Here is a 144,179-nt window from a genome sequence, read left to right as displayed (position 1 = left end):
ATATATATATATATATATATATATATATATATATATATATATATATATATATAATATATATATATGCACTCTCTCTTTACAGTTGAAACCCGCAATAACGAAATCGGCGGGGAAAGCACAAAATTTCGCTTTTGCGGTAATTTCGTTGGCGCGAGAATGCGGCACAAAAGACATGGAATTTACAAAAAACACATTTTATTTCGAAAAGTCAGTAAGTTTGCGTTGGTGGGCCTTACCATGCAGTAGTTTCATGCCTCTCGATCGGGAATCTCGTTTGCCACGGCACAAAGTTCGCCCCATGCACTGGTCAGTGACGGCGGCACTGCGCTGGCACCAGTACCGTCCCTACAGGCGAACCTTCTTCCGGCTCCGCTGGATCAGTGCGGATGAGCGCAGAATCGTGGACAGCGAGCTGCACGCAATGTCGAATTCTTCAGCGATGTCCATTTTTCTCCTGCCCTTTTCCACCTCGCTGATGATTGCAGCCTCATCTTCCAGCGTGATGAACTTCCGCATTTTCGTTGGAGGCGGCATCTTCGCAGGCAGCGAAATCGGACGAAGCAATCGCAACACACAGTTCGCGTTGCACCAAGCGACCAAGCAAACGCTCCAGAAATGGCTCCACATACGCGACCATGTCGGCGCAAAGCCAACAAAGCCAAGCCAATGAACGAAACTCCATGAGGAATGTGGATTTGCCTACGTAGTCCGCGATAACGAGCAGGTGTTTCGGCAAGCTATCATCACTGTCGCCAGCTTTACGTTTTTTTGTAAACAATGATGGCGGCTGCTTCTCAAGTGCGCTGTAGCGATAGTTTTGCACTATTTAAGTGTAGCATGAATGCATTTCAGCAGTTTTCGAATGTAGTTAATGTTGCAAGAGTAGATTATTTGCGCACTCGTGTGTCAAAAATTTCGTTAATGAGAGACTGTGGTATGAATATCTTTCGTTGTCGCGAGTTACGAAATGCATTGACTCCCATGAGCGTTCGCCGGTGCTCCGAAAATATTTCGTTGCGGTGAGAATTTTGTTCCCTCGGGATTTCGTTATCGCGGGTTTCGACTGTATACATATATATGTATATATGCATATATATATGCATGCTACAGTTCGCTTGCTCTATGTGGTTTTGCCTGCGTTTATACATAACTATAAAGAGAGAGAGTATTGTGAGGTGAGGAGAGGACACAAAGAAAGACCCGATGAGAACAAGAAAGCCTCGTGTAAGTAGCCATACGATATTTCTCCTTTATGCATTTATTCCCTGTCAATGTTCAGAGTTAAGAAATATCGAAAACATTAGGGGTGAGAGGGGACACAGATTCAAACGTTATTTTTGCGCGCCACAAACTGATCAGTTTCTCGCATGTGCAGGGCCAACTGCGCTATTTACACGCAAAGTCGCCTGCGTTCGCTGCTTAGCAAAATCCATTTCATACAGCAAGCGTCACGATGTGATCTATTGGAACACATTTTCCGGCGACGGCGTGATGGATAGCCCTGTCAAAACGCGCCACAGCCATCGCACTCAAGCTTCCAATGGGAGCGTCGATTAGAATGGGGAAAACGTGCTGGCGATGTGTTTGATGCATTCGAACAAAGACACAAGCATGTACGCTATACAGCTCACGAATGGCGACTTCGCGCGCAGAAAGACGACACACATATATTTGACGCGACCCGTCGTCTCCCGCTAAAACAACAGTTTCATCACGCTGCAAAAGCGCTCGAAAGCGAGGCATCGCGCACCGAGGACTTCTACAGACAGCAAGATCCCTCTATCGGCGGGATTTTTTTTTCCGGAATACTGGGACGCACCACTCGGTACAACGGCCACTCTGATCAAGAATGCGAGAAAATGCAAAACAGATCGTTCGCGTCAAAGGCTGCCTTGATAAATGGGTTGAACTACGCGTTTTGCCGCGACTCAGACACGTTCGTTGACGTCATTGTGGTGCCTCTCGCAGGGATTCTGTTAGAGAGGTTTTGCACAGCGCAGATTCACATGTAACCCGAGCATGTATAAATGCAGTTGTGTGTTCGCATAACATCTCTGTTAATACGAACGTCTGATAATACGAACAAATTTTCGATGGTTCCTCAGAGTTCAGCTCCTCAGTTGGAGTCTGCTGTACATTGGCATAATGCACTACGCTGCACGTAGATCTTTGAAGACCCGCAAATAGGCGTTTAAAGAGGACCGGCCTGGCTTATCGTTTTATTCGTGCCACTTTCATGCAGGGTTTATTTGACGCGGATGTTGACACGGGCTCTGTAAGTGGTCTGAGGCTTTTCGAAAGCTTGAGTTTTCGAAATTCGTACCTGACATGGAGCATGCCCAAGCCAATTCCAACCGCACCTGTCTTCCTTTATACTGCTATGCATAAAATGTCCAGCAGCTTGATACTTCACGTCGTTACTGCGCAAATCAAAAACAAAGAAGGCAGAAAGAGCATGACACAGCGCTGCCGATACAGCCGGAAGTTGGGATTTCGAATTGAGCAGCAATGATGGAACGCTGTGTACAATGCTCCTGTCTGTATGACAACCTATATTCGGCGACAAATTAAACGCTGAGTACGACCTCAAGACATTTCAGTGGAACAAAACCATGGCGGGTCCGCTACGCTCTCTGGTTAGCTCTTTCTGCTCCTATGGCTATCTGTAAAATAAAAAAGGACGCCGAGTTTTCTTTACGATGAATGCCGACATCACAATTTCCGGGGAAATTAGCCGGGACTTGCAGGTTTCATTGAAAAACCAGCGGCGAAAGGTTATATCTGTGCAAAATTATTGGCAGTCTTATCGAATGCGAAAAAGTGTTCCACATCACGAAAATCAGCGTACCTCATTGGCTGTCCAGTTTATACTAATTTTGTTGGAGTTGGAGAGCTGTTTTCATGCAACTGCAGCCTCACAACGTCGCTGTCTATATCTCATGGAGAGCACGCCCTACGCGTTGCGCGTCATGTCGTTAAAAATGACAGCCACATTATATATGTGTGCGTTTCTGCAAGCATTACGAATTCCCATCACATTTCATATTCATTAGAAAATTGAAAAAAAAAAACAATTCTGTCTTTTCATCTACTGCCAACCAAACAGGTACTTGGTAGCTGTTTTTCAGTTTTGCATTGATTACATGTTATTACCTGAACAATGATGAAGACGCCCCGCTTCGCACATCGCACTCCTGATTTACCAGCGGAGAAAAAAATGAGGCCACTTCCATAAGCATTTTCTTCACGCGAAATAAAAAATTTACAACAGGAGCAAGATAGAGCTCGGCCTGTCCGCATTTTCACAGATACACCAACGGAGGAGCTCCACAAAACGATGGCGAAGTTAAAAGGCCAAACGACAGTTAAGTTGTATTGTTCAAGACAGTTAGGACGTCAGGCACAATTTAGCGAAACGTATCCAGAAATATGTGCCGCATATAGGCCGTCCGGACAAGTCAGCAGCCGCAGGAGCGCTGCACGTATTTATAGTGTAGCACCGAACTGTCACCTCTGCATTCCCTTTACCAGAATTGTTCAAACACCCCGAGACCTGAAATAAAATTCCCATTTCTTTCATCCTCCGTCACCCGGTACTAAACCCTTCTTCTCCACCTCTCTGTCTACAAAGAATGCGACCTCACGACCTGCGTCTGCATGCGTGCGTTTCATATCTGTATGCCAGCTCAAAGACCTTGCCGCTCAGAGCAGGCGAGCTATAAACTCGGCAAATATGAACCACCACCAGGCAAGCGTTGGGAATACGCGCCAGTGCCGCATTCATATTTTCCAGCTCCCTTTAAACGCAGACGGTGCACTCCCAGACATGTCTATAAAAGAGGGCGCGCTTTAAAGATGTGGACGATTTGGAAATCAGTCCACCCTCGCTTTGACCCATTGTGAACGCGATCATCGGAAAACAAAATTAAAAAAAACCAGTACGCTGACAACGTAAGAACAACGTGGACGAACCGAGGGTCAAAGAGAAATTCGGCAAAGAGCACCTTTCGCAAAACTGAGCGTATGAAGAGTTCTTCAGAATGTGTAGCTGCGCGATGCGAGTGAGCTTCGCAATCGCGTAATTCCGTCGAAGTTCGCCGCAGCGGCTCGACAACCACAGCAAACGGACCACGTTTCGACACGTGTGGCCAGCAAGCAGCTTCTCGAAATCTTTCTAGCAAATCTGCATTCTGTCCGCATAAGTTATTAAGGCGAAAGCATTAGACGTTCCACGAAACGCGACTACTGGTCGTCGGCATGGGCGGCGCCAACACGAATGATGCAAAGAATCATCATCGCGGCATGGCGTCGTAGATCGCCAAAATTTGTGACGGCATCACGACGTCACATGATGACGTGATCACATGACATGGTCGCTTGGTCAAACGTGGGCTGATCCCGGAGGCAGTGCAGAACCGGGTCACGTGCAGCGAGCTTACAATCCCCCGAGCCTGGAGGCAGAGCAAAACAACGTTACATGCAGAAAGCTTTCGGAGTATGCGTCTGCGTGTGTGGAAGGATGAGTACATTGACTCAGAAGAAAAAATCACGCCATATCCACGAAGTGAATGATGATTGAGGAGCTGGCTCGGAGATAATCGGGTAAACCTCGAATGCTCCATAAAATTCCTCTACTGTCATATAAAGACGTCACACGTTTTTATAGTGGCGATTGTGGTCAGGTTGTTGTCGAACCACAAGTGGTCGCAGACTGTATCACTGGGGCCCAGAAACAGAACACCAGTCCATGCAATGGGGGCATCCGGGGTCCCCCTCACACGAAAACGTTCAAGCCGCAACGCTCAGGGAGGAGAGTGATGGCGACACTTTTCTGGGACGCAAAGGGGATCCTGTTCATTGAGTATCATGAAAACAGTAGGACAGGTACAGGCGAATACTACGCCAACGTTCTTCGAAAAGTGTGTTAACGTATTGAAATTGGCTGGTTCGTACATACTGCTTTATGGCGCTGTGTTTGTCGCCTCTCGTCTTCGTCCTTGTTCTAACGCTGTTTTTTCGTTCGAAAACTGCTTAAAGCCACCGTGGAAAAACACCGAGGATTAGTGACAAGAGGTGTCCTCCTTCAGCACAACAACGCCCCGGTTCACAGGTCTCATGTTGCCCAGGCTGACTTTCGAGACTGTGGTTCCGAACAGCTGAACCACCCACGTCACAAAGACGACCTGGCACCGAGTGTCTTTTATCATCTATTACAGAAATTGAAGAAACACCTCAAGGGAACGAGGTTTGATTACTTGAACTCGCTTCGAACTCCCGGATAGTGGCTTGGCAACAAAAAAAGAAAGTTTTTTTCGCAGGGTAACCAAAGCCTTCCGGAAAAATCGGAGAAGTGCATTCGTCTACGGGTAGATTATGTTCAAATTTTTTTTCTAAGGTCTTGCAGTATTCCTGATATGCGAGTTGCAAAACTTATTGATCCCCCCCCCCCCGTAGCTCCTCTTTCCCCCCCTCTTTCCTTCGTGTCGAGGCACGGTTTCCTGAAAATCAATTACCTGGAAAGCTTCCTCAGCTCATACACGCTTTAGAATTGTAAAAAATTCATGAAAGTGAACTACGGGTACAGTGGAAAAGAAGCTTCAGTTATTTCGGCGCGCTGCAACTTACAAGTACAAGTGAGCATTGCACGACATCGAGTTCGAGGCAAGCCTTCCGACGTCCTTAGGGTTAACAGCGCGAAAATAAGACACGGCGGACAGGAAAAAGACGAGACAAGCGCTGACTTCCAACTGAATTTTTATTGACACGAATGCTCTTATATACCCGGGTTAACAGAAACCAAACGGTAACAGAAGGTGAAAACATAAGCAAAGATATGAAATAACTATACATCAACTATCACTGAGCCTGCTACGTCGACTCGCGCATCCCAAAAAACAGAGCTCCCTGTCTGACAATGCAATTGATGGCTTGCTTACGCACGTGCCCCTTTCACGCACCATCTGAGCTGCCTCAGAGATTACACGCTCATGCTCTTCTTTAATCTTATCCACGACTGTGGTCCGACGTCCGTTCTGTAGCACCTAAATGCGTTGAATTTCGGTACATACATAGTGTCAAAGCGACGAAGTACATACACGATCAATTTAGTAACGTATGTACCTTACAATCAGTGCAAAGCTCGTTTTATCAGGGACGAATAGCGCCAGCGAATTTCGCCATTTCATTTTGAATTCTTCCTTCATTTCTCGCTTCTTGTTCGTTGGGCTGTCTCCTTCCACATCTTCGATGTTCTGTTGACGGTTGTCTTCCGTTTGTATATACTGCAAATGAGGATACGTGCGTGTCCACTTTCGCGGGGTGCAAAGGCAATACCGTAGCCTGCGAGATTAGCTACGGAAAACGCGGAGGCCACAGGCTAAACTAACGTGAAGGTGGTCACGACCAACATTTTGCGATTTACTTGTATGACGCACATGTTAGCGTTTGCTGGTTAAAACGGAATGTTGCCATTTGAGAACGTACGTGCGGGATGCTATGTGGCGATGACCAATTCAGATTATGGGAGGTGGCAGTGTGCCTGGTGTTTATAACACGTCTTCCGTGTGCCTTTAGCTGCTCGCTCCGTGTTACACAGTGCGCACCGCGGTCAAAGGCTCTGCTGAGCTTCATGCGCAAGGTTACCACGGTTCTTCGTCAGGGCTGCGCAAAGCAGTAACAGCAGAGCCACATCATGACATTTTCTCATGGGAGTGGCTGTGGAGAATGCGAGTAATTCGCTTACCCAACACGTTCACAAAGGCCCGTATCCAGCGCTCTCGCCTTTCTGCTTCGTCCTACAGCTATGGAAATCGGTAAGACTGATCGTTGTTGTTCAGTCCTTTACGTTCGTGGCAATTCACAACGCAACAGTATCGCCGATCGCGGCGTTTATTCCTAGTGCCGGAGCTGTCGCGTCTCTTTTTGCTTTCGCCGTCGTTCGGGAGAGTAATCCAGCAAGCACTTCTTGGCAGTTCAGTGGCACGTCCGACTAGCGGAGAGAAATTCATAGCTCTCTTTCTGAGTGTTGAATGCGCAAACACATGCAGTATTAAGCTCAATCGTTGTTTCGCACTCGCTAGTTGCACCTGGTTCCACAGAAAACTTTCCAAGAGAGTCGGACTTTGCAACATTGCACTACACAATACTGCTCCGACAGGTGGCGCTATGCGTCTTGCGAAACTCCAGAGTCCGACGTCTGTAGCCGACTTTAGCTGTGCTTCGCAACTCTATGAAAATTGGTTGCCATTAACGTCGGCTTCCCCATCGCTCGCTTCCAAGCTGTTCGCCGGTGTTCGTGGTGGCGGCCCCGCTTTCGCTCCCTGTACTGCCGCTCGCTCGAGGTTCACTGGTTCGCTGGCGGGCTTGTTCGAGGTGTACGACGCCGCTGGCAGAAAACTCGCCGACATGTTGACGGCGCCCCGGCGTGATGGCTGCGGCGGCCGCACTTGAGCTGTTGCGCTATGTTCCTCGATATGTGTGCGCGATGATCTTATTTTTTATTTACAAAATACTGTCAACCCTCCTTGAGGGTTATTACAGGAGTGGAAAAGATACAAACATTATACAAGCAAGGTAATGCAATGACAATACAAGAAGAGTACATAAGAATAAAACGCACACAAGAGTAATGACATCATCACGTGCGAGCGTCGCGATCATGGGAATCACTAATGTATACAACATGCAAGCATAGCAATACAATGCCTACAAAACCAAAAGATGAAAAAGAGAAAATAAACGTTAGAGTGTAAATGCTTTCACCCGTACGCAAGTAGGTTAATACACAGAACTCGGGAGCACCGACATGAGATTTTGAACACTTTCTAGACATTTTTGAAGTATTGGCTGTGCTACAGTAACTCAATCAAGCGCATTCCGTTCTCTTATTACGCGAGGGAAAAATGAAAAACGGAAAGTATTGTTATGGCAGAAGTATCCTTTGAAGATGAGGTCGTGTTTTTGGCGCACTTTCCCTTTTCTTTGATAACAGTGAAGGCGGAGTCATTAGTTTTAAAGTCGGCATTCAACAATTGGTAAAACAAACTTCAGCCGATGTATTTTTGCTCTGTCGCGGAGCGTAGCGAAAGTGATAATAAACAGAGGTAAGAATATAAAATTGTCATTCGCTTAGGTGTCACAATTCCACCTTCACATTCATTATTGGGGAATTGTGGCATATCTAAGCCAATAGCATTTTTATATTTTTACCTCTATTTATTATCATCTTGATATGTTATAAACAATATAACGTACTAACAAAAGAAACCGAAAATCGTGTGCTACAAATGCACTACCTATTTATTTATGCAGCAAATTCAGTTGGTTTGTATTGACCCCACACCAAAACAATGCGATGGTGGGACTAAACTTCAAAAAAATTTTTCTCATCTAACACAAAAACTACTTTGAAACTTTCTCTGGAAATGTCTTTGTGATTCTCGATCATATGCGTTTTTCCGCTTATTTTTTCTTGGACAACATTAGGGTGCTGCAGACGTCTCAACATAGGCCAATGTAGCGTTTTTGCCAAGCTCAAGATTTAATTTTAGAGCCTATGAGCCGTACACAGGCTTAACAAAACATTCAGGAGACAGTACGTATGATGGAGGGTTTCATCAAAATAATTTCTGCATTTGATCGATAACTGTGTTTTGTAAAAAAATTCCCGAAAGCATGATAATTTACTCAACATTTCCTACGCGCTAACGAGCAAAAATTATAAAGCACCTGTAAGGAACTGTGTTATAATGAAATCACGATGGTCTAAAAACGGAAAAAAAGGAAGTGTTGAAAGAATGCCTGGAACGGTCGATTTATAGGGAATTTTTGTTTCGTACCTTATTTTCCAACATTTTGTGAAGTTCAAATGGCGCTCACGTGCCCAAAAATTTTTTGCCACTCAAATTATTTTGGAAAAATACTGTATTACTAATGTCTATATGAGTGTAATTTTCTCAGATTGTTTGAGAGAGATCGATTTTTGTCTAGCGCCCTGATTGAGACAGTTGGCGTGGAATGCAACCAGATTAGACTCTAGAATCGTCCACTTTCGCTGTTTCAAGGCTTTCTCGACTTAGTGCAAGCTTCGTAATTTTTTAGACTGGAGACGCAGAAGTAGCACGGCTTCTCAACGTGGAGCGGTTGCGTTCTTGAGCCCTGGCATAAATTTCAACATCTGCGGATACACGTAAGTCAAACACGTGTTTTTGGCCAGGAGTCGATAGATACTCTGAGGATCCATGGCTGTTATCAGCGGTAGTCACCTTAGCATCACAGCTGCATTAGTAGTCGGCAGCTTAGTGGACTTAGTAGCTGTTGGTGTTGGGATTGGAAGCTCAGCTATTTCAATACCGATAAATCAAAATATGCCTTTGAAGGTGCTTGCTGTTTGATCTATTACACTAGCTTTTCCTACTGCCACCTGAAGAGCCTATGTGATATTAGTCTCGTTGAGGGTTTGACGTGCTGTAACGCCAACATACACATGCGCCCTCTCCTTGACAGTTGGCGACAGTAACGGTGACGCCAAAAACCTGCCGTGAGGGTTCGTATCCTTGCTATCGCAATAACAAATAAATAAACTCTCCATCGGATCTGTGCAAGCGGGATAAATCAGGTGTCGTAAATGTTTTCCTTAAATTCAAGCTTTCTTTTCTCTCAGTTTTAATTACTCCTTTTTGTGGTTGATCTTTAAAGCTTGTAATCATCAGCCAACGTTTGGCAGCTCCCGAGAATCTTTATTTGGCGTGGTACTGCAACACTAACACCTAATAACTAGTGTTTACTACACGCGACATGTCGAGAGTAATAATAAAAAAGAACGTGTTTGTTTAAAAAGCAGAATCTTGTTTACAATGTACTACAGAACCTGACTGTCTGTTCAAAAATGGAAATTGCCTGAAGTAAAAGGTGATCACGAAATTCACTTACAGTGATGTACCTTGTCCTGTAGTCGAAATTTTAAAAGAAATTCTAGGAAGACATACTCCGCCTGACATTGCTAAGGCGGCCCAAGTGAAATGACAAACAGTGGCGTTGAGACGCTGAACGGCACCGCCATACGAAAGACTGTATGCAGCCCGACTACATTGAAATAAAGAAGCACAATATCAGTCACTCGAATTCGGGTCACGAAATCTGACTTCTTTGTTCGCTTCTGTTTTCAGAATATTGTCTTCCAGATGACAAACATTGCCTTCCTGCCGATTTATAAGCCCACCATGAAATGCTGCCGCGTTCCAAAGAAGCTAGTCCTTACAAGATCAGCCGAGTGAATATCGCTGTCCATGACGCAGCCACGCATCGGCTGTAGTAAGGACAGCTCAGCCACACATCTGATCGAAGTATGTTCATAATAATGCGAACGAGAAGATCTAGAGCGCTGTGCTCTTACAACACCTTTCTGTGGCTCTTTTGGTAATGCAGAAGACATGTCAAGGCAATTTTTCTTGGTATATTTTTTTTCGGTATTAGCCTTTCGAAATATCAGAAGAATAGTACAACCACTTTTGGGATTCTTTCGACTGACTTAGAAGTCAATCCCCTCTTCCCGCTTGCCCAGTGTTGTGCCAGCGAGGAGGAGAAAGAAAACCTGCGAGTGATAAGCCAACCTTATCTCCTTTCTCCTCTATTCTTTTATCCTCGGGCACCTTTCTCACTACCACCGAGCCGGGCTCCCATATGATGGCCTTAGGCCCGAAACTAAGTACGCTGCGCTACGAATTGCAAAATATAGCTCCACCCTCATTTTCACATTAGTGACTACAATCGTTAATCTCGAACGGATGAGCGCTTTTCGCTGTTTGCTATATTCCCCTATCCTGTCGTTTGCGTTGTTTGGCATAATAACGGTAACCAACTGGCCCAGCTGACAAATGTTGTACCTAAGAATACGTGGTCTCAGTGCTGTTTTAATTACCTCCTTTTGTTTTAAGCCTTAAATTTTTCTATACGTGCATGTTGAGTTGAAGCGATCGCCGATGTTGGTGTCATTCTACTGTACACAATATTTAGCACCCACGCATATGCATACAAAATAGAGTACAGTTGGAATAAATTGCAATGGTTCTTTAGCGACCTGCAGGCGGATTCTTGTGAATTTTTGTCGCACCGTTTCCATACTAACTATTCATTTACCTTCACCGCAAGCTCCTCTCATATTCTACGTTCCTATTCTTGCATAAATATTTTAAATGTCCTTGTTGATGACATTTGCGTGTCTCGTTCTTAGAGTTATACAAATAAAAATGACGGACTCTTTGTACTCAAAACAAGAAGAAATTGTGCCTGGTAGGCACACAGAAAAAGTCCTCTGCGTTTCTCCAGAGCTCAGGGGAGGCCAAGGACCTTCGTGATGCAACATACGAATGGAAATACACCAAAAGAAAACCACGGAAACACAATATGAGCAAAACAAAGCAAAGCTAGACACCGTCGCCAGCAGCGAATAATGACAGTGTCATAAAGGAGGCCACACAAAGCAAATGAGTTGCCATAATGGGAATGCTAGACCCGATGGAAAGAAGCACTCGATAGACGTAGGGCCCGAGGACTTGGAATGATGTTAGCACTGAAAAAACAAGACTTCGGGCCAGAGATTATATAAATCTAAAATGTGAGAAAACTGCATAGGGTTAGAACACCGAAATAGAGGGGCTAGCCTTGAGCAAAACAAAAACAAAACAACAAGAGTTTCGTCATGTGCTTGAGATTCATTTCACGCTGGGCGTGGAAAGTGGTCTATAATCGGGCGGAGAAAGGAAGCAGTATCCAAAGATTCGTTCACAGGAACATTTGTCTCTCTTCTCTTCGACAGAGACCAAAAGAGTACAAAAACTCCAAGAAAAAAGAAAAAGAAGTGACGTGCGCATGGACTACGCTAACGGAAAGCTGCGATTGGTTACGATGGAAATCTAGCAACAAAGGAACTTAAAATGCAGTTACGCAAGAGTAGCTGGAAGGCACACCAAACAAAAAAGTCACAGTTTCACCGCAAGGGCGAAGTAATGAATGCGATAACAACAAATTGAAGTGAGGCTGGCAGCTAACTGTTTTGTATCAGATCTCGCGTAACTACAAAACGCTGGTGTAAGATAATACAGCCGCTCCAAGGAGATATGCTCTCCGCATAGTCACTTCGCGTTGAGAGCGCAGCACGTAGAAGGGTATACGAGTCGACCGCTGTGATTGCTGTCGAGATAGCGCGCGTGCCAGCGGTCGCGACCGCGCCCTTAGATTCAATATTGCTTAGTGCAATATTGCTCCTGGCGAGACAACGCCCCCCCCCCCCCTTCCGAGCGAATGCAGCCTCCGAGCGACGGATTGCGCACGCGTTTTTTCATGCTGGTTAAAGACGGGCGGGGCGTTTCCTGTGTGCTTCGCCGGCAGGCCTCCCGAGTGGGGTGATGTTATCGCATGCACCCTCCGAGCGACGGAAATGGGCCGGCTCGTTTCATCTCTGCTTCAGCCGCGTTCGTCGTCCCCGCTCGCGAGCTTTTACCCGCGGTAGAACATACGATGCGCGGGGGGATCTTATCAATTTGAACTTCATACGGGAGGGACATTACGGCTACGGCGATGGCAAAAACCAGTCAAGACTGTTCATATAATTGCTATCGCAATAAAACGCATGAGTGCGAAGTCGGATGCCGTCTCCATAGTGCTGCAAGCATTTAACAATCAGCCCTCTGATAAGCAGTAAAAAAAGTCACAGTCACACTGCGAGGGGGAAACAATGAATGAAATTTATACGCTAGCAGCAAACTCCTTTAGTATTTGATTTATTTATTTATTTATTTATTTATTTATTTAAACATACTGCGGACCAACATTCTGGTCCAAGCAGGAGTGGCAAAAGAAAACATCAAGTGAAATGTTACAGCAAAAACAAGAATACATGACTTTGTTGCAAACAAAAGAACACTATCATTCTTACGATAAAAGAGGCATCACGTCTGTGAAACAACAAGATTACAACATATGGGAACGCTAGACACGAACAAGATAATTTTCCAGTGACGCAGCAAAAAAAAAAGAAAAGACAAACATGAGAATGCTAAAAGAGGCATCACGTCTGTGAAACAAGAACATTATGACATTTTGGGACGCTAGACACCAAAAAGATAATTTTCCAGTGACGTAACAAAATTTTCAGTGGTAAAAATTTCCTGAGGCAGTGAATTCCAATCTGTGACTGTTCTAGGAAAGTAACTATGTTTGTAGGCATTACTTCGTGCAAATATGGGCGCCAATGATCGGTCATGTTTACGACGGGTTGTTCTAGCAGTGGCTGGTTGGACACAACCTGGTACATTTATTGTAATTTTTCCTGACATAATTTTATGTAAAAACGTTAAACGGCTCAACTTTCTTCTTGTTTCTAACAAAGGAATCTTGTGTAACTGCATTAGGGAACTAGGTGAGTCGAGTCTTCTATACTTGATAAAAATAAATCTGATCGCCTTACGTTGCACTTTTTCAAGAAGCATAATGTCCTTTTTTGTAAAAGGATCCCATATGACTGCAGCATATTCGAGCTTAGATAACATGAAAGTTTTATATGCCAAAAGCTTTACGCTTGAGGGAGCATGTTTTAATTTTCTTTTTAAAAACCATAATTTACGGATCGCTTGTGTGCAAATGTCTGTTATGTGTGGTGTCCAAGTAAGGTTGCAGCTGAGAGTAATGCCTAAATATTTATATTTATCTACTTGTAACACTGGACAATCATGAAGAACAGGGGAAGATGACGGGCTGTTTCTTCCTCGTAATGCGTAGCAGAACAGTTTTCTCGGAATTCAGCACCATATCCCAGCTACTACACCAATCATCAATTGCAATTAGCGCTGTCTGTAAAATGTTTTGATCAGCCTTAGAGGATATATTTTTGAACAAAATACAGTCGTCTGCAAATAATCTAATGCCTACATCCTGGGGCACAACATCGACCAAGTCATTCACATAGATTAGAAATAATAGTGGACCCAGGACACTTCCTTGGGGAACACCAGAACTGACATGGAGCACTGCTGACTCAGAGGTTTTTATTGCAACGAACTACACGATTAGAAAGGTAAGCAGCTATCCACTGGATAATGAACCTTGGTAGCCCTATTTGCTGCAGTTTGTACAACAACTTCCCATGAGGCACTTTATCAAATGCCTTGCTGAAATCTAAGAACAGTACATCGACTTGTCCTGCAAGATCCAAAACGCATGAAAAATCATGAACAGTTGTGATAAGCTGAGTAATCGTGGATAGTCCTTTACGGAAACCATGTTGATGGCATGTGAGGATTTTTTTGTTTGCTAAAAAATTGTTTATATATTTAGCTACTACATGTTCAAGCAGTTTACAGCAGGAATAGGTAATAGAAACTGGCCTGTAGTTCGAAACCAGTAACCGGTCACCTTTTTTGTGTATAGGTACAACCCTTGCTTTAAGCCAATCAGTCGGAACCTTACCAGTAGTAATAGACTGGCTGAAGAGGTTAGCTAATGGTTGTGATAACTGCTCAGCGTAACGTCTAAGAAAAGTATTCGGAATTCCATCAGGCCCTACAGATTTTTTATTGCTCAAATTAAGCAGCATATTCATTACACCCTCACACGTTAGTACTAAATCACACTCCGAGTCAGTAAAGCGTCCAGTAGGCCCTTCCCTATCGGACTCAGAGAAAACCGACTGAAAATAATTATTAAAGGTATCACAGATAGCCCTGGGTTCTGTTATAAGGTCATTATTCACTTTTATTTTGTCAATTTCTTCATTTCTTTCACTTAAATGACGCCAGAATGTTTTAGGTTCAGATTAACGAATTGAGCAAGCCGATTATTTAAAAAGTTTTGCCTGGCTGCATTCAAATTCGTTGAGAGCTTTTCTTTAGGTTCAACAAACTCAGGTAAATGGGTTTTATGCTTTTTCCTAAGTCTTTTAATCCTACGCATCAAATGTATCATCTCATGATTAATCCACGGGTTTGCACGCTCCCTGCGAATTTTCTGAAGAGGGATATAACTTTCAATAGAGTATTTGATTACCGCAGAGAACCGCTGCCATGATGTCTCAACATTTTCTATGTTAGTGTCAAGGTGCCTGTCCAGGTAATCAATGATAGCAACATCATTTGCCTTCTCAAAGTCCCTTACGAGGGCGTTCTTGGGAGGACCACTTTTATGGCAACGGGAAACAGACCACGAGAACGATAGTAATCGATGATCTGATATACCGGATTCCACTGTCACAGTTGCTTCATTAAATCTTTCAGAAGTAAACAACAAGTCTAACATCGTACTATCCCGAGTTGGGCTTTTTACTTGCTGTTCTAAGTTATGAGTGAACATAAGGTCTAATATTGAATCGCAAGAGGGTGAAACACCGTAAGCAAAAGAGTTCCAGTTAAAGTTTGGAAAATGAAAGTCTCCTGTTACAATTATGTCTCTTCCACTTACTTTGAATAGATAATCATAAAGGCTTGACATAAAGGAATCCGGGGCATCAGGAGCACGATAAACAGCACAAAGAAAAAACGAAATACCATGCGACGAAACTTTTAAAAGTAAACTTTCATGTGCCTCAATCTGCTCCTCGAGATACACGTTAATGGAATCCTTTGTTATAACAGCAAGACCACCACCCCTGGTGCCTCTGTCACGTCTGCATATATTATACCCGGGCGGGACAACTTCATCGTCACGAATACCATCGTGTAACCATGTTTCTGTAATGACTGTGATGTGCGGATCATACAAAAGTAACAGATGTTCTAGTTTATTTATTTTATTCACTATGCTCCTTGTATTCAGCGATAGCATACGGAGTTCATGTGTCCTTGAACGCTAGCTTTCTCCCGTCGAGGCAGCCACAGGTGAAATAATTTTTCTGGAGTTTGAGGCGTCATCCCATGTGTAAAATTGATTATCTACGCGCAACTTCTCGTGTATTAAAGTTACACGTTTACCAGCTTCCATATCTCGCTTAGCGTCTTGACAGAGAAGTTTACGCTTCCGAAGTGTTTCTGCGCTATAATCATTTTGAACATATATGCGCGTCCCTCTCAGTTTACCAGTATTGCGCAGCACTGCTTGTTTCTCGCGAAAATCCTGGAAGTAAAGAATAACTGGTCGCTGCGTGCCTGATTTACCCAACCGATGAATCCGTGCAACTGACGAGCAGTTAACACTCATTTTATTCTGAAAAACCTCTGTGATAATCTTAGTGCGCAGTGCGGTTTCTGATTCATTAGGTGTCTCAGGGATCCCGAGCACGACCAGATTAGACCGGCGGCTACGATCTTCAAGCTCAACCAGCTTATCATGTTGTGAACTGATTCTCTTCTCGACGTTCAAAATCGTTGGCCGCAAAGTTTCGATAGAACGAACCTGTATGTGTAGTTGCTTCACATCTTTTTCGAGAATACCTAGACGATTCCCAAAACTACTAACTGCAGATTCAGTTGATTCAAGACGATTTTTTATCGCCTGTAATTCTGTGCGAATGTCATTCTGTCCCTGCAAGATAGTTTGAAACATCTCTTCAACACTGAGACCTGGGTTTTCCTCAACGTCTCCGCACAACAATAGTACACAAACAAGGTAGCAATCATATGCAATCATCATGCAAGTGCGTGGGCTCGGCACAACAAGAAGTAAGAGTTCATCCCCAGATCTAACCTTAGAATGAGAACAACTAACCTGTACAGCAAAAAAGTAATTCCTGATGAGCGACATAGTTCCAGCCGCTTCGCCGAGCCCACTGAAGAGGAATCGCTGAAGATCGCCTTTTATGCAGTCTGAGGCTTGTGACGTCGTCGACTTGCGTTGATACCACTGGAAGGCTCCCGTGACGTCGTCCAATATAGCTGTAGTCACAGAACACGTGCGGTTGTTGTCGCTGATCGGCACATGCTGGTAATCACTGCCGTCGAAGCTTTCGGATGCTATCGAAGCTGCAACTGTCAGGAAAACCTGTACAGCAAAAAAGTAATTCCTGATGAGCGACATAGTTCCAGCCGCTTCGCCGAGCCCACTGAAGAGGAATCGCTGAAGATCGCCTTTTATGCAGTCTGAGGCTTGTGACGTCGTCGACTTGCGTTGATACCACTGGAAGGCTCCCGTGACGTCGTCCAATATAGCTGTAGTCACAGAACACGTGCGGTTGTTGTCGCTGATCGGCACATGCTGGTAATCACTGCCGTCGAAGCTTTCGGCTGCTGTCGAAGCTACAACTGTCAGAAAAACCTGTACAGCAAAAAAGTAATTCCTGATGAGCGACATAGTTCCAGCCGCTTCGCCGAGCCCAGCAATCAGGGGTAACTGAACAGAGCGCTGGCGTTCAGAAACGCGGCCACTACAGCGAGCGAAGCGACCTGTAGCTCTCTATCGGTTGCACTTAAGTACAGCGCTGAGAACACGTACAAATGTATGATCCGTCTGCCAGTATTGGTCAGGAGAAGGTACGCACGACCGCGCCCTGTGGAGTGGAGTACGGAGTTTTTGCCGCGGCCACGCAACCCCAGCCCATGTGTCTTTCATGCGACGAATAATAGCTGGCCAGTTTCCTCTCCACTTGAGCGACGATAATTGGCTGCACCTGCACGCTTTAATTCACTCGAATACATGACATACGACGCGCGGGGCGATGATATCGATTTGGACTTCAGCAGAACCTCACGGCCGCGTCGACGGGGAAGTCATAAATTCGCCGGAAGGGTCCATGCAATTGCTATCGCAATAGAAAAGTAGCTGTAAAGCTCATCCAAATGTGAAATTACGTTAGAATGGATGCGGGGTGTCGGTGAGCCATGTAAACTAAATGATCGGGGCTTCAAAGAGACAGCGGGGGCATGCTACAATTGTAAAGGAGTGTTGTCGAACAAGACTGTCATGCTCTAGGAGACGTTTGTACTGGATCGACACGAGTTGCGCGAGTTGGTACATTAACATATGTGGTTGAACGTGCAGCGCAGCACAGACGATGGACAAAAATTGAGGAGCCCTTTCCCTATCGGGGAAATGGAAGCAACCTAAGCTTGACGTGGACGCGCCTGACGTACTACTTTTCTTTCCTTCTTTCTTTCTTTCACATTGCGCAATTCTCCCTCGAAACGAAACCTTTCAGTTTATTATAGGCAGTGGCCGTCCCCGGAACGCTGCTTTCGGGCTAAATCGGCTTGGCGTCTTTCGTGTTTTCCAGCGTTCCAGCGTTCTCCAGCCTCTAGAACGGCCCAACGAAAGGACCATCACGTGATCATGGAAACGCGGTTTGCAAATTCAGTTTGGTCAAATTCGGAATTTTTCTGAAATGTGCAATTTCTGATATCTCCCTTTAGCGTTGTCCAGCAAATCGCTTTTAGTCCGCCAACACGAAAAACTTCAATGAAGCGCCCATAGCAAGTACACTGCTTTCCAATTGGTTTTTTCATCGTCGGTAGAACGCATTCGTATGCTTCAGATCAGTTCACAATGGGCAAGCATGGACGCGTGGCATAGTGGACAGGGTACTAGTGATGCCGAACTATCGGTAAATTGACTACCGATAGTATTGACAGTTTTCTTTTTTAAACTATCGATAGTGTAGACAAACTATCGATAGTACTACTATCGGCAAAATATCGATAGCGCAGTCGGTAGTACCATGGTAAATATTACTAGCGATATTACTGACACGCGTGTTTGTTGCTTTGTTTTGATGTATTCGGGTTTCACCCACAGACTGTTAGCAACGTTTGACTCAGACCGCGCCGTAATGTTTAAGCTTCACGATTGTTTGAGATCATTCTGTTAATGTTACGCGCCGCACGCGAATAGTCAAGTTTATTCGAGAGTTTACGCGAGCACCAGCGAAAGCGCTGTAAGTTTCGATGACTGATGTATAAAAGACGACGCTTTCCACCGATGATCAGATTACTCGACAGCTGACGACTGTTCTCGCTGCTCTCAGTGCGCAGCCTGTATCGCTTGTATTTTGAGTTTTGATTTCCTGGTCCCAACATCACCCAAATTAAGAGCTCCATATTTCCCAGTCTTCTTGCAGCATTCTTCATCGTCACAACCACGTGACAATACAATCGATAGGGGCGTGCATAATGATGCTGTTGCGGGACGGACATATTGCCAAAATACTTGTGATAGCCTACTATCAGCTTCGCTTAATTTATGAGCAATTCTTGGCAAGAGAAATAATTTTTGCAGTGAAAAGGGCGGAATATGTCCATCAATAAATCAGTAAATTAAAATCCAAAAGCAACCAGTTCCACCTTACAATTAACAAACTTAGTTCATGATATTTTTTTGTATTTTAAAATCATAAAGTGCAATATAAATTTGAAGCTGCACATTTCCACTGCATGTAACGCTTTCTTTTCCGTTACAACTGAACAGTTTGACTTTATCATCACGTGACAGCAAAGCACTCAGGTGAAGAACACAAACATGTCAACTTTATTGCCCTTCAGCCTGTTCCTCCGGCTCCCCAATGTACCACGCGCGCGGGGAACTAAGTTTATTCTGCTATGAGTTCGTGCTGTTGGTTCTATACTATCGATAGTACCATCGAATTTTTTACTATCGACAGCGCTATAGATAGTATTTTTCACCATCGATAGTCCGATAGTGACTCAGCTATCGATAGTACTGATAGTGCTACGATAGTTCTGCATTACTACAGGGTACTCGTTTTCGGACCGGGGGACCCGTGTTCAAACCCTAGCCCCTCAAAGAAAACTTCCTTTGTTTTATTGTCATTTCTTTGGTGAGCGCCAGCTGTGGGCGAGGAGAGCTTTTTTGGGACACCAACTTCACAGGTGAGTCAATACAAGCTTAGCTTGAAAACATTTGGGAGTGCGAGTGACACAAGGAAGAAAAGTCCGTCTCATATTTGCAACTTGTGTTCAGTCTTGATGGAGACAGAAAGCCTACAGAAAACTGTACGTTTTGTTATATAGCTCGGAAATTGCAGTCGCAAGTGTATGTCATCGGCAATGCGCTTTGCTTTTTCATTGGTTCAGAAAAAGTTTGGTCTAAATCTAGCCCCTAGAAACCGCATTTCGAATAGGGGGAGGGGAGGGGGTGATTGTGAAAACGCTCTCTTGCTGCTAGCAAGGTCCTCGTTGTGTGGCATAAAACCCCAGTATGATTTTTTTTCCAATTTGCTGTTTTTGTCGTATTATAGGAAAAATACTGCATTGAGTTCAATACTTTTTTTCGTGTTTGTTCTGTAATCTAAACATCAATTTAATTTTTAAAAGTTGACAGGAAACCACTTAACACGTCCACAATATTTCGCCGCTCTCAAGTACACTCAGACCTCTATTATCCAGCAGTGCGAAAATCGACCTTTCGGACTTCTCAATGAGGCCCGCAAATGAACTGCTTCTCTGCAATGAACGATCTAAGCGACACACATTAATGCGGCTGGGTGGCTTCATTCTAAAGGTATCTTCGGTTCTTCCGCTACGATGGCCGGCTGTACAGTCGTTCGGGGTCCGCAAATAAGCCTGCCTCCGGCCACTTCAGTGCACGGTGCACATTTGCATGCGCCGTTAGTGCTGGGGAATCTACAGAGGACGACGCGACCTGGACACCTGACAGACACTAACGCCCCAAATGAGAGGGACATATTGATCGCTTGTCCGAGTTCCCAGCTTGTTCCAGCCTCGGTAATTCGTGCAAGAGACTAGCGTGCCTCTGGGGGGTAAGCTGAGAACGCGTGGAGGAAAGGGCTGCTGTGATGCTGTGTGAATCTACATCTGTATGAAGCGGCACGAGGGAATCAACCACGGATTGTGCACGGAAGGCGCATTGCATGGGCCGCTGTAATAATGGCAGAGTAAAGCGGTGTGCGGTCGTCCTTCTTAAAGCACATCCTATTATGAGCTCACAACTACAGCCGATTATGCTGGCGCAAGTTGTCCGCCGCCAGCCGCCCCTTACAAAAAATGTTATTGGGAAATTATTGAAAAACCATTGGTCAATGTTGACATATTGTATTGAAGAGTAATTGTCTGTCCATTGAAAAATTATTGATTTCAATGTTGACACCTGTGGAAAAGTGGCCACTGAAATTTTACAACCATTTCATTGACAGAAAAGTTGTTTAATAGTAGTGAAATCGTTATTGAAAGTCCTGTTGAATAATTATAGAGCTACAATTGAGGCAGCATTGAAATTTGATGATGTATTGAAAATACATATACAGTGAGTTTTAATATTTGTTGAATTTGTGTAGACATACAAAAGAAATATGCTACCTCAGTGCAAGCAATGCCGACTGAGGCACGTGCCTGAGCATGCATTGTTCAAAGGGACTCACATAGAACCTCCTGAAGAATGCCTGCTAAGACAGGTGGCTACAATATGTATTGGAATTCCCCACTGTATGCTAAGGGTTCCTATACACTTTTCGTAACTTCAATAAAAGCTGCTGGGGGCACTTTCTTGGGTTTATATGTGAGCACACAGCTGTCTTTACACGTGCACTGCTTATGTATGCTTGCATAAAGAACTATAGGAGGCCTGCACATTTCTGAGTGTTATTGTCACAGACTGTGCCGACTCACTCTGGACGGGAAACAGCAAGCTACCTGTACAGAAAAAGCAAAGAATAACTTAAATCAGGTCAGTTTACTTTCACTACGGCTGAAGTAGGACCCAAACTCAGATGTCCATTTTTCCGCAGGAAATATTCCGCGACTAGGCCCAACTCCAGGCACCGTATAACAGCCACTAACACTCACTCGAGAAGAACGCAGTGCTTGCATGCAGGTACACGAGTGCTGAACATGGCGCGAAGTACCCTCTTCACAGCAGCGCTTATAATTTCCGATAATCACGGTACTCACAGAGCACGAAACAAAGCGAGAGGAGACTAGCGCGGAGGGCGCGACCGTCGCGTTCGTATTCCGCGTGCTCGAGCGACTTCACACAACAGCCCCGCGGATAGATACACCGGATACAGCATCAGCGCTACGAAGCCCTTCACGAAGTTAGGCGCAGGGCTTAAAGTCAGGGGGGGGGCCCAGGCGGGCCCGGACCCCTCTCCATTTTTTAAAGAGGGGCCCGGCCCCCTTCGTCAGGTCAGCTCTAGTTCTGCAGCACCCATTTGATAAGGGCTGGAGCTTTTTTTTTTACGAGTACTAATTTGTGCGGGAAAATTACAACTCCGAAATATTCCGAATAAAGTTTTAATCGCGGTTATTCGTTTGACGTGGCATCTGCAAAACACAAAAAAACACGTATTGTCGTAGAGCTGAATGCAGTTCCCCGAGACACTGCAAACACAGGTTACCCCCCACGCAGTTATGTGATGGTGCACCATGCCAGTCCTAACGACTTGCCCGTGCTTCGTCTGGTAAGGTAAGCACATATTTTTGTTCAAATAACAGGATTCCTTCAGTACGGGGCCCCACAGTACAATATAACGCTGGTACTGCAAAATATCACTGGTAGCTCAATGTATTGTTGGTCCCACGTGCTGCCCTTCATCGACAAGCCCGTGTGAGCAATCACACTAACACTAACAGGCTCAAGAATTCCCAGCACAAGGAGGATCCCCAAAAGTAGCAATCAGCGGGGTTATGCTGTATACGTGAACATAAGCAATAAAAAACCCATGCATGGACTCTCACCATTCTAAGCGTGCTTGAGCAGCAATGCCATAGAAAGCTCCCAGCTTGTAGAAGAACAAAAGGAAAATGCCTGCCGGCGCTTAAAGGAATGGGCCGAGAGTTGGCTAGTGCTGCGAAAGAGAGAGAATGCACTGCAGACAATGAAGATAATGCGAGGCACGCCGCTTTGTCGGCGGGCGAAAGTGCCACGAAGCAGCCCAGGGTAATCTATGGGAGTAGTTGGTGTATGTGTTTTAATGTGTAGGGGAAGCGGGCATCCAGCTTTTCTGCTGGGAGAGTCCACTGTTGTTCCCTACTTGCCGGTAGAGGAAGAGAGATAGCATGACCGGTGGATTGGCGACAATAGCGGTGAAAAGAAGAGTGGCGAGAGTGCGCCGGAATGGCATCGACGAACCGATAACCCTGGGAAAACAGAGCAATGCAAGGCGGGCACAGATACCAATGCGCACAATAAGAGGCATAGGTAGTGCCCAATTGGGAAATGACAGTACAAATACGCTACAATGAAACATATTTCTCAGAGTGGCTCGCTCCGTGAATTACGAAATAAGATGGCCGCGGAACCGCCTCATTCTGCCTCTCTCTGCCGTGCTTCGCTTCACAATATACACGACGGACCATTCCGGAAATAAAAGGAAATATGAACGATTTACTTTTCTCTCACACGACTCAATAAAGCGGTAAATAGCACACTGTCGGAGCCTCAACGTTATTAAACAAAAGAAGGTGAGAAGCGAGTACTGAGTGACAGTCTATTTTGTTTTGTGCCTTCCTTGGGGGCATAGATTAATGCACACGTTTCAATCCCTTTCAAGGCGATGTAACTGAGACCGCTGCTTTCTTGCATGCAGCACTGCTAGCGGCATGCTGCATAACACAACAGCGGGGAAACATGGTAGAATATTTTACCTCGTAGAAAAATTGAAGATGTCTGGCACGGCACTCGCACGTCGGCGTTCGTCTTCCCTGGTGTATTTCTTGGGTTAGCTTTGTGTTTCGTTGCACTGCCAAAGTGGATCTAAGAGGCCACGTAGAAAGAAACTCGCGGTTGCTATCTGCTCTGCCAGGCGCCGCAACGATCGCAGTTGCTCACAAGATACGCGTCCTCTCCTGCAGTGAAATCATTCAACTGTTTTTAATGATTATTCTGACAGTTAATGAACACTTATCTTAAGTAAACTTATGCTGCGATATCGTATGTATCCGACATAACTTTGAACTTCAACCAGAGCCATCGGCTGTGTAAAAGTTTTGTTCCTTATGACACGTTTCCTGGATATTCGGAAAACATGATGTGTTCGACTCGAAAATCTTTGAAGATAAACAATAGTGTCACTCGCTGCTCATGCCATTAATAACTCAGGAGCCGCATATTGAGCCAGTTAATCTATGATGTCACGCATAGGCGTGCGCAGGGTTCCCCATTAGGGGGGGCGAAGGTTCATCGCAGCGCCCCCCCCACCCTACTAAGTCCATGTATGGGGCAGATTTTGCGCCCCCCCCCCTCTTAGGTGACTAGAAGGGTCAATGTACGGGGCAGATTTTGCGCCTCCCCTCTTGGGTGATTAGGGGGGGCGGCCGCCCCCTCTGCCCCCCCCCTGTGCGCACGCCTATGATGTCACGGCAACAACAGAAGAAAATGGTTCATTTTAAGTAGGGCCTCTTGTATGCGTACATGTTCCCAGCTATAAAAGAGTCGAATGTTGGGCCAGCCGGCGCTAAATTCATCGCTAATAGCGCAACGAAACTGGACAACAGAAAGGACGACCAAAATAGGCGGAAATTTTCCTAAGAGCCGTTTCATCGACAGACACGATGGCCGACCAGGGAAGCCAGCTGAAACAAAGCTTACGCAAATGCAGCTCTAAACTAACTTACACACTGTGAATACACCACTTCCGAAGCACAGATTACAAAGTGTTGCGATGCCTCTCTTTATTATCTTAGAGTAAGCTGCTTTCTATGGTAGGAGCTGTCTGAGTGCGCGCGGAGAATGCTCCCAGCACACGTGACATTAGTTGGTCTTCGAAAACTAAGAACTGAAGCATTCCTACTTCTCGAAGCTCCATGTGAAAATTAGCCTTTTTGCATGGCTTTGAAGATATTTCAGGACACTCTTAGCGTTTGCTCATACGAGGTTGAGGACCTCGCATGTTAAAAAGAACTAAATGGTCGTCCATATGACGAAAAATTTTAAAGACCACGTCAATAACGTCGAAAAAACAGCGCAACAACGGTCAAACACAAGGAGACAAGCGGGTGCTCGTTTTTCTCCCTGCATTCGACCGTTGTTCTTTAGCTGTCTGTTCTACGATCATGAACAACGAGTTAGCCCGAATTACCACACTATGCCATTCTTAGCATGATTAGAACGCTCGTGTAAAGACGCATCAATGGACGATAAAAAAAGATGTAGCAAAGCACATGCGCAATACAGGAACCAATGCAAATATCTATTTGCCATATAAACCTCGGCGTCACACTTCCTAAAAGTACTCGGAAGGTAAAATTCTCAAAAGAAGAAAAAGTTCTCTACTCGTCAAACGACTCCTCAGAGTCGGACGCAAAAGTTAAGTCCGCGCACTCGGCCTGGAGACACCTGCGGTCTTCTGGTGGTACATCGCCGACACCGAGAGCCTGGCGTGCAGCGCACCATCCCCAAATAAACGATCGGATATATGACAACGGAATTTCATAAACAACATTAAATACGCATTCAGTGGATACCATTCTTGTGGTTCTTTTTGCACAAGTGATGCTCGTCTTGAAAAAAAAGTGGCCGTAGGTGAGGAGGGGGAGGGGGGGGGGGAGCTTGCTCGGTCATTGGCGCTTATTTCAGATCTCCCGAAAAAGGGAGCGGGGTGCTTGCTCGGCATTTTACGGTAACAACTGCTAAGAGCAAATCTTTTTTTTTCCTTTTTTATTTTTATATTTGCTTTTGGTCAGCACGTTTCTCAAGAGGCACACTGGTTCCGGCAAACGCACGGTTGTTGTCAATGGATTCATTTCGTTCCTATTGTCACGTGGTCGTGACGTGGACGAAGACAGCAGTCAGCACATCTGAGATGAAACTGTTTATTTGGCCGAACTTGTGGCCGGGAAACTGAAAGTAAAACTACAGCAAGACAGTGATTGCGGCGAACAGAGCGTCGACCGTCGATCAAGTGCCCATGGCTGGGATGCGCCGTCTTTTATACATCACGCATCGAACTTTCCAGTCTTATCGCTGGTTGTCGCGCAAGCACTGGAATAATCTAGACTATTCGCGTCCTGCGTGCAATCTTAACAAAACGATCTAGTAGACTCGCGAAGCTTCTCGAACACTGCGGCGCGGTCAGCGTCGAGCGTTGATAACCTCCCTTGCTGGTCAAACCCGAATACATCAAAATAAAAGAACAAGTGGGCGTGGCATTGCCCCCCTCTGAAAAGACATCGTCCCGATGATTGGAACAGAACATAGCAGGGACAAAAAGAAAAATAAAGGAACAAGTGCATACACAAATGAATTACAATAACAAAGGAAAAAGTAGAGTCCCCGGGTTTGCTAACGCGCAAAAAACGGCTTAAGGCGCACGACATGGACGACTTCAGGTCGTGCGCGGCGTCGCTGGCAATTCGTAATGCCGTCCGGGACGACCTCGTAGTCAAGAGCTCCGAGACGTCGAAGCACCTTGTATGGCCCGAAGTATCGCCGAAGAAGTTTTTCACTGAGCCCACATCGGTGTATCGGTGTCCAGGTGCACACACGGTCACCGGGTTGGTACTGCATGTGGTGTCGTCGAAGATTATAGTGACGGCTGTCGACCCTCTGCTGGTTCTTGATGCGCAGGCGGGCGAGCTGTCGAGCTTCTTCGGCGCGTTGCAAATAGGCGGCAACGTCGAGATCGTCTTCGTCGGTGGCGGTTGGTAGCATTGCGTCGAGCGTCGTTGCCGGGCTCCTTCCGTAGACCAGCTTGTACGGCGTCATTTGCGTCGTTTCTTGCATGGCCGTGTTGTATGCGAAGGTCACATACGGAAGGATGGCATCCCACGTCTTGCGTTCGACGTCAACATATATGGCCAGAATATCGGCGATGGTCCTGTTTAGCCGCTCGATGAGGCCATTGGTCTGTGGGTGGTACGCTGTGGTCCGGCGGTGGCTTGTTTGGCTGTATCTCAGTATTGCCCAAGTTTGGTCAGCAGTAAACGCCGTACTTCTGTCGGTGATGAGGACCTATGGGGCGCCATGATGCAGGACGGATGTTCTCAACGAAAAACTTCGCTACCTCGGCGGCACTCCCTCTGGGTAGGGCCCTTGTCTCGGCGTAGCGGGTGAGGTAGTCGGTAGCTACGACGATCCATTTGTTTTCGGTATTGGACGTCGGGAACCGCCCCAGTAAGTCCGTACCGAATTGCTGGAAAGGCCGTCGAGGTGGCTCTAAAGGCCGCAGAAGTCCAGCTGGCCTAGTCGGCGGTGTCTTGCGTCGCTGACAGTCCTGGCAAGTCTTTACGTAGCGAGTGACGTCGGTGGCAAGGCGCGGCCAGTAGTACTTTTCCTGTATTCTTGCGAGCGTGCGAGAAACACCCAGGTGTCCAGACGTCGGGTCGTCGTGCAGAGCCTGGAGGACCTCTGGACGCAATGTCGAGGGCACCACGAGAAGAGAATCGGCTCGAAGCGGCGAGAAGTTCTTCTTAAGGAGAAGACCGTTGCGCAAGAAAAACGACGTCAGTCCCCGCGTGAATACCTTCGGAACAACGGGGGTCCTGCCCTCGAGGTATTTCACAAGGGCCCTGAGTTCTGGGTCTGCACGCTGTGGTTCGGCGAAGTCGTCGGCACTTATGGTTCCCAAGAAGCAGCCATCCTCCTGATCGTCCTGCGGCGGTGGGTCGACGGGGGCGCGCGACACGCAGTCAGCGTCGGAGCGTTTTCTTCCGGACATGTAAACGACGGTTATGTCGATTTGTTGAAGTCGTAAGCTCCACCGTGCGAGGCGACCTGAAGGGCCCTTCAAGTTAGCTAGCCAACACAAGGCGTTGTGGTCGCTCACAACTTTTAATGGCCGGCCGTAGAGGTAGGGGCGGAACTTCGATGTAGGCCATATGATGGCCAGGCACTCCTTTTCTGTTGTGGAATAGTTGATTTCTGCCTTTGATAGCGACCGGCTAGCATAACTGATGAGCCTTTCCAATCCGTCGGCCTTCTGCACAAGGACGGCGCCGAGTCCTACGCTGCTTGCGTCGGTGTGGATTTCCGTATCGGCGTATTCGTCGAAATGCGCAAGTATTGGAGGCGTCTGCAGGCGTCGTTTCAATTCATGAAATGCTTGAACTTGCAACGTTTCCAACCTGAATTCGACGTCGGCCTTCGTTAGTTGCGTCAGTGGCTCGGCGATCCGTGAAAATATCTTGACGAAACGTCTGTAATAGGTGCACAAGCCGAGAAAGCGGCGTACGGCCTTCTTGTCGGTGGGCGGCGGGAAGGCAGCGATGGCAGCTGTTTTCCGCGGGTCCGGGCGAACACTATCCTTGCTGATCACGTGACCCAAGAACAAGAGCTTCTCGTACGCGAAGTGGCACTTTTCAGGCTTCGAGGTGAGTCCGGAGGTCTTGATTGCTTGAAGTACAGCTTCAAGGCGCCGAAGATGTTCGTCAAAGTTTGAGTCGGCACATCTGAGATGAGACTGTTTATTTGGCCGAACTTGTGGCCAGTAAACTGAAAGTCAAACTACAGCAATATACTGATAGCGGCGAACAGAGCGTCGACCGTCGATCAACTGCTCATGGCTGGGATGCGCCGTCTTTTATACGTCACGCATCGAACTTTCCAGTCTTATGACTGGTTGTCGCGCAAGCACTGGAATAATCTGGACTATTCGCGTCCTGCGTGCAATCTTAACAAAACGATCTACTACACTCGCGAAGCTTCTCGAACACTGCGGCGCGGTCAGAGTCGAGCATTGATAACCGCCCTTGCTGGTCAAACCCGAATAAATCAAAATAAAAGAAGAAGCGAGCGTGGCACTATCAAACTCTGAACTCTGTTACACCATAATACGAAAAATGCATACACAAATATTCGGACCCATAGCCTTAGCGGCTAGTGTTGGGTCCAATACAAAAAGTTATAATTGCAGTCTTGTGCAGAAAAAAGAAACAATAGCGAAACTATCATCCCTAAGCGAAAAGTATTATACAGATTCAAGGATTCATACCAAAAAACAACGAATACATAAATGCTATGAACACACTAAATATACATGAGCATAGTTTTAAGAATAAATAGAAAATAATAACTCAAGAAAATGCCTGGTTAGAGACGAAGTATCGTTTGCAGGTAATGTGAAAACTTCTTGCGAGATTTATTTCAAGAGGCAAATTGTTCCACAGTTTAGCACCAGAAAAGTTTATTAGTCTTTCACCGTACACATTCGAACATAAAGCAAGTTGAGCGTCTTTCCTGTCTGACATCGGTTTCGTCGATGTAGTCACATCGTCAAATTTTTGCTCTTCCAAACCAAAAATGTTTCACCAACTAGCCCAACAGTTCACGCTTCTTTTGAGCAAGAAGACTTCCGAAAAAGAGTTGTGCCCACTATTGTAACTGGCCATCGGTGGCGACGCGATGTCTATGAGAATAGACGGGCGATGCGTGCTCACACTACTGGAACACCAGCATCCATCCCAGAAAAGGCCTCTCCACGACGGGAAGAACCCCACAATGGGAAGAGCATCGTACGAGCTCCATTGGGCTGCAGAGATATGGTGAACAAGCAGAGAGACGTCAAAGTTGACCACGTCGCCAAAATGGGCCACGTTGACATGGTTTGGTATGCTGCGGTGACGACCGGTCCTGTATGTTTGACAAGAGCCATTATGTCCCCGTAAACCCTTTCCTCCCCTTCTGGGGAAAGACTATTGGACTTGCCCAAGTATCCTGTCTCCCGGCTGACCCCACAAGAGTGTCATTGACCGCAGGAACTTTGCTGCTTCAGCGATTGCAACGACCGCTCGGCGGCTGGTGCCATGGCGGGTGGTGCCGTGTGTGTGATTGCTTACGATCAAGAAATAGGAGCCAGCCGGAAGGGTTATAACGACAGTGCTGAGTGAGACAAGGGGCTCTGAGCCCTGGGTTAAAGGCTCATCGAGTTCGCTCGGCGCTGAACTCTTACCTTTTCACTATGTAATTAAGTGCACAAGAAGTGCCAGTAAACAAGTTTGTTCTCGTTTTCCGAACTTGCAAGTGTCAGTTCCTCAACCCGGAGACTGTCACGCTACCAAACGGAGTCCAGGTCCGACACAACCCTAACCTCGCAACAACTGGTTGCAGCGGAGGGTCGCAACACCGCGGACACGCGAGAGAGAGCGATCTCATCTTCAGAAGCGGTCTTTTCTAGAAACGGTGTTTGTCGATCTCTTTCACGGTCGTAAAAGTGTAGGCTCGAAACCAGCGGGTGCCAGGAGTTATGAATTCAAGAAAACAATGAGCAAATGTTTATTTTAGTTTTTTTGTAGCCTAGGCTCATCAGAAAGAGAAGTTTGATATCTTGCAGAAGGTCTAATAAACCCTTTAAAGCTTATTTCCATGTGTACTCTCGTAAGATAGTCGAAGGGGTGGGGAATATCACGTGGGGACGCTTATCGAGAGGCGCGCACAGCCGCAAGAAGCACGCGAGGCAACGTAACATTTATGGCTAACGCCGGTGACCAAGTAGGCCTGGGCGCACCCAGAAAGCAGTGGCCACAACGGTCGGAGAGGGACACTACGACTTTTTATGTCGACATACATAATTTTATTTTCAGTGGTTCTGTTTTGAAAGCTAGCGCAATGCTTTGGTAGCGCGCTCGGAAGAAAACACTAAAAACTACACCATCTCCCACTAAAGGGAACCATGTGGGAACGCGAAGCAGCGCATGGGTCGAATAAAGTTCTATTCATCAAGGGCACCTTGCCCGATGTTAACGCGTCCTTGCAAGTGGAGCACACCATGAATTCACTGTAGTTGCTGTTGCAGATCGCCATCACGTGATTGCTGAGAGAGTGTAAGGGGGAGAGGCCACAGCGTCTCACCCTGCCCCCTACAAAAGCTAGAACGCACTAGCGCGTGCCAGCGCGTTCCGACTAGGATAGAACGCGTTGGTTCATCGCGCGTCTGTAGAATCTTGTTCCCCGACGCCATCACATGATTGCTGAGAGAGTGTAAGGGAGAAGGCCACAGCGTCTTACCCGGCCCCTTACACAGGCCCGAACGTGCTAGCGCGTGCCAGCACACATGGTTTTGTCTGCGTTACGACAAGATAGGACAGCATACGGCAGCACGGGCCCCTAAAGTGCTCTGCACGTGTCATCATCAAGGCGGTCGAAGAACAAGAGGAAGAAGACGTCTCCTTGGCGCGAACGCGCGCTCAATAGGTTACAGATGGCTATGCTAGGTGGTAGAAAGCGGACGGTCGCCAAGGGACGGACACAGCCCCGAGCAAAAACTGCTTCGCATCTAAAAGCTTCCGGAGTGGAGGTCTCCTATACGCGCCCACGCGAGAGGGTGAAGCTTGGGAAACCGGTTGGCAGCCTTCTTGCTCCAGGCAAGAGGGAGCGCTGCTTCAGCGGGAGCGCTGCTTCAGATGGCTATGCTACACTCACAGCGGCGCGGCTGTTGCGCGGGAGAGGCTACGCAGCGGCTGCAGCGCGGGGAAGGAGAGGACAGAAGGCAACCGAACACCTGCGTAAAGGAGGCGAGTGCGAGAGAAAGTAGGCGCATGCGCAATGAAGCGCAGACGCCACCACCGGACACAGCCCTGAGCAAAAGCTGCTTCGCATCTAAAAGACGTCGTCAGTTCCGCGTGTCTGCGAGGCAATGCACCTTCATTAAAATACCTTTCGACTTTGCTTAAGACCACCTACGTAAAACAGTTTTCGCGCTCTCGTGTGACAGGGCAACAGGGGTATTACATGCAGTAAATGTAGTAAATGTAGGCTCATTTGAGCAGCGCAATTTCAGGCGCACATTTATATACCTTGTGTTTCAGCACGTTTGCTTTACAGACAGGACGGACGAGAAGAAAGGCTAAACGCTACTTCTTTTTGTTAGCGAAGCCGAAATTTTTAAGTAGGCAGGCAAAAAAATATTCATTATAACCCGAGCAATCCTGGTGGTTTTTAAATACAAGGCTTGAGGACGGTTCCTGTTCATTCGGCTCCATTCGAAGCAGTGATGCACATGGTTTTCAGTGATAAGGGTTGAGGGGTCATGAGCTCGAAATAGTGGGGCCGAAAGTCCAGGGCTCCACTGGCCACTGCCGCCTACCTGACGTGACCCAGAAGCGCAAGCTGTACCTCCGGGCCAGAGCTGGAGAGGTGTGCCTCCCATTGCTCGAAGGTATTAGAGAGATTGTACTGGCGTAAAAAGGTATCTAAATTTGGTGGTCGGCTTAGGCATCCCCACGCAATGTGATATAGCGATGGCGAGCCGCCACAAGTGTCAACGCAGTGTTCCCGCTTGTGCCCATGTGTTTCAGCGCGACGCGAGAGGTCACACTTTTTTTTATCTAGTGGCCGTGCCTTTACTGCAACAGCTGTCCCTGACACATAGGGGATGTGTTTAGAACAAATGTTCGACGATGTAGAGTAGGGTGTACTCTACTAAGGCATAGCATTGCGCTGTCCCGATGTAACGGAAGGTATGTGTGAAGCTCATTGCTTCGATTCGTGAGCACCGAAGCAGCGAGCTTCACACTGCTGAGGTGGCCAGTTTATCGCTTCTGCCTGAATAAGGTAGTCAGTTCACAACAGGAGTGACTCCCATGCCTCTAGGGAGAAAGCTGGCAGTATTGTCTTTGAAGGTAGGTTCCTCTCCCATTCCCAAAAGCTGTAATTTTAGGTAGCCTTCATGCAGCTGGAATGTCGGCAGTTTGGTTGCATTAATTATGGGTAAATTTTAGACAGCCGGTGAGGGCTGGGAAAAGAATCTGCTTGAATTTGCCTCCATATTGTGGGCTGATCCCTTGTGAGGTCTCAATGTGGGGCCGCGTATGTCTTGCGCTTCTCTCTATATTAAATTAAGCGGTAATTTTGATATATACGGTGATCTCTTTCTACGGGAAGTAGTCTTGTATAGTAGAGTTTATGCGCCACAGAGAGTTGGTATGTGCCAAGCAGCTCGTAGCATATCATAGCCTTGCATCGTATAGTATAGCGAGGGGAGCGGCTAAAGCATGACTTAACACCTATAGCGCACCGAAGGGACAGGGACACAAGAAAACGACGTGGACGCAGCGGTAACTTCCAACAAATGTTTTATTTACGAATACGAAATGTTGTATTTAGAGCATGACATAGCCTTGTTTAGTATAATGCCTTCTCTCCTTCGTTTAGGGAACTAAGGAGAGAGGGCAGTATAGAAAATAGATAAGCAAAGAAAGATGAAAGAAAGGAGAAGATGATGTAGAAAGATGACGATCTAGAAAGGGATAAAGAAATCAACATGAAAGAAAGGAAAAGAAGCTGAAGCGGAAAGATGAAGAAAGAACTGAATCTGCATTCGCCAGGTGGTGGCGGTTGCTTGCCTGCTCCGAGGTTTCCTTAGATGTCAGAGGTGTGGAACTCGCTTTAGTTTATTTAGTTGTCGAGTGCTAACAACCGCGGGGCTTCCACAGGACGATTCATTGCGAATGCGCAAGTTCACATCTAATGAGCATGTCTGATGAATTTTCTTGGTCCAGTGGGACGTGGGGGAAAACTGGAGCGTGTGAGTGGGCGTGAGTGCGAACATCAATGAGTGCCTGCGAGTGCGAATAAAAGGGTGTACAGTGGTGAATGAGAACCATTTAGGTTCACTAGATGTGAGTGTGAGTGAAACACTTTGATTGAAGAAGGAAGTTAGACAATGTATGAACGCGAGTACATGTGGACAAGAGTAACTTTCTGTGTATGAACGTGAGTGCCTGTGAGTGGACGCGAATGAGTAAGAGCAATAATGATTACCCGGGAGTGAGTAGACGTGAGTGCAAACGCGAGTAGGAACGTGACTGAGTACCCATAAGGATGAGTAGACGTGATTACGAATATGAGTGTGTTCTGACCGATGGTGAGTGCGAGTGACGCGAGTGAACGCGAGAAATAAATGGTAAACAACTTGTGCATGAACGTGAGTCCCTATGTGTGTGAAGAGTGATAAGAATGAGTGTTAGTAAAGCACGTGAGTGTGAACGTGAGTGAATGCCTGTGAGTGTGAATAGACGAGAGTATGAAAGTTAGAGGCTAGGTGTAAGTGTGAGTGAACGTGACTGAATAGCTGTCAGTGTGTGTTAATGTGAGTATGAGCGTGAGGGAGTATGTACACTAGAGTCTTACCCTAAGTAGCTTGGAGTTTGAGTATACGTATGAACATGAGTTAGTACCTTTGAGTGAGAGTTTATGCGAGTATGAACGTTAGTACCTGTGAGTGCGAAGAGACGTGAGTATGGGCGTCAGTGAGTATGCATGAGCGTAAGTAGAAATGAGTATGAACGTTAGTGCGCAGCTTGGAGTGTGATTATATGTGGGTATGAACGTGAGTTAGCACGTATGTGTTTGAGTGCAATATGAACGTGAGTGCGAAGAGTGATAGAAATTAGGGTGAGTATGAGTGAGTATTCTCTTGTTGTGTCAACTTATGGTATACGCTCATCCTTTGCCCAAGCCTGTGGGCCTTCGGCAAAACTGACATAAACTGTCTAGTACCCAAAAGGTCTTACGAATTACGAGCGTAGCAAGGCATGCAGGTGGCCGGCTTGACCATGCCGTCGCCACTACTTTTTATTAGAGGCGAAGGCCGAAGCGGAGCGGCGTCCTGTGTATTCGAAAGTTAGAGCGTTCTGTGCGTGACCCCGGCATCGGACCACGTGGCATTAGAATGCCTAAATTTAGCGCTAGCGTGACAGTGGGTGTAAATCGGATAGCGTTACCATACTGCAAGCGTTCGTAGCGGAAATTAAGCTTTACTATAGCGGGATAGCGTTTCCGTGCTCATGTTGTGACTGCGGCGTCCTCTATTGGAGAACTATACATTAAATATGTGAAAAAGCTCGAAATTGTTGCCTGTACCCGAATTGGCTTCCTGTATACTGCACGCAGAAATATTCCTGCTTTTTAGTTATAATAGGAACTAATAAATATGAACCACGCACCAAAAGCGAAAATGTGTGTTGCAGAATTGTTCACAACGATTCTCTTGTTAGACCTAGGAACGCTCGTGATGGATTGGAGGCTGGATCCGAGCTTGTTGGTATAGTGACATATTGGAACCGGCAAGCGCACCATGAAAGGGACAATGAAAACGGATTGCTGTCGTCGAAGCTACTTGGAGGTAAACGAAGCCATTTCACGCATTCATTTCCTGCGAACGCAGTGTATCCTTTTAGAGATATACCGGTTGTCCCACCTAATTTGAACCAAGATTTAAAGGAAAAGCTATGTGCTCTAGGAAAGTAGTATCATGATCATCATAATCGTCATTCTTAGCCTATTTTAGTCCACTGCCATACGAAGGCTTCTCCCAACGATCTCAATTTCACCCTCTCCTGTGTGAGCTGATTCCATTTTATACCTGCGAATTTCGTCACTCCATGTAAGTCTCTGCCTTCCCCGACTGCGGTTCCCCTCCCTTGGTAACAATTCTGTTGCTCTGTTACTGTCCACCGGTTGTCTGTTCTACGCATTACGTGGCCAGCCCAGGACCATTTCTATTGCTTGATGTCTACTGGGACATCTGCAATCCCTGTTTGTTCCCTGAGCCATTCCGCCGTCCTCCGATATCTTAATGTTAATCCTATCATTTCACGTTCCATTGCACGCTCCTTGGTGCTCAGTTTTTTCTCTATTTGCGCTGTTATCCTCCATGTTTCAGCCCCATATGTTAGAAATGGCACTATGCAGTGGTTGTACACTTCTCGCTTTAACGACCGTGGCATGTTTCCTGGTATGATTTGGGAGTGCCTGCCGGATGCGTTCCAGCCCATTTTTATTCTTCAACGAATTTCGTTTTTCGTGATTACGCTCTCCTGTTAGCACTTGTTCTAGGTATACATATTCTTGTATGCACTCCAACATACGCGTATGATTTTAAGAGCGGAGCTGTTGAAGCTCGCCGTTTATAATACGCACGTTGTCGTGGGAGGCGCGACTCGCTCAACGGACCCTGAGAAGCCGACTGGCAACCCTAAGTAAGGCTCGCCGAGCTGTCATAGCCAGTGGAACTTTGGAAGAAGAGACCTACCCGCAATAAACCGCTTTTTTTGCTTAATAAATATTGTCCCTCTCTCTCTCTCTCTTGTCTGTCGGAAACAGTAATGATCATCGTCATGAACTGGCACGCGCTGTTTTCTTCTTCTTCTTCATTTTCGCCCTCTTTTTTATCTTCTAGTTCACTCCAGGTGAACTAGAAGATAAAATTCTCGGCAAGGTGGGACTCGACCCCGCGTCCCCATGATTCTAAGGCGAGCATCATAACCACTCGCTATACAGGCACGCTAGCAGAGCCTACCATAGATAGCCTTGTATAGCATAGCATAGTATAGCGAGAGTGTGGGAAAGGTAAGCGGGGGTTAGATTGATATATGTGAGGGTGAAGAGGAGGGAAAGGAGGAGGGAAGAGAGTAAAGCGTAACTTAGAATGACTGAGAAAGAGAGAAAGTCGGAAAAAGAAAGAAATAGGGAAAAACAAAGAATCAAAGAAAGAGAGAGAAAGAAATGCAGAGACAGAAAAAGATAGAAATAAAAAGAAATCAAGCGAAAAAGCGAGAGAGAGAAGGAAAACAAAAAAAGAGCAAGAAAGAGAGAGAGAAAAACCAAAGAAGAGAGTGCGAAAGGGAAGTGACAGTGAGGAGGAGAAAAAGGAAGCCGGGAGAGAGTAAAACATAGCATAGACAAAATGACCAAGAGAGAAATGGAGAGAAACAAATGTAGGAACGAAATTTTAGATGGTAGTACAGCTGTTGTTATGCTTCCGTGCAACGACGTGAATAATATTGCCGCGGGAGTGAGAATACCGGCAATTAAGAAAGAAAGAATGAAATGTATTTACAAGATATACACCGGGAGTCCTTCAGCCAAGATGGCGGAACACCACCAACAACAACGCGGAGTAACCGTAAAGCAATGAAAGTGCTCCAGCGTTATTTTGAAGACACTAATATTTGCGATGGCTACTGAGTTCTTGAACTTATACGACTGTATATATATATATATATATATATATATATATATATATATATATATATATATATATATATATATATATATATATATATATATATATATATATATATATATATATATATAATTTATATACCTATATATATATATAAGTAATCTATATTTATATATATATAAATATATATATATTTATTTATTCTGTTATCTTAACAACTATGTGGAAATGGGTAGCCGTCACCAAGCAATGGTGACAAGAACTCCTTCATTTATTTTCTATTTCAATAAAAAAAAAAACAACGCGAGTGCTATTGCGATCGTCGTCTTCATCGACTCGATGGAGCGTTCCTGCTTGTTTGTCACGGCTTGTAACAATATGACGAAACAGAAAACTGCGCAGTATAGGTTTAATAAAACACTGTGTGCATATTCTTTGTAAAACCAAGCCGAACTTAACCTTCGAGCATGAACTTAGAAAGAGTTAAACCTCACCCACTGTTTCATCGGCCTGAGAGAAAAAGAGATAAGCACGGAGTATGCAGATTTCTGTACGTGTACGGGTTATTGTTTGGTTCTGTGTGCTTTCCTCTAGCAAAACTACGGCTGGCTTTCATCGATCGGCGGCTGCATATCGATACAGCGGTGCCCTTCACCACCTCGTTACGGCGCGGAAAAGTTCCGTCATTAGGAATGCGAATATCGACCATGGCTGGAAGTGGTAGAGCAAACAGGGGTACGTCGACATAACAGGTGCTGGAAGGACGTCGTCAAACCGGCTTCAGATTATTATGACTATATTTACTTTTTCAAACAGCTTTAGCATTTCTAGGGTCGCTGTTTAAAAAAATGGCTGGCTATTCCGGAAATTAGAGTATATGTAAGCATCGAATGTCCACCGGCAATCCATACGTCGGAAAAAAAGATTGGTTGGAGATTACACTAGCCACAATCTTGTGCACATTCGGAAGGGCAAACCCCACCAAAACAACACTATGTACTACTCGTCCATATGAACACAACTGTTTGTTCTCACTGTGCGAGATAAATCTTGGGCTTTTCCTAAACATATGCAGCTTTTCTGGACACCAGCGGCCTAGTTCGCGTGAACGACACCACGTGGCGTATCGACCTTAAAGAATTAAAAAGTCCCGCCATGACGTATGCAGTGACGCGGCACTAAATAAAAGAGAACCAAAAGAAACAGTACACACGCCCCGAGACTGTCGCTTCCCCTCAGTGCGCAGAACAGAGAACGCTGTGTGTCGGCGTTACCTCGACGGCGACGACTGGCAATGAATTGGCAGTTTTTCTAGACGTGCCGCGCCAAATGTCTGGCCGTTATAGACGCGCCCACGATGCATGAAGAGAATCGTGTTTTTATTTGTTTGTTTGTTTGTTTAGTTTCTTGCGCTGCCGTACCGGTGGGATATTGGAGCAGCATGCTGCTTTCCGAGTTTCTTTTTTGAGCTAGCGGGAACCATTATGTTTGGGTAAGAACAGGATATTGTGGTTGCATAATAAACCGAATTTCCTTTGGTGTACTACTTGGGTGATGCTCGTTTGCTCCTTGCGTTACCTTAAATTAGAACTGGATAAGTTTGAGAACGCTAGGAATGAGAGTAAAAAAAAAGGAAGTTCAGATAGTTTTTATTTGTTTTCATTTAGTTCTTACGGAAATGTGGCTCCCACCGCAAGCTTGGCGCCGTCTAAGCGGGTGTACAAAAATGATACAGTCGTTGAAAGATGATCTTGTACACCGGAAAATGTGAACTTGGTTAGTTTTTTTGTTAGGAATGAACGTATAGTAGAAGATATACGACTGACGAATTGTGTGAAAATCTCTAGATCTGCCATCTATCCCGCTAAAAAAGGCACTTATCTATCCTAATTGCATTTCTTTTTTTTTTCTTTCTTTTCTTCCCTTTTTTTCTCACGGTCGACTGACTCATATGCTCGAGGTGATTGTCTTGAATTCTGTTGGCGCAGATACACCAATAGGTTACTCTAATGGGCTGGAAGTTCTCCTGAAGCTCTCCTTTCATGTTCTGTAGGCGCAGTCTCTTTCAACTTTGCACTACAGCAAGCACAAAGTTGATCATGAATCACCTACTGGCCCAATCGTCCACTTTGATCAGCACAAAGAAATTCAGAAGGGCGAATTTGGGCGTTTTTGCGCTGACAACAACAATTGTTAATGCAACATAATATAGTAACTATTCCTACAATCTCTCAAAATCACTTCTTTATTCTATATCACTGCTGATGTAGAATACAAAATGCATTTGACTTGCTCAACAACGGGTCACAAGACACATCAGAGAAAAGCGAACCCTTTAATTCCCACTTCTTTCGTTCACCCAGCATATGGAAATTTCTTCAGTTGTGAGTGGAGCGCCTTCTGTTGCCACGAAGATGTGCAGGCGTTCCAAATGAAATCTTAAGCCTTTCTTTCCAGGAGGTTCCCTTAAGAGAACAATGGTGTTTATGCGCACAGGAATTTTGATTAGTAGTTTTTCGCTCGTAGCAATGACTGAAAAATACCAGTCTTTAGCCAGGTAAAGCCTAGCGAAATCTGCTTTTTGCCATAATATATACTGCTTTTCAAGCTGCTGTAGTCTTCATCCTCTGAAAGCCCAGCGGAAAATGACCCATGTCAAATAGAATGATTACAGCTCCGCTCGAGGGTCTTCAAAACCGGAGCTTTTTTTGGTACTTCATGATGCAAAATATCAGCCGCGTATTGAATCCTGGAATCTTCTGGCTTGATAGGAATGTCAAAGCTGCGAAGACATTCCTGGTTGGGATTCTTTTTTGGCTCAAACGTGTAGGCCCACCTTGAAAGTCCCTTCCACTGTATCGGGTAGTTTTGTCTCTATTGTAGATAAGGAAATCATAGTAAAATAGATAGTAAGAAATATATAATTCAATAATAAATTTTACTGCAACATAAAAGTTGCAATAGAAATACGCGCGAAAGCGACTAAGAAAAATTAATAATATTTCAGAAGACACGATAACTGGCATGTAGCCTCGACTTTAATAATAGGGATATCTGCACACAGGTGTGAAGTCTGGTTAATGCGCATCGATAGCACAGTGCTATCATAGATGCACGCGTTTTGGAAAACACCCTCTAGACATGGTATCCCCTCTCAGTTTTGTCTGAGTGGAAATAGCTCAAAGAATTGAATTCCTGTCAATCTGATAACGTGTTATTTTTTTTCTTAGATTAGGCCATAAATCTACCCTAAATGGTGGCTCTGCGCTGTACAGCGCACACGTGTGCTGTACAGCGCTGAGCCACCATTTAGGGCTGATTTTGTAGTGACGCGGAAATTACCTCCTTGATAGTGAGAAAGTTAAAATATGTATACACAATAACCTTCTCAATATTTACTTATGGACAAATATTTGGGATCGTGCAACATGAGGTAGCATGAGTGAGGTCACGCCTTTTTAGAGTAAATACTTACTCTATCACTATGTATATTCGCGATGTGCTTTCTTAAAGGGACTGACAACCAACCGAAATGTGTCACAAGACCCTGGCTATGAATTACAGTGACATAAACGAGCTTTTTTTTTTCACCATAGGATTAGGATTTGTATTGTTGAATTGCGCTTTGAAAGTCACAACGGCATGTCGCGTTGCCTGACGGGCAAGCCTTCATAGTGCACGAATGAGATGTGCAGAATGCTGTAGGCAGTCCGCTGCCATTTACCAAAGAAAAAAATGCGCCTAAAATTAATCCGTACGTTATTAGGCATTCTCGATTTATTCTGTACTTATAAAAGAGTAAAAGGAGTTGACGTTGAGAGGTGGCGTTGCCTTCGCGACTACTAGTGAACGCATGTCGAGCAACGGCGCATGCGCGCGGCGCTTTCTACATTGAATGAACTTCCAGGTAGCACACATCAAAAACCGGAAAAAGTGCATTCCATAACGTTTGGGCTGTGGCATGGGTTTCGCAAGACACTGACCTACGTAGGCGGTGTCACGGCTGAAACGTTAGTAAATGCATCTTTTCTTTTTTTAGTGAGCGCTACCCGCAAGGCATTCTCCACACACACACACACACACACACACACACACACACACACACACACACACACACACACACACACATGTGTGTGTGTGCGTGCGTGCGTGTGTGTGTGTGTGTGTGTGTGTGTGTGTGTGTGTGTGTGTGTGTGTGCGTGCGTGCGTGCGTGTGTGTGTGTGTGTGTGCGTGTGTGTGTGTGTGTGTGTGTGTGTGTGTGTGTGTGTGTGTGTGTGTAGTGCATTACCGACACGTTAGTCATAAACCTGAGGCAAACAAGCAAGGCGAGCTTGATCTGTTCATTAGTTTGATGAACCGTAATTAGGCTTGGCTCGGAAACACAGTGCGGAGGGCAATCTAGTGAGCGTCGAATACTTGGCTCATTGAATCGGTAAGCAGAACTGTAAAGCGAAAAGCGCTTGTTAGTTTTGAAGTCTTACTCCTCGCTGTTTTCATTCACTCTGTTGTACATTGCTGCTAAAATGGGTACCTGTTAAGGGAAAGTCATCAGTAAAGACAACATGCATGTGTCCATGCCTGGACTTCCCTCTTAGTTACTCCCTCTTATTACTCTTTCAACGGCGTGAAGTGGCGTTGTGGCAAGAAAGGCAGTGTGTAATCGGCTAATATTCGCTATTAAATTACGTATGCTTTTCACGAAAGCAGCGTACACTGAAGAACGTGTTGAAATGGTGTCGTTTCGCCTCACCAAAACAGTCCTGATATCGTGCACGCCTCTCGATTGCATTATCGCCGCGCGCTCGGCACTTCCAGGTCACAAATGGCATGCACGTTATGAGCGTGAGACAGCATTCTTCATAGGAAAGTGGCGAGTGCCGAGAATTCAAGAAAGGAAACGCAAGCCAGCAGCAAAGCAGCCGGTTGGAGATCTCTCCGTCGTTGCTATGGCAACGGCGCGCGTGGCCACGCTCGCTTCCGAGTCTGCTTGCCTACCGTATTCGCCGTCTGTTCCGTGCACACCGGTCCCCGCCGCCGGCCTGCGCCAGTCAGCGAGGGGGATGGAGGGGGACGTGCACTTGCTGAAGGCCTTGACAGTTTGAGAGAAACACCTATTCTCATTATTCTTGTCGGTAAAACACAACCCCCGTCAAACATTTGGGAGGGGAGGCGGGCCCTTGGGGCATACCCCCTAGGTACGGGCCTGGCCTCTGGACTCCTACGTGGCCCCGGTCGGTCTACGGAACTTCTTCCGAAGTAGCACGGCCCGTACCGTGTGGTCTAGCAAGCCTCGTACTTCATATACGCCGTCAAGTCGCTTGAGACTTATTGTAATCAAACAATTTCGAGGCATGAGATTGTGCATATGGACCTGCTAAAGCCTCACTGCCACTGTGCAGCTGTCCGTAATTAGCCAGGATGGCTCTTTTTCGGAGGGGAAAAACATGTAATGCAAAAGAGCAGCAGTACTTGCAGAAGCAGAGAACGCTGCTCCCGTAGAAAAAAGGCGACGATTCAATAATACAAGCTTTGCGTTGGTTCTGCTATTACTGGTTACGTTTCTGCGTCGTCTCTAATAGTAGAGTACTTCTTTAAAACGCTTCATTATATTACAAATGGCTTCCCTCATGCTTGTTTTGGTTTCGTTTTGTATTGCCTTCTTATGGTTGAGGTTAACTAAAATCGGGGTTCCTTTTCTTCGTTATTAAGTAATGGGTTGCGTTGTAATAAAAAATAAAACATTAGAAGTTTACTTGCTCCCATTTCCAAAAGCGAAACCGAAACTGCAGCAAATATCTTGGTTGCAATGCTCCAGCGAAAAAACAAGCAACTAAATCTTCAGCAGCGTTGTACTAGTAATAATAATTGCTGGAGTTCTACGTGCCCGAACCATAATATGTTTGTGAGGCGTGCCGTAGAGGAGGACTGCGGAAATTTTGACCACTTCAGGTTCGTAACGTGCATCTAAAACCAACTACACGAGCCTCTAGCATTTTCGCCTTGTTCAAAAACGCTGGAGCCGCCGTCAAACATGTGCCCTTTTGGTCAGCAGCCGAGCACCGTAACCGCTGTACCACTGCGGCAAACATAAGCAATTCTGAGAGAGACAAAAAAAGAAAAAACCGCATTGGGATTCGAACTAAGGCCCAAGCGATTGCGCGCAAACAGCCAGCACGGATGATCAACCCATTCAGCCACAGCGCGCGGCGGCTAGCCCGTGATACGATAACTATTATAAAGATACTACAGTCAAACTCTCCTTGCAACGCTCCTTGCAAGTGTCCACACCTTCCAAAGAGTAGGAACGGAATATAAAAGTGAAAACAGCTGCTTTCTGTTTGCAAAAATGCGCTGTAGACCATAATTCGATGTTTCACAGCGCAAGTAACGAGGACGACATTGGAAAACACACACAGCGCTGAACTTACAACTGACTATATTTTCAAACATACAGCAATATATATGCGCTCTTCACCAGGAAAGAAAAAAGAATAGAGCAAATGAAGCATACGAAAAATTCCAGAAAAAATCGTAGAAGCCCAAACAATTTTGAAACGTGATAAAAAGTGCACGAGTGCAGCTTCGCTTGCTCTTTCGAGCAACGAAAGTGAATTTCTCGTGATCGTAAAATATATGTGATATCAATGATGGGTTGTCGTTTCCTGCGACTACAATTTTTTGTACACCAGGCCTGCAGTTGTCGCGTGACCAAAATCACGTAACATCGCACATCTACTTATGTGACTACAATCACGTAACTAGCCACGTGACTAAAAATCACGTAAAATCAAGTAATTAGTCTCGCCACTAAAATCCCGTAACGTCACGTAACTATTGACGTGACGTGTTGGCGCCAAAAACTTCGAAACAACCGGGTTGCGCGGGGCAACCTCAGCGTCCGCACTGGACTATAATAAAGATGTACTTTCTCTCTCACGTGACTAAAATCCCATCACTTAACTACTAGTGACGCGGCATTTCCCCTTCAGAACCACGCAACAAGTGCGTAGTCTGGGGAACCGACCGAAACCTGAGAAGAATAGATTATCCAAGCCTAGCCATATCCTATAATACTATACTAGCAAAAACTTTGCACCTCTAGCAATAGCTTGGTATTAATAGCAAAACCTTAGAACAAGCTAGGTCGAACGCCAGCTCCGCTTTTGGCTCCAGCCTTGCGCAACCAGAACATGCTGCGCACATTTTCATTTACGGATGTTTAAAATGGCATCTCATTGCGGTACGTTGAGGTGGGCTGCGAGTGCGTGCGAAAAGCTGCTGAATCACAGGATTTTCGTTTTGTAACTGGGAGCACCAGTCCCTGGACTTCCCGAAAGCTTTGATCCACACACGTCATATCACACGGACCTATCCGATGCAGCGCACAGTGCTTTGTGATGTTAAAGGAGAAGGCATGCTGGTTTTTTTCTGTTCACGTAGGGCGATAGATATGACAAGAGATGAATAAAAATCCCAGTTTCACCGCAAGGACGATGCAATGAGTGCGATAGCAACAAATGAAGTAAAGCTGGCAGCTAACTCTTCTAGATCCAGCCTCGCGTAACTGTACAAGATGGTGCTGTAAGAGAACACAGGCACTCCAGGTAGGAAAGGAGATTTCGCACAGTCTCTTCGAGTTGAGAGCGCAGCATATAGAAGGGTATATGAGCCGCCCGCTGATGTTTGTCGAGATAGCGATTTTAATTTCATTTAAGTTAGGGCGAAATCATTGCACTGCTGTTTGTAAAAGAACAAAGAATTTTTCCTATTCTTTGATTGGCTTAATTATCTGTTGGTTTCATTAGTAGTGTCTAACAAAAAAAGAACTACTCGAAAAATTCCCCTTAGGTCGTTAAGATTACGACAGACACTTGCGTTAGCCTTAAAGTAAAAAGCAACTGCAAAAATGTCTAACTTCGTCATTTAATTACTATGCCTTGCTTGTCTAAGCTTAGTTCGCTTCCTTTACGTTGCTGAATTGTAGGTACCTGAGAAGATCGTAACGACATCATGAGAAGGGAGAAATAAGTTTCCACCACAATGCGCGTACAAAATTTCGAAAGAGCTTTGTTCACCATAACTTGATCGGGCGTTCTGTTCCTTAGGACGTTTATAAAAGAATAAAGTAAGAATTACAAATGTAGATCTGAACGATGTGATACGCGTGGAGTGTTTAAACATACACTAAAAAAGTCATATAATAAAGAGAAAAAGAAACGGCAGCTCAAGATTACAGTCAAGAATGGAAACCGAAACGAAAGCTCTTTTTTGTTTCGGCGGCGACATTCTGTGCGAAGCTGTGGAACTAATTCACGGGCTGAAAAAAAAAAAAATGCTGATCCGTCGCCAGGAATCGAACCGGTGACGGCGCGGTCATGCCGTGCTCTGAACTTGCGCGATTAGCTCACTCGGCCACGGTGGACTTTTTTTTTGGACGTGTTGTCGCCTGTGGTAAGCAAGGGTTTATCAATTTACCGCAAACATTTGAACGACCGCGCTTCAAAAAACGCGTTAGGGAACAATGTTATGCCAATTGCAGCAAGTTGAGAATGGCTTCAAACGAAAGCTGAGTGTCAGGCCTACATGTGATTTCCTGACCATTAACATAACTTGCTTAGTTTTACGACAGTGACCGTTTTTGTCTCGAAAAACAGGCCACAATTTTCGCCGTTTCCATAGACTCCCATTGTACAATCTTTAACTGCTCTGGGAACAAAATGGAAGCTTAGTGCAACATGATCGCTGCAGTCCTCTCGTGCGTTTAGGTTCCCAGAAGCGCTCTGTGGTGTGCGTTTTTCAACATTCACCCTCTACACTTAATTCGGGAAAAACTCGCCAGTTCCATTGAAAACGCGCTAGCTTCGCGCCGGGGCCGCCAGGGGCGCTGGCTGTGATGTGTCCACAAAAGCTGGATATGGTATGCGGCCGACGCGACCACGAGCAATGTGCTGCGCTCAGAGTCCAAGTCCAAGAATACGGCAGCTTGCGCCGCGAACCATCTCCCCTCCTCTTTAAACTCCGCCTCACTCGCACTTAACGTTACCACCCCCTTGGCATGCTCTACTATACATGGCTATGATTTGCTAAGAGGTGCTTGGCACATAATTCTCTTTCCCACCTCTTGCTGTGTATAGGCGGCCAAATCTTCAACCATCGTTCGCGAGCGGCATTTTTTTCTATGTATCTTCGCCACATGACTGAATTAAGTTCCATAAAGGGTGAGGGCAAGCGCACAGAACAATTTTTCGCTACTTCGTCCAATCATAAGCCACTGACACACAAAAGAGTTGCCGCTCGGAACGTTAGTTAAAGATTTGGCCAGCTGTATATGGTTATGGCATGGCGTTCCATCTCACCTTCTTCTTTATTTCCTCTGCACCCTATCATCAGTCCACCTCACCCTCACTTGGCTTTGCCATCTCATTCTTACAGTATACAAGGCTATGCGATGTTGTATCCTCCTCCTTACCTTCCTCCGCACCCTCACTTCGCTTTTCCACACCTTTGTTATATTGTACTATGCATGGCTATGTTAAGCTATGAGCTGCATGGCACATACCCTCTTACTTTGGCGCTTACCCAATCACTTTTGTGCCGACGATCCCGGAGTTCTGCCAAGCCTAAACAGCGGCGCTGTTTAAAATGCCCTAACGCCCAGCTTTATTTCCAATAACTGAAACGTCACCTTTTGGCAGCATGAAAACAAGAACGCACAAGTCGCTGCCAAGTTGGTTCGAACACGATGCTGTAAGCGCTGGATGATTTTTGATTACGGCCTTCTCCGTGATTACTGCACGTACCGGTGCATATGCTGGACTGTTGCACAACGATGCTCATCGCAGGATTTCGGCCCGCAACTCCAGGCCTGCTAACAGACAAGTGAATGTACGTTTGCAACATCTCACTACATACAGAGCCCATATCGTGTGCCAAGTTTACACCGAGACTTCATTTCTCTGGAGCAGCGAAACAACGCAGACAGCACAACACGGGGCATCTGCTGTTTGCCCCATAATATTGACGTCAACTTCGCCACACTTCTCAATTCATCGGGATACCATCGGGCATTATTCTCTTCATTATTCTTTTTAGGAGCTTGCTCGCCAAGCTTCTTATGCTCGCGCCTTGTCCGTTATCGGTGGCGTGTTCTCATTGGTTCCGCCAAAAGTTGATAGGCGCAGCTGCGCTCTCTCCGGTGATTCCAAGAGTGCTCAGTAGATGGCGCGTCGCCGCTCAAGGCGGCGCACACCGCCATCGGCGCGTGCGCTAGGTAAGATAGGTGACCTTGAGGGCCGCGCCTCTCGTTTGGCGCTCGCGTTTGGCGTGCTTCCTTTCTCTTCGCCGAAGCTCACTCAGTGAACACTCATCGTTGCCGCTCTGTTGCATGAACACCCCAGCCAAGGCGGCAGCGCGGCGGGCTCTCAACGCAGCTGCAGCTCGGGCTCGCCGCCAAGACCCTGCGGTGAGAGCCCGGGAGGCCGAAGCGAAGAGGGCTCGCCGTCAAGCAAACCTGGAGCTGCGGGCCAGTGAAGCAGAAGAGAAGCGGGCGCGCCGTCAAGCGGACGCTGCAAACGCCAGGCAGGCTAGGCTGCAAAATTCAATATCCGAAACCTCTTTGTTCTGACGTAAGCCAATTCCGTTGTGCTCGAAGCTCACTGAGAATAATAATAGAAAAAAATATTCAGCCACAACACAGTATATGGAACATTCCGCAAGTGCGCTTTCACGCATATATCGTGTGGCGCAACACAGAGTGATACATGGCCGCGCTTAGAATGGAAACGAGGCAATAAAAGTAGCAGTGCCAATTCCGGCGTAACCTCGAGCGCTTCGCCCGAGATTGCGCAATGCTCGTTTCACCATGCTTTGGTATTGCCGCACTGTGGATTAAGGCTACAAAGTTTTGGATTGAAAGCCCGAGTCTCATATACACAGTAGCAGAGGTGAATGCACAACGCTTGCCTTCACTGGAACCTTCAAAGCGTGCCGCCACTAACGGGTAACAGTTCACGTTCAGATGACGTGTTAATGTGAATTCTGAACTAAATGTGCATTAAAAGCTTCCCGCCGAAATACTGTCATTTGCTGTGCAACAATATCAGTGGTCATTCTAAAAATACAGGGCGTGCAAACACGGACACAAGAAAGAAGTCAGGACACCATAAACGCCGGCCTTTGTGGTGTCCTGACTTCTTTCATGTGTCCGTGTTTGCACGCCCTGTATTTTTAGAATGAATACTTACCAACTCCTCAGCTCTCTGTTATTCTAAATATCAGTAGTATTGTTAATGCTTGTTGGTGGGCCAGTTGGTTTGGTAGCACTGTAGCGAAAAAAAGAGCGCAAAAAGAGAGGTACGAAAGGGGCACACACACGAGCGCCGTAGTATCCCGTACAATTTGCCGTGACGTTGAATGTTCGCACTACACCCCATGGCCCAGGCAGACACACCGGGATACATTGATTTGGAGCAGGCACACGCACAGCTGTTAAGTGAGTGTTCAATGCGACGGAAGCTATAACGAAACACTTCCTATTTTACAAAATACAATAACAACATGATCATGGTTGGATATTTTGGGGTTCCTCAGGGTAGCATACTATGACCGATTCTCTTCCTTTTCTATATTAATGATATTGTGAGAATCTATGAGGATTGTAAATATATTATATATGCCGACGATTGCTCGGTACTTCTTGAAGGAAGAGACTTGGAGACCATAAAACGAAAGGGTGACACATTCTGTCATAACTTACAGGCCTGGTGCAAGTTCAATAGGCTTACTTTAAACGAATCGAAAACTAAATGTGTGTTGTTCCGTGCCCCGGGAATTTTAAGAAACATCGACGATTATATAATTCTCGGGCCATTTCAAATCAAAGTAGAGAAACATATTAAGATTCTCGGCGTAATTTTTTCCGAAAATATGTCCTGGAATGAACATGTGAAAACCTTATTGCCAAAATTAAGCAGAGTAGCCGGTGTATTAGGCCGGAACCGTCACACTTTTCCTGTTAGCATTAAAAGAATGTTATATTTCGCGCTCTTCAACTCTCACTGATATTATTGCACACTAATATGGGGAAACACAACATTATCAAACTTACAGCAAATATTCATGGCCCAGAAAAAAGCACTTCGTTCAATAGAAAACGCCTCGTTTCTAGAACACACAGAACCTCTATTCCACAAACATAAAATGATGAAGATTCACAACATATACAAACATAAACTACTGAGAACATACAAAAATGCCACATTAGGAAGAACAGAGCTATTCGAAGCAATAGCAAATCTCCGAGCAAATACAATTTCCTATCCTTTCAGGTATCACCCACCATACCACGTTCCTTTCTCGCGTACCCATTATGGAAAAGAAAAACTTGATTACGTACTCGCAACCACACTAAATGAACTAGAACAAAGAAATATTGATGTTCTTAACTGTACTAAAAAAAACCTTACTAGATCTGTTTATATAAATGTGTTGGAACTACTCATGTTCGTATATTTACAGCAGCCGGTTTTACTAAAGTGATTGCACATTAAAACATACATTGGTGTTTTTTTTCAGTTCAACAACGTAGATTAGGTAACTACTTTTGGTAGTAGCATTTGTATATACTGCGGCTACATAGACTTGCTTAGATGTTTCGTCCTGTCACTGCTGCTGTACGGGTGACCAGAGCTTAGTCAAGCTGCGCAAGCGCAGCTTTTTTCTCTGGTCCTCTATTTTCGCAGTGACAATGCACTGTATTGTCTGAAGCGAAAATAAAATTTGATTTGATTGATGGATTGATTGATAGGATTATCACTTTAATGCAGAATGGTGCAGCGCAAACAAAGACGTAGGATGGAATAAGACGACAAGGACGAGCGTTAAACTTCCAACGGTTTTTATTCTATAGATGTATTTAAATAAAATGTTGAGACTGAGTGTTGATCCGATCGGTACGTATGGTTACAATTCTTCAAAATGCTATCTTTGGACGTCGACACGCCACTGCCAACACGATTTCCACGATGCATGGGATTCCTGAAAGTCAGCTAGTGTCACCGATTTCAAACTCTTTGTGACAGCCCGTCGGATGGAGGCAACACCATCGAAACGGTGACCTTTCAGTTTCTCTTGAGTTTTGGGAACCGTGTCAGGGCTGATGCAGCCCTGATACAGCCCTGATGTGAGCTCGACAGACTTCTTGTTCCCAAAGCTGAAGATAAACCTGTAAGGTCACCGTTTCGGCGGTGTTCCCGCCATCCAACGGACTCTCACAGAGTCTGTAAGAGGTGACGCTAGCTGACTTTCAGGGAGCCTTTGCACAGCGGGAATCACTGTGTCGACGTCCAAAGATACAATTTTCAAAAATTGTAATCATATGAACCAATCGGATCGATAAACTCTTTTACAGGGCAGCTCTATACCTTGCGGTGGTCGAAAAGATCGTGGCGTGAACGCAAAACGCCAGGTTAGGAATTGAAAGTAAACGGTGCGTTACTATATACGCGCCGCGCGTGTGGTACCAACTCATTCAGCTCATTCTAAGACGGCCACGGGTAGACCACGGAAATAAAAGACACCAGAAGAACAGCGTGAATACAAGGCTCGACGAATGCAACAAATTCGTCTTGCTCAAGTTCGTCTTGACCCTTTCCCGTGTTATGTACCTTCTAGCGGACGCTTTTAAGGCTCAACATTGTTACTTCACGCACATCCGTTGTCATTAACAGCACTGCTTTCTCTACGCATCATGCCGTTTCCTAACACTGCTTGCCAAAAAATGGTCGCAGCGGCATTTCGAGGGTGTATGTTTGCGGGGACGCGGCGAATGGACTGCGCGGCAACAAGAATTCATCGAAGAAAAGCTGCATCTCCGGTTTACCGATCACAAGGGAAAAAGAAGACTAGAAGCAAACAAAAGCGTCCCTGTAAATGTTGGGCGACGTGTTATTTGCTCGAGGGTCTGCAATGTCGGAGCTGATGTGTGGAAGCGAGAAACTGCGGCTACACGAAGAGAAAATTACGAAACGAAATCGCACTCACTCGCTACGGTCTCTCCAGCTTTGAGCATCCGAGCGTCTCATGGTTTCCTGGGCGGCCGACTCACGCATCAATGACTCGGCAAATGAAAGCCGCCACTTCTCACAGTTATCACCTTTTTATTTTTCATTCGTTTTTCTTCGTCCATTTTGCTCCAGTTCTTCGTGTTTCTTGTTTTGCTGTTTGTCGTGATGTTTCCTTTTTTATTTTTTTATTCCTTCTTTTGGTAAATATATATATACCAGGGTGTCTGGTGACCTGGAAACAAGGGTTCGCAGTCCTGGAATTGCCAGCAAAATTCTCAGCGGCAGAAAAACAAAAACGGAAAATAATTGCAATGCGGAGCAAACTGTCTACAATGACGACAGTACAAAAAAGTGGGCTGGGGATAAAGTGGAATGGAGAATTTGCATGTTAATGGGCGTTTCCTGGAACGCCGGCGTTCTGCTTAAGGCCAAGGAAAGGGTTTGGATGCGATTATAAGGCTTAACCGCAAGCATGAGATCCCTGACCATGAAGGCATGAGGGAGTTGCGTAACACTCTTAGTGTTTGTTGGTTGTTTATTGCGTTATTATACACGGCGTAACTGTTAAACAAGCATATCGTCCTGTTAGCGCCATACTAGAAAAAATTTCGCATGGGTTCGTTTTTTTTGTGCTTCGAACGTGAGTACATCCCCGACTTGAAATCCATTGCATGCACTTGCAGTGCAAATTTGTCGGCCTGTTAACCTATGACGTTTTACTTGCATCACAAAAATTTATTCGTCAGTAACCAGAACTTCTAACGCGATAATGCTCGACGTTGACGCACATACATGGCCAGCATGCCGGCGATGTCGACTTCACGTTGTTTTGAGGTGCCTTAAACAGGGTGCCCTAACGCTGTACTCAAAGAAATGTCAATTTCGCCAAAGAGAGGCGCTAGCTAGTACTTGGACATCAAGTGTATAAGCAAACACGATAGCGCTAATGAGCCCAATTCGCAGAAATTCCAGTGTCGACATTGCCGTCGATGGTTGTGACCGAAAATTCGCGACAAGATGTGAATAATAAAAGTTAGGGCTGCGAGTCGGAATCGAAACTAGGCCTGCCGCGTGGCAAGGTCTACCGCAGAGCTACACCTCAGCTTGAAACTGTTCCGAAAAAAAATGCTATGTAGGTGTCCCGTAGAGCGAGGAGTCGCGTTAACTGATGTAAAATTGCGCGGCAGCACCGTAAGATCGCACCAGCCGTCACAACATCCCAACTGCACACAACTGGGTGGTTTTAAGCTTCCCTCCCATTACAAAGGACGTCATCAGCCACATCAAAAAGTTTAGATAATGCCTGGGAGATGCATTGTGGGTACCTCGCTAATTCGCAAAATCATGGATTGTGGTGTATTAACGCGATAGCGTTAGAGAGCTCGTGTCGCAGAAATTCCGCCTTCGGCGTCGGCACCGTTGGTTGTGAGCGAAAAATCGAGAAAGAAGCAAATAAAAGTAAAGAATACAATTTTCGGTCCCATTGAGGATCGAACCCGGGCCGTTCGCGTGGCAAGCAGGTGTCCTACCACAAAACCACGATGTTTCTTGCAGCTGCTGCGGAAAAAAAAACACTACATAAATGCCATGTAGTGAAAGGATTTGAATGGCGCAGGCTCTCTCCTTAACGCATTTTGTTGGACAGGTGTCACGACGAAAACGAGCCCATTCGGCGATTTGTATGCGCATTTGGGAGGCCATCAAACTACGTCGAAAAAGGCCGGGATAGTCCAGCCATCGCCGCTGAAAACACGCACGAACTTTCAAACAGATCTAAAAATGGACAACTATGTCCATCTAGCGGAAAACATATCAAGCCACCACCGGCTTTCCAGAGGAGGCGTTGATCAAGCAAACAGCAAATGCTAGATAATGTGCTGCCGTCTGTGAGGCATTGTGAGACTCTTCATGGCCTCCGAGATGGCAAGCACGCGGCGTCTATCTTGGAGGCCATGCGACTCTTGCTTTAGATCAAAAACCTGTATGTACCAAATCGCGCGCGCGCGCGCGTGTGTCTGTGTGCGTGTGTGTGTAACAATACACATCAATAAGTATGCACTTACTGGTTGAAGTGCGCACTAGGGGTCGGATTTCGCTATTGCGTTCAACTCTTAAAGGCGAAGCTTAAGGGTCCCCCAATTTTTTGGATCTTCCCAACTGCACTTGTAGTAGGCTTTCTTAGATTGCTTAAAACGGCGAAAAGTTGCTTTCCTCGCGACACAAATGAGGTGTCGAACGAGGTGCGAAGCGTAGTTAGCAAATGAGAAGGCGATGCAAACGGGGCCCGATTATGCTATCGCGTTGTACTCACGAAGGCGAGGCTCAAGCGTCCTCCAGTTTTTACATCACCATTGTGAATGGCTTTGCCGTGCAGTCACGCCCGATGTGCTCAACGGTGTCAATGAACCAAACGCGACCGAAGCTCAGGGAAAACAACAAAAGTCTTGCAGGGTGAAAGTGTGTAGTGTTTCTGGCATGGCTGTTATTGTGAAATGTCTTGTCGTCCTCAATTATATAGAGCGGAATCATCATCTGTTTCCGTTCTTTAGAAACGTGTTTATCCGTTTTGGTCATCTGTTAATATTTTTATTATTTTTTTTTTCTTTTGTTTTTTGTTTTTGGAGAGGCGGCTCGTCTCTCGAATTCCGGAGCCAAGTTTCGTGAGTTTCGATTCGTCTATCCTTGACTTTCTCGGATCATTTTTATGCGCTCCCCTAATCTGACTTGAGCTCGGCTGCGTTATTTATACACTCTCCTCGTACACATGCTTGTGTCGATTTATTTTCTTGTTATTTATTTCTACTTCTTTAAATATTTCCTTCCAGATGTTGCTATTTTTTATCTTCATTCGTCTGTTTCCTCTCCGCGAATTTGATTTGGCTGGATGGATATTCTACGACACTGTATTTTAACCCGCCATTTTGTATCTTTATACATACATCTATTTACGTAACAAACGCTAGTACTTTGTTATCCTATAATTATGTCCTTGACTTCTCAAAAATGTGAACCGACAGAAAGTGTAAAAGCCGGACCTCGCCCATCGAAAATGTGATACAGTGAAAGTAATCCAAGCGCTCGACTTAACAGATAGCACGTCCTCTTGCGCATTGCGACGTCACATCGAATTTCTGCAGTCACGGGACAGGCGACAGAGTTGTCCGATTAGCGTCTTGCCTCTTTGTGTACTAAACTCCGCAAAAACCGTCGCTTTGGACTATTTACATTCGTGCCTTTGAGCGTTTTTCGGAGCTGTCCTTTTAAGGACGCGTCAAAAAATTTCGCTTCCGTTCTTTACCTGTCAAATTTGCACTCAGCACTCTGTTTTAGTTTGCACTCATATTGCATTACGCCCAGCGATATCGAAACCAGCGACGAGTGTGTTTATTTTAAGTAGCACGAATCACGAACTTGCGCACATGTGGGGCAATCATGGTGAGTGAATGTGAAGAGACGTGCCTACGCTGAGAGGCGATTTGATTGCGCAGTTGAGCTAGCATAAACTCGAAAGATCTTGCAACTTTATTTTACTTTTTAAGCAAAGCTCTTGTGAGTTACAGATTTCGGTTGCGGCTGCATCGCACGCGAAAAGCCCGGCGCCGGCGAGCTCACGGAAAACGCGGTCCTCGAAGGCGCGCCGGTCACATGTGCATTTGTATGCGCCGTTTTCCAATATTTGGTGCTTTCTCGATCGTGAGCTTGTCGGCGATCAGTAGTTTATGATATGGCAATCAGCACTTTTACCGAGTCGGCTTGTCATTTCACGTTGCCACATTTCATTTTTGCCTGTATATGAACGCACGACTATCTCTGAGTCTTTGATGTCAGTAGCAACTTAAGTGTCGCGCTGCTAAGCACGTGGATGAAGATCTAATTCCCGGTATGGGAGGAAAGAAGAAGTTAAGAGGGAGCATAGCGCACTCCGAATGTAAGAATGAAAAAAAAAAAGTTGTAGGTAAGGCACGCACATGGCCAGCATCGCTTGCCTCCGATTTCCCGGTATTTTAGAGCTGAGCTCGTAAGGTCGAGGTTGGCCGTGTGTCGTAGATACTAATAATTGTTGGGGTTTAACGCCTCAAAACTACAATAAGGGTACCAATATGGGCTTGTTGGTTCATCGTAAACTAGCTAGTAGCATAGCGCGAGAAGACACACGGACAAAGACGAAGTACGAGACGAACACAAGCGCTAACTTTCAACAACGAAAATTTTATTTTCAGGATCGGTCATATATACACACATGAAATCACGCAACAGTAGTGAGATAGTTTCGTTTACAACTGATAGCACATGGAAAAGGGCTTTGAATCTTATCCTTCACACCTTAGGACAGCAGTTTATACATGGCAACCAAGTTTAACTACTAGGGCATGCGTAAATATTTAATTTATTTGGTTGATAATGACAGTGCCACCTTGCTGAAAAAGTGGCAGAAAGCATGCGATCGGTCTCTATTATCAGTCTTACAGCCTCAGATTTACTTCTTGAAAGAAGGGCAGTATTCTCTAGTACCGAGTGGCATGCACACGTTTTGCAGTGGAGTGCTGAAACACCGCCACCTGACACACCTTTCACTTTATTTCGGTGTTCCGTCAACTGATCGTTAATGCATCTTCCGGTCTGGTCTGTGTAACAATTGCCGCGCGAGAGGGGAATGCGATAAACGACGCCAACAGCGCATGGGACAAACTGATCCTTGTGTTTCTTATCACAGACCGACCGGGTAGTCATTACCGGATTAGTAGCTCTACATAGGGTGCTCAACTTGTTCGGAGCTGAAAAGACAACGTCTATGTTTTCTCGGCCTCCTATTTTCTTCAAACTGTGAGATAACTGATGTATGTAAGGTATTACAGCAGTTCTCTTGGGTTCACGCCCGTTAACTTCACCGTTTGTCGGGGGGCATCTGTTCGAGCGTTCCTGCTTCAGCAACTTTTCTGCTACTGACACTAACATCTTCCCGCGCTATGCTACAAGCCAGTTTACCCAAAACTATGATATGAATATAAGAGACGCCGAAGTGGAGGGCTCCGGAAATTCCGGAAATCTAAGTACATGGGCCTCAAGCATTTTCGCCTCCATCGCATATTCGACCGCCACGGCCGGGATTCGATCCCACGACCTGCGGGTCAGCGGTCGAATGCTTTAACCACTACACCACCGTGGAGGGTCCTACGTCGTAGAGAGAAAATGATCATCATCATGAACCCGCTCGCGCCAACTCCGCTCTCTTCGTCTTCTGCTTCGCTACCAGGAGACGTGCGCCGATGCCCCGCCACGGTGGTCTAGTGGTTATGGCGCTCGACTGCTGACCCGAAGGTCGCGGGATCGAATCCCGGCCGCGGCGGCTGCATTTTCGATGGAGGCGAAAATGTTTGAGGCCCGTGTACTTAGATTTAGGTGCACGTTAAAGAACCCCAGGTGGTCGAAATTTCCGGAGCCCTCCACTACGGCGTCTCTCATAATCATATCGTGGTTTTGGGACGTTAAACCCCAGATATTATTATATTAGACGTGCGCCGATTTGTCCGGCGATGATGCAATAACTTCATGGGCGAGAGACCGAGTACGGAGAAGCAGACAGAAAGAGAGAAAGAAATAGAAAAAAGGAGAGAAACTCTTGGGGCAAAATTTTTTTGCAGGGTCGAGATTCGAACCCGCGTACCGACGAAGGCGAGCGTCCTAACCATTCGGCTATCCAGGCACGCTGGGAGAGCATAGCATAGCCTGGTATAGTACAGTACACAAAGGTCATGCGAAAGAGAAGTAAGGGTAAGGAGAAGCGATGTAAGGGTTGCGAGGAGGGAAAGCAGGATGGGTGAACGAGTTTACAGAGAGAGATAGGTAGAAAGAAATAGAAACCGAGAAACAGATACAAAAAAAGGAAGAAACAAAAAAAGATAAAAGGCGAGAGACCGACTACACAAAGAGAGATATAAAGAAACAAATACATAGAATTAAAAGGAAAAGAGAGAAGAAAGCGATCAAAGAGAGAAAAAGACAGGAATACAGCGAAAGAAACAGACATAAGGTGAAACAGATTGAAAACAACACTGCAACAGAGAAAGAGATAGAAGGCGAGAGACCGACAACATAGGCAAATAGAGAAACAAGCATATAGAAATAAATATAAAAAATAGAAGAGAATAAAGGGAACACAGAGAGAAAAAGACAAAAGGACAGAGACAGAAAAAAAAAATTAAGGCACCTCTGCACTAGGAGTGTCAAGCGTCTGTGAGGGCTCTGTGGTAGAACACGTGCTTGCCACGCAGGCGACCTGTGTTCGATTCTCACTCGAACCAGAATATTTTTATTTTTTGTTTTATCTGTATCCTTCTCAATTTTTTACAGCGAAAGCTGTTATGAGATCATTTCACCGGCCGTTTTTGGCGCCGTAGTTGTCCACCGCCGCCGCCGCCGCCGTTGTCCGTAACCAGTATCGCTCGAAATAAGAAAAAAAACGAAATAAGAAAAAAATTCCAGGATGGAACGAGGTTCGAACCTGGGCCCTCTGCGTGTGAGCCCAGTATTCAACCTCTGAGCCAGGCCGGTGCTTGAAACTGCTTTGCAAAAAGGTCCTATACAAGCTTCATGTCGGGAAGGAACCACATTAGCATATGCAATATAGCGTGGTAGAAGAGTAAAATAGGCACCAAGCGTCGCACAACGCGAATTCTGTAACCAGGCGTCACACAATCCGAATTGCTCAACGAGTAGGTTGTTGAATGCTTCTAACCCATTACAGAGGGCTCTGCCATAATTCTTCATCAGGCACAGCATCAACAAAGTGCGCATAATGCCTTACATGCGTTTAGTAGGTACCAACGCTCTCCGTAGAATGACGAAAAATGGCACAGTGCCTGCTGCCCTACTTCTCAAAAATTACAGTGATATATAGCGTAGTGGGTTCCTCGCAAGTGCACTTGTATTGGTTGCCAAGGAAGCCCATAAGCGCATGATCCATTTCCTCGGGGTCTCAGTAAAGTACTTCACCCCCCCCCCCCGTCTCTCCCCCACGTCAACGTATGTTATACAGCATGACGGGAGAGGGAAATAGCGACCGGGCGTCACCCAATGCACATTACATAACTGGTGGGCCGTTTAAAGATTCTAACCCATTACAAAGGGCTGAGCCATAATTCTTCATCGTCGTCAGTCGCCGCGTCAACAAAGTGCACATAATGCGTTACAGACGTGTAGCTGTTGCCTCGCTTCTCCGCAGAATGACGAATAATGGCTTAGTAGGTGCTTCCCAACTTCAGAAAAATTGCGATTGTGGCGTAGTGGGTACCTTTCTAGTGTACTTGTACTGTAGCCCCAAGAGAGCTTAACGGGCTCTAGAAACGCCGCTCTTCCAGCTTTCGCTGTGACTGTGCTGCGGTTTCAGCGCAAGCCTGGCGTTTTTTGTTCACACACACGATGACGATTCTTCGTTCACAACTATCGACGCCGACACCGGAATTCCTGCGAAACGAGCTCTTTAACGCTCTCGCGTTAAAACGTCTACTGGTCGAGAAAATTGATTCCCCTCGAACAAGCAGCAAACAAACAATAACTCGCTCGTGCACTGGGTCGTACATGTTAACAGAGGATATGGTCAGTGACAACAGCGGTACGACCAACATCGAAAATTTAATGTCTGATGAAACTTTCACATCTCCTGCGGGAGACAGTGGCTAAATCCACATTACCGCGCACCGCCAGTTCAGGGAAGAAGTTTGAGCGACAGAGATTACGCCTCTTGGTGCTTTTCTTTCTTGCTTGCTTTCTTTCAATAATTCTTTCTTTATTTCTTTTGATATACATATGAAGCTCGTTTGAGCTCGTACAATGCTTGTGTCGCATGAGCCTTACATGCGGTTTTGCCTGCGTTAATATCATCATCAAGGCGCTCGAAGAACAAGAGCAAGACCTCTTTCGCGCGAGTGCGCGCTCAATATGCTACAGTTGACTATGCCAGGGGCGTAGCCAAGGGGGGGGGGGGGGTTGGGGGGGTTCAAACGACCTCCCGAAATTTTTCAGTTTTGCTTGCGTATATAGGCACGCACACATACAAACGCACGCACGAACATACATAAAGTATGGTTGAACCCCCCCCCCCCCGAAAAAAATTTCTGGCTACGCCCCTGGACTATGCTATATGTGTCTGCGTGAATATAATAATCAAGGTGCTCGAAGCATAAGAAGGCTTAGACCTCTGGCGCGTGCGCACGCTCAGATGGCTATGCTATATGTGGTTTTGCCTACGTTACGCCAAGCTACGACATCATACGATCACAGCCTATGACAGCCCGGCCTCCTAAAAAGCTCCGCAATTCAAAACACAGTGAGGATGAGATAGAAAGCAACACACACAAAGAAGATAGAAAAAAAAAGAGAGAAAGCATAGCTAAGTATATATAGTACAGCATAGCAAATATAGTCCGCCGTGTGGCGTGCGAAACTATCACCTTCATGAACCGGCACGTGCTGTTTTGGTGATCTTCCTCAACTTCGTCCTCTTCTTCCTCTTCTGCTTCGCTCCCAAAACCCGCGCGCCGATTATTCTACCGTGAATTCTTCACCGGATGGGAGAACGAGTACGAGAGAAACAGGGAGAAAGTGAGAGATGGGTAGAAAGTAATTGAAATACAGAGATAGACAGGAAGGGAGGAAACAGAGAAAATAACAGAAGGTAAGATAACGACTACACAAAGAGAGAGACAGAGAGAGAAATAACAAAAGGAAGAAACAGTTAAACAGATAGAAGGCGAGAAACCAACAACGGAAAGAGAGAGGAAAAGAACAGACATAGAAAGTACGATAAAATGAAAAATTGAGAAAAACAAAGAAAAAGAGGCAGATCAAGAAACTGACCGAGAGAGAAAGATATAGAAAGAAACAGACACAGAAAAGATCGAAAAAAAAAGACAGAAAGCGTAGCCATGGACAGTATGAATAGCAAAGGATGGGAAAGAGGCAGGTGAGAGGGTAAATGTCTAGCCAAGCCAGGACCAGCTAGATGCCCATCAGCTCTGCTGTGACACAGCCTTGCACGAGTTAATAATTATTAGGCTGCGTTATTGTTTTTTTTTTTTGCTTCTTCACTGTGGAATAATGACATATGTGTAGGTGCACAGAATTAGAGAGGTGACGGAAAGCGAAAACTGAAATGAGAGGATAAGAAGCGACGCCACAGCTACAACCAAGTACCAAGGACGTAATCGAGCCTGTCTCGAAACGCCTGATCCATTTCCAAACCTCTGGTTGGAGCCGTTCTCGCTTTTATAGAGCATACCTGTCTCGCACATCATGAAACGTTTCCAGTCACGTTTGGCGCAAACCCGCATGCCACGACCCGTGGTATGCAGGTCAATCAATGCACTGCAATTTAATTGACAAATCCAAAGAAATGGTTGCAAACTCTGTGGACCGAGAGCCTACATTGGCTAGTGGTCGGTCCCTATCAGAGTACATCAAACACCGGAGCAGTGCATATATATACACACGCACATGCATATATATATATATATATATATATATATATATATATATATATATATATATATATATATATATATATATGTATATATATATATATATATTGCCGCGAGTCTTATATTTCGTGAGTGTAAGCTTCACCCACAAAGACTGTGGGCAACGCGCTGCGCAGGCCTCGCCGTGATGCCACGTACGTTTCTGATCACTTTTGCTGCATTCGCCCACAAAGGCTGTCGGCAACGCTCAGCGCAAACCGCGCCTCATTCTTCGAGAAGCTTCACGATTGTTGTAGATGATTTTGTTAAGATTGCGCGCAAGACGCGAACGCTCGAGCTCATTCTGGAGATTGCGCAACCACCAGCGATATCGCTGGAAAGTTCGATAGCGCCTGTATATAAGCCGACGCGCTTGACCGCTTGTCAGTTGATCGATGGACGACGCCCTGTTCGCCGCTATCATTGTACAGCGTGTATTGCTGTAGTGCTAGTTCTGATTTTCCGGCCACAAGTTCGGCCAAATAAACAGTTTCATCCTGCAAACGCCGACTGCTGTCTTCGTCGACGTCACGACCACGTGACATCTGGTGGAGGTGCTGCTTCTTCAATGATCCAGACGCCCCCGCGAAGCGCTGACCCAAGCCCAAGCCGCGAAGAGGACGGCAGCAAAGAAAACCCGGATCGTCGAACAAGCCGCAGGCAGAAGGGACTGCAGCCAGAGCACGGGCTCCTTCCCGAACAAACCAGGCAGCCCCAGGTCACAACACCCACCGCAGCGACAATGACCGACCCCGTGCAGCCTGCGCCGATCCTGCTCCGGCAGCCCAAGGAGCCGCCAACCTTCCGCGGGTCGTCATTCGAAGACCCGGACACCTGGCTCGAGACTTTCGAAAGGGTCTCAACATTCAACAACTGGGACTCCGAGGACAAGCTGCGTCACGTTTACTTTTAACTTGAAGACGCAGCAAGGACCTGGTTCGAGAATCGGGAGTCCACTCTTCAAACTTGGGACGCCTTTCGAAGCGCTTTCCTGCAGACGTTTGCAAGCGTCTTTCGAAAGGAAAGCGCCGCAACCTTGCTGGAGACACGGGTTCAGCTCCCGAACGAAAGCGTGACCATCTTCGCGGAAGAAATGACCCGGCTGTTCCGCCACGCTGACCCCAATATGCCTGAAGAGAAGAAAGTTCGTTTCCTCATGCGAGGAGTAAAGGAACAGCCCTTCGCTGGACTTATGAGGAATCCACCGAATACCGTCCAGGAATTCGTCTCAGAAGCCACGACCATCGAGAAGACGCTCGAAATGCGCACCCGCCAATATAATCGCCGATCAATCCAAGACAGCCCCGCTGTTCATGCGCTCGGCTCCGACGACCTGCGCGAAACAATCCGAGCGATCGTGCGAGAGGAACTGCGCAAGCTGTTGCCCTCACCCCAGCCTCAAGTGGACTCCATCGCAGACGTCGTTCGAGAAGAAATCCAGCAATCGCTGGGCACCCTTGAACCGCCACAGCCACAGCCTCAGCCGCAAGCCTTGAGCTACGCCGCTGCCGCCCGACGCTACGCTCCCCCGCCGCGCCCGCGTCGAGACACCGCATCGACGCAGTTCCGTCGCCGGACACCGCCGCAATCATCGACGCCCTACCGCCCACCTGGCGGCCAGCACTACACCCCGAGGAAGACCGACGTTTGGCGCGCCCCTGACAACCGCCCGCTCTGCTACCACTGCGGGGAGGCCGGCCACACGTACCGCCGCTGCCAGTACCAACAGATGGGACTACGCGGATTCGCTATCAACGCGCCGCGCCCGCAGCCAGGCGAACGGCCGCGCGACATCAACGACTACCTCACCGGAACACAGTGGCAAGAACGACGACCTTCCCGCTCGCCGTCGCCTACGGCCGCTACAAGTCACCGCACCGCCGGCAGTACACTGGCCCAAACCGGGATCGGTCGCCTAGCCCGTATCCGGAAAACTAAGGGCAGCAACCGATGGAGGTGCGGTTGCTGAACGACGAAACGTTGAAGATCCTCCGCCGTCGATGACGACGCCGCGACGAAGTTCCGAGCCCCCGCCGCACGCCGAACGACGTCCTGACGACGAAACTTTGCGACCCGTGGAAGCAGACCTGACGACGCAACGCGGAAGCAGCGGTGCAAACCGACGTAGCCGTGACCCGACGCCGCGACGTACACGCAACGCAAGACGGCGGACTAGCGACCTCGACGTACTATTCGACGGACACAACGTTACCGCTCTCGTCGACACTGGGGCCGACTATTCCGTCGTCAGTGGGTCATTCGCCGCGAAGTTGAAGAAAGTTAGGACTGCTTGGGAAGGTCCTGAAATCCGCACCGCTGGAGGTCATTTGATAACGCCGGCTGGAGTCTGCACAGCAAGAGTCAGCATCAGTGACCGAACCTATCCTGCGAGCTTTCTTATCCTGCAGCACTGTTCCAGGGACGTGATACTTGGGATGGACTTCCTAAGTGAACACGGTGCCGTAATAGACCTGAGATCTTAGTCAATAACACTAACCTCAGAAAAAGCGCTGCCGCCACACACGACGCCAGGAAAGCCCGTATTGAATGTGATAGAAGAGCACGTCACCATTCCGCCTCTCTCCAGCGTCATTATTTCCGTCGGCACCGAAGAACACGCAGACCTTGAAGGTGTCATCGAGGGCCGATCAGCACCTACTTCTCAACCGTCAGATTTGCGTCGCAAGAGGCATAGCCGAGCTGCGTGATGGCAAAGCAAAGGTAGTGCTGACAAATTTCAGCCACAAATATAGGCACCTCAACATGGGTACGACGGTCGCCTACATCCACGAATTCGTGGAATCCAGCAATGCTCTCGCCCTCTTCGATGCTACCGAACCTGCTTCGACGAATCGACGAAACCAACCAGATTTCGACGTCAACCCGAGCCTCCCGAAGCACGAGCAAGACCAGCTAAAAACCCTGCTCCTGCAATTCAAGGACTGCTTCTCGTCGTCGTCAAGAATTCGACAGACCCCAGTCGCGAAACATCGCATCATAACAGAAGAAAGTGCCCGACCAATCCGTCAGAGCCCGTACCGAGTTTCGACGCGAGAACGCGAGGCCGTCAAGAAACAGGTCGACGAAATGCTACGCGACGACATCATCCAGCCGTCCAAGAGTCCGTGGGCGTCACCTGTGGTGTTAGTGAGGAAGAAGGATGGAACCCTACGTTTTTGCGTCGACTATCGTCGCCTGAACAAGGTCACGAAGAAGGACGTGTACCCTCTTCCACGAATAGACGACGCCCTAGATCGACTCCACAACGCCAAGTACTTTTCGTCGATGGACCTCAAGACCGGCTACTGGCAAATCGAAGTCGACGAGAGAGACCGAGAAAAGACTGCCTTCATAACACCAGACGGCCTGTTCGAGTTCAAGGTCATGCCCTTTGGTCTTTGCTCGGCGCCCGCGACTTTCCAACGCGTTATGGATACAGTACTGGCCGGCTTCAAGTGGCAGACGTGCCTTGTGTACTTGGACGACGTCGTTGTGTTTTCCTCAAATTTCGACGAACATCTTCGACGCCTTGAAGCTGTACTTCAAGCAATCAAGACCTCCGGACTCACCCTGAAGCCTGAAAAGTGCCGCTTCGCGTACGAGGAGCTCTTGTTTTTGGGTCACGTGATCAGCAAGAATGGTGTTCGCCCGGACCCGCGGAAAACAGCTGCCATCGCTGCCTTCCCGCCACCCACCGATAAGAAGGCCGTACGCAGTTTTCTCGGCTTGTGCGCCTACTATGGACGCTTCGTCAAGGAATTTTCACGAATAGCCCAGCCACTAACGCACCTGACGAAGACCGACGTGCCATTCAAGTGGGAAACGGCGCAAATCGAGGCATTTGAAAAACTTAAACGACGCCTTCAGATGCCTCCAATACTAGCGCATTTCGACGAAGACGCCGATACGGAAATCCACACCGACGCAAGCAGCCTAGGACTCGGCGCCGTCCTCGTGCAGAAGACTGACGGGCTGGAGAGGGTCATCAGTTATGCTAGCCGGTCGCTATCAAAGGCAGAAATCAACTATTCCACAACGGAAAAGGAGTGCCTGGCCATCATCTGGGCTACATCGAAGTTTCGCCCCTACCTCTACGGCCGGCCCTTCAAAGTTGTGAGCGACCACCACGCCTTGTGTTGGCTAGCTAACTTGAAGGACCCTTCCGGTCGCCTCGCACGGTGGAGCCTACGACTGCAAGAATTCGACATTCACGTCGTTTACAAGTCCGGAAGAAAACACTCTGACGCCGACTGCCTGTCTCGTGCCCCCGTGGACCCGCCGCCGCAAGACGACCAGGATGATGACTGCTTCTTGGGAACCATAAGTGCCGACGACTTCGCTGAACAACAGCGATCCGACCCGGAACTCAGAGGCCTCATGGAATACCTCGAGGGCAAGAACGCCGTCGTTCCGAAAGTGTTCAAGCGAGCACTGGCGTCGTTTTTCTTACGCAACGGCGTTCTCCAAAAGAAGAACTTCTCGCCACATCGAGCCAAGTACCTTCTCGTGGTGCCTCAAGAATTGCGACCAGAAGTCCTCGAGGCCCTGCACGACGACCCGACAGCAGGACACCTCGGTGTTTCCCGAACGCTGGCAAGAGTACAGGAAAAGTACTACTGGCCGCGCATTGCCGCCGACGTCACTCGCTACGTAAGGACATGCCGAGACTGTCAGCGACGCAAGACACCGCCAACAAGACCAGCGGGCTTTCTCCAGCCGATCGAGCCACCTCGGCGACCGTTCCAGCAGATCGGGATGGACCTCCTGGGGCCGTTCCCAACGTCGACTAGCGGTAATAAGTGGATCGTCGTAGCTACCGACTACCTGACCCGCTACGCCGAAACAAGGGCCCTACCTAGAGGCAGTGCTGCCGAGGTAGCGAAGTTCTTTGTTGAAGACATCGTTCTGCGTCATGGCGCCCCAGAGGTCCTCATCACCGACAGAGGTACGGCGTTTACAGCGGAGCTAACTCAGGCGATCTTGAGGTACAGCCAGACAAGCCACCGCCGGACCACTGCCTACCACCCTCAAACCAATGGCCTCACTGAGCGGCTAAATAAGACCATCGCCGACATGCTGGCCATGTACGTTGACGTCGAGCACAAGACGTGGGATGCCATCCTTCCGTACGTGACCTTCGCATACAACACGGCCGTCCAAGAAACGACGCAGATGACGCCGTACAAGTTGGTCAACGGAAGGAGCCCGGCGACGACACTCGACGCCATGCTACCGAACGTCACCGACGAAGAAAACCTCGACGCCGCCGCTTACTTACAACGTGCCGAAGAAGCTCGACAGCTCGCCCGCCTGCGCATCAAGACCCAGCAGCACACCGACAGCCGTCGCTACAATCTTCGACGACGCTTCGTGGAGTACCAGCCCGGCGACCGTGTCTGGGTCTGGACGCCAATACGACGACGTGGACTGAGCGAGAAGCTTCTTCGACGATACTTCGGACCGTACAAGGTACTTCGACGTCTCGGCGCACTCGACTACGAGGTTGTCCCCGACGGCATCACGAACTCTCAGAGGCGCCGAGCTCGACCCGAGGTCGTGCATGTGGTGCGCCTTAAACCGTACTATGCTCGTTAACGCACCTAAGGACTCTAATGTTTGTCTGCTTAGTTTTCGTTAAGTATTGCATGTATTCATGTTCTGTTTTTAAGCATCGGGACGATGCTTTTTCAGAGGGGGGCATTGCCACGTACGTTTCTGATCACTTTTGCTGCATTCGCCCACAAAGGCTGTCGGCAACGCTCAGCGCAAACCGCGCCTCATTCTTCGAGAAGCTTCACGATTGTTGTAGATGATTTTGTTAAGATTGCGCGCAAGACGCGAACGCTCGAGCTCATTCTGGAGATTGCGCAACCACCAGCGATATCGCTGGAAAGTTCGATAGCGCCTGTATATAAGCCGACGCGCTTGACCGCTTGTCAGTTGATCGACGGACGACGCCCTGTTCGCGGCTATCATTGTACAGCGTGTATTGCTGTAGTGCTAGTTCTGATTTTCCGGCCACAAGTTCGGCCAAATAAACAGTTTCATCCTGCAAACGCCGACTGCTGTCTTCGTCGACGTCACGACCACGTGACAATATATATATATATATATATATATATATATATATATATATATATATATATATATATATATATATTGCCGCGAGTCTTATATTTCGTGAGTGTAAGCTTCACCCACAAAGACTGTGGGCAACGCGCTGCGCAGGCCTCGCCGTGATGTGTAGGAAGCTTCGCGATTGTTTTGGAACAATCTGTTAAGATTGCGCGCCGCACGAGAATGTTCCAGCTTTGTCGAGAGATAACGCCGCCACCAGCGATATCACTGGAAAGTTCGATAGCGCCTGTATAAAAGCCGACGCGCTTGACTGCTTGTCAGTTGATCGACGGTCGACGATCTGTACGAATTAACTTTCCGTTTCCCGGCCATAAGTTCGGCCAAATAAACAGTTTCATCTTGACAACGCCGACTGCTGTCTTCGTCGACGTCACGACCACGTGACAATAATATATATATATATATATATATATATATATATTAGGGGTATGCGAATATGAAATTTTTCAAATACGAATCGAATACGAATATCCACCTTCGAATATCGAATCGAATATCGAATATCAAGGGCAAAATGCCTCCACAGTAACAATATTTTATTTAACATGTAGCTATTTTAAAACAAAAACATTATCAGCCTGACTGGCAACACAACATACACTGCTATCTCCAGAACACAATGTCCAGGCTAGCACAATGCACATCACAACACAATCAAATATCACGGCACAATGAAAGTAATGACTAGATGTTATCATGAAGAAATATGAGTTGCTCCACATGATCAGGCAGCAGGCGCTCCCTTCTAACAGAGACAACCCCCCCCCCCCCTGCCACTGAAAACGCACGCTCGCTTGGAACAGAAGTGGCTGGTATACGGAGGTACATGGTGCAAAGCTTTGCCAGAGTGGGGTATCTGAAGGTGCCTACAGTCCGCCACCAGTCGCATGGGTCACTCTCTTTCTTCAGAAGTGGTCCCGCATGGTGAACGAGTGGTAGTGCGGCACGTTACGGCCGCACAATATTGAAAACGTACAGTTACATGAACGGCAACAGCGCTGCACGTCGGAGATGCACCAGCAATAAATCATACGTATTGGGGCGCTCGTCGCAGGCAGATATCGTGCCTCCGTGTACTTACGATGTTTATCGCTCCTCTCGGTAACGTTTTTAGCTATACGAACGCAGCAGAAATGTGGAAGACGAGTTATTTGATGCATGATAATCGAATCGCATATTCGAAGTTATCGAATATTCGAAACTGTCGAATATTCGCACACCCCAATATATATATATATATATATATATATATATATATATATATATATATATATATATATATATATATATATATATATGTGGGATGCGGAGTCGTGAAGGACGGATCCCAACATAAAACAAAATGATGTTTATTAACGTAGTAGCAGCAGCAGGGCAAGCATGCCGATGCTGCGCTTCGAAAGGTTAGAGAAACAAAACATGCAACGAAGCTTGGTAGCTTGGGTTATATAGCCAGCAGTGGTGACGTAAGCCTCCGGAAGCGTGTTGTATCGGAAGCGTGTTTCAGCAGGTAGCTGTGTCACGCCGGGCTAATCAGTGACGAGACTGAGGCTGCGTAGGTCTGTGCGCAGTGGTCGCCACATATATATATATATATATATATATATATATATATATATCTGCGATGACGAAGTTCAATGGATCCGGTGGGAAATGCAGTTGAGAAAGGAAGACAAACGTACGAACATAAGCTTTACTAACCTTTCGGCAGGAGGGCCTGCCTTCGTCAGAGTGAATGGTTACAGAGAGTCGTATCCTACAAGTCGTTCACAGAAAAATTTGGTTTTAACCCATAATGCATCGGCCCCTAATGTCGCAGTTATTGTCCGAAAAGACAACAACATGCTTATGCAGAGCGAACATCTTACAAGAGCCTTTCCAGAACCACCACGTGTTGTCTACAGACGAGACAAACATTTGCGGGATTTCTTAACTTCCGCTAAACCCAAAGGTAATGACAACATCCACATGGTTGGTTGTCATCTTTGTAAAAAGCCCCGTTGCAAAGTAGCGCTCACATGACAGCGGCAACCAGCACAGCGACTAACTTCAAGCTAAAAATCAGTGGCAGTTTCAATTGTGACTCAGCGAATGTGGTTTATTTGCCAGAATGCTGTATCAGTTATCTACAGTACGTAGGTCAAACTGAAACCACCTTTAGGTACCGTTTAAACAATCGTAAAGCTTATGTGCATGCCCTTCCTCACTTACCAGTTTCAAGGCATGTCACCGACGCATGTCCTTGCTTTAGTAATATCAGAACCACAATAGTTGAATCAGCTTTTAAATCACATCATGAACGCGAAGTTAGAGAATCATTTCTAATTCATAAATTCATAACTCTGTCTGACGGAATGAACGAGAGCTCGGCTGCACTTGCTTGCATGTTGCCTTATTTAATCACTATTTTTGATAACGGCTGGTGTATGTTGCTTGCGCGTGGTTGAGTATTCGCCTATTGCGAACGTAACGCCTGTGGCCTGTGTCACTCATAATTTTCAACGTACATGGTTTGCGTGCTTCTTGTATGTTATTTATTTATATCATATTCATGCTCGTTCGACTGAGATTATCCTGCTCCCTTTATGTTCACATGAACGACTGTACGTATTTCGCAATTCTCTTTTGGTTTCTGCGCATTGTACAGTTTTGTTTTGCAGTTTTGTATACCTTGTTCAATGCACACAAGTTTCCGTCTATCCAAGATGTGCCATATCGCTATTGTACATTGCCATGTGCCATTGCCATTTAACCCCGTATATATCTTGATTTCCAATATCGTCTGTCCAAAAGAAGCAAAAAATCACTTAGTCTTGCGATATGGAAGTATGGAAGTAAGCGCCTTATATATGTGCCCTGCGTGGCATCTGTAACCATTCATTGACGAAGGCAGGCCCTCCGGCCGGACCGTTAGTAAGGCTTGTTTTCGCACGTTTGTCGTCCTGTCTCGACTATATATATATATATATATATATATATATATATATATATATATATATATGCACACAAATAATAAGACCTAATAAATAGTCAAAACTCATGTTTACAATGGCATCATTGCAACATGTACAGGATGTTCCAAATATTGTGCAACACAATTTAGAAAAAAAGGAACGTCGTTTCATGAAGCACGTATAGTGCACATTATTCCCAGTATACTGTAGTAGCCACTGCTAATTTTTTCGTTAATGAGGTTTAGTCAGTTAATCATAATTATGTTTGTAACTCGTCAAATCCTCACCTAATCATTAACTGTCCATGAGGTATATGTAGGCATTTTCAAATGACATCCAACTGCGCTATTTTTAACAACGTACTAACTACATGCTCGGTTTCTTTGGCTAATAAAGAGGGCCCGGACACGAAACTACGTTGCAGCGTGCATCAGGAAGCAGCGTCCTCAAACAGGATTACTGTGAGGTAGCTAGTCAAGGCTATGCCCCCACTTTTTGCGGCTGAGAGCGTAGTCACGTGCTATTTTTCATATTTCGCGTGCTTTCTTTATCAACTGCTAACAATGACCACGCAGTTAGCACGTTGCTGTAAATAACGCATTTAGATGTCATTTTAGCAGGCCTACATATGCCTCATTGACATTTTAATGATCATGTGAGTACTTGTCGAGTTAGAGACATAATTGAGACTAATTACCTAAACCTAATTGACTAAGTAATTAGTGGTGGCTACTACAGTATGCTGGGAACAACATGCACGAGGTGTGCTTTGCTTAACTTCGATGCTCCTTTTTTAAATCGCGCTGCGTGATAGCTGGGACACCCTGTATAACACAAAATGGGCAGAATACACCGAAGAACGCAAGAGGAATAGAAAGGGCTACTTGCAAGTCATGATGTTGCAAGATAATTATCTTCGTACTATGCTTATAGTTTTGTGCCACTTTCACTTTTAGCGGTAGTCGATTCCGAGTTTTTATCCCATGAAATTCCAATAAATATTTTCCATATAAGTTATAGCTTGTAGGTAAATTAAAATCAGTCGTTGGATGCTCGTCTAGTGTTTCGCGATGGTAGGGTGAAGAGAGTGGACAAGAGGGAAAGCTGGTGCCTCTGATTTCGTGAACAAAAAGAGCAACCTCATGGTAACATTCCACGACTGCCGTGCACAGAGCCAAATTACAATCTCTTTATTCTTCTTTTTTGTCTTCCCCCGGTTCCCACCAAATCTGTCCATCGTCACGTGGGCCCACTACACTCTCCCGGGCTTTGTTTCATTCCTCCGCTCCAAATAAAAGATGACGTTGGCAGTGCCTGCTATCTCCATCGCACCGTTTTCTGTCGTGTAGCCGATGGTTTTCAGTACTCCTTCTTTTGTGGCCAATTTTATATATACTTATAAACACCAAACATATACATGTTTGGTGTTTGTTCATTAAAGTTTTCAGATGAAAGTGAACGCTCGTGTTGTGTCCCTCCTTTACTCTCTTCGTTTTCTTGCGCTGTTTACCTCGACCAGCTATGAATCTTTACCAACTTGCCCGGTTTTCAGTTCTACCAATTTTACCACTTTAAACGGCCCCACAAGTTTTGTGTTCGGACCGTCATAACCTTTCCGCAGCAGAACCATGTCACCTAGGGTTATTGCGGGAACATTTGTGTTATGACGCTTGTCAAAAGCTCCCTTCATAGCTGCTCTGTGCTTCTTTTGCTGTTCTGAATCTTTCTTCGTTTCCTTCAAGTGAAGCTTCTCTCACAGGCCAAGTATGAGTCGTCCGCAGGTAAATAAGCAGGCCCTCCAATGCGGCATATTGAGGGCTGCATCCAAGAGTGCTTGTATGCGATCTGTTGTGGTGGGACACAGCTGCTTGAAGGCAACACTTCCACTTGAGGCTCTTCGTTGGTACAGGATAGCACCTGCGCCGTAGTTCGATGCATGCGTTGTAAGTTCAAATGGAGCAGTTAAATCCGGTAGTGTGAGTACCGGGTCCGAGTATATGGCTAATACCAAATCGTCATACGCCTTCTCACATTCTTCAGTCCATATGAACTCTGTGTCTTTACATAACAAGTTGTTCAACGGCTTCGCTCGTGCTGCAAAATCTTTTATGTAACTTCTAAAACGTCCTGCGAGGCCGAGAAAAACTCTGATTCCGTGCACATTGTCTGGCTTCTTCATCCGTCGTACACGTTCTACGTACTCTTCTTTCGTGCTCTTTGTGAATTCGTCCAAAATGCGTCCGAGAAATGTATTCTTGTGTTTAAAAATTCACTACTACGGACTGGGGTAATTCTGCATTTGCTATTTGAAGAAGCCGCCTTTTCTCATAAATTTATTCTGGAGATTTTTCTAAACGATATTTATAAAAAATAGCTCGGTCCCACCTTTCAACCGGGTTTTCGTAAAAGGCTGCCAAAAAGCTCGCTCTCCACTGGTCTCATATGTCCGTCATATGCCCAGCGTAGTGGATGTCATACCACTTCTTGGCAAGTCCGCTGAGAAACTGACGGATGTTTTTGATGCGCTCATAGGGTTCATGCCAGGAGTTCTCCTCACACGCTAGTTCGTAGAATTGTATCCAAGTGCCTGGGCTCGAACATTCTCGGTCGAAGTTGCCGGGCTTTACCACATGCTTGTGTCGTCGCTGTTGGGCAGCAATAACTGTCAGATTTTCCACGAATTGCTCCTGTCGCTCGGCGCGTTGCTGCTGCAAGCGAAGCATTTCTAGCAGGCACGAGTCCATGGAAGAGTCGGCTTTGCTTGTTGAAGTCCTTGTCTCCAGCTGCACAAGCGGCGCCATGATATATTCTTGAAATTCGGAATGCTTCAATGATATCTTCACTGATGCTTGGCCATCAATCTCCTGCAGCGTCTTTCCAGCCTTCTCAGCGATGAACTCGCGATGCTTGGGAGTCGTGATGCTTTCAGGTAAATCATACTGGATATCTTCATCCACTTCACAAGTTGAAAAATATGACTGACCGTTTTGGTCTCTCGATACGCTCAGCGTTATCCACATAATAGAGGCTTGTATCCTGTCACAGACTGCGCCAATGTAACATTCAACATTGGCGCAGTCTGTGACTATGATGTGACGATGGACAGATTTGGTGAGAACAGGGGTAATAAAAATAAGAAGAATAAAGAAATCGTGCTTTGGCTCTGTGCACGGCAGTCGTGGAATGTTACACTTATAATCACGAAGTGCCGGAACTGTTGGTATACGTTGTTCCTGATGTACAGTATTATTTGAATTCACACGTGTTTAACCTGTTATGTTTAGGGCTCTCTTTTGTAGTAGTAGCAGTGGTCCTAGGTATGTCGTATATGTTACACCACACGATTCTATACATTAGTTTGTATGAGAACGAGAAAGAGAAAATCACAATGTCCGAAGCACAAGAAGGGGGAAAGCATTCGCGTGCTTTGGTCAAGGTATAACAAACATAAGCCACTTTTCTGCTAGCGCTATGTACTCGTTCTTCCTTGTGAAGGTGCTGGTGAAAAAGTAAACCTAAATATTTAAAAGAAACTACTTGCTCGATAAGACTGTAGTCCACGTAAAGTGTCATCGCTATAGTACCAATGTTCTTTCTTCTTGATCAAAAAACAACATACTTCGTTTTTTCCAGAATGCAGTGTCAGTTTGCTTTAAGTAAACCAGTTGCTTGTGTTTGTCAATTCAGACATTATTTTGACTTACAGTGTTGACAGACTATCTCCTGGGAATATTATGGCTGTATCGTCCGCGTACATTATTGTCTTAGAATATTCAAGTGTTTTTCGAAGATCACTTATGTACAGTCAAACACGTACCGGGCCTAATACGGAAACCTGGGGCTCTCCACACTCTATTGTGCTGTATGCGGATTCGTTATTCTTATTCACCACTTTTTGTATGCGCGAAGACAAGTAGCTTGAGAAGAACTGAACTGTCGCTGAAGCCATAACTTTCAAGCTTATGCAGCACAGAAGATGACTTTTAAGGTGTCGTTTTTCTTTGTTAAACACAATAAAAATAAGAACAGAAAATATTGCCAAGGAAAGCATACAGGACGTCATTTGTAGTAATTATGATATAAATGTGAAAAAAGTAAAGTTGAAGAAACCTTAACTTGCCACCGACAGGGACCAAACCTCCGGCCTTTGAATAACGCGTCTGATGATCTACCACTACGCTACGGCGGTGGTCACCCTCCCGTCCACTCTATGGGGTATATATGTGCGTTTAAACCTAGGAGTGTTAGTCCGCGCCGATCGAATCCATGGCGGCGAGTGTGGAACACTCTTTCTGCCTGCTGGCGTCACGTAGCACGTGATCTTTTTTTTACGAGCTGGCAGTTCACCAATAATCCCTAGCATACTACCTGAAGGCCTCAAGTCTGCCAGAACGAAAAAGAAAGACATGCTTGAGGGCCATGTGCTTAGATTTAGGTGCACGTTAAAGAACCCCAGGTGGTCGAAATATCCGGAGCCCTCCAGTATGGCGTCTCTCATAATCATATCTTAGTTTTGGGATGCCAAACCCCAATAATAATACTAATAATTACTAAAGCTTAGAACGGAGGTCGGTCTGTAGTTTTTAGGATTATATGAGTCCCCTGAGATTTGTATACAGGAAATGCCTTGGCGATTACCATCGTTGAATGTATGACATATCGGAATGCAGAGAAGGTTAACGTTATATTTAATAGTCTTTATCAACACAGGACAGGAAAAATATAAATTGAAAACTTCGTATAACACTTTGCGTGGACTAAACAAGGTAAACGCATACCATTGCAAATTATTGCTGCGGAACCCCGCAAGTTGGCGGAAGGGATAAGGAAGAGAAACTAGACAACCACCCTATTTGTAGAACGAAGCCACAAGGAAATCCATAGGATTTCTCAGAAAGTTTCTTAGTTGCCGAAAAATTCGCCCTGGTTCGAGAATCGAACCCGGGTCCAACGTCCTTCCGGAGCGGTCGCTCTACCAAGTGAGCTAACCAGGAAGCTAGCCATTGGCAGCGCGAAGGCAAATTCATCGGCAACTCGAAGCACCTGAACTCATAGTATTGCGAATGAGTTCTGCGGAATCCTCGCAATGTGGTAGAAGGGTTAAGCAAGCGAAAATAGGCAACCAGCCAATTTGTAGAACGAAGCTACAAGGAAATCCATACGTATTTCTCAGAAAGAAAGCTTCTTAGTTGCCGAAGCCACATTGCCAAAGCCACAAGGAAATTCGTACGGACTTCCTTCTGGCTTTGTGCATCGAGTGGTTGTCCATTTTCCCTTTCGTAAACACATACTGTGTGTTTTGTTTGGAGATTTGAATGTAACACATAAACACTTACCTATGTACTCGTGTAATTGATCAAGCTGTAGTCTAGCGTCGCTCGTACCCGCAGGAATGCACCAACGAACGCTGCTTGTAACTCTTCGTTTCGATGAAAGCAACTTCTGTGTTGTAACGGGAGTGCCGTCGTTACGTCATACAATGAGCTGCACTTTGGAGCAGGCACGTAACGAGGATTCTTAGGGGCGAAGCTCCTGTTAGTCTAACCTTGTCACGCGTCCGGCGTAAGGCGTAACCGGCCCCTCACCGATCCTTTGCAAACTGCCCACTACTTCGTCTTTGCAAACATCCCACTACGACCCATCACCGATCCATCACTTCACCGACTATAAAGCCGGTATAATGAAGGGTGAACGGAAGCCACGCCTAGGTACCACTTACGATTAATAAAATTTCTTGTATAAATATATACAGTGTTTGTCACGTCTTTGATGATGTACTGGGCTATCGCTTTGATTACTGCTGGGCGAAACCACTGAAGATTTCACGGTGTAACCATGATTGCTTCAGGAGCTTCGCCCAAGCTCTTCATCATTCACCCGTGGATATGCTGTGAATTTTTATTTTTGTTTGGGGGGGGGGGGGGGGAAGCCGAGGGCCTAATCGTTCGAAACAAATCTTTCTATGGAAAAAATAAAAAGAAAGTTTCCCGAGAATATAGAGGGCTGGACGAACTTCGGGGGAGGGGGGTTCTGCCCCCCCCCCTTGCCTACGTGCCTGTTTTGAGTGTTGTCGACGTGCCTGGTAAACACACGATATGCATAAAACTACTCCATTACACGAATACGGTGATCCTCCTCGCATGACTTGGCGGCATAAGCAGCAACTCGCTGAGTGCTTCGAATGCAAGCGATTCCCACAGGGCTTGGTACCTGCCCGAATATATATTTTTTAGTTGATACCGCTGAATTTGTACGCTTACGCGAAAGTCGCGAGTGGGATCACGGCCGCAACGGTCACATTTCGATGGTGGCGAAACGCCAGAGGCCTGTGTACTGTGCGATATCAGTGCCCCTTAAAGAACACCGTATGGTCTAAAAGCTCTCCAAACTTGCGTGCCTCGTAATCATATCGAGGTTTTGGAGCGTCAAACCACACAAATTATCCGATTATTAAGGCGACAGCCTGAGATACCTTATCAAGCGCAATGATTGACCGGCGGCGTCGGCGGCGTCAACACGAGTGATGCAAAAAATCATTATCACGTAATGAAGTCACCATGTGACTTCCATGACGTTTACAGATCACCAATAATTGTGGCATCATCGTGCCTTCACTATGACGTCATGATGACTTCACATAGCGTGACGTCACATGATGACGCCATCATATGACATCATCGCTTTGCACTGCCTCCTTAATCAGCCGACCGATCACGGAGGCAGTGCTAAACCAAAGGAGGTGTAGAAAGCTTGCACCAACTCTGATCATGGAGGCAGTGGAAAACCAAGTTAGGCGAAGAAAGCTTTCGGAGGGGCCGCGGGTAGAGGGACAATACATCTACTACGGGAAAAGAAGAAGACACTAGGCCTTCGAGTAGTCTTACGGAAATGCATATGGGACCTTGTGAGTATTTTATTATTATTGGTATGTCATAGGACACATCAAGATAATGGCACTAGAAATGAGATCATAGTGACGGTTGTCAAACATACGAACACATATACGACAACTATGCAAGTGTATTACGTATACACATGCGGCAAACTTTTCGCCAGGAGATGGTTACGTAGGGTGCCTCAGATCACGTTAGTGTTGTGCGCTTTGTTTATTTTATTGCGATATGGACACTCGGCGCGTCTTTGCTGCCGTCGTCGAGTCCGCCGTGAAATTCCTTTTAATGTACAAAGGGATAACATCGCCCCACATGTCGTATCTTCCATGTGCGAGTAGAGGCGTGCAAGCGAAGGCGGCGAACGCGGAGCGAAAACGCCCCAGCCGTCCTTTGCCGAGCGAGTGGTACACGGGTCGAGGGGTGGCTGCATAGCTCTGCACTTTGCTGAGCGGGGCGCGGTAACGCATGCTGATCTTTACTAGGATCAGCACGCGGCTTGTACATTTTTACGTGCTGGTATCGCCGCTTGGTTTGTGATCAAGGCAGCACAAAGGTGGCTTTGCTCGCTACAGCGGCTGTGTTTCCTTAAGCCGGCGTTTTGTTCACTTATGACATGTCGTATATCACAGGAGTTAGCAGCTAGCCTTACTACGTGAAACATTCCTTTTTTTCTTTTTTTTTGCTATTTCATTCATTTCTGCCCGGTAAGCCAAGTCGCTTCCTTAAGTGAAGTCGCTGATGCAACAGCATGGGATGGTTGGCCAAAGTTAACACGTGACCTAATACCGCGTGTGTATAATACCCGTGGGTTTCCGTTTTATGGGCGAAGCACCATAGGGTCTCGGCTTGTCGGTGGTGCAACGTCGTGACCCATTTGCTTGCTTGCATCGTCGCGTCCTGCCCATTTGCTTGAGCGCAAGAGAGGGCGCCAGCGCATCAGCGCTCGCCGTGTGGCGAGAGAGAGCGAACGGCGCGCGTTGAATATGGAAACGCTCTTTCTGCGACGAACGCTCAACTGCCAGCTCGCGAGGAACGAGAACCCGCCCTCGCCCACGAGAGACAACGCCGACGCATGAAGCGTCGCCTAGCGAGTTTCTTCAAAAAAGTCACAGTTTCGCCGCAACGTCGAAGCAATGAATGCGATAGCAATAAATTGGAATGTAACGCGAAGAACGGAAAGCAGCTCGAAATTGCCAGCGCGTAAGGACGCACGAAAAGAACGCACACAGGACGAGCGCGAACTATCATGCGTCACAGCTCGACACTTGAAGCGCACTGCTCCTACATAAAGCAGGACGCACGAAACGAACGAACAGGTACACACAGGACGAGCGCGAACTGTCACAGTTGTTACTTATTTATGTTTGAACAGCGCGCTCCTTTCGCAAACGCGGCCGCTGCGAAGTGACCTTCGTGCGCTCTGTGGCTTCAGCGCGGACATCGCGGGGAAAGCACAAGACATAGAGCCGCCCGCTCCACCCTCCACCCCGGCCACCCCCTTCTTTCCTCGAGATAAGCGCACGAAGGCGACCACGCCTTGTAGGGCGAAGACCAATGGCGTTCGCAGAGCGGGGCGATGATCTTTAAAGCGCGCAACGCGCGCACATCGCGCCATCTATGTGGCGAATAAGAAAGCATGCTGAATGGAATGGTGTATATAAATAGCTCGCCGTTAGCAGCCTGAAAGACGGTGCTGTTGGTGGCGTAACCGCCTAACGCCGCTCGCTGGAAAGCGAGAGGTCGCCCGTTCGATTCGGCGCATCGGAAAGTTTTTCTGAATTATTTTTATTTGTGGCTTATATATATATATATATATAGACATATACGGTCCATGACGGCGGCGGCGACGGCAAAAATCAGGAGAGACTGTCCATATAATTGCTATCGCAATAAAAACCGACTGCTCGCACTTCACAACCGTTTACCGGCTACCCCGTATATACAGGCACTGGATCTTGACCTGCAATGTAGTGCCGCTGGGTGATTTTTCTTGCGCGCAGTTGAACAATAAAGATTCGCAGCGTGCATGTTAACTAAAAGCAGACTGCGGGTATCTGTGTCTAATCTTTCTTCTATCTCTCATTGCATATTATCAGTGACCCTGCTGTGAGAAACACCGGCCCACACTGCGTGCTTCGCCCCTCCACAGGTTTCACGTTAGTGGAGCTGGAACACCTTCCCTACATGCTTTTTAAATGCGAAGCATTTCTTAGCGAACCGTTGGCACTTTGAGCGTTTCTATCTACGTATATATCTATTAAATGCGAAGCATTTCTTAGCGAACCTCTGGCACTTTGAGCGTTTCTATCTACGTATCTATCTATCTATCTATCTATCTATCTATCTATCTAGCCGCCTACGTCTGGGTGCTCTCATGATCACCTCCTTAACTTGGTGTAGACCAAAATTTGCATGGGAGGGTAAGAGGATTTGACGAATATGACTGCCGGGTCATGACATGAATAACGTTAAAATCTTGTCGCGTACGTCGTCAAACCCTTTCCACTAGACACGTGTGGCACATACCCGTTTACCACGGGCCGCGGTGTACGGGTATGCGCCACAGCTGATTGACAGTTTATATCTACCCAGGAACGGCGAGAACAGACATTGTTAACATAAATGCTATAGCGTTACGGAAAACCAACATCGGCAGCGTTGGCTCAACGAATGGAAAGAATGAAAACTAGGATCCCAGCAGGAGTCGATCCCAAGCATTCTGCGTGGCAATCAGGTATTCTACCACTGAGCCACGTCAGGTCTATAAATTGGTTTGTAAAAACAGCCTACGCAGGCGTAGTATCGGTGCAACGTCAATTGTGGTTGTGGTGCTGGCTATCTAATTTTACAAGAAAGCAATAAACACTACATGATACCCCTACGATGTCTACTCCTACGATACAGGCGTCATATCAGATTAACATCTGTAGTTCCAGTGTTGGCTCCGCTTTTATAGCAGTCTAATAAACATTACGTTTGTATTCCTATGATTGATTCAGCAAGCTATACTGAAGCATTGCTCGACCCCGGAGGAATACATTAACGAAAGTTACATATGATATCCACAGCACCGCACCGTAAAGTGCACTTAGTCCGCCAGAACGACGCAGTGTCCTCTTCATTTCTTACGAGGCTGGGCGATGGCCTCATGCTGACGGAGGATGATGCCAGATTGATTGACAGCCGCTTTGTAGAGTGGCTACGTAGGCCACATACGCCCAGGTAGTCTACAAATACGACAAACACCATCCACTGATGTTGGTCTACGTAGCACTATCCAGGCCTACCAGCTCGACAGCCTATACCTCACCAACGCGAAGGGTGGCTTCAGGTTCCGACATGTCGCCGGCTCTGTCGACAGACAATTTGTCGACGAAATGACCGAGGCATCCACGAATTCCAATAGCTCTACTATACCACATACTTCACTACACATGGACCCCTCGTCACCAAGATCACGACCGGATCCTATAACAAGTCATGACCAGCTGCTGGTGCTCACTGATCACGGTGATGATGCCCTTGTTCAAGAACTGTCAAGAACTTCTTGCACACATGCACACGGGTTCGTGAAACGTGCGTGCGTTCTCGGGACACGTACTCTACATATCAGCTTACCGCTTCTGGTGTTGGTCATACCCACGTTACCATTACCGGAGTTATCCAACCGTAAACAACTGGTTATATAACACATATGCGGCTCTTCAACATATATAAGTGTGCGTATAAAATTTATACAAATCTTTAGCGCCGTTTTCTAACGTGTCGCTCAGCAAAAAAGTTACGCTACACTCACCTACCCGCTGCATGCTTCGCATAACATCGACTCCCACGGTACGTGGGATCTGCCGAATTTTTTATCTATCTATCTATCTATCTAGCCGCCTACGTCTGGGTGCTCTCTTGATCGTCTCCTTCACTTGGTGTAAACCAAAATTGGCATGGGAGGGTAAGAGGATTTCACGAATATGACTGTCGGGTCATGACATGAATAACGTGAAAATCATGTCGGTTATGCCGTCAAACACTTTCCTCCAGACACGTGTGGCACATACCCGTTTACCACAGGGCGTGGTGTACGGTTATGCGTCACAGGTGATTTATAGTTTATATCCCCAGGAACGGCGAGAGCAGACATTTGCTATTTAAATGCGAGAGCGTTAAGAAAAACCGGCATCAGCAGCGTTGACCCGACAAATGGAAAGAATCAAAATTAGGATACCAGCAGGAATCGAACCCAAGCATTCTGCGTGGCAAACAGGCATTCTACCAGGGAACCTCGTCAGGTCTATAAACTGGTTTGGAAAAACAGCCTATGCAGGTGTAATGTTGGTGCAACGTCAGTTGTGGTTGTGGTGCTGGCTATCTAACTTTACAAGAAAGCAATAAACACTACATATGTACTCCTATGATACAGGCCTCATATCAGATTAGCGTATGTGGTCCCAGCGTTGGCTCCGCTTTTATAGCAGACTAACAAACACTATATTTGTATTCTTATGATTCAGCAAGCTATATTGCTTGACCCCGGAGGAAAAAATAACAAAAGTTACGTATGATATTCACATGATTGCACCATAACGTGCACTTAGTTTCCATAATACTGACGTATGTACTCTAACGTGAGGGCTGACCTTACGTCGCACCATAAGTTACCAGCAGAAACCTGGAGACTTACAAAGAGGGTTCAACTTGAATTGAGGATGATGCAGCGAGCGATGGAAGGGAAAATGATAGGTGTAACCTTAAGAGACAGGAAGAGAGAAGAGTGGGTCAGGGAACAAACGGGGGTTAAGGACATCATAGTTGAAATCAAGAAGAAGAAATGGATATGGGCCGGGCACGTAGCACGTCGGCAGGATAACCGGTGGTCATTAAGGGTAACTGACTGGGTTCCAAGAGATGGCAAACGCGGGAGGGGGAGACAGAAAATTAGGTGAGTAGATGAGATTAAGAAGTTTGCAGGTATTACGTGGCAGCAGAAAGCACAGGACCGGGTTGATTGGCGGAACATGGGAGAGGCCTTTGCCCTGCAGTGGGCGTAGACAGGCTGATGATGATGATGATGATGATGATGATGATAAGTTACCATTTACACGCCCGGTTTGTCGACGTCCCTGGTGAGCCCACGATGTGCACACAGCTACTACACTTAAAAAACACGTCGATCCACCTCGTAACGCTCGGCTCAAAGCCATAAAATAAAGCACTGATGTACACGCTGACTGCTTCGCATGAAACGGATTCCCGCAACGCGTGGGATCTGCCGAATTTTTTTCTGTGTCCCTTCGTCATATAACTGAATTAAGTTCCAAGAACGGTGAGGGCAAGCGCATGCCCCCAAAGCACAGCCCCACAATACGCTGTTTTGAAACTTCGTTCCATGATAAGGCGCTGACTCTGAGAAAATCGCCGCTGCGCGCGATAGTTCAAGATTTGGGCGGCTGTACTTTCGTTTCCAGGATCTTCAGTTCGCGTCACATTGGCATATTTTTTTCTGAACATTTACATCAGAGCTAGTTTTACCTTTCGCGGCCAGATTCGTAGCGGTATGATGCGGCTATCTGGAGCGATCGCACATAACAATCCGTATACTAAAAAAATTACACCATTTTCCGATAAAGGGGACCATGAGGCGATGCGAAGCCGGAGCACTTGCACGATCGCGTTCCGTTGGCGTTCGTTGGGCATGCTACCGACCTCGGGCATACTACCGACCTCGAGTCGGGGAACGCGAAGAGGAACGCTACACGCGTCGTGTCTTCCCTCAAGCATGGCCGTTAATTCTCACAGGGCGAGCGGGTAACGCGGTCGACAGGCGCGCGAGAGGGGGCAGCGTAGGAGAGGAGAGAGAGGGGAGGGGACGCGCATGCGCTGGCGCTCATCGCGGCGTTGTGCAGGAGAGAGTTTCGGCATGTCTAGCCCGCGTTTCAGAGGAAGAGTGGAGAGGGGTAGGGGAGAGGGGAAGTGGAGAGGGGAAAGGGAAGAGGCATAGTGGAGAAGAGGTGTGTGGAGAGGGTATGCGCATGCGCAGTAAGGGTGGTCACGCCGCACACCACCACCACCACCGGTTTGAACTCCGCTATCAGATGCTTCGCATCTAAAAATTCGGCAGATGCCACGTACCGTGGGAGTCGATTTTATGCGAAGCATGCAGAGGGAAGGTGACTGTAGCGTAATTTTTTTTACTGAGCGAAACGTTACAAAATGACGCTAAAGATTTGTATAAATTTTATACGCACACATATATGTTGAACAGCCGCATATGTGTCACTCGTATATGACCAGTTGTTCACAGTTGGGTAATGCTGCCAGCGGCAACGTGTGTTTTACCAACACCAGAAGCGGTCAGCTGGTATGTAGTGCTTATACTTGTCTCTTACGACGAAGAACGCGCGCACGTTTCCCGAAACCGTGTGCATATGGGCAAGAGGTTCCTGACAGCTTTGAACAAGGTCATCATCACCGTGATCAGTGAGCACCAGCAGCTGGTCATGACTTGTTATCGGATCCGGTCGTGATTGCGGTGACGAGAGGTCCATGTGTAGTGAAGTAAAAGGTATAGTACAGTTGTTGGAAATCTTGGATGCCTCGGTCCTTTCGTCGAAAAATTGTCTGTCGATAGAGCCCGCGCCATGTCGGAACCTGAAGTAACTTTTCGCGTTGGTGAGGTATAGGGCGTCGAGGCTCGTAGGCCTGGATAGTGCTACGTAGACCAACATCAGTGGATGGTACTTGTATTCGTACACTACCTAGGGGTATGTGGCCCACATAGCCTAGAAAAACAAAGCGGCTGTCAATCAACCTGGCATCATCCTCGGTCATCATGAGGCCATCGCCCAGCCTCGTAAGAAATGAAGAGGACACTGCGTAATTCTGGCGCACTAAGTGCACTTTACGGTGCGATGATGTGAATATCATACGTAACTTTCGTTAATGTATTCCTCCGGGGTCGAGCAAGGCTTCAATATAGCTTGGTGAAGCATAGCAATAAAAATGTAACGTTTCTTAGACTGCTATAAAGGTGGAGCCAACACTAGAACCAGAGACGTTAATCTGATATGTCGCCTCTATCGTAGGAGTACATATGTAATGCTTATTGCTTCTTTGTAAAATTCAATAGCCACTACCACAGCCACAATTGACGTTGCACCAACATTACGCCGACATAGGCTGTTTTTCCAAACCAGTTTATAGACCTGGCGTGGCTCTGTGGTAGCATACCTGATTGCCACGCAGAATGCTTGGGTTCGATTCCTGCGGGGATACTAATTTTCATTCTTTCAATTCGTCGGGTCAACGCTGTCGATGTCAGTTTTAGATGCGAAGCATCTTATAGCGGAGTTCAAACCGGTGGCGTTGGTGGTGGTGGTGGTACGCGGCGTGACCACCCTTACTGCGCATACCCATACCCTCTTCACACACCTCCCCTCCACTTTCGTCTCCCCTTCCCCTCTCCACTTTCCTCTCCCCCCTCTGAAACGCGGGCTAGACATGCTGAAATTCTCTCCTGAGCAACGCCGCGATGAGCGCCAGCGCATGCGCGTCCCCTCCCCCTCTATCTCCTCTCCTACGCTGCCCCCCTCTCGCACGCCTGTCTACCGCGTTCCCCGCTCCCCCTGTGAGAATTAACGGCCAGGCTAGAGGGAAGACAAGACGTGCGTAGCGTTCCTCTTCGCGTTCCACGACGCTAGGTCGGTAGCATGCCCAACGAACGCTAACGGAACACGATCGTGCAAGTGCTCCGGCTTCGCATCGCCTCATGGCCCCTTTAGCGAGAAATGGTGTAATTTATTCTGAACGCTCTCGCATTTAAGTTACCAATGTCTGTTCTCGCCGTTCCTGTGTAGATATAAACTGTCAACCACCTGTGGCGCATACCCGTACACAGCAGCCCGTGGTAAAGGGGTATTTGCGACACGTGTCTAGAGGAAAGGGCTTGACGACGTACGCGACAGGACTTTCATGTTATTCATGTCATGATCCGACAGTCATATTCGTCAAATCCTCTTACCCGCCCATGCCAGTTTTGGTCTACACCAACTTAAGGAGGCGACCATGACAGTACCCAGACGCAGGCGGATAGATAGATAGATAGATAGATAGATAGATAGATAGATAGATAGATAGAAACTCGCAAAGTGCCAAGGGTTCGCTAAGCAATGCTTCGCATTTAAAATTGATTTCTCTTTCCAATCTCTGAGGACTGTACCTCGATAACGCAGCCACATATGGTAGGTGTCGCTGCTAGTATTGATCGATGCTCCGTGCTTTCTTTTCCTTTGTGGTGTTGGATAGGCAGTCCAAAGGTAGAAGCAATACATTTTTGGTGTAACCAAGTTTGAAAAGCCACATACAGAGAGATTGTGTTTTCTGTACTCATGTTCAGCGTTTCGACAAGCCAGTAGTCTGTTTGCTTAAGTTCGGCGTGCCCCGACATACGATACCGAATAGCCACGTCAGCTGGCCTCTGCAACGAGTGCGCACGTGCCTGCCTTAGGCAATGTTCTGACCTGTGTATGCTCCTTGCATTTTTAGGTTTATGTGCCAGAACTGCGTATACGAGGCAGCAATGAAGTTTGCTATAATCTTGTTTTAGGGCCTCGCAAAAGAAGAAAGAACTCTATACGAAACACTACCACTAGAGGAAACTGAAGTACCGAAATAACATGAGCATTTGCCACAGTTAGATGATCAGTGTTCTCCTACCCGAAATCAATATTTATCCATGAAGAACGTTTCTTCTAGGCTTGTTATGCTGTTAGTAACGGCGTGTGAAGAACTTAGCATTTAGTTATGCTTTCTGCTTTTTTTTAGCTTGTTAAAGTGACCTGCAACAAGCTGCATAATTTAGTCTATTAGAATGAAGCAAACAGTGAACATGTTGTAACTGATTATTTTACTCCACTAACATTGCATTGTTTTTTTAATACGCTCTCCGTATCCAGAAATCGAAGTGTCCAAACTCCAATTATTCATTTAGAACTGTGTTTCGGTGTCAGCGTTAAACCTTCACATTATTGATTGCATCGCTTTGTGCGTCATCTTTAATTTCGCGATCGGCAGCAAAGGCACTCAGATACGCCTTAACACGCATGCACATCCGTTGTCTGCACGCTTCAAACACGGGGGTGTGGTATGACTGATAGACATATTTTGGGAACCGTACGTGCGTGACCACAGAACAATATATTATTATTTTTAGCTTCTGAGATTTGCGAGCCTCCTACTACTACCTTGTATAATCAAGGCTAAATAAGCGACGATAAATTTTAAATACCTGAATTACTACATAAACGAGGATACCAATATTTACGCGAGGCATGTGAAATAAGTGATAAGTTAAGATGACTTGTTTTCGAAACTTTCAAGCTCTACTATCGTAGCAACGTGACTGCCTATGGAATTAATTCGCTTTCTGGGCTCAGATTGACGTTATATTTTAATGTTTATGCTCCCAAATCCATACCCTCGGTTGAAGGGAGTGGGGGAGGGCAGGTGGAATAAAAGAGCGATTGCATTAGAACGTTGCCTGGATTCCAGCCAAAACAACGTTTCGTCACCCTGACTGTTGCCAGCTTTCCATTCTGCTTAAATTATTTCTCTCGGCGAAACCTAACCTACTCTGGGTCGGCTCAATGAGTCGTTGAAAAGCACGACGACATGCGCACACGCCCACGACGTAAATTTCGGCCAATAAGAAGCCACAGAGTACTGTGTAAACACACGGGTATTTGCAAAGCCCACTATCGCGTGGTAATGCGAGACTCTGCAAACTTTTGCATTTGAATAAATTTTGTGTCTAAATTCGTCGCGGCCGTGAAGGACCGAGGCTTTATATTTTTGACGGCCGCAGAGGGTGGGTTTAATGCTGCGCTTTCTTCTTCGCTTCTCCTTTTGTACCATTTTTTTTTTCGTGCTTACGCCACGTTAGCGGCAAAGACTGTGTGTTGGCCGCAGTGCATGGCGGACATGAAATCCCTGTGTGAGGAATGAGCCCGTACGATACTACACTGAATCAGAAACCTTGCGGGGCATATTCAGTCTTTCTTTTTTTGTTTTGAGCGAATTCGTTCTGTCACCTCCACGACAAAAAGAAATCTTTCTAATACACATGCATATGCACAGTTTGCCTCCCAAGTGACCTCTCGTAGATCATTGCAAATCAGTTCAGCAGAAGTGATGTAGCAAATTGGACTAGTTGGAACATACTCGTGACAGTCAGCGCACACAAAACACGAAACGTGCTGTGTACTTTCTTGTGTTTCGTGTCTCGAGCGGGCTGACTACCATGAGCAGTTCTGCAGAAACCCGCAGGGTGGCGGAAAGGTTGAGAATGGGAGATAGCGACGTAGCACCGTACTTTCGGACACGCTGGAGCCACGCTTTTAACTTTCTGTTCTTGCTTTGCTGTTTTTACAACTTTCGCTCCTGTCGGAGCGGCTACTGATCGTGGCCGCCGCAGCATCGAGATCGCTCATGTCTGTCGCCTGAAACCATATATTCGGCGTTCCTACCCTTCCTAACTTACTGCCCGCTTTCGCGAAGAGGGGGGGGGGGGGGGGGGATAGTGGGAGCGCTGACTATGTAGATCATCGCCTTCATCTGTATATACAAGCCATTGTCATCATCATCATGGTGTGTCACCCGGGTTGCGCCGCTCAGGCCTCGCATGACTGCATTGTATAACCTTTCTACTGCCGTACTGGGCGTCGCATCATAACACAGGTTAGGCCCTTACCGGCGACAAGTTATCCATTCGTCCACTTTACTTTCTTCACATTTGTATCATAATTACTACATATATCATCCCCCATACGTTCCTTGGCATTATTCAGCTTCCTCCTGTACAGAGACCCATGGCTGCCCTGGATGAAATGCATTCCCGCTTCCTCCCTGTATAACTGCAAGTACACAGTGCGCGTCTTTTAACCCAGGGCCCGGTTTTCTCCCGACTATCTTCTGCTTTGTGTGTTCTGGTCTGGAAGCTGTTTTTGCCATTGATCGCTCTTCATCGATGATTTCATTGATCGTTTGTTCACTGTCAGACACTGCCTATTAACCTTCCTATTTGTAAGCTTGTTACAGCTTTTCTTTATTCTTTTTTTTTCACCACCCGCACTCCTTCCTTCCTTGCTTTCTTTCGTTCGCTTTTTCTTCGTTTTCATTGCTTCGTTCTCGTACCGTTGTTCCTTTCGGAGCAGCTGTCTCCTGATTTACGACTGCCCTTTCCTTACCGTCAAAGCTGTTGTTACTATGCTGATATATTCTTATACCCTCTTGCCGAACCTTTTGTTACAGATTCGCATTTCATATCTCATATGTGGAGGGTGCGCGGCCTCTTGAGAGCTGTGCCGGTAGAGTTAAAGAAGCGGCCGCGGAGCCTTTTCTTTGGCAGCTAATATTTCTTTTGTTTGTATGCTTGCTTGCTCTTTCCCTATCGAAACTCTTCTTCAGTTGCCCTCCAGGCACCACTCTGCGGCACCTTTACCAGTGTGTTCTTTTTCGCATGTATCCAAAAACCGGCAAGAAGTAGAAGATGGAAGCTTGCGATGAAAAAAATCCGTAAACAGGAGGTGGACGCTCGAGCCGACGTTCCGACAAGTGGACTTGTCTTCTTCAAGGCTGGAAGTTCCAGCCTTGAAGAAGACAAGTCTACTTGTCGAAACGTCAGCTCGAGCACCCACCCTCTGTTTACGGATTTTCGTCGCGTGCATGTACTTTGTAAGATGTAATTTAGACTGGGACGGGGAGTTCTCTTATATCTGCCACAAATATTTGATGGATCATGCGGCAGCGCTGCAAAAGCTCGCATAAATGAACAAAAAAGAAATGAAACTTACGTGGCGAGAGCAGGGGACTTTTCCTTACTTCCTTTTCTGTGCCCTCGTTGTTTGCGTTCGACGACAGAAGCGCGATGTATTCATCCCAATGATACTGCCTTCCTTATTGCTGTATATGAACTGGAGCTCAAAGCAAGCGATCGTTCGCATGTTCCCACGCTCTGCAATGCATTTTGCTGTTTGTTTATACGCTGCAGAATCCAGGCGTTGAGTGTTCGTGTTATTATTGACTAGAATATTGTTACCTTAGACACTGGATGGCGCGCATTCAACACAGGAAAAAAAAAAGAACACTGATGTACAGGACAAGCGCTACTCAAAGCTAGTCTTTATTACGAAAAGCTTTCCTGCATATACACAGCCGTGTTAGCATGCGCAGGCATCAATGATCAAGAACAGAAGATCTAGAAAAATACAAGTTGTAGCCATCTTTCCAAGGACTTCATCACCAATCACTGCGCAACTCAAGATAAGGACAGACAAAGAACACCGATGCACCACCGATTCACAGGACAAGCGCTCGTGTTGTGTTTTGGTCTTCTATTGGTCTGTAGTGAGAGAGAGAGAAAGACGTCAAGGCGGCCGACGTGGCCGTGCCGTAATCTCGCCACTTTATTCTAGAGACGACCGACCTTGCGACGGCGGCTGCAAGCGCCCTGACAGCCAGGAGCGTGAGCTCGTTCTACTCCTCGCGCCTCGAGCTCTGAGCATGAGCTGCGCGAGAGGCGCGGCGCGTAAATGGTAAATAACGATGATGATTATCGTGAGCGATGATGATGATGCCGCTACAGTTACTCCCCCCCGCAGAAATGAAGCCGAAATGAAAACCTATGGGGGCGTATATACAAGGCTGGTGACGCGAGACAATGTCCGTGGGCAGTCTAGGTCGTCAACGGTGAAGGACTGTCGGGAACCATTGGGTCTCTGGCGGGCGGCCCTGGGAGAAGCGTAGAGGGCGGGGGTCGCGACGAATGGACGCTGTAGGCAGGAGCGAATGCACCCGAGGCCGTACACGTCGGAGCCGAACCAACAAAAATGGCTGGACGCGATGACAGACGCTACACCGGCAAGATCGGTGAAGGGAACCACTGCGCGCACTCGGTGCACGTTGTCTTCGGCGCGAGACGAAACGACGTCGTGTACGGTGGGCGTGAGCAGTATGCGGCAGCTTGCGACGGAATTGGGGGCTCAGCGCGAAGGATTGCGCTGCGGCACATCGAAGGCGCCGGTATGCATGCGGCCCTGTACAGGTTCTGGCATGTCGTGTCGTAAGACACCCAAAACGTCGTAGCATTGTGCGCGGTACGCCTGTGGTGCGATTGCTCATCATCGGTGCTGTGATCAGCGCGCTTGGATGGTGCTCAGATGTCGTGTGGGTGGCGTCGTGCGTCGAAAGCTCCGGAGGAAACCCGTGGTGCAACCGAGCAAGCGTAGTCTCTTCAGGTTCTGACGGTGCACCTGCGCTCGGTGAAGCATCTACGGTAGACGGCACATGAGGGCCCGTGCGCAGGTCGGAATGCTGCACGTCTGTCGTCGTGGCAGGCGTGACATTTGCATGCGGTGCTGCCTTTGATGAAACAGGCATGTCATCCTCAGACGATTCCGTCATCGTTGCCGCGTCCCGCATGTTCGGCCGAAGTTGGTGAGGGGCACGCACTGCTCCTGCGGCAGACGTCGAGGGCGATGCGGGTCGCTACCGGCAAGAAACGCAGAGCTCTGAGGTCGATGGAAGGTCACGCTCGGATATCGTCGACGGCGAAACCTAAGCGAGCGAGGGACGCACAGTGGGCGAGAGGTTGTCCGTGTCAGCTTCCAGGTCGTGCCGCAAGGTAGCCAGCGTGGAAGCTGAGGTCAGGGACGTCTCGTGAGCCGGCGAGGACAGGGACGACGGGCGGATGGCGGGCATGCCTGGTGGACCGTCGGCCGAGGGCGTCGAAGCAACGCACCTCGTGGCGGACTCGTCGATGGCAGCAGCAACGACGGCGGGCGCGGAGACCTCGGGCGTAGGAACCTGAACATCGTCGGGCGGGTCGTCCGGCGCGGGAACCACTGCGCTGGTGGCCGGGCGAGAGGTGGAAAGAGACATGGCCGGAGAAGGTAGGTCGAGGTCATGGGAGGGCTGCGGGCCGGGTGGTACCGCTCGCGTTGACGGAGGGGAAACCCGGAACTCACGGGTCCCCTGTAGCGGGCGGTACGTTTCGCCGTAGCGGGCCAGCACCGCAGCGCAGAGGTCGTCGTATGGCTGCGGGCTGGATGACGACGCGGCGGACAGATGACGCAGCTCAGCCGGGAGGGCGTCAAGCAGGATGTCGTGCATTAGTGGCTGTGAAGTGACGCCATTCACCGCGAGGCAGGCGTCGAGCTGCCAGAACCACGCTCGGGGGTAGGCCGGGTGAAACGGCGGAACTGGAGGGCAGAGTCGCGGAAGCATGGCAGGGGGCCGCTCGGCGAAGGACGTGGTTTTCCGGGTCACTACTTGTAGCGAGAGAGAGAGGGAGACGTCAAGGCGGCCGACGTGGCCGTGCCGTAATCTCGCCACTTTATTCTAGAGACGACCGACCTTGCGACGGCGGCTGCAAGCGGCCTGACAGCCAGGAGCGTGAGCTCGTTCTACTCCTCGCGCCTCGAGCTCTGAGCATGAGCTTCGCAAGAGGCGCGGCGCCTTAATGGTAAAAAGCGATGATGATGATCGTGAGCGATGATTATGATGCCGCTACAGGTCCTGTAATAATTGTTGGGGTTTTAAGCCCCAAAACCACGATTATGAGGAACGCCGTAGCGGAGGTCTTGGGAAATATTTACTATCTGGTGTCCCTTAACGTACACTGACATCTCACGATTCTCTTGGTTATTGTCTAGTGTTGCGCAGGTAATGATCAGTCAGTACTGACTGTCCTGAGTATCAGATTTCGCGAGCTCGCTGAGTGGCAAGCTCGCGAACTTAAGGACACCCGTATCTTGCGCAGCTGTGCTGCTCAGCAAGCTCGCGAAATCTATGAAGCTTACTATCAGTCTATAAGCAGATAAATGTGTGAGCGCAAATTCACTGGCTTTTAGTGCCAAGGAAATAGCCTATCTTAAGCGATATTGCAGGATGGATAGATCGATGGATGCTATGAGCGTCCCCTTTATAACGGGGCGGTGACAAGTGTGCCACCAGGCTGGACAAAAAAAAATTCGCCCGCATCTTCCCACGGGGGGAACTCGAGTAAATGCGTCGCAGAGTGGTGTGGGTATCGCGTGAATCTTGCGTAAATGGGTATGGTTTGGGAATGCCTAATTGTTACACAGTGCGCACACCAAGTACGACTTGACCGGCTCCTGCGTGCACAAAGTTCCGGGTCTGCAGCTCGCTTCAAACGCTTGCGTACAGCGTCGTGTGCTCGTCTCTTCGCAGCCTTGTCTTCTGCGTTGCTTGCTGTTGTTGACGACGACGACGGTGAGGGTGGGGTAACGTTGCCTTCAACGAGTGGTGGGACGCTGATTGAAGGTATTGTTGCTTCCATCGCATCTACTCGAGTCAAGCAAAGCGTCAAGTCAAGCGAAAGCCAAGTAAAGACGCCCTCGACAGAATTCCGAAAGCGCACTCCGGCGCTTATATACAAACCGCCCGCGTTCGAGGGAGAGGAGGGAGGGAGAGGAGAGGCTTGCTGCAGGCACGAGACGAGCCGAGCATGCGCTGTGGGGTGTGGACGGTGCCGCCGACGTCGCAGGTGCGACTAAGGAATGCTCCGCATTTAAAACCCCTTTACTCTTCTTTTTCTTAGTGTTGGCCTAGTGTCTCTACTTCAATTAAAACTATCTCACTCCAGAAAAAGAAACTTCAAATTTTCAGCACAGTTCTCTGCCCTTTACGGCAGAATGTCCTTATTTTTTTCCAATATTTATTTTTGTCCTTCCTTTCTAATTTTCTGCCACCAATACTCTAACCGTCTCTTACTTATTTCAATCGCGAAGGTGTTCAGCTTTCCATTGTCTCTAAAACCCAAGGTGTGAGGCGGCCTCACAGTTGTGAGGTCAGTCCGCCGCAAGGTGTTCGTGGACTGAACGTGAGAACTGTGCTCATCCGATACTGGGACGGTGATCTGATTGGGGTGTTAACGCAGATTTAAGGAAATCAACAACAACTTGCAATGTGTTTGACAGCCAGCGCTCTTCATTCAAAAGACGCCTATCAAATGAGGCGTGTGAATGGGCAGTATTCCTGTCAATATTGCTGGAAACATGCTTGCAGCAAAACGTGTACTGTGTCTAAAGCGTGTTTTGTCTGGATTTGAATGAAATCTAGTATTTATAACAATACGCATGGTTCAGAATGTCTTCAGAACTATAAGACCCCAAATCTTGTATACCGACGTAGGCCTCGCCGCGCCTCATTAGCCTCTCACGGCTTCTGTTCAAAGCTATAGTAAAAGTGCCGCGTGACATAGCCACAACTCTGTCGCCGTCGAACTCCCTTCTGTAGTTTTGCATATGTGGAGTTTTAATGGAGTTCGCTGGTGCCCGTGTGACAGGGGTATTGGGCCGTCAACCAGCTTGCAGTGTAGAAAAACAGCTTGTGAAATACGCTTGTCAGTTTGTAAGGGTGTATCTCCTGGATGAAGTGATTTTTTGGATGAGGGAGTTAGAGTGGGCGAAGTGAAGCAGCTAAGGTTTGTGACTTTAGAAGCGCATGACAGCGTTGCTTCGAATACTGACATTGTTTGAGGTTTATCCTTTTCTTGCATTTGCGGCAATTTCGTTTTGCAGTAATGATAATAGCACTAGCGCCCCTTCTTATTCGTTGCTTCAACCATACGACGTCTGCTCTAATATATTGCCAAGCGCGCTCCTTTTTCTATTTATGTGTAACCGGTTTGTTACACGTAGTTCAACCACTGCCTTTCGCGCACCGCGCACGAATGTTAGGGAACCTTCTAGGGTACTTTACTATCTTCTCTTAGGATTGAGCGCGTAAACGCGAATAGTTGAGTTTACTCTGGTTATTATATATTCTAGCATAACTGATATCTCTTTCCAGTCCATACTTGTGCAGAGGACTGACGGACTGGAAAATGTTATCAGTTATGTTAGCCGGTCGCTATCTAAGGCGGACGTCGACTGTTCCGCAACAGCAGGGAAGTGCCTTGCCATCGTCTGGGCTACAACAAGGTTTCGCCCCTACCTCAACGGCAGGCCTTTCAAAGTTGTCAGCGACCACCACGCCTTGTGTTGGCTAGCTAATTTGACGGACCTGTCAGGCCGCCTCACACCGTGGAGTCTGAGACTTCAAGAATTCGACGTTACCGTCGTTTACAAGTCCGGAAAAAAGCACCCTGACGCCAGCTGCCTGTCCCGTACCCCGTCGACTCAACACCGCAGGAGGACGAGGACGATGACTGCTTCTTGGGAACCATGAGTGCCGATGACAGCGAGCCAACCAGGAACTCGAGGGCCTTGTAGAATACCTCGAAGAGAGGACCGCTGTTCCGAAGGTACTCGAGCGAAATGCTGTTCTTCTAAAGAAGAACTTCTCGCCACATCGAGCCAACTACCTTCTCGTGGTGCCTTCAGCATTGCGACTAGAAATCCTTCAGGCCCTACACGACGACGCGACGGCTGGACAACTCAGTGTTTCCCGCACGCTGGCAAGAATACAAGAAAAGTACTACTGACCACGCCTTACAACGGACGTCGCTCTTTACGCGAGGACATACCGGGACTGTCAGCGACGCAAGACACCGCCGACAAGGCCAGCGGGATTTCGTCAGCCTATAAATCCACCTCGTAGACCCTTCCAGCAGATCGGGATCGACTTACAGGCGCCATTTCCGAAGTCGACGTCCGGCAACAAGTGGGTCGTCGTAGCCACAGAAAACCTCACCCACTACGCTGAAACCAGGGTCCTGCCTAAAGGAAGTGCTGCCAAGGTAGCGAAGTTCGTCATCGAGAACATCCTACGCTACACTGCGCCCCAGAAGCCCTTATCACAGACAGGGGTACGGCTTTTACGGCAGACTAACCCAAGCCATGAGGCCCGTGTACTTAGATTTAGGTGCACGTTAAAGAACCCCAGGTGGTCGAAATTTCCGGAGCCCTCCACTACGGCGTCTCTCAATCATATTGAAACGGGTATGAGCCGAGCGAGAAGAAGGAGAAGAGGACGTGAACTGGTCGAGCCTACCGACGCCATCATTCACTGACCATCAACCTCGCCCTGTAAACAAACAATTCAACCGTACCCGTAACAGTTTTGTGGTGGAGGTGCGGGGTACTTCGATCGAGACGACGGAGCCACTGCCGCTAGGTCTACGCCGAAGCCGACGCCTCGCGCGACTACCTCCGACACTACCGGGGACGCTACCGATGTCCAACAACGGTGACCAACAGTCGTCTCCGGCTCCTCCGGCCCGGACAACCGGCGGCTGGATGCGTCAGATGGAGTCACGCCCTTTCTCTGGAAAACCCTGCGAGGACGTGGAGGAATGGCTTACCCACTATAAGCGTGTAAGCAAGTGCAACGACTGGAACCCCACTGCTCAGCTGGAGCATGTCGTTCTCTTCCTGACAGACACTGCGCTGGTGTGGTTTGAGAACCACGAAGAATCATTAACAACGTGGGAGCGCTTCGCTACTGAGATCGCAGAGTGCTTCGGAGATTCTACCATAAAGAGGAAGCGGGCGGAGCAGACATTGCTTCAGCGTGCTCAAGTGCCAGGTGAGACCTGTACCACGTACATAGAGGCGATCCTGAAGTTGTGTAAGACGGTGAATCCTCGAATGTCCGAAGAGGACAAAGTTGGGCACCTTCTCAAAGGTATTGCCGAGGATGTATACAACTACTTGATTGCCAAGGAGAGTCTCGCCTCGGTCGCTGATGTCATGAAGCATTGCCGCACATTTGAAACCTTGAAGCTACGCCGCATCACGCCCAAGTTCGGCAGGTTAGCAAATGTGGCGACTGTAGCAAGCATTGAGGACAGCTACAGTTTTCAATTTGACTTTGCAGCAATTGTGAGGCAAATTGTCCGCGAAGAACTGGAACGACACACCAAATCGGCGGATGTCGAACAGCCTGGTTGCGCTTCTAACCAACACCACGAACCTGCATCGGCTTTATCCGCATTGTCGGCCATGTCAGGCGGCGCAGACTTTCGAGTCGACCAGGTGCGACAACACCGAAGTTCCTTGCCCAATGACATGACGCACGACCAACGCACTCGTAGGGATACTACCACGAATCGGCACTCAGAAGACCGTGTTTTCTACACGCAGCGCCCCGGAGCTTATCCCGAAGCCTACAACGTCGGTCGCCCATCGCCTGTCTGCTAGAGCTGTGGTGCCGTAGGTCACATCTCTCGTTTTTGTCGCCGGCGACGCCAGGCAAGATACGGCCCACCACCGACTTGGCCTAACCTTGAACAAGGCATTTATGACGATCATTGGCCGACAGAACTTAGGGAAGTAAACACCACAGGTTCACCACCCAGGAATACCTTCCGTCATTACAACAGAAGAAGTGTCTCGCCAGCTTCCGACCGTAGCCTGACACCACCGACCAGACGCCAACACCGTTCACCGTCACCACGGCGACGTTCTACGTCACCACCATCGTCGGGAAACTAGCCGGCGCGGCCGATGGAGGTAAGGTCGCCGGCCAGTCTCCGTCTCTGCGAACTACTCCTCTTTCTATTGTGATGGTCAAGAACAAAGTGTGTGTGTTAATTGATTGTGTACCTGTCACTGCGTTAGTCGATACTGGTGCTACGGTTTCCGTCATGAGTGTGACTTTCAAAGAAAGGCTTGGTCGGAAAGTTATGTTCCCGTCGAATGGTGGTGTGACATTTCGTGGTGTCAGCGGAGAGTGTCTTGTTCCCCTTGGTATTTGTGTTGCAAGTGTTTTATTCGGCGAAGAAGATCTCATCACGGAATTTCTTGTTCTACCACGGTGCACTCATGATGTGATTCTCGCGATCGACTTTGTTCAAGACTGTGGTGCTTCCGTTAACTGTGGCACAGGCGAAATTACGTTGAATGGCGCGCTTCTCTCTACTCTTGCCGATACATCCTTACCAGAGGAAAACTATTTTGTCATATCGAACGATTCGCTTATAGCACCGTGGTCTCTATCGCGTGTTCCTGTGAATGTTGCTGCGTCCGACCTTTCATCGTTCGACGCCCAAACCCAACCACTTGCGACGGGTTGCGTGAAGAAAGGTGTACTTGTGCCGCGTTCTCTCGTGACTGTTGTGAATGGCACCTCAAACTTGTGGGCTTTCAATTGTTCTTCGGTGCCTGCTATTCTCCCGCGCGATATGAAGCTCGCTAAATTTGACGAAATTACTTACAGCTCTATCACAGTTTTAAGCGAGGAGGAGCAGTCTCAAAAAAGCGACCCCCAACGAAGCAGTTCTGAAGAACAGGTCTTACGGATGATCAGCAAGTCGCTGCCCTCACATGAACGCCACGCTCTTGCACGAGTCCTTCTGACACATCTTTCTGTCTTCCATTTCACACAAGGGGACACGGAGGCTTCACTACCACGTTCTCGTGCTCACCGCAGAATTGACACCGGATCTGCACACCCGATTCGTCAAAAGCCATACCGCGTGTCTTCGACAGAAAGGACAGTTATAGCAGAACAGGTGACTGATATGTTACGAAAGGGCGTTGTGAAAGAGTCATCTAGTCCGTGGGCAGCACCAGTGATCTTGTTAAAGAAGAAGGGTGGATCGTGGCGGTTCTGTGTTGATTACAGAAAACTAAACTCGGTCACCAAAAAGGATGTGTATCCGCTTCCTAGAATTGATGATGTCATCGACTGCCTACATTCCGCTGCCTACTTTTCGTCGCTGGATTTGCGATCAGGGTATTGGCAGATACCCATGCACCCAAACGACAAGGAGAAAACGGCCTTCGTGACGCCCGACGGCCTTTATGAATTTAATGTTATGCCGTTCGGCCTTTTAATGCGCCAGCAACGTTCGAACGATTTATGGACACTATACTTCGTGGACTTAAATGGGAAATTTGTTTGTGCTACCTCGATGATGTGGTGATTTTTGGCAGCACACTGAACGAGCATAACAGACGCCTCAGTCTCGTTGTCTCGTTTTGGACTGCGTAGAAAAGGCCGGCTTGATCCTAAACTCAAAGAAATGTCGTTTCGGCGAAACGGAGACGTTAGTACATGGACATCTCGTGGACAAAAACGGTGTGAGGCCAGACCCACGAAAGATCGAGGCTGTGAGCTCTTTCGAACCACCTAAGTCCGTGCGGGAGCTGAGGAGCTTCTTGGGCTTATGCTCGTATTTTCGTCGATTCGTTCCAAGGTTCGCAGACGTGGTGCATCCCCTAACATGTCTTCTCCAAAAAGACGTGCCTTTCAAGTGGACTTCGGCTTGCGACGAGGCGTTCCGCCAGTTAAAGTTTCTGCTAACGTCGGGGTCTATACTGCGTCACTTCGATGCGTCTTCGCCGACAGAAGTGCACGCCGATGCTAGTGGCATCGGCATAGGTGCCGTACTAGTGCAGCGTCATCAAGGGGCTGAACACGTCGTGGCTTATGCTAGCCGCTCTTTCAGTAAGGCTGAGCGCAACTATACCGTGACAGAACAAGAATGCTTGGCAGCTGTTTTCGCGGTACACAAATTTCGACCTTATATCTACGGACGCCCGTTCACAATCGTCACCGACCACCACGCTTTATGCTGGCTGGTGAATCTCTGTGACCCAAGTGGACGACTTGCACATTGGGCTCTTCGACTACAGGAGTACGACTTCGTCATCTCGTACAAGTCTGGACGTCACCACGCCGATGCAGACTGTCTCTCCCGCATTCCTCTGACGACGACCGAGTGTGACGAAGACAGTTTTGATGACTGCTTTGCCCCTATTTCTGCCACATTCCCAGACTCGACGACTTTCAAGACAGAACAAAAAAATTATATTGGTTTGGAACCACTCTTCGTCGCTGCAACGCGTCCTGGAGCCACCGGTCGCTTTTGTGTCCGTGACGGCTTGCTTTACAAGACGAATTATTCGGCTAAAGGCGCACGCTTCGTTCTGGTCGTGCCACAGAGTCTGCGATTGGAAATACTGAGAGCCATGCACGACGATGCGACCGCTGGTCACTTCGGGTTCATCAGAACTTTGAACCGGATACAGGAGCGCTTTTACTGGCCCAGAATGCGAGACACCGTCAAGCACTATGTCGCAAGTTGCGAACAGTGTCAACGCTACAAGCGCCCTTAGACTTCTCCGCCAGGTCTTCTCCAACCACTGTCACCGCCTCGTCTACCATTTGAACAAGTGGGTATTGATCTTTTAGGCTCATTTCCACGATCATCTAACGACAATCGATGAGTGATAGTATGTGTCGACCATCTGACCCGCTACGCAGAAACGGCGGCCATACCTTCTTCGACAGCTGCGTGCGTTGCAATGTTTTTGCTTCGATTTATTATTCTTCGACATAGTCCTCCCCGTGTGATCATTAGTGATCGTGGTCGTCAGTTCGTCGCGGACGCCGTAGAAGAACTGGTTCGTCTGTGCAATTCGCAGTTCCGCCATTCATCGCCTTATCACCCTCAGACGAATGGGCTTGTAGAGCGTACGAACAGAACTCTGACTAACATGTTGGCCATGTACGTATCTTCCGACCATAAAGACTGGGATGATGTTGTCCCCTTCATCACTTATGCTTATAATACTGCAAAGCATGAGACGACCGAATACAGTCCATTTTACCTCCTTTACGCACGTCCACCGCTAAGCTGCATCGACACGATACTACCGTTTGACTTTCATAGCGACTACTCTGTCGCCAGAACGCTGTGTCTTGCCGAAGAAGCCCGGCGGATTGCTCGCCTTCATACTGTGGCATCGCAGCAGCGATCGAAAGAACGCTATGACAGCCACCATCAGGCTGTCTCGTACTGTAAAGAAGACTTCGTGTGGTTGTGGACCCCGCAACGTAAACGTGGCTTATGCGAAAAGTTTTTACCCCAGTACACGGGCCCGTTCGTCATCGTTGATCGCTTGAGCGATTTGACGTACGTGGTGGCGCGCTTGACGTCAGCTGGCCGTCGGTCAAGCCGGACCCAGCTGGTACATGTTGCCCGTCTTAAGCGGTTTCACTCTACACATACTAAGTGATTCGGACTCGCCCAGCGGGCTTCGTCTGGGAACCGGGGAATGAAACGGGTATGATCCGAGCGAGAAGAAGAAGAAGAGGACGTGAACTGGTCGAGCCTACCGACGCCATCATTCCCTGACCATCAACCTCGCCCTGTAAATAAACATAATTCAACCGTACCCGTAACAATATGGTGGTCGTGGGACGTTAAACCCTAGATATTATTATAACCCAAGCGATCTTGAAATACAGCCAGAAAAGCCACCACCGGACAACGCCTACTACACACAGATCAATGGCCTCACCGAGCGTCTAAATAAGACTATCGCGGACATGCTGGTCATGTACGTCGAGGTCGAACACAAGACATGGGACGCCATCCTTCCGTACATAACATTCGCTTGCAACACGTCAGTGCAAGAGATAACGCACATGACGTCGTTTAAGCTAGTTTACGGTAGGAGCCCCTCTAGGACGCTTGATGCCATGCTGCCGGCCGTCAGTGACGAGGGCAACCTGGATGTTGCGCTCTACCTTCAGCCCGCAGAAGAAGCCCAACAGCTCCCCTGCCTACGCATCAAGAATCAACAGACAACCGACAGCCGCCGTTACGATCTGCGGGGACGCTTCGTGGAATACCAGCCCGGCGACCACGTCTAAGTCTGGACGCTAATACGCCGACGTAGCCTCAGCGAAAAACTTCTTCAGCGATGCTTCGGCCCGTACTAGGTGCTTGTACTCGGCGCTCTTGACTACTCGCGAGGTGATCATGGACAGCATTACGAACTCTGAGCGCCGCCGCACACGACCTGAAGTCGTCCATGTCATGCGCCTTAAACAGCTTTGCATGCGTCAGCGAACCTGGGTGCTCTCCTTCTTGCTTTCTTTGTTATTGTTCTTTCTTTGTATATGTATATTTTCTCCCCTTTCATGTTTTCTTTTGATCATCGGGACGATGGTTTTTCGGACTGGGGCAATTCCACCCGCGCTGCTTTTTGAATTTATATGTAACCGGTTTCTTACACGTAGTACGACCACTGCCTTTCGCGAACCGCGCACAAATGCCTGGGAACCTTCCAGATTATCTTAAAATACTCTGACAGGCTTTAGCGCGTAAACACGAACAGTTGAGTTTATTCTGGAACTAGCACAGCCACCAGCGATAAGAGTCGAACGTTCTATGCCGCATGTATAAATGCCGATGCATCTAAACCGCAGATCGGGTTATCGACAGCTGACGCTCTGTTCGACGCTATCAGTGTAGAGCCTGTATCGCTTATAGTTTGATTTCTCGATTACCGGGAACACGTTTGCCGAAATAAAATGTATCAACGTGACGACCATGTGACAATATATATATATATATCTTGGCTGATTGCCGTCGTCGCAGTCGTACCCGTAATCGCATAAACACCTCTTTTCTTGATGTATATGTGGTACACGTCGCCATTTACTTTAAAGTGCTATTTTAATAACGGAAATTGTAATGTATAGGGCAAATAATTACGCTACAGTAATAATGAGGCCGTGTTTCACAACCTTGGTGCTTATCTATGGTGCCTCTCCATGAACAAAGGACCGCTGAAGTTGAAACACCACAACTCTTACATTCCACCTTTATCTGGTATTTGCTACGCTTTATACTCAGAGAAATAATTTATGGAGACTGACTGCACCCTTCCGCTTCTGGGAGAGTTCAGCCGGTTGTTATATCCACAAGTGTCGAAACGCTGTCCAGTTGCGCCGGTTTTCGTCGAACCACACCTAGAACTCCGGCGAAATTGTGCGTCAGCAAATCTGAACAAATATTTGTGCGCCAAGTTCGCGAAAGGCGCATTCACCTACTGGCGTTTCTCTTTGACCCTCAATTCATGCGCGTTGCCCTTACGTTGCCATCGTATTATTGATTTCCAAATCGCGCGTGTCTTCAAAGCGTGGTGCCCTCTTTTATAAACAGGTCCAAGAGTTCGCCGTCTGCGCTTAAAGGGAGCTTAAAAATATGAATGTGGCACTGGCGCAGATTCCCAATGCTTTGCCTTCTGGATTTATATTTGTTGAGCTTGTGGTTCGCCTATTCAGAGCCGCGCACGGTTTTTGAGCCGGTACCCAGCGTCTGAACCGCATGTAGGCAGATACACGTCGTGCGGTTGCATTCTTTGTAAGCAGAATGGTGGGGAAGAAAGGTTGAGTATACCGGTTGGTAAATGACGAAAGAAACAGCAATTTTATTTGGTGTCTCGGGAGTCTTTCAACAGTTCTCTAAAACGCCACGCAGCGACGACTGCTCGTTGCTACACATAATAAATGCGTGCAACGCTGCTTCTGTTGACTTGGCCAGACTGTATGCGGGTGTTTCCGAATATGCGTCGCGAAAATTTTGTCGCGCGTTTCAGATGTCTCTAACTATTGATGTATCTATCATCTGATTTTTAATTTGGTCTTTGTTTGTTCGTTTTTGCCGTCGCTCTGAACAGTTCGTCCGTGAAAATGCGGACAGCCAAAGTTCTATCTAGCATTTGCTGTATTCTCCGTGGCGAATATGCCTGATGCAAGTGGCTGCGTTTTTTCACCGCTGACAAATCGGCAGGGGCGTTTATGAAGCGCCGCTTCTTTATCGTTCAGGACAAGTGCGGGGCTGCGTGCGTGTAATGCATGCAAGACTGCCGCGGGCAACTACGGGGTAACACCGTAGTTGACAGGAAATGAAAAGAAAGGTTATTCATTTTTCGAAAAACGTTGGGGATTTCCACGCGCTTTGCAGCACTGCATGCATGTAGTACATATTGACACGCGTGTTTACGGCTTTATTTTTGAAGTATTCTGGTTTCACCCACGAAGGCGGTTAGCAACGTTCGGCGCAGATCTCAATGCGCAATGAAGGCGCAACCTATTTCCCCGTCACAGCGTCGTTAAAATATATCGCGGCTCTCGCTTCTGGGTACATGGCGCGCAGTGCATAGGCCATCCCATTAATTTAGCGACAACATAAGGCTGCAGTGGAACGAGTACGGCCCTCCAATACAATCGGAAGTTTAAGTCAACAGCCAATCACGTACGCTCATTTTCGTGACGTCCGCAACTTTTCTGTGTTCCATAAGACTGCTATACTGCCATACAAATACGTCGTTTCGCCGCTCGTTTTAGAATAGAACCCGAACATGTTGCCAAACTTCACGGGAGACCCTTTATCAGTGTTCGTAGTAGATATATTTCTTAATTTGCCGATTGTCACTCCCAAAAGCAGGCACCAGGATCCTCCTGGAGGCAGGGTGCAACCCTTGTTCATGCCCCCCGAGAAAGACAAGACCTCCTCGGCGATAAAAGGGGCCATATGCGTCGACCCTGTCTCCAGGAATATCCATCTCGTGCACAATGAAGGGCGAAGAAAAGCAAGAGCCGAGGCCATCTTGGGTAAGATCGAGCGTTCCTGCTCAACCACCCTTTTTGTTGCTGCAGCCAAATACTGGAAGAAGGACGCATATGTCGCCACAGTCGTCAATGCCAAGGGATCACTAGTCTACGCGGCCATGGTAGTCAGCGGCTTCACTCACGAAGCCGAGGAACTGGCTATCGCGGTAGCTCTGCAAGAACGAAGGAGGGATATAACCCTCTTTTCATACTCGCGAACTGCCATCAGGTAATTTTCATCCGAATTCGTCTCCACCGCAGCGGCAAGCATTGTGAATAAGGACGAGTACTGTGGCTAACGAAGGGGAAGATCCCCTAACACACATCATATGGCTCCCGACCCACATGGGTAACATCTCATCCTCCCCAACCGGCAACCCTAACAATAGGGCTTACCAGCTAGCGCGCGAACTAGCTAACCGCAGCGGTGACCGGTCGTCTCAGACGGGACGTGAACGGGGATGTGTGGACTTCAAGGATCCATTAATATCATTCCACGAGATCACCTCAGCTCACAAACTATGGCGCAGGCTCTTCCCCCTCCACACCCTAAATTGAATAAAGCGCAAGTGGTCACACTACGACAACTACAGACGAAACGTACATCACTCCAGCCATGCTAAACAGAATCAATCCAGACTTTTCACCTCACTATCAGCACTATAATCACGTGCACTCCAATTTCGAACGTATGCTCTGGCTGTGCCCTTTAATTCGGGGTCAAGATTAATAGACAAATTCTCCTGGGAGGCTACCATGCGCAGCATGGAACTCAGCAACCAGCTCCTGGCAGTCCAGAGGGCCCGGGACATCGCCGAGAGGCTCCAGATTCCGGCACCTTCCTGGGTGGAGCCACCTGGCTGAGCTAGCAGCACCTCCAGTCACGTTCAGCTTCTGCCCCTTTTGGACCACAATAAAGTGTTCACTCACTCACTCACTCACTCACTCACTCACTCACTCACTCACTCACTCACTCACTCACTCACTCACTCACTCACTCACTCACTCACTCACCCACTCACTCACTCACTCACTCACTCACTCACTCACTCACTCACTCACTCACTCACTCACCCACTCACTCACTCACTCACTCACTCTCTCTTAAGGCGAAAGCCTTCGACGCTTCATCAATGCATGACGCAATTGATGATGCATCAGCAACAAATTAGTCGGCGGTGTCAACACGAGTGATACAAAAAGTCATCATCACTGTTGTCGTCACCCTTTTACGTCAGAATGACGTTACAGATGGTAAAATGGGTGACGACAGCATGACATCAGCATGCCGCCACAGAACGTGCCGTCACATCATGACACTTCATCACATGACATTGCCGTTTGGTCAAAGGTGAGCCGATCTCGGAGGCAGTGCAAAACCAGGTGTGGTGCAGAAAGCTTGCACTGCCTACGTTTCTGGAGGCTATGCAAAACCACGGTAAATGCAGAATACTTAAGGCGGCGGGGATTAGCACACAGAGCGAAAAGAAAAAGAACAAAATGGTTTTCGCCTTCGAGTCGTCTTAGGAGAATGTACGAGGGACCCTGTGAGTATTTTTAACACGAAAGTGTTTTATGCCAAGGTCCACAAAGATTTCAGTGGCGTATTTCCGTCACGGATATGACGTCGGTGAAATGGACGCTAACGTATGAGAAAGAGAAAAAACAATAAGAAAAACATAAACAAATTAGGGTGGCGCGAAGCATAGAGGGAAGGGTGTTTCAGCTCCATTAACGTGAAACCTGTGGAGGGCCGAAGCATGCGGTGTGTGCCAGCGTTTTCCACAGCGAAATTCCTGCTAATGGGCAATCAGACACTGAAGAAAGATGAGACACAGAGACTCACAGTCCGCTTTTAGTTAACGTACACACTGCGAATCGTTATTGTTCAACACGCAAAAGAGAAACCTCCCACCGGCACTATATTGCAGGTCAAGATCCAGTGCCTATACATACGGGGTGGCCGGTGAACGGTTGTGCAGCGCGAGCATGCACCCTCGCGGCCTGCAGAAATGAGCATCTTTCCTAGCCTGAAACCACTACCAGTCTCTCAGTCTCTCTCCCCACTGACGTTGGACGGAGGAACAAAAAATGACCACGAAGTTGTGTTTTGTTTCATCCTGATATACATATTCACAGTGCCTCAGAATGTATGTTGGGGATGCGATGGCGATACATGTAAACATCTAGTGGTGCCTCATTCAAAGCCGGACCCATAATAAGTTCGAAATTTAAGCTACTCCAGCCCCCCCCCCCTTCCCCACCCCGTTTACTTAATCCGTGTTTGGAAAACGTTTGCTGGCCTCGGTACCATGGGCGCGCGCTTCTCCGAGTGGCGACGGCGTTGTTCGGGTGCACGTGCAGCTGCCGCGTTTGTTGGCAACGCCACGACGACATTCGACTGTCTGCTCAGGCGTCGCCTGCGGCTCTTCTTTTTTCCTTTTTTTTTGATAACCACCTTTGCAATAGTGACTGCCCTTTGTCGTAGAAAATCCTCGTCTGTCGTTTCCACAAGCACCGCGTCCCTCTCACTGCGGTTGTATGTTTTTTTATTCATCCTGGGCTGCAGGATTATGAAATGGTATTTGCTTATGCGCGACTCACATAGGGGCAGAAGGGGCTCCAAACAGGCGAAAGCCCTAGATGCCTCATCAAACGAGAAACTTCACCGTCTGCGCCAACAGGAGCGATGCAAATAATCATCATCGCGTGATTGTGTTAATTAGGATACCATTATGACGTCACAAGAATGCCGAAATTTGTTGCGTCACATGATGACGTCATCACATGACTTCGTCGTTTCGTCAAATAGGGGCCGATCACGGAGGCAGTGCAAAACCACGTCAGGTGCAGAAAGTTTGCAATGCCTCCAATCCTGGAGACAGTGCAAAAGCATGTCAGGTGCAGAGAGCTTTTGGAGGGTAGCAGGGAGCATCGATACATCGACTGAGAAGCAAAGGAAGAAAATGCTTTCCCTGTGGAGTCAACTTAGGCGAATGCATTAAGGGATTGTGTTAGTTTTTTGCTTCTCACAAACTCATGAAGTTTTGAGTTCTGAACAGCTAGATAGAAAGAAAGAAAGAAGGAAAGAAAGATAGAGAAAAAGAAAGAAGGAAAGGAAGCCTTGCTCTTATAACAGCACATGGCCACACCATTAGCCGAAGATAGCCAACGCTAGTCAAATTTAAGTCAAGGATTGCAACAGCTAGCAAACGATAACCGGCGCTCGCTGGTGCTCGTAGTACGCGAATTAATACGGATGACCACGTACCGGCTTTTGCTACTCTATTAAAGCTCGATAAATGCGGTCGACGATAAACGTTCGCTAAAGCGCAAGTCACTGTGAACACGTGTGAGGTTACTGGTGTCGATATCGTGATGTCTCCCCATTAAGCGCGTGCTGTAAACGCGCAATTATTGGATGTAGCCATGGCTGCGAAGTCGAAAAGTCAACAAATAGCCAGAAAGATGGTAAAGCTAGCCAAAAAAAGTAGCCAAATTGAGCCAGGCGCAATCAAAGTTGCCAAAAGTGGTCATGCGTGTGTAAAAACTACTGTCAGGTTTTATTTGAATGACTAAATGCAAAAGCCATTTGGTCAAAATATAAACAAGTACCACATGACCACTTCAATATCAAATGTTTTGAGATTCAAGCATCAGTTGTTCACTTTAGCAATCATTTCATGCAGGAAAACGAAGTTTCTTGCCCTATTGCAAAAATTAGACTCTTCACGTCTCTTGCTTTTCTTATAGGGAGCCTACATGAACGGCCGTTTTATTTTCTTAAAGCGACCAGCGGCACCTTGTGGCGACAATAAAAATGAGTATCTCATAAGTGTGCTCGAAATCACAGTTTCTGGGATTTATGTATAAAGTGTAGTCACTTTGGTAATCATTTCTTGTCTGTTGACAAAGTCCGAGCATATATTCCTTAGCGGCAGTTCCTTCCTCATCTTAAGAAAAAACGCAAGCACTTCGTCGGATATCCAATTGCAAGTGTCAGCCGAAGTGCTAATATCTGCATTTACGAGTGCTGAGTGCCGTGGATTCGGAGCGCCTTCGATGGTCCTGTTCACTTCCAATTATTAAAGACGATAGTCTTTCTTCGGGAACTTAAACGCAGAAATTTTGGTCTGTCTTTCTGTCTTTCTGTTTGTCGGCACGTCCCTCGATTCAGCCACTCGGCCAAAGTTGAACCACTTGCCCAAGGGCCAGCCGTCTTGAACTGCTACGGCTGTTCATACTTGTGAACGTTGTCGATCAAAAAGTAAATATCATGCATATCTGAGGTGCAACATCACTAGGTAGGTATTAGGTGGCGTGTTCATTTAATAGAAAATGCATACATACGTAATTTTAAGGACCCTAGTTTCTTAAGCTGCGCTGAAAATGAATAAGAATGGAAGCTTGAGCGAGTTGGTATGCGTTCATCTTTGTTGAAACAGCGCTCACTAGACGACGACGAAGTAAAAGAAGGCACAGGACAGGCGCTGCCTGTCCTGTGCCTTCTTTTACTTCGTCGTCGTCTAGTGAGCGCTGTTTCAACAAAGCTGAAAATGCGACTGCGCTGAAATTTGCCTTCCTCCGTGCCCTTCGCACGAGCTCATTGTTGTGTTTCGGTTTCGGTTCTGTATTGCACTGTACGAATGCCATGGGTTGGTGTTGAAAAACTTTAGTTTTGAGAAGGCCAAGAAGGTGAAAAAAAATATTTAAAAAATGAAAAACAGCGTTGTGGGCGGCCTTCAGGCTGCCGGTTGTGGGCGCCGCTCTGGCGTTCCTGTTTTACCCAGGCGACGTGTAAATAAAAGAGTGTGTGGAGAGTACTCGTTGAGTGCGGACGTTTCTCTGCTTCAGCGCTTCGCGCCAAACCGCGTTTTCGGGCTGGCTGGCGCACTGATCTCCACTAGGAGGAGCTGGATAGCGCATCGAGCACGCGGGCGTGAAGCCACCGGAAGCCGCCGTTTTTGTCCCGGAAGAGAGTTTTTCTCTCCTTTTTCAAAAAAAAATCTGCCTGTAGCACAGTAAACTGTACGAATCAACCGGAAAAGTCGTCAGGGAAGACATTTCGCGCGTAAGTACCTCAAAGTTGCATTACTTATTACGCATTTTGTACGTTGCAGCACTCCGCCGTATTCGGACGGTGTCGGCACGGCGTCTGCCATCTTTCGTGTAGCGTTCGTCGGCGTCTAAAGTGAGGCGTAATCGCAGAGTTTGAAAAAATGAAAAAGGAAAACGATCATAACAACAGCTGCCACCCAAGAATATTTGAATTGCGCGACTGCGACGGACAGAAGACGCCAGCTTCCGGGACAAACCGGGGACCTTCCGGTGGCTTCACAAGCGCCCGCCTCGCAGAGCGGGGATGCGCCGTCCAGGCTTTTAATGGAGGTCAGTGGGCTGGCGTCCCCGCCGGTCGCGTTGGTCACCGCCGGTCTTCGCCTGCTGCTGCGCCGGGACTACCAGCACGCAACACAGCACTCATGTTTCCCGACGTATTGCCAGATGGCGTCCATATCTCACACAGCGTCTCTTCTATCGTCTTTACACGACATTTGCAGCGAAGCACGCAGATACGCGGCCAATTTTTGTTTTAATTCGCGCTCGACAATGGGTGGTCTGTAAAATAAGGCCCCGTGCAACAGTTTTCCATGAGAACCAGCCACGTATCCAAAAGCCTTTTCGTTTGAGTAATACAAGTGTCAAATTCAATTTCGGGAGCTATAAGTACGCCTTGGCCGCCATGTTTTCACATCGCATAATCGTACACCAGCGGCTGCCACGCGACGTCTGTAGATATTGATATTTCGGTTGAAAAGGAGGGAACACGAAAAAAAATATCCGAAAGTAGCCAAGCAGCAAAGCCACTTCTTCCTACCGGCACCAGCCTAAAACAGTAGCCGAATTGGCGCAAAATAGCCAAATCTTGCAAACCTGGACGGAGTGATTCAGAGCAATTACCGAAACAATCATTAATTAAACGACTGATTAAGCGAATATACTGCTTGTCTATTAACCCGATGCCACGGTTCTTCGTTGTGGTATATGGACACTGAACTCTTGGCATGGTCTAGACAACACGAAGACGTCCTTTGCTCGGACGACGACCGAAAAGCAGACAAGTGTGCTGTGCCATCAAAAAACACAAAAATAGAAAGGTCCATGCGAGAAAGGCACAACAGAACTCGCCAGTGGACACGCCTGTCAACCCGTAGGAGTGCGACAAGCAGCCATTCGAGAACGAAAAAAAAACAAGAAAAAACGAAGAAAACAGTATATAGGCCAAAGAAGTACGGTAAAGGTTTGTACTCAAGAGCGTGTTCAACATGTTTTTATGTTTTATTATTTTTTCTTTGCATTTCCTCGCTGTTTCGCTCGGAATGGCGGAAAAAGTCCTCTTCCCGACGTGCATCGTCATCTGGGCTGTCAAATCCGGGTTTCTTCGCACGTCCAATGTTGTTTACCATCTCTTCCAATCTTTCTCTCTTTCACTTATTTGTTTTTTATTTTATTATTGTAGCGTTTGTCTGAAGTAGCATTGGGAGTGTCCTTGTTGCAACTTGCTTTTCATTCTTTTATTTGTTGATAGTGTTAACACCCTTGCTTGACTTACCGTGTTTACTCGTCTATAAGCCCGACTCTTATACAACGCAGTAGCTCCGCAACTGTGGCATTGCTGGACTTATCTCAAAGTTGCAGGTTCAATTCCAGTAGGTGGCGACCTCATTTCCGAAGCAGCTAAATAAAAAAGCGCCCGTGAACTCTTTACAGCCTGAAATCATTATGTGCCCCCTCAAACAAAAAATGCCGCGCCCGTCCGGGTTCGACTTTACCACCGTATGCCAAGAACTTACGTGGCCATGTGATAACGTCATTAAGTAACTAATTGATGCTTTCAGTGAGGGCGTTATGTCAGGGCATCATATCATAACTTGACTTCATGCGATGACGCCGTGTCGAAATATCACGAGATATTGGCGTCGAAACGGTATGAAAGTCACCATATTGTCGTATCCACCAGACACGGCATCCTTTTGCATTCATTGTACGGTATGTTTACTGCAGCTAACGACAGGAGGGGACAGAAGAAGACACAATCGGCTGCGCTGTTTTGCACTCATAATTGTGTTGTACCAACACGCCCAATCCTACAGTCTTCTAACGATAGATGGAGCGCGACTCGATTTGACTAGTAAATTTCTGTTCAAAAGGACAGACTGATGGCCTAGTTGGTAGCGCATAACTCATAACAGTAGCGCAAAGAATCACACGGACGGCGACAGGTAAAGAAGGGACACAGCGCTATTTCCGCTTTTGTTTCACTTCTGCCTGACCGGCGGGTCACTCACTTGGCAGGCCCGTTTTCGCCATGTTTCGCTCGTGGCTGCGTCTTCACGTACAATCTTAAATTCGTTGCAGGGGTCCGCGAAATATGTCAGCAAAATGAACGCCATCAGATAACAAAACAAAGTTCCGTTGACAGGATGAGAGCCCATGACCTCTCGGTCTGCGATGATGGCTGCCGGGCGTAACCCAGAGCGCTACCGCCACGACACATGAAGGAGGCTACACGAACGCGCCTTTTATATCTCACACTTTGCTCTCACAGTGCCCTTGGTTCGCGGAGTAGTGTCGCCGTCTGGACGCTCACATTTCGATCTGGATGCTGTAGAGGAAAGCAATGAGTAGCCTCGGAGATTAGCTCCGGCGACGCGCCGCTGTTACAACCGTCCCATTCAGCGCGTTTCCAATAGGAGAAGAATAATCACGGCCGCACTGGAAAGTAATTTCGTCAAAGCTTTAACACATCGCGACGTGGCAGCTTTAGCCCGAGCCTAGCATCATAGCATCCATCCAAATTAAAAAATAGCTCTCCGACGCTCGCCTGGCTGTTGCACCGCGTTCTTTGCTCGCCCTGTGAGAATGAACGGCCAGGCTAGAGGGAAGACGCGACGCGGGTCACGTTTCTGTTCGCGTTTCACGACGCCTCAAAGGAGTGTATATACAGTATCATTGTTTATTATGCACTTTTAAATGCGAATGCATTTCTTAGTCAGGCTATGTCAGGCGTCGGTGCCCGCGCGCCGGCAGGTGTTATCTCTCCGCTCTCACTCCCTCTCCCATAGCAACAGCTGCGGGCGCGCGCGCTTATCCTCGCCCCTAGCAGCCGGAGCAGGTGGTGCGGGTGGAGTAGCGGAGACGGAGGAGCGCGCTCTGGCGTGTGAGGGCGCTCGCATCGCGGGAGCTCGGCGGAGCTCCCGCGTATGTGGAGAGAGTGTAGGAGAGGGAAGGTGCAGTGCTTCGCCGCTCCTTCTCTCGGCGTTCACTCTCTCTCCTCCCTGCGCCCCACTCTCCCGTCCGCCCGCTCGCACGTATATATAAATGGAGTGAAGCGATTACTACGCCGTGATCTCTCGGCGCAAGAAATGCATTCGCATTTCCTCACGATTCCCTTCGGGGAGAGGGGGGGGGGGGCATTTTTAGGGGCGAAGCTCCTTATAGCGGCACCCGTTCGTCCCGTAGTAGTGTGTAACCAGTCTTAAAAAATCACAGCATATCCACGGAGTGAAGGATGATGAGTGGGTGAAGCTGCGGAGGTTCATCGGTAAACCGTGAATCTTACGTGAATTCTGCCCAGTACATCATCACCGACGTGAGATCGGGCGCGTTTATACTAAAGTTTCGATGAGAGTTATGACGGCTTGCAGCTCACTTTAATTTTACATGTACGCTGTGAATTTTCATTGTTTAGAAAACCATTGCTTTAGAAAACTTCTGGCGCCTTTCGTTAAGCAGCTGGCGTCTTTTCGTTTTGCTTTTAGAAAACATCTGGCGTCATTCGTTGGTTTATTTCATCAATCAACGGCGTTTTGAACAAAATTTTTATTGTTTAATCACGCACAGGAGAAATATCACCAGGCACTACCTTTGAGGTAAACAATGGCTGCTAATGGGAATGAGAGACAGAAGAAGTCGGCTTTTAGCTAACACTTACACTTCTACTTCTACTAACGTTTCCTACTGGAACATGCCAATGGCTGCTAATGGGGAATGAGAGACAGAAGAATTCGGCTTTTAGTTAACGCGCACGCTGCGAATTTTTTATTGTTCAACAACGCACAGGAAAAATCTCCCACCGGCACCACCTTGGAGGTCAAGATCTGGTACTAGCGTCACGACTGGTTACGCACTACGACTACTAAGACTACGAGGGACGAACGGGTGCCGCCTTAATAAGGAGCTTCGCCCCTAAAACGGAGGGGGCGTGCACACATGAAGGCTCCCTAAAGACAATGCGCTGCGACAGTACGTGATATGTATCGCCCTCTCCTCTTCTACGCTTCCCCCTCTTTCTCCTCTCCTACGGTTCCCCCCCCCATCTTGCCTCGCGGCGCAGCGGCGCCGACGCAGGCAGCGTCGCGGCAGCGTCTTGATTGAAAAAACCGACCGCTCGCGCTGCACAACCGTTCACTGACCACCCCGTATATATAGGCACTGGATTTTGACCTCCAAGGTAGTGCGTGGGTGCGATTTCTCCTGTGCGTGATTAAACAGTGAAAATTTACAGCGTACATGTAAAATAAAGTGAGCTGCAAGTCGTCATAACACTCATCGAACCTTTAGTATAAACGCGCCCGATCTCACGTCGGTGATGATGTACTGGGCAGAATTCACGGAAGATTCACGGTTTACCGATGAACCTCCGCAGCTTCGCCCACTCATCATCATTCACTACAGTACACGGCGAAGGCCGTATTAACCATCGTCATCATCAGCCTGAACACGCCCACTGCAGCCTGTCCCATGTTCCGCCAATCAACCCGGTCCTGTGCTTCCTGTGCTGTGCCGTGTTATTCATAGTAAAAAACAGCGCGAAGGCTACAAGGACGAGACAGATGAAACAGGACTAGCGCTGTCTACCAACAAATGCGTTTATTTTTGCAGTGCAAATATATACGCTTCTAGAACAGTGAAAAGACGGAGGGAAGGGAGAGGATTTTCCAAGCACATGCGCACCTGCTGTGCTTTGTCAACGAAGCGTAGAACGCTCCACTGCGAAGACAGTTAATCTCTTTGTCAGTTATTGTGATAGAAGGGGAGCTGATACAAGAGTGACCTGCCACATGGATGGCGAAGGTTTCATATATTTCGTGGGCGCGATTATCACGGTACCGACGCGTGATGCGCATCTGGTGAAAGTTTGGAGTGCATCCACACGCGGCACAATGCATTTCCAGATTGCTACCTGTTTTTGTTGTAATGTTGTTGGAACGTTCACACAGGCGAGCGTTCACACAGCGGCTAGTCTGACCAATGTAGTTGCTGCCGCAGGATGTGGCGACCTCGTAGATAACACCCACCCGGTACGGGACGAAACGGGTGGCATGGTTTTTCTTGCACTCCTGACTTGCAAGGCTTGAGTTGTTTACTCTCTGTGATGTGTGGTGCGCGTTTGAAGTGTGCGCCTTTCAAAAGTGCGCAACATGAAAAGAAGACTAGCGCGCACAAACGGTGGCCAACGAAGACGACGACGTCGAAACAACGTCCAGCACGAGAGCGCGTGGCGCAAAGGTTCGACGTGCAAGTCGCCGAATGGGAAGTCACCACGGAAATTCCAGGGGCCAATAGTTGGGCACCAAGAAACTTCAGCATCGCCAATCAGGACGGGACAAGTTGACCCGAGACCTAGAAAAAACTTGGGTTGAAGAAGAGTCTGGGAGTTCGAAGGGAACGAGGCAAGGAGAAGGCAAGGAGAAGAGACCTGTGTCTTATACGCAGCTCCTAAGACCTGTGTCCTAAGACACAGGTCCTAGGAACATCAGACAGCCCTAAGCGATTTGGTGACACTGCTCTCTTATTATTGCCCGCTCCGCTGCTCAGCCGCGTCAGAACTAGACTGTCTAGTTTAGGTCTTTGAACTTGAGTTTTGTGTGTCGTAGGAAGGGTTTTATCGTGTGCAGTGAACTTGTTGTTGAACGTTTACTTGTGTATATTATTTCTCCTTCAGTGTATAATTAAACGTTTTGGGTGTTGTTTGTTAAACCAAGGGCTCTGTGCTTAATAAAACTCTCCGACGCTCAGTCTTATGGCTCATTCACACTGGGGAATCCGCCGGCCACAGCGACCGGAATTCGCGCGCCGCCGAAATTCTACATTGTTCACACCACTTAGCAACGGCACCGCAGAAACTAGGGCGTCTAGTTGTCATCCTCCCTTCGCGCGAAGGAACGTTGGCGTCGACGCGCTCTGCTTTGCGTTATGGCGAAGCGCATAAACAGGAGCAGAGTCGTCGAACTGCTGGGCTTGCTGGAAAGCAACTTTCTGGCGATGTCTGACGAGGAGAAACATGCATTCGCCGAACAAGAAACGACGCAAGCAGTTGTGGTTGGTTCGTCCTGATTTGCAAGACGCGAGAAGCTTGGTCGAGCCGAGATAATGCTACCCGTTTTGCGAGATCGCGATGATGTATTGCAAAGATGCTAATCGCGACAACACTTGGCAGTTGTCGAGAGCTACAGGATGATTACGAAAGACTTCGCTGTTGCTTCGACGACAGCGATATTACAAGCGCGCCGCCATTTTTCGGATGTTCTACTCGCGTTCCGATTGGTTCGCGGTGAGGGAATCCGGCGGCGGCTGCCGCAAAAATCGGTCCAGGACCGATCGGCGCGGAAAGAGATTTTCCGGCTGATCTCGCTGCCGCCGAAGCGGATTCCGCGCGCTCTCGCCGCCGAATGTCTCAGTGTGAACGCGCCCTTAGAGAGCTGTCGTAAAAAAAAAAAAACCTGCATCACACTGTCCTGCACAGCGAGCTGAGTTTCATTGGTGCCGAATAAACGACGTTGACCCTGGCGCGTGCGGCAGCTTTCTTGATGCGGTGGCACACTCGATGTAGATACGGTACCACCTCCTTGTCAAATTGCTGGGGTTTAGTCGAAAATTGCCGCAGCTCCCTTAGGACGACTTCCGCTAAATCGGAGGAAAGCCTGCCGTCGTCAATCGCTGGACCAATTGAGAGAAGCTTGTTGCAACTTGATGAGAGCAGGACCTGATTAAGCCGTTTTTCATTGCACACAGCGCAATGGCACGCTTGACGAGCTTGAAATGGTGAGACGTGAATGAATGAAGATCCTTCTCTTAGCGGGGCGCATACTTCCAGCACGTGTGCACTGCATCGAGGTGCAGCATGAGGTCAAGAAAACGCAATTGACCGTTAGCGGGGTGCTCCTTCGTGAATGAGAACCAGGAGAAGCACTTCTAAAAATGGGCAAAAATGTTGTCGATGTTTTCACTAGTCTTCTCAGGAGTCGTTCGAAACCGCACCAGAAAATTGTCCACGTACCTGGAGGTCCTCACGACGCCAAACCGCCCGATGCCTTCTTGCAGCTTCCAGTCGTAACGAGCTGGAAGCAGGTCACTTAGGATATGGGCTATGCAGGACCCGGCGTAGACGCCATCTCGCTGCACGTACAGGAAACCGTCTTGTTTGATGACGGTGGAGGAAATGTAGAGCTGCAGCAGATCCATGAACCTGGCGGCACTTGTGCTAACTACGTTCTGAAAACGGGTTGCACCGTACACTTGGATACCTTCATGAACAGTGTCAGCGAGAGCTGCCTGGGGAAGTGAATAAAAAAGGTCCACAATGTCAACTGAAAAACCTTGTACCACGAGTAGGCATGTGTCAAGCAGGTACCGCAATACGTCTGATCGTTTCCGAAAGATGAAAGGGTCCACTTCAAGTAAGTTCAGGCCTTTCTGCAGGTATGTTCCTAAACATTTCTGCCGGGATCGCGCTTCGGAAACAATGGCTCGGAAACGAGAACCATCTTTATGTGTCTTCACTGTAAAAAACGCTGAATGGCATAGTTCCTTGGAGCCTTTCAGGGATGCTGAGAGCTTCGAAAGGCCGGCTTCTGCGTATTTTTCCAGAGCGTTTTTCTCACCTTTTCCAGGGTGGAAATCATTTGTCTCTCGGAAGTTGTCTTGCAGGGCTTTGTAAGCGTTTTCGCGGTAAAAGTGAGACGCCAAGACCACGGAACTGCCTTCTTTGTCAGATTGAAGTAGCTTGAAGTTGTCCTCGCGAAGGGACTGCACAACACTCGCACAGGGGTGGCCGCTTGATACCGCCTCGTTTAGACGGAAGAGCCTTAACGCACTCGAGAACAATTCGATCGCTTAGCGCTGGGGCCGCCTTTCTAGCAGCGCTGCGGACGAGCGCCAGTAGCTGAGATTTGTCGACTTTTGGGGAAACCGAAAATTTTGGGCCTAGTCCCAAGACCTGTTCGGCGCTTTCCAAAATGGCACCACCACTTATCTTCGGCACAGTCTGCGCCCGCAAAACTTGTGGCTTTCCGCTTTAGAATCTTTCAAAAGGCGACCTATTTGTTACTCTCTCGTTTATTGCTCCCGTATACGCGATTCCTCCTGTTTCCGTGCAGGCGCCGATTGACGCAAACGATGCCGCTGTGGTTGCGTTTCCTGTTTCGGGGACTCACAAGTACCGCTGCCGTCTCTTTGGCGATAAGACGAATCATTATTACGAGTTTCGGACTTGTTTTTGCTTTCCGGACGCGCTCACAACTACAGAGTTTTCTTCAGTGCGCTCACGCGCGCAGTTTGCTTGCGCTATGGAAGTGCGCGCCGGTTTCCCTTCCGCAAGTGAGTTTAGCGGCGACTGATCAACTGCCGAATCAGACTGTGATTGAGTAAATGTGAGCCCGTTATACGAAATATTACTTATGAGTAGGGCTCCGTGTTTTCGGAATTTATTTTGCTTGAAATTCGGAGGTTGTTTTTTGGAGTTATTTTTCTTGGCGGAAATTCGGCGTTTATCGGAGTTTATTTTTCGTCAGTCTCCAATGTTCCTTAATTCGGTGTTTAATTTTGCATTATTCCCCATACTTGAATATCTAATATGAAGTGACATCTGAAGACAAAAACATCAGAACACACGAAGCATAGTTAACTGGAAGGTTTGAACGCACAATTACTTGAATACAAAACACCTACGCTTGTGCGTATTACAGACTTAAAGCTTGTTGAAATAGTCGCAGGCATACTTTACAATGTCCGTGTATTCAATGTCATCTGGCGCACCCCAGTGCTGCCACGGGACCGTATACCAAGATGTTGTCTCGCGCTCCCGGGGAGCCTACATACGTTGACGTCTCTCGCTCCGTGCGCGACAAGCTTTTTGTTAAATGTGCCATGGGTGCGGTCTACGACATACCGCTGACGTGAGATAAAGTTTATATCGGCCAAATTGGCCGATATAGGGAAGAGTCGGGAGGTTTGGGACAGTTCGAGGAGTTGGACAGCTCCTTTATCTCTCCTGCTGTTACTACAATAACGTTAGCCTACTACTCATTGATGATGCTAGAGTACCGATTGCCTCGCTGTAATGGTGGGCGTCTTCGGCAGATGGAGCTTTCAGTAGCTAAAAATCACCTTTTTCACGTGTCAAAAGCAAGTTTCCGCTATCTCAATGGTAACTGTCTCAGATTTAAACCGCTTTGCGGACGCTAATACCAATTTTTCGCCGAAAAAGCGCATCAGCGTCGCATTTTCTCACAGAGAAAATGTAGGCCTAACGACTGAACTTCAGCCGTTAAACGTTGTTTACTCTGGACAACATAGCTTGGGAGGAATGGGACATTCGAGTTTAGGGAGGAACGGGGCACTGTCCCATACAAAGGCTAGTGCAGGGACTGGCAAATCAGCTTCATGGGTAAGCCACAATGGTCCAGAAAGCAGTTATTTTGTTTGTTTCGCATTTTAATAATATAAATAAGTCAAAATTATACTAGACCGGCACGCTGGCTAGGCTACAATGCACGTTAAGCTAAAGTATTGTAATACACAATGTATATTCATTTAAAACTATTTCATTACACATTGGCAAGTCAATGAGAAAGAAGCTTAAGCGCTCTTTGTGTGCGGACGCCCACATGAGCAAGTTATCACTTCATTTTAATTTTCAAGATGTCAAGGGCGTACAAGAAAATGCATCCCGACAACCCTCACACATCAAACAGCGTTGGTGTAGCAGGGAGGGAGGTTACCGGTCGATATGATGCGAGGCTCGCAGGATTCTTTTCGGACTTAAGGAATCGCACCACCCATGCTGTCTTCCGAACAAGTGAGATCTCTCCCGTGCTCCAGACATGATTAAATATGTCCAAAATGGCCCTTTTGCGCTCATATAGCAGATTTATCAGCATCTGGTTGCTGATCAAACGGGGCCCACTGCACAGCGTCTTCTTATTTTGCTTAGTGCCATATCTAGCTCTCGAAAGGCGAATGGCGTATCCATCGTGTGGAACCCATGAAGTTGATGGAAAGATTAATAAGTCCAAGATTAACTTGGTACCTTGAACAAGGAAGACGACGGCCATCGTGTATGACGGGATTTCGCCCATGACTGAGTGCCCAGGACTGTTTTGGACCTACTAAGCCACATCGAGCACTACCATGTCAGCGGCCTCTCGACACTCGCGGTCTTCATGGACGTTGCCAAGGCTTATGATTGTGTGCTTCAGGCAGGCATCGTCAACGGGCTCCAAGCCATGGGTGTGTCGGGAAATGCTCTTCGGTTCGTACATGAATTTCTCAGAGACCGCTGTGTCCGGGTTAAGCTTGGAAATGTAACGAGCGAAGAGCGACGCGTTTCCCTCGGCGTCCCACAAAGAAGTGTGCTACCTCCCTTGTTTTTTAACGCTGCCATGGCCAGCCTTCCTGACACTCTGAACTTAGCTCTGAAAGCGGTTAAAATATCCATCTACGCCGATGACATCTGCATTTGGATCTCAGGGTACCAGCACAAACGTTTGGCACGGATAGCACAGGGCGCCATTTCAGTCATTGAGCGCCCCTTGTCGACACTTGGCCTGTCTTTATCAGCGGGAAAATCGGCCTTCATGTTCTTTCCGGGAGTGAGACGGAAGTCAACACGTCTGTCGCTGAATATTCGAGGCCACCCAATTCGTTGTGCAACAAGTGTCCGTTTCCTGGGCGTCACCATCGACAACAAGCTACTATGGCGACGTGCGGTTGATGGTATAGTCACTGCAGTAGTGCAAAGGATCAACACTCTTAGTCGCATGGCAGGGGTACGTTGGGGCAACAATCCTATGTCCATGCTTAAATTGAATGCTGCGCTCATAACAAGCCGCATTCTTTATCAGCTGCCGCTGATATCACCATCACCGTGCCAGTTCGAACACTTAGAGGCAGTGCACAGAAAGGGTCTCCGCTTGGCGATGGGAGTTCCTCAGGCGGCTTCAAACAAGAAGGTCACCAATGAAGCCGAGTCTCTTCCACTCCGCGTTTTGGCGGCTCAGGCTTTGTTGACGCAGCTGTCAAGACTGGGAGAGTCCTTCGCAGGCACGGCGCTTCTCCGGCGGCTAAGAGCAAGAACTGGCTCACATTTCAACACGGCGCTGAACACATTTCGATATTTAGGCTTGAAATTGCCTAAACGGCACCCTATGGACCCGCCATAGTCTTTTGTGGATGTTGCCTGTAACTTCAGCGTATCCAAGCTACCAGCGAAATGCACCATTCCAGCCACGGAAGCAAAGTTTCTTGTGCTGGACCACTTGAGTGCCATGTACCACGGCCACCTACAAGTGTGCACCGACGGATCCGTGTGCACACAAGCGGATAGATGCGCAGCGGCTTTCTGCATACCCTGCCTTGGCGTGTCATGATCGGGCCGCCTGGATCGTGTGGTTTCGTCCACAACGGTAGAAAGCGCTGCGATCTCCGCGGCTTTGCGAAAATTGCGATCCTTTTCTGCACGAGATGTTGTCGTGCTGACGGACTCCAAGTCGGCGCTACAAAGACTACATTGTGGCCTAGCTGAAGAAAGGTTCACCAGGCGATCTCTGGCGCTCATTAAGCACCTTATTGGCAAGAGCTTTAATATAAAGTTTCAGTGCATCCCATCCCACGTTAGCACTGAAGGCAATGAAAAGGCTGATTGCCTTGCATGCGAAGCTCGGACTTCTGTTCCAAACGTAAGAACTCCTAAAACTTATCAGAACAACAAAGATGTGATACGCAATCATTTCAAGGCGATCTACAAGTTTCCACACCAAGCATGTGTAATGCACGGACTTTCTCGTGAACAAGCGACGCTGTTGTACCGCATAAGAACCGGCTCCGCATACACCCCGGCTTGGTCATTCAAGACTGGGCGATACGCTTCCCCGTTTTGTGGCTTCTGCGGTGACATCGGGGACATTGAACATTTTAATTGGCTTTGCCCGCAGTTTGATGTGGAAAGAGCAGCGATGGTGCGCACTTTGCAAAAAGGTTGTCATAGGCACCGGACATTTGAAGACGTCATTTTTCCTGAAAGGCCCGCGGCAACAAGGAGGAGCGTGCAACGAATTTTGTTGGTCTTCCTGCGAGACACTGGGCTGTTCAACACTTGGTGACATACCCCTACAATTCAGGAGATGCTCGGGCGGAACAATTGCCGGCCATGCAAGGCCAGGCTTACCCCGCCTGCTGCATCATCATCACCACCACCACCACCGGAGGTAAGAGGAGGCTTCCAACACATTCCTTCTCAGCCCGTCTTCGTTCATCACGTTTAAAGCCACAATGAATCCTCACCCACTAACTCAGTTTTTCTGTTCTGTCAAAGTTTTACTTTCCTCCTAAGATATATATGCATGGGTACTTTACCAATGACGGACATTGTGATGAAGCGGCCCGTGGCAAATCATTGGAGTAACAACCTTTGTGTAATCCTGTTTCAAGTTTGATGTTCAACTGCCGGCACATAATGGTCGCTGAGGACGTTTGGACTATTGCGTTACATACGTCCCACTCCTCATAAGTGATGTATCACTCCACCCACAGAGGCGATTGGAATGGAACAGATTTTAGCCATCACAAACTATTTTTGTTACAGCTGCACCAGAAGTTGTAGAAACCAGTGCGCCTCTGAAGTTTTGCAGCTTGCTCAAAATTGTATTATAATCCATCAAACATCGTTCTACGTTCAAGTTAGGCAAAACTAAAAAATATAATTCTGAAAAGTGTCCCCAAGCTTCCCAACTCTCCCCTATGAATGACCGCTAAGAACATACCCTCTCGATTAAGAGCGGAACAGGGTCATATTGGCCGTAAAATCGGTGTTTATCAGATAAATTCGAATTGTGAAAAAATTTACCGGCGAGTGCTTATCGGATTTTTTTCGGATTTATCCCAAACACGGAGCACTACCTATGAGTTAAGACTCAGATATGGATGAGTGAGCGACATCTCAAAAGCATGTGCGGCGATACTAGAGTGTACTATAGTCGGTGACAGCCTAAGAATAAATATAAGCTCCGCCCACGAGGCCGCATTGCTAATATGTAGCATGCATCTCGCTACAAACGAACTTGTTCGTAAACAATGGCAATAATTTTCAGACATACAAACATTATTTTGCAATACTGCATTGACATTGTAATAAAGAAAGGAAAGCTAGATAAAAAAATTGTGTAGGCACGGAGTTCAGCGTCAGCTTAACAATATTGGCGGCGAGGAGTTACGGAGTCGCCCTCTATCGGACGCGCCTCGATTGCGTGCTAGGCAGGATGCCGCCGGCGCGCGCCCCATAGGTTCTGCTGTCGGCGCTCAACAAAATCACCTCGCGGAAGCCCTCCGGTACACTTCTGCAGATACTTTCGAAAAGAATTATGTTCTTTCCTGTCAAAAGAATAATTTTCGACGAACTGAAAGTACAAGATAGTCTACAGTCGCTGTCTCTTTGCAGAAAACCGAGCACCCGCTTCACGCTGTCACCGCGTTGGAGACCCCTGAACCGGCTTCTTGCGTGAAAGGTAGTCACTCGCTGAGTGCAAACTACGTGAAATATCTCGTTAGAGTAGACTGTCTGTATAACCAAACGGAGCATAACAGAAAGAAGCCTCAAGCCAGCGATCGCACGGGTTCGCGACGACTGACGGTGCCTCTATGTATGAGCGCCTGCATGTATGCTCGTACGGATGGTTTCGCTTTTGTTACGAGCGCTTTTTGGCACCGCGCTGTGAACTTTACGCCGCAAAATATGAGAATTTGTGAGTACACAAACAACTACTGTTGCGCGGACGCTATCAGAGTAGTTAAAAACAATTTCGTTACAACTACGGCTTCGGTGCGCCTATGGCAACATTGTGATGTGCCGTCCCGACGATTCAGTGTTTTTTTTTTCGGTCTAAATTCGTGTACGTTTCAATGTCATTTGACAAGTTCTCTCGCACTGAGTATTGATTGGCCTTCTCAGCGGGCAAATGCCGCTGCTTCTGTTTCTTTATTCAGTGCATTCGTTTCGTTTGGTGCTCACACAAAATGTGAGCAAATGCGGCGCCTTTTTTTAATGCTCCTTAATTATCGTTCCATTTGCATTCCAGTGAACTTGCCGCTCTCTGTCATCAACATATTCATAGACCAAAGCTTCACCACTTCGAGATTGCTGGTGGAAGGAGAAGTAGTCTACGAGACCGAGCATGGTAGTAGCATGCAACGTCAAGGAAAAGAAAGAAAATACAGTAACGTTCGCCGGACTTGTTCTGCAAGCGTCGGCTGTGAACTAGGACCCACGTGAACTTGAAATAGCGGTGAATAAAATAGAAGCTATGGCAGCAACCAGCAGCCGCAAAACAAGATAGTAAATATTTTACAAGTACGCCAGCAATGTTGGCAGCAGTGTCGTGTTTAACGCCAACAGGGTGGCATCTTTCCCATGTAAATAAATGATGCTCCAAGAAAATACATGGGGTTGGAGAGGCCCAACGTCAGCTTCAGAGTGACACGAATAAATTTGGGACACATAGAGTTTGCGTCAGGGGAACGCAAGCTTGACTGAAGAAATGTTATTGCCAACATAAATGCAGCACACAGCCGCAGCATTTGACTCTCTCGCTATGCAAGTCCACCAGCAAATGTCGCGTAGCTTATGAAGGCGAAAGCCAGATGCCTCTTCAAACGGGAAGATTGACCGTCGCGACGTCAAGACGAGTGACGCGAAAAATCATCGTCACGTGATGAGGTCTACATATGACGTAATCATGACGTCACAGGCCTCCTAAATTTGTAACTTCATTATGACATCACCATGACGTGACATAACGTGATGTCACATGATGACGTATTCACACGACACGGTCCCTTTGTATTGCCTCCGTGATCGGTGATGGCGTTATCATATGACGTCATCATGACGTCACAGATCGCCAAAATATGTAGCGTCGTTACGACGTGACGTGACGTCACGTGATGACGTATTCAACGTAATGGTCGCTTTGCATTGCCTCCGTGATCGGTCACGGAGGCCGTGCAAAACCGCGTTAGGTGCAGAACGCTTTTGGAGGGGGGCGCGGGAGAATCAATACATCGACTGACAAGAAGAAGAAGGTGGCTTTCGCCTTCTAGTCATCTTTGTCGAATGCATAGGGACCCTGTGAGTTTTTTAATTCAACGTATCTAAACAATGACTTGCGCATCTGCAGCCTTTTTGTGGACTCTGAGCACGGAGCCGACGATCCAAAGGTCGCACGGGACGGTTCTGAGATGGTATCGCACGTGGTAAAAGGCAGCGCCTTTTCCATCCTGTGGCAGATAAGCATCATTTGCCCGCGGGAAGCGCGCGTGAGCCATCGTCTCGGTGCGCGCTGTCTGCTACTTACCGAACATCGCAGGCCCGACGCAGTAACGAAAGTCTTCGTCGCGGAAGTGCTTGTTGCACACAAGGCTCGTAGCCGATGGCTACTTGCCGGTTCTTAGCTTTGCAACCCATGCTTCACGCAGTTTCTTTTCCCGCGGTTACCGGTGCAGGCTGACACTGGGCACCGTCGCGTAAGCCCGGCAGCGTGGCACTGCGGCACCAGTGGTAGAGCCCTATGTCTGTCGCCTTCGGAGGCAGCCACTCTATTAAAATGGTTTCAATTGAGTAGAAAATGCGAGAAAACTTCCGTACTTGTGACGTGAACAGCGCGTAGAATACACAAGGACGAAGAACCGACGCGGCAGCGCTCCACAAGCAGCCGACGCGGCCGCTGAGACCACGTGATCCTGCCAAGCGCGTCACGCCGACGGTGGCGCCGGCGTTTCCAGTGGTGGGCTTCGAGGCCAATATCTGTTCTTTAAAAAGCTCCCCCCCCCTCCCCCCCCCCCGCCGCGGTCATCTCGGAGTCTATACGAACAAGTAATGTACATCTGAAAGATGATGTTTCAGCGCAGTATCTATCAACATATTAAAACAAAGAATGCGAGATTTAACGCGAAATTTAAAATAAAGGAATTGTTTGTTTACCATTTCACAAAGCTAACCAGCGACATTAACGCCAATATAAGAATACCAACTAGCCCGGTCACACACCTTGCTTCCGTACTTGAACAGACCGCAGTGCATGTGGTACTTTAAACTCGTGTTCAAAGCACGCGGCAGCGCTCCACAAGCAGCCGACGCGGCCGCTGAGACCACTCGATCCTGCCAAGCGCGTCACGCCGACGGTCGCGCCGGCGTTTCCAGTGGTGGGCTTCGAGGCCAATATCTGTTCTTTAACCAGCTCCCCCCCCCGCTCCCCGCCGCGGTCATCTCGGAGTCTATACGAACAAGTAATGTACATCTGAAAGGTGATGTTTCAGCGCAGTATCTATCTAGATATTAAAACAAAGAATGCCAGATTTAACGCGAAATTAAAAATGAAGGAATTGTTTGTTTACCATTTTGCCGTAAATACCGTATTCTCTTCTCGCCGTGCTTGTCATCATGTCTGAGGTAAACGCCAAGGCTTCATTTGACATCTCGTTTCAACGAAATAAAAGCATGTAGCACACGAGGCGTTTACCTGTGGGGGTCACTGCATGCGTTGCCATGACCTTCACGCCAAGGAGATGTACGCAGCTATATTGGCGTTGACTAAAAGCTTCACGTGGGATTGCTTCTCGCTGCGACAACTCGCACTGGCGCTGCCACGACCCCTTTCAGCCCTTTCACGTTCAACTTATTTATGTATTTAATATTTATTATACTTTACATATTTCCATCGCACCAGTGGGCATTACAGCAGGGGGGCCCACCATGGCTGGACGAGGGGCCGCTACGTCCTGCTTGTGTGTGCGTGTCTGTACGAAGATTATATATATATATATATATATATATATATATATATATATATATATATATATATATATATATATATATATATATATATATATATATATATATATATATAGACATATAGATATATATTCGTAGATTGTGAATTGTCAAGAGGCTGTCTAGTTTGCCGTAGGACAAATAGGAATAAGATATACGCTTCTAAAAAACAGTTTTAAAGACGATAGTCTTCCTTGGGGAACTTAAACGCAGAAATGATGGTCTGTCTTTCTGTTTGTCGGCACGTCACTCGATTCAGCCACCCGGTCAAAGTTGAATCACTTGCTTACCGCCCACCCATCTTGAACTGGTACGGCTGTTCCTACTTGTGAACGTTGTCGATCAAAAAGTAACTATAACGCATATCTGAGGCGCAACATCATTAGGTAAGTATTAGGTGGTGTGTTCCTTTAATAGAAAATACATATATACGCATTTTTAAAGACCCTAGTTTCTTAAGCTGCGCTGAAAATGCGACTGCGCTGAAACTTGTCTTCCTCCGTGCCGTCTGCACAAGCTCATGTTGTGTTTCGGTTTCGGTTCAGTATTGTATTGTATGAATGACAGGGGGCGCTGCTCTGGCATTCCTGTTTTACCCAGGCGACGTGTAAATAAGAGAGTTTGTGTAGAGTACTCGTATAGTGTGGACGTTTCTTCTCCTTTGGCGCATCGCCCCAAACCGCGTGTTCGGGCTGGCCGGCGTCCCCGCCGGTCGCGTTGGTCACCGCCGGTCTTCACCTGCCGCTGCGCCGGAACTACCAGCCCGCAACACAGCACTCATGTTTCCCGACGTCATGCCAGATGGCGTCCATATCTCACGCAGCGCCTCTTATATCGTCTTTAGACGACATTTGCAGCGAAGCACGCAGATACGTGGCAAATTTTATTTGTTCACGTTTCGATCGAAGACCGATCTTTATCAAGACAAGATTTACGATGCTTCGATGCGCTTTTATAGCATTGTCCTTCGAGCAGGTAAAAAGAGAAAAAATAATAATATTAATTAATAAACCTAAAAATTTAAAAAAAAAGTGAGTAGCCAAAGGACCATGTGTATACACTCGGACATACAAATACGGCATCCTCTCGGAAAAAAAAAGGAAAACATATAAATGCATACATAGATAGTCCCGGTGGAAACAATCAGTAAGTACATTCCTTTCGTCCATTGTCAAGCCCTACCTCTCTGGCTCCCCCCTCCTCATTTCTTCGTGAAGCATAGTGAGGGGGTAAGGCTTCACAAGAAGGGATAAACGTTTATAAAAGGGTCTACAGACTATAAGCTTCACGAGAGTCTATTGTAATTTGATACAAACAAATTATCACTGCGTAATACATGTGCACAATACACACGAAATGAAAAAAAAGACGCATGTTAGATAGAAGCAAGATTTCCAATTATGATATCTTAAAGTATGATGCAACGCCATTAAAAAGAAAAGCTTTTTTTTTTCACTCCATAATAGTTTTAGCGGCGTCACTTTAGTTACTATCACGATCCATGCAATCGAAAGTTCCTCTGTCACAGCGATATTATGTAGCGCTCATCATTTCGCGGTTTGTAGAGAACGATTAGATCACACGGCGTTGTTCATTGAAAGGCGTTCGTGCATCGAGCTTGAGACTTACGCGATGGGCACTTCAATCTGGCACATCATTCTGGACTGGTGGAACTGCATTCCGTTAAGACGACGCAACTGCGCCAACAGGCACACGTCACATAATGGCACACGCACCAAATGATCACAATTATCTTCTTATAATGCACACACTACTGCTTATTCTCCACACCTGGCTTGTTTACTTTCGCATTGTGTAGCGCTAATGGGTTATGTCGGTCGCTTCCTTTGTCTCACGCTTCGTCCACACATACGTCAAACACATAGGCGCACAGCACGATACATATGACAATTAATCACCAAGATTCACACGTTGCGAGCTCCAAGTAGCACATACACACACGCACATGTGGCAACGCTAACGCTATTGGATTGCGGGCGGTGAATCGTGCACAGACGCACACTTTCCGACTTCACCTTCGCCTCACTGCGCACGAATGAACGCGGCGACAATCGCCGATGTGGTGACCCTCAGGCGATATGCTTGCTGAATCCGAGCGATGGAGGGAACACACGCCGTGTTGCAACTTGACGCTGCCGAAACGACGGAACGCGCTGAAGCGTTGTAAAACACTCCGAGCTGCTGCCGCTTCGGTGCACTTCAAACGCGGCACAATCACAAGCTTCTACTGCATCGAACAAAGACCGGCGAGGATGATGCTCTGTACGTGCGGATAACAGTAGGATATAGCTTCTTCTGGAAGAAACAAACACCGCAGGAAATTCGAATTGACGGATCTCGGTTTCGGTGCAGCGGACACCATAGTGGCACCTCGCCTCTCGTCGCGAACGGCGCCATGTTGCATTTTTAAATTGGTTCGTCTTAACCTTTACGTAATGGTAAAGAGCGGCCGTAGTTGGACGCGCATAATGCAAAAGGACAGCGGTACAGTTATGTTTTATTCTTGAGTTGGCCCATGCCCAGGCGCGAGGTCTTGCCGGCCGAGCCGGGCACTGGGAAGCCGGTGTGCCGGGTGGGACCGGCGACGGGCTTGGTCCGACCTTTTCGGAGGCTGACACACCCCGCTTCAGGGACGTTCTCTCCACATTTGACGAGATCACTAGCCACTACCAGATGAGCCGCAGGGCTTTCCCCTTGCCACATCGAAGTCTCACGAGGCCCGTGACTCTCGGGCTTCTGCAGACAAAGTCGTATCCCATACTCTCCGCCTTCAGTAGGTACACAGAGGTCTCCCCTCTGTGTCCCGACTGCGGGGCGGTTAGCGACATTAGGCACATGCTCTGGGCGTGCTCCTCTTTGCAGCACCACACAGACCACGGCTTGACGGAGGAAGCCTTTTCTATTTTCCTCACGAGCCACGACTGGCTTGATCAACTCCGGGCTGTCCAGAAGGCCCACGATGCGGCGGTGAAGCTTGGCCTCCCTGTCCCAACGAGGGACAGCCTTGCCCCTATAAAAACGGGGTGAAGATTCTTCCGGACCCGAATAAAGTTAACTATCTATCTAAGCTTGCCACCGACAGTTCATGTTATGCGGGTATGTGCCACAGCTGATACAGACTCTCAACCGACGCAGTAAACGCCAACACAGACATTGACAGGCAAGGAAAGTCATAACAAAAATTGTTGGGGTTTATGTCGCAAAACTACGATATGATTAAGAGAGACGCCGTAGCGAAGGGCCATAGGCGTATCTACCGTGGGGGGGGGGGGGGGGCAAGGGGGCGCTAGGCCCCCATTGAGAAATGTTGGGGATGCGGGGCCCCCCACTTTCGACAGTGGTTATTGTCGGCTGCAGACTGGGAAACTAACAAGTCAGGCACAGTTTTACTTGAACGTAGCAATAACTTAATTTTGTAATAAAATTTGTCCTACGACTGTGCTGTGACGACTGTCCTCCGTGTCATGACAACGCACTGTAGGCTACATGCGGTGCGGCTTCCTATTCCAGACTTGTGTGTCTTGCGTTTGAGCATTGCAGAGGACGCTATCGCTCAGTAGGGGCTCTATAATATTACATCAATCTGTCATGATTTCATTTTGTCCTGCCGAGCCTCAAATTTAAGTAATCCGCGACGCAAATATTGGGCGGCAACCAGTAAACGTTTTACAGCCCGATCAAACGCTCTCCTTATTCAGGAATTAAGTTTCTTTAAAAACGAATAGCATCGCCACTGCTCCATACTCAAGCTGCTGTGAGTTTATGAGTGTGCAGAAGTGTCCAGTATTATAGCTGTGCCTAGCCAGGACAACTAAAATAGATTCCCACTTTAGGCTTCGATTAGCCTGCTTCACTTGGCTTATCATATGGTAGCCTGCAGCGATCGCGGCAGCTTGCAACAAGGCAGTGGATTCGAGTACATTGAGAAGCCCAGTTTCCAAATTTGCCCCGTTACTTGATCTACATCACCAGGGAGATGATCAGCGTCCACGGTTTTCTGGACTAAGAAAGATGCCTACTTGTAAAGGATTGTGTCTGTTCCTAATGTTTATTTCTCTCTCTACCTCTTCGTCAGCAACGATGAGCTCACTGAGCACAAACAGCTCAGCGTCGTTATACTAAAATTGAAAGTATCTATTACACATATGAATCCATCTCGCTCACCGCTATAAGCAGCCGCTGCCAATGTGATTGGCGGGCAGCCTTCTTAAATTACGTTCAGAAAGAGACACTCTCTGGCTATTAAAAAAAAAAAGAGTTATTGTCCAGCACAGTAATGTGCTGCTTATTGTGCACACTTTATTTTAGAGTCGTGAGTTTTCGCATACTTGTGACGTCGCGCAACAACTGGCGGCGATTTTATGGCACACTGAACATTTTTGACGAATAGCGATGAACCAATGACATACAATACGCCGTATTGAAAAGAGTTCATTATTATTATTTTTTACGCAGTCATGAGTTCATGGCAATTGCGCGGTGGGTCACTTACGGGTCATTTGTTGCGTCGTTTTACGAGCAGGTGCTGTGAGCATGACCCAGAAAATTTCGACCAGTCATTAACAGCTAACGACCTATACGAAAGGAAACAATGCGGGTTAGTTTAACGATATAATCGCCTACAGTGTTTCAAGAAAAATTTGAGCTTACGCAGTTTACGTAGTCTATTTACTTGGGGGAACCGGAGGGGAGGAGCAAAGGGCCACTTCACCGCTTTTCCGTCCACCCCACACCCAAACTGGGAAAAGTGGGAGGGCAAGGAACGACCCCTAGTATATAAATTCGTAGTCATTTATAATCTTATCACTACACACAACCAGCTCAATGTGGTTTTCACAAGTATTATTCGAGTGAACTTGGTCTTCTTCTTAAGAAAGACTTAATATTAGAGGGCTCTAACAGTAAAGAAATTGGCACTAAGCTTATCCTGCAAACTTCTGCGAAATACCCCGCTTTGTCAGCCATATGTTTTGATTAATAAGTGAAAATTTAAGGTACTAGAGTCATAGCAGGTTGTTCATACTCATCGTATCTGCAACGGCAAACTAAGACTGCGAAGTTTGCTGATGGAATGCTCAGATGATCAGGTTAAATTTGGTTGTGCTTTTTAAACTTCACGGTAATATTTTGAAAATGTTAATAAACACTGCGTTGTTGTCGCGGTATAGGGCGGCCCAGCCTGCACAATCTGTTTGTGCAGATTTTTCCTTGATTTAAAACAAACAGTTTTGAAAAGCAGCGTGAGCGACGCCAGCCCCCCCACTCGCGAACGAGTTCGCACGCCACTGCGAAGGGCTCCGAAAATTTTGACAATGGAGTATTCTTTAACGTGTACCGAGATCTCGCAGTACATGGGCATCTAACATTTTGCCTCCATCGAAATGCGACCGCCGCGGCCGGAATCGAAGCCGTGATATTCGGGTCAGCAGCCGAGCACCGTAACCGCTACACCACCGCGGCGGACGCACGGAAAGTGAGGATGCTGAAAACGAACACCCCTGGAAGACGCTGAAGTACTATCCAGTCGCCCACGTGTTCCGCTACGTGGACCACATAGGTTAAGCAAAAACCGGGGTCAATGCTTCCTACAATAAATCTGCTGAGAGAACCAGGCCCCTCATCATTACCGGAGACTTCCACATTGATTTATCAATCCCAACAACGCTTCGTCCTTATACTGCGTGAAGGACGGCTTGAATGTGGACAGGACATCAAAAGACCTCGCTGCCACGTCCACGACAGGACACATCATAGATCATTTCATCGTAAGAGGCATCCAAGATTTCCACCAGCTGCACTATACATCGCACTTCACTACAGTTATACTCCTCATAACCGCGATCACCAACGTATCCGAATAATAAGTCCGGTCCAGCTGCTGGTGCTCACTGATCACGGTGATCATGGCCTTGTTCAAGAACTGTCGAGAACCCCTTCTACACATACACACGTATTCGTGAAACGTGCGTGCGTTCTCTGTCATAACGGACAAGTATAAGCATAACTGTAACTGTGACTGTAACGTACGTGCAGTGCGCCTGCGCGTGCCACTCGGCTGTGTATATATCTAGGGAAACTTTCCTGAATGAAACTTAGTTGCGAATAACGCCTGTCCTGCGCATCTGTGTTCCTTCGTTGTCCTCTTCGCATTCGCGCTATCCTGTATTGAAGAATATAAGCACTACATATCTGCTTACCACGTCTGGTGTTGGTAACACCCATGTTGATGTTGGCATCGTTACTCAACTGTAAACAACTGGTTATATAATACATATGTGACTCTTCAACATATGAGTGTGCGTATACCATTTCCACATTGCTCTCGCGTCATTTGATAACGTTTCGCTTAAAACCTCCGCATAACGTCGATTCCCACGGTGCGTGGGATCTGCCGAATTTTTCGTTTAGCATTATATTTAGGTGAAAGTTGCAAAACCCTAGGAGGTATAAATTGATCCCGAGTTATCTATAGCCGTGTTCCTCATTATAATATCGTGGTCTGGCTCTTAAAGTGCCAGTACACAGGCTCCGACGTTTTTTTTACACCCCCCAAAGAAGCTCGCCAATTCGTACAGTAGACCGCGGCGATCACATTTTCAGAATATTACAGCGCTGCGCGCCGCGCAGACCCTCCTTTTTCGAAAAAACAATTACCGCGCTTCTTTTATTCGCCTGACCAATCCCCCTCGTATGCGCAGTGACACAAACTTGCCCGTGGGCAACTTGACTTACCACTGAGCTCGTCGATTGGTCTAAACCAGGTCTCTACAAGTTAACGTCAGTTCCTGTTGCCACCCACCGCTACGAAACTACACCGTGCTTCTTCACCCTGCGGTCATGCGGTTTCGGCCACGCATTTGTCGTGCGTATAGTCCTCGCACTGCATGGCACCTGCACGCACTTTGCCTTCGACATGAGCAACACGTGGAGGAAACGTTGTTCAGTTGTCGGCTGCAAATCGAGCAGAGAGAGGGGGAATCTCCGGTAGCTTGGACGGGTGCGGTGTTATCCACGCTTTTCTCTCGCGCCCCTTTGTCGTCTTGGAAAGCAAGCACGCATTCCTGCTGCATTCTGAACTGTCCCAAAGGTTTAAAAATACCGAACAGCCGAAAACTGATCGTCAAGTTACGGAGCACGTGCGACAATGTAAACAATAAACAACCGGGAGTCACAGCAAGCGGAAAAGCATTGCGACTGATCGAGATCGCTGACGACGTCAATTGCTGACGTCGTGTCACGTAGCCGAAGTGGGCGGAGTCACGACGACGGGCTACGCCTTCCTCTCCCTGTGACGGAGAAGGGTGGCGAGGCCGCGCGAAAATTTGAAACCAGCTGAAACGGATGTTCTAACCCCTGTAACTTCCTTATTATCGCATGTACTCGCAAAATTCTTGCTGCAGCATGTTCACATAGAAATAGTGTGCATATTTCTCTTAATTAAAATTTTTGGACATCTGAGTTGTTTGCTGGCCCCTTAAAGGAACACTAAAGAGTAAAACCATTTTTCTCATATTACGAAAGTACTCTTTCATGATACCGAAAACACCACGCTTGCTGCGAGAAGACGCTCAGTAAGAGAAAAAACGCGCACAAACACAATATGGGTGGCGGCGCCACCTTGAAGTTTCAGCACCATATGCCGTGACGTCACATGTTTTGACGACACCTATTAGGGACTACGTAGTTGCTAATCGGTAAAAATGAAGTACATTGTCCTCTGAGGGGGCCATAGACTTAACATAACAAGTTTGGGGTAATTTTGTTCAGCCAATGGCGCCAAAATACAATAAATACACTCTGAAATCCGTGACGTCGCGCGCGGAGATTTCGGCACGACATTTTAAACTGCAACTTTGAGCTTAATTTTCTCTCTATTAATAAACCTATGACGGCGAAATTAACGACATTAGAGTTCTCAGAGCACAATTTATCGATCTAAACCGATTCATTGTTCCTCTACTAATTATTGATGTTATAATATTATTAATCATGATTATTATTATTATTATTATTATTATTATTATTATTATTATTATTATTATTATTATTATTATTATTATTATTATTATTATTATTATTATTATTGTTGTTGTTGTTGTTGTTGTTGTTGTTGTTGTTGTTGTGCTTCTGTCCCATTCCATAAATGCTCCGTTTACCATGACAGTTCCGTTTAAGAAAATTCGCTATAAGCCTTTCGGTATAAATAGTATTGGGCTTCTTTCATTGCGTGCATAGGGGGCTGAGGAAAAGAAGCTTCCTTCGTGTCCAGTCCGTCCGTGCTTTCTTCGTTGAGCACACGTAGCGTTGGCGGGAAACAACCACAAAGCGAATCATGAGAAAAAAAGTAACAGTGAAACCGGGAATTATTACGAAGCATGGACGATAAATCTTTACAGGCCTGCATGACCTCCATTGAAATCACGAGGCCGGCTGTCGACATAATTCGAGTGGCATGCGAGCCTGAACAGCTATGTGTGCGAAGTATAGAATCATTACGAAATCAGGGTTACGAAAGGGGGCCTCGATTCTTCGTGGATTGGCTTCGTCTTTGGTTCATTACGATGACCAAGTAGTAGGAATGACAAAGACTGAAGAGTCAGATAAATCAAAAGGCAGCAGCGACCGCACACTTCATCCGTTTCTTTCTTTTCCTGCATTTTTTCTTCTTTTTTTCACCATCGCATAATGACTGTCTTTCCGCGGGTCTCGCAGTCCTCAGCTAAACAATGAGTGCCAGAGCCGATAAGAGGGCCCTTTTCGCTGGTTCATTGAATCGTGCATTCCTGTTGAGGCAACTCTTCTCTCAAGAGCTCTTTTGTATGTGTCGCTGTCTACTACTGTAGGCTTTCCGGAAATTTCGATCACCTGGGGTTCTTTAACGTGCACATAAATCTAAGTACATGGGCGGCGGGCATTTTCGCGTCCATCGAAAATGCGGCCTCCACGGCTGAGATTCGATCCCGCGACCTGTGGGCAGGGTGTCGGAACGAATTGTTTTTCGTTTCGGTTTTAGTGTTTTTCCATTGCAAAAAGTTCCGTTGCGTTTCGGTTCCGGAACGAAAAAAAAAAAATGTTCCGTGACGGTTCGTAACGTTTTTTTTTTCTTTTGTATGCAAAAATTTCAAGTTAGGGTAATCATAAAAAACATTGGATTTATGATATAATTACTGGCGCTCCTCTTACGCAAGTGGGACAAGAGTAAGATATGTTTTTCCCACATTCTTCAGAGGAGCGGAAGTAACTGTACCACGAATTCCTCCTACCAAGTAGACCAAACCAGGATACCCTTCAAAGTCTGTGGAGGTAGGTTTAGCACAACGCTTACCCTACGAGGCGACCGTGAAGGGACGCGACGTTCTCCACTGCCGCAGCGAACAGGGTTGCCACTGACTTTCGAGCAAATGTCGCCAAACGACGAGCAGAAAGTCGCCAAAAGTCGCCATTTTTTTACGAATTTCGCCAAAAAAGTCGCCATTCTAGATATGTGCGGCATATCCTAGTAATAAGAATTTCCACTGATGTATAGCCCCGTAGAATACAGTGCCATTCAAAGCCCTTAAAGTATACTATTGACATTTCTCAATGCCAGGCGCATCGCCCCTTCACCATGGGAGTTCTTGGTGTACCTGGTTCTCTGACTAGCCGCAAGGTGTGCGCGGAGGCGCAAGTATGAAAGGATAAAACGCTCATGATATCCTTCCGTCCCTGTCCGCTCGTTTCAAAGGTAAAAGTGTGGTAAACCTTAGGCGAAAGCCGCGAAGGCGTTGTTTGTAGACAGATTTACATCCCCTCATATGAAAAAAAAAGGATTAACAGGTTTATTGAAAGTAGTAAGACAGAATTCTTACAGGTATCGTTCATTAGTGAGTCTTATGCCTTTCAGTGTGAACTAATATGATACCGGACGCCACTGTCCCTTTCATATATAATCACTTATATCTACCCGCGTCAATCCAGTACGTTATAATTGAACAGCTAGACATTGTAAAATGTTGCAATTGTTTTCATTGCACACGTCCACCGAGAAGAGTAGAAAATGCCTGAATAAATAATTTTTTATTGCACGAACACCCGCGTATCCGCCCATCTTCGCTATACGAGCTCGATTAGGAGATACTGCAGCGGTGAATAGGTCGCGAAACTATTCAGAATAGTTGGAGCTTTGGCGGAACAAGTGGCCGGAACACACGACCAACCCGTCATCTAGCCCCTTCAGAAGCGAAACTTTAGCGAAGCTCTGAAGCATCTAGATGAATCTAGATGAATTGAGTTAGAAGCATCTAGATGAATTGAGGAGATACACACGAGTTACAGGACGGACATACAAAACGGCGCGTAATGTGCACCTCAAAACCCAGAAAAATACAGAGAATAGTGCCGCTCATTCGTAGGGAAGGCACTGAGCTTAGGATGCATAACTCAGTGGAGATCTAAGCTGAAAATCGCCAAAAATTCGCCATGTCGCCATTCATAATTTTAGGTCGCCACGGGCCTCTCAAATTCGCCAATTTGGCGAAAAGTAGCCACCATTGGCAACCCTGGCAGCGAACAAAGACGCTACAGCCGGGTTCGTCGACTCCGGCACGGCGCAGAAAAGGCACTCGAAGCAGGATGTCAACAAACAACACGGGTTTATTAACCCAAGATGCAGCACAGTACGACAGTCACGGGCTTGCAGGCCGTAAAGGGAACTCCGCAAGACCGATCGAGTACGCTTGCCAGCGGCGCCACGACTATCACACGAAGGGCAGCAGTCGAGCACACGAACGAGAAGCCGCCTGCTAGAGCAGCGCGTCAACCTCTCGCTCGCGCCAGCCTGAGAGCATCTGACGCGGGCAAGCCCGCGCCAGACAGAAGCGAGCTCAAGGGGGAAGGGGGTTGTCACTGGCGGCCAATGAGGACAGGCGTTGCGCAGTGACGTAAGCTAGCTTGGTGGCGTGAGCATGTGAGCATGTCGAGGCATGCCCGGACGCGTGCCCGCGCGCCGGGAAGCCGACGCATGGCTCGCACCAGACAAAGAGGCCTGGCGCTGCCGCCGTGGTCGCCATACTGCCGATTAACGGCGGTCTCCGGCGCTCGAGCCGCGCGGGGCCCACACACACGCTAGCTGGGGAATGAGGTGCCAAAGGGGAGGGCGCGCTCGATTCCCACAAGTCATAGCATTTATTTTCCCAAAAGTCAATTGCGATTTTTAGCGGGCTAAATGTTTTGTGTAAATGATGTGAGCATGATCTCAAAAGCAGCATGTCATTGAGTATACCCTCTCAGCATGTCATTGAGTGTACACGCAGCACAGTCACAGCGAAAGCTGGAAGAGCGGCCTTTCTAGAGCCCGTTGTACTCTCTCATGGGGCAACTATATATAATACAAGTACACATGCGAGGTACCCACTACGCCATAAATCATCGCAATTTTTCTGAAGTAGCGAAGCACCCGCTATGCCATTTTTCGTCATTTTTCGAAGAATCATGGCATCCGTTACACTTCTGTATTATGTACACATCTGTATAAGGTATTATGTGTACTTCGTGCTGTGGCTGATGACGATGAAAAATTATGGCTGAGCCCTTTGTAACGAGTTGGAAGCATTAAACGATCGACTCGTTGCGCAATTCGCTTTATCTGACGTCAGGTTGTAATTTTACTCTTCTGTCACGCTATATTTACATATGTTAACATGATTCCTTGCCCGACATGACGCCTGTATGGAGTATTTTTGCGAAGGAGTTACAAGCACCAGCCTGGCACTGCGGCGGAATACCCGACTACCAGAGGGCGCGGGTTCAAATCCCATCTAATCTTAGGAGTTTATTTCTCATTTCACCTTTTCTTATTTCACGCGATAGCGGTTACGCACACCGGCGGTGGCGGACAACTATGGCGCCAAAATCGGTTGTTCTGATCTCAATACAGCTATCGCTGTAACAAACTTCAGCACCGACAATGCCCTTTCCACGCTGGCCTGCGTGACAGGCGCGCGAAAGTCCACTTGGGTTAATATAAACATCTCTGGTTGCCACTGTTTTCGTATTTCGCACAATTTCAACATGTCCTTGCTTTGAAATTCCTGTCTGAGGTACGCTCTAATACTGTACCCTGAGATATGCTTAATTGCTCACGTTGCATGACGTCAGTTATTCCGGATTGCCATGTTTTCTCGTGAACCGAAAAGCGATTCAAAAAATTGCGCTTTCACTTCAGAACGAGAAAATACATAGAGTTTTAGTTAAATTTTTGTTCCGGTCAAAAATACCGTCTGTTTTTTCGTTTTTCGTTTTTTGGTTTTCATTCCGTTCCGACACAATGCCTGCGGGGCAGCAGTTGAGCACCATAACCACTAGACCACTGTGGCGGGTGTGCCAGCTCAGTGGGTCCGGTACGTACAAGAACACAAGCGGGTATACATATGAGAAAGCAATTTTTTATGCCTAACGTTTCGACCATGGCACGGCCTTCGTCACAGAAGGCCGTGCCACGGTCGAAACGTTCGGCATAAAAGAATTGTTTTGTCGTACTTGCACCCACTTGCTTTCTTCATATATATATATATATATATATATTAGTTCAGAAAACTCACGCACGTAGGAACACTAACTACCGTTGGACCCCTCCGGCTCAACGAGACAAATACCTAGACATTTCTATTGAAGCCATCCAACGTGGCGCCCTACGAAATGCAATGGTCATTTAAATCTAGCATTTCATTTCAGGAAGGCATGCTATCGCGTCATTAGCTAAACTCGGGAATATCGTAATAAAGCCAGCCGACAAAGGTGGTGCCGCTGTAATTATGAGCAAAACGGATATAAGCGAAGCCCATAGACAGCTTAACATTCGCATCTTTTATAAGCATCTAGACTATGATCCAACGGAAGAGTTTAGAGCAGGTGACCAAGATACTACGAACGATCTCGTGAAAGCTAATTAACTGGCGACAAGGCAGTGCGTTCCCTCGTCCCGCTCAGTCCCGTCCCTGGCAGGTTCTATTTGCTGCCTAAAATACATAGAGAAAACTGTCCTGGACGCCCTCATTGTTTCGGGCATTAGCGCTGTTATGGAGCAACTTTCCCGAAATGTTGATGCAATAATCAGTAGCCTTAATCCATGTAAATTATCGTCCTATCTCAAAGATACAAACCATTTTTTGTTGGACATCAACGACCTCGTAATACCAGATAATTCCGTACTCGTGACTTTAGATGTGGTTTCACTGTATACCAATATACCCCATAGTGATGGCATGCAGGCATTTCATATGTACGAAGGATTGTGCGAGGAAACACCCATTGGAAGTGACACACTCGCTAATTTATAAAATTATTCTTACAGCTTAATCATTTTAAATTTGACGGCTCGCATTATCTTCAAGTAAGTGGAACATCAATGGGCACTCGCAATGGGCCTAATTATGCCAGTCTTTTCATGTCGTTTCTGGAAAATGACTCTATTAGAAGTAATGCGTTAAGGCCTCTTTATTATGAGCGATTTATACACGATATTTTTTTTAATATGGCCCCATGTTGAAAACTATTATCCTTTAAAGGTGATTTCAACACTCTTCACCGATATATTTCTTGTTCGCATGCATACTCTCGTTCTACTATTATGTTTCTGCACGTCACAGCTTCTAGATCTAGCCCCAAACTAGCCGCAAGCTTTAGTGAAAACCAACAAACAGGCACCGTTAACTTCATTTTAAAAGTTCGTATACAAAACTATGGAAAACCAGTACACCATATAGCCATGCGCTCCTCTATAAGAGAGCTTGGTCAAAACAGTCAGATATTTATGAAAACTGTGAAAAACTTCGAGAAGCTTCAATTCAGCAGGAATACCTTCCCCGCCGTTAAAAGAGCCGATGCGCTGAATCGCAAAATTTGTTTCCTGCTAAGAAGCAACCATCCGTTCAGGAACGATGCGATCTGGTCCTAACCCACTTAGCATCGGTGCCAAACGTTTCTTCAACCCTTAAAAACATTTCAACGTACTATCGCAGAGTGCCCATCTTATGTAATCTTTGTAGAGCTACCTTGGGTAGGGTCTTCAGACGGTCTCGTAATCAGCATGACATCATAACTTCATCGAAGACGAGAATTCCCGATAACGTGGGTTGTCGGCCTTGCAAGAAACCACGATGCAAAGTTTGCTTTTGTCGAGTCGGCTCGCATATAGTCTTCCTTTCCAGGACCCCAATAAAACAGGTCTAAAGGCCCTAGATGTGTTGACACGAGCTTCGTACAAAGCGGCTTTCGGCCTACCACTCGGAACATCCACTGAACGCCTGGAAGCCCTCGGTATAGAGAATAATTACGAGGAGTTACGCGCGACAGTCCTCATTTCTCAACGCGAAAGGCTTAGCTTAACCACTCCTGGAAGAAAATTGCTATGCCGTGTATGTTACCCATCTTGTCCGGAGCATGCGGGAGATGAACTGGCTAAACAGGTACGTGAAAGGATCTTAGTAGCCCCTATTCTCAAAAACATGAGCCCCCACAATCCCACAAAGGTCGTAGAAGCGCTCGCGCTGGCAAGTTACAGCGGCAATTCGGGGGAAATCCTGACACAGTGCATACAGATGTCTCCCCGATGCAGTACCAACAAGTACGCCCTCGCAGTCGTAGGAGCGGCCGCAAGTCAAGGGCTTCTGACATGCGCCACTGCTCGAGCCGCGTCCGCGAATACCGCAGAAGCTTCAGCCATCGCACTAGCTAATAAAACTAAGGATATCCTGGGACAACCATCGCTCAATCTTACCGATTCGAAGGTCGCATGTAGACTCTTTCTCCCCAGGAGACTACCACACAGCACCGTTCGACCCGGCCTAACGCAGGACCATGCGATCATCTGGTGCATCTGCATGCTTCGACCCTCCACAGGTTTCACGTTAGCGGAGATAAACGTTTGCCAAGCTTCGTTGCTTCAAAAGTAGGTTTTCACCGACTGAAATCTCTCTGACATCGTTCAGCGCGGGACGTGACTTTCGAGCATTGAAACTTTCTCGCATGCCATTGCCGATTCGATAGCAAAGTCATCTGGTCTTTAGTCGGATTGCATCGAAAAGTGGTGCACACTCTGGAGCGTGTGCGAGCAGCCTTAATTACGCTGCATATATACGACTGCTCGCGTACAAATAGGCGACGCCCGTCAATCAATTTTTCGACGACCAGCGAATGTCCTCGCCGGTGCCATTGTACTTCTATGGGTAGCTGCTATGCTTTGTCCAAGTTCGCCCAACAATGAATTCAGTCTTTCGCCTGGCTGTTGTATTTGTCACCACAACAACGGGACACATAAAAGTCAACGAAATTAAGTTTTGCCATGTAACGAAAGATACACGGAAATCCCGTAGAACCCCGCAGTTGCGTTCCTCACTGCTACGTTTTCCCGGCTGTTACGTTGTTTTCCGCTGGTTTCGGTATAGCTATCCCAGGATATAATGTATTGGAAAACCCGTTGTCACGTTGCAGCTGCCGCACCGTCCCGTATGATACGTCACGAAGTGCGCTCTGAGCCGGCCGTGCGACCACGGAAGAGAGCGCCTATGTCGACTCGACTTTTTACCCCGCTTGGCCTGGCTTTACAGCTAGAATAGCCGCGTGAGTGGCGCAAGCAACACACACAACATATTTTCGGTTGCCGCGAACAAAAGCAAAGCCTTCTAAATTCGTATTGCAAGGATGGCGTCTATGACGTAATTGGTTGTACATTTGTTTTTAGCGCTCGCGAAAGTAAGGCCTTCGAGATTGGCGTTTCTTTCCTCCGTCGCGTTGGCACGGACACATCATCATCGTTACTTGTCGGAGGAGTTCGCACAGCTCGCTGTCGGACTCGTAGAGCCGGTCTTGATGCGCGTGCTTAGTTCTTTCACGCCTATACTGTTGGTACGAAAAACAGTCGCATACGTTGAGTTCATTTCTGCGGATGACGCTATTCTCAGCTCTGCGGTTCGATCCGTCGACTAGATCGTGGCTGAGTGCGCCAACGCATGCACCACTGACGAAGTTAAGAGTTTGTGGAGCACGTTTCATTCACTTCGATGATCGCTTTCGAAAGTACTTTCACCTACGCGAGTCGTTCGACCGTCTATGACGAGCCAAGGTTGTATTGCACAATGCCAACAGTGCTACAGTATCGCTCGCAGACGCCGACGCATCCGGTGACAATCTCGCGAAAGTATTGCCAATAGTGATCACTTGCCGGGTGTCGGCCGTCCTGTCACTAGATATATTAAAAGGGTATAATACTACAGCAGCTCGGAAAGCTTTTCGTGTTGATCGGGCGTGAGCAAGGGCACCAGACAATGCTGCACGGTTTCTTCAAGCGTAAGCAGTGACATAAAATTCTCTACCACTAAATATATTTTCATTCTTCCTGTTTTTTGGCTGTTGGGTTTGCCGGCTCTTACGTTAATTTCCTACGGTCCCTTGAAAAACGTATCAGCGGCGCTCTGCTGCCAATATATCCGGCACCTATTGACAAGACATTTCACCGCTCTGAGGGGCCGCCATCTTTGACGCGTCAAGGTCATATAAGCTTGCCCTAAACGCGAATGCGAGAGTATCAAAAAGGAATTTGGGGCGGCGTTCCCAAAGTTATCATTCATAAAAAAGTTGCAGTGGTTGAACGCGCTTAAACCAAGTTTGTCGATCGATAGCATGTGAGCCTCATGGATCGACGGATCCTCTCGTCCTCCATCTTTTTCAATGCGGGGTTCTGGCGAAGTGACTGCCAGACAGCCTGCTAGGCCGGTGTGCCAAGGAGACGCGATGCGCGCAGTACGAAGCACGTCATCAACGCGCTCATCCGGCGGAGAAACGTCGGCGCGAACTCATAAGCCAGAACTCTGTGCCATCTCGCGATCTTAGTTTGGGCGCGGAGGATGAGAGCCCTGTACGCTTCGACTATACGCTGCGACAAGAGAGCCAACGTGTTGCACCACTCCACACAGACGTTGCTCGATACCATCGGCATCATAGAGTTTCTTACAATACGCACTAGAGGGAGCTCTGGCGCTGCGATCGTTAAGCGACCATGGGAAATATGGGCATTACACGGATTTGCCTAATCTTCGCCTATATATTCTACGCACAATTTATTTTTGCCCTCTCCCTACTGCAGCGTGTCCAAGACAACACGGTTAGCTTAGAGACACGGTTCCAGCGCCAGAATGGTAAGGTGTCAAATTGTGTAACGAACGTGATTTCGTTCCTTGAACACATACCGACGTGTCTCAGCACGCTGAATAGAGTCATGCGTACGTGCTTTCGTGCATTGGTATAAGCTTTGGTATAGCATTGGTACAATGCTAACTATATACACGGATGATGTAGCGATTTCACTTTGCGTGTATAATGTCTCCACAGTTCTTACTCCCACCAGCTTCTCCAGCGGCCGTGATGCCAAGCTGAAGCCGTGGCTTGTAAGCAAGCTGCAAGACGAGGACGAGATCAAGTGAGCATCCTCACTTCTTGTGACATTCCTATACAGTAACGTAGCCAGAAATTGATTGCGAGGAAGGGGGAGGTTCAACCATACTTTATTTATGCTTGTGCGTGCGTTTGTACGTGTGCGTGCATATATACACGTGCTAAATTGAAAACCTTGGCGGAGAAGGGGGGGGGTGAGTTCCAACTCCGCCTCCCCCCCCGCCCCCTTTGCTACATTCCAGCTCCTATATCTTTAAGGGGGTGCGTGCCGCGTACTGCAGCATGTCACTTAAAGGGCCCCTCACCAGGCCACATATCAAACTTTCGTTAGACGCTGGAAGTTGTTGTGTGCCGAATGAGGAGCAGTATGCCGCAAGAATTTTTCAGATCGGTTCATTACGAGCTGAGAAAAGCAATAATTTGTAGCGGCGCGAAACCATGATGCGAGGAGGCGAGTTTCAAACCCTTGCCACTCGCCCCGTGTAGCCTTCGCAAGCCAAATCTCTTCCCTGCCCTCTTCACTTGACACATACGCATGAACACGCCATGCTCATGCATGGTCACATGCGCATGACGTGCCCGAGCCAGCCCGAGCACGCGAGCGTCGTTGCACGGCCGCTACCTCTTTATTTTTATGTAGCGGCCATGGGCGTTTTGTCGGCGTTCTCTGCGGTGTACTGCCTGTTTCTGCGGCACGGGCATGAAAGTTGAGACATTTTTACGGGCACGAGAGTGGCGGTATCATGAGCCAATGCCGCATTAACGTTTACTTGGACGCGGTAGAATAAACGAGCATAATGAGTGCTCGAACGCGCCAGAACATTACTTTCGTTTCCAGGGCTGGCGTCTGCTCGATGCGCTAACCGCGGGGGCACGAATGCATGGGAAAGGGAGGCACATTAGCCCCGCATCTCGCTGCAATTCATGAAAAAAAAATGAGAAAGACGCGCACATTACCTTTGTCTGTCTCATTATTTCTCTCAAGCTTTATTCATCTATTCAAGCAACAAATTACACAAACTACACATGTCGTGTCAAATAATTATCGCAGCGTCACGTGCTACTGTTGGCGACGTCAGAGCACAGTCGTCTACGTAGAGGAGCGACGTCACAGCACTACCATCTACGTAGGGCCATTTTCTCATGTACGTCATCCCCTCATTCTCTGAAGCGCGTGCCCGCGAGAGGAAGGGCAAGCAGCATTCACCTTGAAATTTGACCCATTTCCGCGGCGCGTAGCGGTGCAAGTTTTGGCAGACGTGATCGTGAACGCCCAGTGTATGCATTGCGCTCGTTAGCTCAAAATTGTCAAACCTGGTGAGGGGCCCTTTAACAGAGAGCTTGCTGTAGGTGGGCTACAATCTTAGTCATATATATTCTTTCTCATTCGTAGCCCGCATAAAGCAAACTCGAAGGCGAAAGGGAGAAAAAACAAAACAAAAGAATGTTGCGCTACGAGAGTTCTGTGCGGAAATAGCACTGCAAACGAATACGTTTACGCCGGACGGGACGTCGTTAGGGCCTGTCTGGGTTGAAAGGTTTTCTTCGTTAATGCCTGTCGTCACATGCGTTGCGTTTTTCGTCGTCAGTGGTTAAGTTATTGTGCCATGTCACGTGCTATTTTCCACAGTTCTCCTTTTTCTGCAAATAATTGTTAAGCAAGCTGTTATGCATGCGTCGTAGCCTGCTCGTACACACTATTGGTCGCGCAATCACTAACATGTGGACTCGCTCTCTGCATCACTCACTCCCTCGCTCTCTCATTCGCTCACTGGCTCCCTCACTCACTCACACTCCCACTGGTGCACTCACACACTCATTCAGTTGCTTGCGCAGTCACTCACTTATACG

Source organism: Rhipicephalus sanguineus, chromosome 8, assembly GCF_013339695.2.
Source record: "Rhipicephalus sanguineus isolate Rsan-2018 chromosome 8, BIME_Rsan_1.4, whole genome shotgun sequence".
Taxonomy (NCBI): domain Eukaryota; kingdom Metazoa; phylum Arthropoda; class Arachnida; order Ixodida; family Ixodidae; genus Rhipicephalus; species Rhipicephalus sanguineus.
Note: the sequence above shows the minus strand (reverse complement) of the source record.